We start from the raw sequence: 144,179 nt of genomic DNA on the forward strand, positions 1-144,179 counted from the left end.
AAAATCTAATTTGTCAGGAAATATGTAAAAGTCCAACCATCAGGTTCAATGCATCATTCTGAAGCAAAGGTCTTACATCTACATTTCTCTGGTCCTTGCTTCCACTTACCATGACTCCAAGCCCCCTCCTCCTCAAAGCATCCTGCATGCTGCCCTGCATCAATCTTTATGCCCCTTGATGATGTTTCGAATCTCCCTGTAGATTATATCTATTAATGTTTAGTGTGGCATTCCTGATTTCTACCACTTAGCACACAGATCGCTCTTTTCTTGCCTTTTCTCAACACATTTCTTCCACCCACTCTGCACTTGTTGTTTATTCCTCAGCTGAGCAATCAGAAGTCACTTGCTTTGCTTTGGCTCACACTTCTCTCCCCTGCCCCAATATGGAATCGCCTTCTTCACTTTTCTTAACATAGACTAAACTTGGTCATTGTTGGAAGCTAAGCAAACAAGCATTTTTATCTCTTCCATGAAGCACTGGTGTTCCGATGATCTTTATTTCCTCCACCTATGCTAAGTAGCTCTTCTTCCTTTCTGAATTGACTACTATGCTTTGTTTATTGAATATTCCTGATACTATAACTGATTTGTGAGGAACAGATGCAATGTAAACAATTCCTCTAACTCCCTATGTCTCTCCTTTTCTTCTTCCCTCTCTCCTTCCTTACCATTCTCATTCTCCATCTCATCCCTTTTCCCTTGTTTTTTCTTCTCTCATAATTTGTAAAGTAAAGTTGGGAAATCTAGAAAACAATCAATTGTTGCTTTATAAATAAACATGGCAATCAATAATATAAACCTTGGGACTTCTCTTCTACACAGTTCTCTTATGTACTATATATGATAGTTTGGAATTCATGTCTCATCCCAACACATCTTTTGTGAGAATACATAGTCGGAAAGCACATCTAACTCTAGGTTCCACTTTTAAACTTGATTTAGAAGTTTTCCTACAAGAACTGAAACATTCTAAGAAATATGAATAAATTAAGAGATTGGACTATGACTTATTTTGATGGGTTTAAGACTTTTACATTCATCTTACAAACCATTTGTGGTACAGGGTTACACGGTGAGTTAAAGGACCTCACTTTTTTTTCTTTTTTTTAAATGTATTTATTTATTAACGATTTCTGCCTTTTCCCTGCCACCGCCTCCCATTTCCCTCCCTCTCCCCGATCAAGTCCCCCTCCCTCATCAGCTCGAAGAGCAATCAGGGTTCCCTGATGTGTGGGAAGTCCAAGGACCACCCACCTCCATCCAGGTCTAGTAAGGTGAGCATCCAAACTGCCTAGGCTTCCCCAAAGCCAGTACATGCAGTAGGATCGAAAACCCATTGCCATTGTTCTTGAGTTCTCAGTAGTCCTCATTGTCTGCTATGTTCAGTGAGTCCGGTTTTATCCCATGCTTTTTCAGACCCAGGGGACCTCGCTTTTACTTCACAGGTGAATTGTTCAGGCTCAGGCAGAAATGGACGGCTTCAAATGAGGGGTTGCATCTGGCTAATGTTTTGTCCTTCTACCATGTATCTTCATTTAGTCAAAGGGGAGTTTGCCTTTTATACAGTTGCATCCAAATAAACTAAAACTCTACCCCCAGACTCAGACCCAGGAAATTAAATGTTAGAAATCTCTTTAGATTTTTTAAATGATCATATTTATCCTTCTAGGTCAGAATAATTTTCTAGGGCTAACAATGAAGGTTAGTGGTAGGTAGCTTGTCTAGCCTGTGTGAGGTCTCAGGTCCAATCCTCAGCAACACATACACACACACAGCACTTGGGGGGGGGGGATATATATAGAGAGACAGAGAGAAGCGGAATTAAACTCTAAAGCCACTGATAAGGAGAATTTTGGGGGTGGGTAGCAATGGAAAAATGATGTTTGTCTTAAAGAAAATTTAAAGACAGACAGAGACAACGTCCTTAGAACACAGAAATCAGGTTTGGCAAATGCTTAAAGAACACGTCTTATACTTGCCTGTGTCTCTCTACACACAGGAGTGAAATTATATGGAGAGATACTCCTGCCATAGCTTCAGGAACAACATGCTTCAAAACCACAGTGGAACTGTACAACACTCTGGAATAATGTCCTTCTCTCATTCCCAGTCTTAGACGATCCACTGAGAGGACTGGGCAGGACTTTGCCCTGTGAGACCTGAAACCAAGGCTTCTTTGCCTCAAGCCTGACCGCTAGGAATTCACAAACCACCTTCCTATGTTTTGGAATCCAGGATTCTAGGAGAAGGAAACACACCTTTATTGCTTTTGTTTTCCCCCCTGTTTCATTCAAATTGCAAGTCAAACTGCTCCTTTTGCTGTATTTTGTGTTTTAACACTTGGCTGCAGTTGCAACTCTGCTTCCCTACCTCTACCGTTTCCTTTTGTAAGAGCTATTTGTCTCTAGATGTCAGGACGCCAATTGTTTTGGATATTGAACCTCTCTAGATTCTCTTCGGTTGCCCATTTGTTCAGTAATGGATCATTATGAATTGTACTTTGATTTCCACCCGTTGACCCTTGTGATTGTTCTCGATGTCCACTGCCTTTTAACTTCTTCACTCGATCATAAAGGCTAAGGAGCTCTCAAAGGAGACAGGTTAACACAGAGGTTGAGGCTCAGAATTGAGATTCGCAGCCTTGCCTGGCCTCCATGATTGCCTTCTATAAGGTTCTCCAGTGGCTGGCTTTCCTCTATTCTCCCTAAACCCGGAGGCAGATGTTACACTGTCATAGCTCACAGTACTGTGGGGCTCCTAAACACCTGGTGTTTAAGCACCCTTAGCTCCTTTACTCGCCATCCACAGTTTGAAGTCCCCTGAGGGTTCCACAAGTACCCAACTCCAGAAATCCTTCCACCCCTCCCAACAACTCTGGTGTTTGCTGCCAAACTCCCTAAGAGATAGGCAGGTGTTCTGAGACCATGACTGAGCCTACTTCCTATCATAAGACCTCCCCCCACCTCCAATCCCGCCGCCCTCGCGCCTTTCCTAGGACTCTGAGTAAGCTTCTCTGAGGGCTGTCACTGAGCATCCTTCTTGCATCCATCCAAGGAGAACCCATCCGCCTCCCTAGCCCAGCACTAGAGTCACTCTGCAACTGGCAGTAGGTACCGCTTACAACCCCAGACGCTGGGCGGGGCCCGCTCCGGTCCGTGCAGAACTCTGTGCCCATCTCCTGAGAGACAGCCGCTGGCTGTCCCGCGTCCAGTGCAGTCGCGATCATAGTCTCCCTGGTCCCCAAGCCCTCAGGTCCTCAGCCTCTCACCCCAGGGGCACAGCGCTATCTGAGAGAGAGTACCGGAACCTTGCGTGTCCGCGCGCTTTCTTGTCGCTCGAAAGAGGCACCAGGCGCACGGACCCCACCTCCTGGCCGCCCCACCTGCTGTCCTCTCCGCCCACCGACCACTGGGTCCCCGGCTTACTCGGCTCACAACCCGAAGTGGAGATGAGCGAGAGGCTGGGGAGGGCGCGCAGCTCCTGAGATCGCGCCAGCTGGCACCATGCGCCTGCGGCCGCTGCCCCTCGTCGTAGTCCCCGGCTTGCTGCAGCTGGTGAGTGCCCTACCCCTGGACCTGCCGTGCTGTCCATGTGCGGGGATGCGTTTCGGCGGGAAATCCTCTTCTGTAAGGGACTTGGGAGCTGAGCTGCTGGAAGCTCAGGTCCTGACTGGAGTTTAGATTGTCTTACTGTTGATGGGGAAGAAAGGCACTTGGAGAGAGCACCTGGAGGCGAGTTGAAACGCTTAGTGAGGGTTGCGATGTACTGTTTCAGTAAAGTAGGAAGAAAATACTTAGATAAGAAGCGCGAGAAAGAAAGAAGCGCCCTGCTAGTCACTCAGAGTGGACCCGGGCTGACAGACACGACCCGGGGGGTTCAAAGACCTTCCTGCAGCCCAGGGACAATCTTGGCGGCTCTGTTTAGCACAGGTGCCCGCGAACATTTCATACAAAGCAGGGGTAAATAATAGATACAAACTGATTTTCGGGGCCACTTGGATTTACTCTGTTCGTTCTGGCCTTCGAGACGGAAATGGGTTTCTACCGGCTAGAGATGTAAAACGTAACTTTGATGCCCAACTCCGTGCAGTTGTTAGTAGCCGGATTGGCGGTGCCAGATCTCACAGCCTGAACCACTGCGGCTGCAGAGCAAGACGTGGAGTGTTAACAGATAGTTCAGGATGTGCTAGGAAGAGTCGGGCTGCCATGTCTGCCTTGACTCTCCAGGTTTCCTGAAAAATAGCTTGCTCTCCTTCACATATATTATGTTTTCCTAGTTAATTGTATTTCAGGTAGACTCGAAGTAAAACCTTTAACAAGCAACTTGACCACGAATGTAGAAATTGGTTTCTGACTTGTTCTGCCTTTGCCAGATTTCTCCTGGTCTCTTGGTACTTGTCTTTGGACAGTGTGATGACTAGCCTTTCCTTGATTCCGGAGTGTCTTTGGTTCCAGGACTGCTAACACCTTGGGTTGTTAAAAACAAGAGCAACACTTCCAAGTGCTTACAGAATAAAGACCACTTCTCTTTCATTGTCTTTTTAGAGAAAATACTAAGTAACTTATGAAAAAAAATTATAAACGGCAACATGTGGCACTTTGCAGTGTTGAGGGTAGAATGGACTCTAAAAAGGGACGAGGTTTCAGCAGAGACTTAATTCACCTGCACAGCATTTAATAAGAAAATTGTCCATGGCGTCATGAAGAAAGGCGGCTGGGCCGACGGTTTTTGAATGAGCCAACACTTTCAATAGAGTCCCATAAAATGAACTAAAATGAAGTTTTTAGGTGTCCACGATGCCTGCCTATGATTTTTAGTATCACTTGCTTTAAAAAAAAAAATCAATGTGAATGCCAGTAAAAATGATCCGACAAGAAAGCCCTTGTGCCATGCGCAGAAGGAAATGCCTGAGGAAACTGGCCGCTTTCGTGGAGTCTTAAGCACAGCCTCATGAATCTTAGCTGGTTGATTTTTACATGCAGTGACCATGGACTGAGTATGTGCTCCATAAGCACCAGGATGGTCCTCAAAGCCGAGGAAATGCTTTTAGGGATGCGGTGGAGAAAAGTTCTATCAGCCCTGATACAGGAAATGTTAGATTCCCCCTCCTCCCCCAGGAACAAGGAAATAAATATGGAAGGAATTACATATACTCCTCAAGAGCTGGACTCTAATATTACAGCATGAGTTGATTGATTAGTTTTTAAGGATGCATACGCCAAATTCTAATCAGTTTTGGATTGTACTGGGATTGTAATTTTTTTTCTTCTTCTTCTGGAGCACTTTATCATGGAAAGTGAGTTGGGGAGCTGCAGCCCAGTGATAAGCAGGCAGGCCTGAGCTGCCATCCTCCTGGACAATAAAGGCCTGTTTACATTCTACACATTCTTAGAGCTGTTCCCAGCCTGACACAAGCCAGGGTGATGTGAAAGGAAAGCAGAGCAGGTGAGCGGGAGTAGATGTAAATAAAAACACCCCAGCCCCACTGTATAACCCACCCAGCGGATTTCACAAAACATCGAATAATTTGCTGCTTGGATGGTTCATGGTTGTGTTATTTTCAGCTGATGTGGAACTTCTTTATTAAATCCTAAGAGGAAATAAATTAAAACGGTAACTCGATTTGAAAAGTGGTCCTTATTTTGTAGGAAGCATGAGTCAACACAAGCCATGCCCTATGTAGGATGCAAAGGTGTGCGCTACATGGCTATCAGACGCACAACTATATAGAAATAAATCATGCGAAATTTTATTAAAATATATGTAAAATTTGTTGCAGCAAGACTTGCAAATAGAATTAGACTTTAGTTTTCCATCTGCACTGTCAACCTAAAGAATAGTCTTTAAAAATTATTTAAGGGAATATTGAGTTTCTCCCGGCACACTAACAATTAATTAAATGAAAATTCTCTACTTAATCTGAAAATAGTTTTAGGAGGTCAGGTTTAAATAAGTCTTCAGTGACATTATTTCTTGTGTATCTAGAATTTATTTGTACTTATTTTATGAGAATCTTTAAGGAGAAAATAAACAAAGCTGTTATATGTTATCCACAGGCAGCCTATGAATAACGTGTGTATACTCCTTACACCTTTGCAGTTACCATGACCTATACTCGGTCTTTTTAACATGCTATCAACCTAATTAAAGGGATTACTAGGCACATACACAAATTGGACACTCATTTTACAGGTATTCTTTTCTTAATATTCTTGTTCAGCACACTGTTCCTTTTCTGTCGCTTCGTGAAGACAATTAGCATATGGAATTGATCGTATAACAAAGCCAGGGTTGTTTCATGACACGACTTCACCAGATGTCAAATTCTTACAGATCTGCTAGATAACTTGCGACTCATAATAAGGCTGATTTTAATTTTCAGTAAAATGCAGGCTGCTAAAAATACTGCATTTGAATTTCAATAAACAATTAAGTCTAATTTAAGGTAGAATCTAGCAGTGATTTTTAAATATGCATTGTTTGGAATTGTTTTTGTGTTAATTGCATTATGACTAAGCAACTCAGAGTTGCATAAATTCGGAATACTTGAAAGACAGTGGGTAATGGTGCATTCATCCTTGCAATGGAATATCACCTCACTCACATTTATTTAGTGTATTTTTGCTCACCTTTATGAATTTATAATTTTAACAGTTATTCAGTACAGTCTTCTTACTCACCCTCTCTTTTGTATGATCCAGAGGTGATAACTCATCACTGTCTTCCATTTATCAATCACAATTTCTCCCATACCGTCTTGATCAATAAACATCAAACCAGCATTTCCCAGTGTGGGATCAATAGTCATCTGTTGTCCAGATGACAGTGCAGAAGAAAAGAATCACATCAGGCCCAAGATTTAGAGTGATCTGGGCTTTTAGACCAAGTCTCCTATAAATATCATTAGTCTGGAAGCTTTAATAATGGACCCTTGTCCCCCAGTACCCTGTGGCCTGTTCTGAGATTATGCTACTGATCCAGGTTTAAGTACTTTTCACATGCAAAACTGATTCCTGCTGGGAATTTATGTTGTCAAACAGAAAAGAAGGTCTTCCTTAATCTTCATCTTCTGTGTAACCTCAATTTTCTACTTCTGTGTGTGTGTGTGTGTGTGTGTGTGTGTGTGTGTGTGTGATAAGTGGTCAAATTGCACTGCAACTTAAAACATGTAACCCTGGCAATCACATGAATTATGAAACCCGGCTTTGGTCGTGTACAATATGATGTGTTAACGTGCATTTTATAATGCACTGTCTAACTTTTATATATTAAGTAGCTAATTAATACACCATGAATGATCTTGTTATTTAATGGTAGCAATCAAAAATGAATATAAACATGTCATCGGCCTGTGATTTTATGGGAGCTACAGAATTGCCCCTGTTTCTATATTCTGTAAATTCCTGTACCTGAGGCATTGCTGGGTAAGATTTGAGAAAAGAATTATAGCTGTACACCCTCAAGCTGACAGCCAGGGCTGTGTCAGCATTTCTGTAAAGAATCTCATTCCTATCCGAGCCATAAGCATTTTTGCTAGTTAGAAGCTGGCATTTAATATCTTGATTTTTGAAGTAGGTTGTTTTAACGCTGCTTTAAAAATCGTTCTGAATGATTCTGAGCACTCATCCGTGAGAGGTTACCTCCGAGCTATTGTTATGATATATTATTCAACAAACTAATTTCTGTATTGATCCAGTGACTAAATTAAGAGGCAAATCTTATAGTTTTGATCTGTACATGGTTATAATTTAAGATGTGGTATTTAAAAACTATTTTAGCTAATGTACAAGATAATGTTTCCCAAGTAGCATATTTGTTATACAGTTACATGATTTTATAATACAGTTTTTGAATAGGTGTTTGCAATTGTGTCAAACCACGTATTCCAGTCAATGTTTTCTATGACATCTACTAACATTCTCTTTAAATATTTTATTACTGAGAACATGACCAATGATGCAGATGGCAATTTTATTTTTTATCTTAAAATCCTTTTGAAGTGATTTAGAATAAGTTACAGCATAGACTTTAATATTACAGAAAAAAATCTAACATATTATTGCTAGAGAACTTCCATTTTACGTTATTTTAATTTGTGAACATTTTAATATGGATCCACAAAGAACTGTCTGGTTTATTAAACTCTATGATGAGCATCAGTAGGAAATTCTGTTTCAGAGTAAACATACAGTCCGAAATGAATGGTTTCCTTATTTTACCCTAAATGCTAGGGGGAAAATGTTTTTCTTCATCACTTAATTCAAGAAGCTGCATTCATCTTTAAGATGGCCATACTTGTCATTTTTCCTTTTTCAGACCTATAGACGAGTGGTAAGGGAATGGGGCATTCTATGAAGTCAATCCACAATGATGGCCAAGCATCATATTTATACTTTTTCCCACATTCAGAACTTCCAACAATTCATCATATATTATTATGACAATTAAGACTAGGAAACATACGATACGTTAATCGTTTCATTCTTGTTCTACAAAGACGAATGAACACCATGTCGAAGATTTGAATTCTCCAAATCAATTAAAAGTTCAACAAATATTACTATCTATTGTGTCCCAGATAGTGTTCGATGAAACAGAACGGTTCCAGATATGAGTGTGTGTTGGCTTGGCCAGTTCATCGTACAGCCTCAGACACTCATCTGTAAAAATGGAATTATCATGAAAAAAAGAAATAAAAAGCTATTTCTAACATTTACTTCTAAGAACATGTTATGACAGTGGTTCACGTTTTTCTTTTCATGAATCTAATTTTTTGTTTTTACACAATTTATACAACTTCTTAGACACAAACATTGACTTAAACAAAAGCTTGACATGGGATTTCATAATATCACAAATGAGACAGGAGTATACTTGAGAACAGGTTGGGGGCTGATGACGCTTATCACTGCTTATGGAAAAGGAAAATTTAGTCTAAGATAAAGAAATTAGCAGTCATTAAGCATATAATTAGCTAGATCAAATGAATTTCAATTCAAACAGTATTTTCAGGTGTTAGGCCATCTTTAAAATTGTAAACTATTAGCATCCATTTTTCTTTCATTTAAATAAAAAGTAAATGGATGCTCAGTTAATGTGTGTGTGTGTGTGTGTGTGTGTGTGTGTGTTTGTGTGTGTGTGTGTGTGTGTGTTTAAGAATCCTCCTGCTCGTTTTGTTTCGGGTTAAAGCCGAAAGCGATTTGCATAGTTAACATGTACAATAAGTGAAGGGGTGGGGTGAAAAGAACCACTTAGCATTTTGTAGTGACAGTAACATGTATTAATAAATCTTTGCAATTTAGTAATCCAAGCCAGGAGTTGATCTGGAGCACTTTGAAGAGAATGGCTGTTCCAATGGAATTGGAAGCAGAATTCGAAGGCATGCTGTTCTGAGATGATGACACAGCAGTTTTAACCTCCCTTTCTACCCCAACGAACGGCGGCATCCACCCCCGTTTGCTGTTCACTTAAATTTAGATTTTACTGCCAATTCTTAGTGAACTTGTCTAAAGCCAAACACATTTCTTTTAAACCACCATTTTGATACGTGTAACTAACGTGTCGTAGTATAATGGATTACACAGTTTAAGGAGAAAAAACAAAACTCTTTCATGTACTTGACTTCATGAACGGCTTCACAGCAACCCTGAAAAATAAGCAGAGCAGTGGACGCTGCCTTCACTTTATGGGTAAAGAAACAACAGCCCAAATGTTCCACAGAAACAAATTGCAACAATGGACTTGCCCACCAACTTCATTCCACTCTTGGTTTGTGGCAGGATCCATTTGTAGCCAACTGTGGGATTCATGATGAGTGCCATCTTTTGTTTTGTTTTGTTTTGTTTTTCGAGACAGGGTTTCTCTGTAGCTTTGGAGCCTGTCCTGGAACTAGCTCTTGTAGACCAGGCTGGCCTCAAACTAACAAGAGATCTGCCTGCCTCTGCCTCTGCCTCTGGAGTGCTGGGATTAAAGGCATGCACTACCACCACCTGGCGTGAGTGCCGTCTTTATAAGACACTTGGAATTGAAACTCAGGGAAATGAAATTGAGGGACATTTCCCCGAAGGAACTGTTCTGCACAGAAACTGCATTAATGTGACCCTGGCTCTTATGTTTGGCAATAGATTAAGCAAGTCTTGCCATAATCTCAGACAAGTTAAGCAACACGAACAGAGTGTTAGAGCATGTTTCTGAACCAGGAGTTGTTTTTTGATTTTAGCTTTACCAAGTCTGTTTTCCAATGGTTTCCTGCTAATAGACAGCTTTCGTGTTCGGTTTACAGCTGAGTAATATGCTTCCTGTTGGGATTATCAGAGGATTTCAGAGTTCGGATCTCTTGTGTGTTACTTCAGGTGGGGACAGATTGATAGCAGAGAGGGAATCATAGGTTCAAAGGCTGCTTAAGTCTGGTATTCTAATGAACCAGGGGAATATGAGAAGAAGCTGCTGGGCATGAGAGCGGACAAGTGAATACCCACACTTGTGCGGAATGTTAAATTTTGTTTTGCGTTTAGCATACTGCTATCGCTTTCTTTCCCTTCCTCCCTATTTACGATATCGCATTTTACTACAGAAGTAAGACACTTTAGCAGATATTGTTGGTGCTCTGGGGATACACTTTGCAAAAGTGCAGTTTGAATCCCACGTGGCATTTCCTTCCTTTACAATTCTCTGGACCAGTGACTGGCAGATAAAATACTATGGAGACCCCAACTCCTTTGTAAAGCTTTGAGGTATAAAAGATAACCAGAGTGTCTTCTCAGCAGCCCGTCAAAGCTGTGTTCCGTGGGGCTTTGTCTGAGACCATGCTTCAGTGGCCTCTTCCCATTCTCACACTCCCAAGGAAGCGATCCCGGGATCATTCCCTTACACTCAAGTGCTTAACTCGGCAGCATCTGCATCTGGGGACTCCAACCTAAGGTTCTTGTTTCAGTTTTTCTTCAATATTCAGAAAACTTAAAGTATCTGCTAATCTTGCCCTTGCTTTGAGTAATTATTAATAGTGTAATGACATTTTCCAGATATTACGGATATGCACTTTCTTTAATCATGATATGATTTTGAACATCATAATTTCCAACATGCCAGTATAATGCAGTGATAAATGTGGATGTCTTCCGTATTGCATAGAGCCATTTCTGTTTTGAGAGTCATAGTGTTCACAGCCCTGATGTACCAAAATATATTTCAGCAACCTATGGTTAATACTTAGAATGTTTAAATCTAGAAAACATTTGTAACTAAACCTATAAAAAAATTCTTAAAAGTGAAGGTGCTGGCTTAATACTGAGAATTGGTAGCTTGAATTTGCTTAAATACGGTTTTCCCCCTGAATAATTTTAACAGTATGAAATACTACTCACAATACATACAAATGTCTATAATTGATATTTTTGTAAATATACCAGTCTATCATATCTCATTGCTTTAAAATGCTATTTTAAGATTTTTTTTATTACATTTATTTGTGTGTATGTGGGGTGGAGGGGTTGGTTACATGCCACAGTGCACATGTGATCAGAGCATGCCTTGCAGCAGGTAGTTCTTCCATCATGTCTGCCTTAATAATCAATCAGAGCTTGTCAAGCTTAGCAGCAAGTACCTTTACCTTCTGAGCACTTTACCAGCACTTAAATGTGTTGCGGTTTCTTAGGAATGAAAAGGATGTTTTTTATTTAAAAGACATTCCTTTTTCTCTATGCTCTGCATGGTCTTTTAAAATAACATATTTTCAGCTGACTTTTTATAGTCTTTAACCTTTGCAATTTCTTGTTAGTATTGCAGTGGTATAATTTTGATGTATTATTCTTGGATGTTTTACAATATAGAGCATTATGAATATTATTTTAGGCATATCTTAAATTATATTCACTGAAATTAAAAGAATATAATTAATTTTCTATATTTAAGCTTTTATCTGTTACATTTACGCTATTTTTAATAATTTATGTTTGTTTTTACAGGATTTTCTTTTTCAACAGGTCATATCATTTTCAAATAATCTTTTATTTGGTTGTTTCTATTGAACATTAAGTCTTATTAAAATTTGTTTGCTTGTGACAGTAGGTAACCCTTTAAAATATTGTTGAAGGTGAAAGTAGGCATTGTTCCCAAGGTTCCGAACTTAATGAATATTTTAGCAAATGCAAAATTTGTTTTTTGTTTATGAGAATCTATCAAGTTAACCATATATTTTCATAAATTTAGGTGCCTGTTGAAGATTTTATATGATCACATAATTTTTAAATGTGAATCAAACATTTGAAAAAAAAATTATAATAGGCTTCCAAACATTACTCCTTTTTGAGAAAGCTCGGATTTCCTATACTTGTATAAGCTGTATTAACAAATTATTATTTATCTGAAGAAAAAATATTATTTCTATTTTTGTATGTAAAAGGTAGCAAGAGTGAAGCAGGCTAGAGTCTGCTCCAGGGTGGTTCCAGGGTTATAGTTTGAGAGACAAGGTCTGTCTACCACTCCACTCACCAATTACTTGGGGAGAAGTTAAAATAGTGATTATTTCCCCTCAGAAGTCTGTAGCTTTAATTCAGTTTAGCTTTAAGCCCTTTGTGTGCAGAGAGGAGACCTTTAACTTTACATTTCTTCTGTGGCTACTTATTCAGGTTTATTTTCAACTGTAACTGAAACCTTTCTATTGATTTTCAAAGAATATTGTGTACTCTATAACTCTTGAGGTTTATTTAGCATAATTACACATATTGTTACTTGGACTTTCAAAGTTATATCCCGTCATTTTGAATTTGTATACTGTATTTTCACATTTATTTTACATGTTTTCAAACAGTGGTGATTAAGGACTGCCTTTATTTTTTCCCCAAGGATGTGCTCTAAATAGGAGGCTTTTATAGCAAATTCTATAAAACTGTCAAGGAGCCCAGGCTGAGTGAAATCCTGGGCAAGGGATTGGTATAGGAGGTCCTTCTATATTTGTGTTGATTTCATTGGTTGAATAAAGAATCTGCCTTGGCCTTTTGATAGGGCAGAAATTTAGGTAGGTGGGACAAGAGAACTGAATGCTGGGAGAAAGAAGGCAGGCAGAGAGCCGCCATGAAGCCAGCCGCCAGGTCAGACATGCTGAATCTTTCCCAGTAAGCCATGACCCCATGGTGACACACAAATTATTAGAAATGGGTTGAATCAAGATGTGAGAGTTAGCCAATAAGAGGCTAGAACTAATGGGCCAGGCAGTAATTTAATTAACACAGATCTCCGTGTGATTATTTTGGGGGTTAAGCTAGCCGGATGGCGGGACGCAGCCCAACAGACCTCCTTACTACAGGGATGTGTATTCAGAAGCACTTTCTGCTCACAGTGGCCCATGCAGTGCCTGGCACATCTCTGGTCCAGTTTCAGCCAGGGTTGTGTCCCCAGTTTTCTGCCTCTTGCTCTCTTTCACAATTGTTTGGTTATAGTTTGTTTTGCTCAACTGACATTTTCTATCATTCTGTTTAACTTTTTTATTTATTTGCTTGATTTTTTTTCTTTCCTTTTGAGGTAGTATCTTACTGTGTAGCCCAACCTGGCTTTGTCTTGAGACACCCCTACAGAGTGCTGGAATGGGCAAGCAGCATCATGTCTGTCTTACCTCATTCATCTTTCTGTCTTCCAAAGCCTCCAAATTTTCTGACTCTTTGGCATTGTGTCCTCTTTTTAGCACCCTTAGGTTTTTAGTCCTAGATCATCTCTTTAGCATTGGGAGAGATACTATGACAATGACAACTCTTATAAAAGAAAATATTTAATGGTCACTCACTGTGAATAAATCTTCTTTGATCAGTATAATAATACCCACAGGTATGACCCATTGCTCAATTGATCTTGGACTTTCCCAAGCTGAAAGTAAATACCAGCAATCCTAGAGAGGGAAGAAAAGTAAATATATTTATTCAACTTTCCGCATGGTAACTGTGCATTTTGTAGTCATTTTTAGACATTTCTCCTTATCTCCTGTCATATCCATTCAAACTTAGAGTCTTCTGAAATTTCTTTCCAAATTCCCTCGCAAACTGTTTGTTCTATGCCCTATGTCATTTTGTCACTGCGGCCACATCTTAGGTATACCTTACTCTGTTGACAGAGGCTACTCATTTGTTTCCTGGCTTCCCAGACCCAAATTAATTATACAGAAATTATATTAATTGCAATACTGTTTGGCCAATGACTCTAGCGTATGGTAATTGTGCATTTGTAGTCATTTTTAAACTTATTTCTCCTTATCTCCTGTCATATCCATTCAAACTCAGCTTAGCATCCTGCACCATGAAATTTCTCTCTGTACTTAGATCATTCACAGTAAATAAATTCAGAGAAAGCACAATAATATAATCCTTATTCTCTGTGTATATTCCATCTTTTCATGACTTATTTTTCTTTACTCCTTGAATTTATGATTGTCTTACTGTCTCTTTAATCACTTTATCTTAATTTTTTACAAAAAAACCATTTACTTCTTTTTATAACTGTCTATATTCTTATTCCTCTCTCCCTCAAACCTATGTACATTTATCCAACACTGTGACCCATTTAGGGGTCTTTTTTGGTTTCTTGTCTGAATCTGTCTTTATTGCATATCTGTAATAATTTTCTGACCAGGAGCACTTGTAAAATGCTAATCAGCATGGCCAGAACTAAGGCTGTTTTGCCTTTTGCCTCTGCCCAGTCCAACAATGGCAGAGGTCTGTTCTGCACCAGCTCTCTGGGACATACTCCAAGACCCATTTCCAGGCACACAGAAAGTCTATGTCTCCATTAAGCAATTCATAACATTCTACTCACAGACCCCATTTAAATGATCGGGGACCTGAAAGCGTCATAGCGTCAGAGCTGTTTGTGCAACTAACACCAACTAGGAAGCCGCCATTTTGAAACCTTGTGTTTTTTTCTGCTAATGCTGAATCATGAAGACCTTTCTTAAAAGAGCCATGGTTCTCTTGTTCGCTGCCAGCAAAAAAAAAAAAAAAAAAAAAAAAAAAAACCTATATGAAAAATTACAGCTACTAAGAAGTCATGCTTTGCTCCCATTTTTATGGGTCTTGAAGTGCTCTTTTTTATTTTTTCTTTTTACCTTTTAGCTTTTTTTGTTAGATCTTATGTGGATCTATGCCCCAGAGAAAAAAATTACTTTTAAACCACAGTATTACTTCAACATGAATATCCCGCTTTCATGAAATTATCTGCATTAATTTTCTTTTGACTTACTATGGCATTTCACAGATTAAGAATGAGATTATGATATTCCTATTTATCTATTTATTTATTTATTTAATACAGTCAGTCTAAATTTTTCTCGTGGCTAGTCTAGATCTATATTTCCTCCAGGACTCACTGCATAGGTAACTTTAGCTAGGCCTATATACTTAGTGTTGTATGAATACTTCAGAGTGGAGGAATGAAAATATTTGGTTTCAGACTGGATGAATTTTCTTAGCACATGGGTCAAGCTAATGAATCTCACATTTTCTCCTTATAAAAATTAATAGGTAGCTATTTCAAATAGTTGCAATGATTCTATATAAAAGCATAACAAACCTGACACAGTATGAACATAACAAATGTAAGTTTTCCTTTCCACATGTTCTAGCTAAATTCTTTTTCTGAAAGCAATAAAAAATTAATCCTAACCAATGCATACACAGAGGAAAATCAATGAAAAGGAATGGCTCACAGGAAATAAATGGGAATGAGGCATATTGAGAACAGAATACAAGGCAGAGAGATATCAGTTAGAAGTTAAATAAATGATAAATAAAGGACCATCAATTTATCCCTTCTTCTTTTCACTAAAGATTCACATATAGGTTGAGAGTGCACTTTTGGGTTAAGCTGTCTGTTCCGTCTGAGAGTGGTAGGGGTCGCTGATGAGCAGTTCAAAAAAATCCAAGAGAGTCAGCACTGTGTAGTCCAATTAGACAACTTGCAATTTTCACTCCAACTGAAAAGAACTGTTACAAATAACCGCAGAGGGGACAGATTCCAGTCTTCCATACACATCACCATGACCTCCTACTCAGAAGTAGACATGTACAACAGAGGTCACCAGAAATTTTAGTAGGTTTTCAGAGAAAAAGAAATACCAGCCGAGCAGTGGTGGCACTTGCCTTTAATCCCAGCACTTGGGAAGCAGAGGCAGGCAGATCTCTGTGAGTTTGAGGCCAGCCTGGTCTACAAGAGCTAGTTCCAGGACAGGCTCCAAAGCTACCGAGAAACCCTGTCTCAAAAACCCCGAAAAATAAAAAAATAAAAATAAATAAATACCAAATCCCCCCCCCCCCCCCCACACACACAAATGGAAAGGAAGGGAGAAAAGAGGAAAAAGTAGAAGAACTTACCCTGAAGGAAACCAATAAATCAAGGAACTAACCACACTCTATAAAATCTCAAGTGTTGTTCTTAGAGAGTCACAAAATATTTGTATTATGAATACAATATCATGGCCATGAAGAAATGTTAGAGAACAAAAAATAGTTTTTAGAAATATGTTTCTACTACATAAGAATTCACACAAAAGACTAATAAGAATGGGGATAAATGATATGCCAGCTGAAGTGTTAGAAAATTCCCATGACCTGAAGTAAAATATGAAAAAAGTAGAGGAGTTAATTGACACCGAGGCTAAAGCTAAAAAACCCAATGAAAATCTTCCACAAAGATGACAGTGGTGATGAAGGAAGGAAATAATCACAGTAAAAGCATTGAATAAACTGCCTTAGAAAATAAAAACAAAAATAAACAAACATACAAACAAAAAGCATGAGACTCCAACCTCTCCATCCAGCCATATCCTGCACACACTGTGCTAGAGTCTAGTCAAGTGAATCTTAGGTTTCATTTCTGTGCACCCTTCTCAAGGCCCTAAATCTGGCCCATGCTTCACCCCACATGGTCACTACCATATTCCAGCCAGGACATGCATGCCCCATTCTTCTTGAACAAACAGAAATCTATGTACCATATTCTAGCCTCTCTGCATGACCAGAACCTGTGTACGTTATGCTAGAGTCTAAATAATGTAAGTTCCCCTGATTCTTTCATGCAGCCTCCCACACCAAACCTAGATGTCTTTCAATGGAAGAATGGACAAAGAAATTAGGGTACAATGCACAGTGGAGTATTACTCAGCTGTTAAAAACAATGGCGTCATAAAATTTGCAGGCAAATGGATTGAATTCGAAAAAAAAATCATCCTGAGTGCACTAACCCAGACTCAGAAAGATAGATTAGTATATATTCCCTTGTAAGTGATTTTATCTGTAAAGTAAAGGATAACCATGCTGCACTCCACAGATTCAAAGAAGCTAAATAACAAGAAGGGTTTAGGAGCAAGGGATGCTTGGATCTCCCTGGGAAGGGAAAATAGATTTTGGGAGTGGACTGGGGGTAGGCGGCGATGAGAACATGAGGGATCAGGTGGGGATAGGGTGGTGGGGGAGAGTAATGAAAGAGATGACTGAAAGGAGGCATTTCAGAGTGAGTTAGAAACTTAGTGCAGTGGAAACTTCCAAGACTCTACAAGGGTGACCCATGCAATGACTGGTAATAGGATATAGCCTGAAATGATCACCTGTTATAGCCAGACAAGACTTCCAGTGGAGGGAATAGGACAATAATTCAGTCACACAACCATCAACTTACAATTTGTCCTGCCTATAGGATGTGCTGGGGTAAAGGTGGTACAGAAATTGGGGGAGTGGCCTATCATGGTAGTTTGCATCCAAAGAGAATGGCATTATTAGCAGCTGTGATGTTGCTGAAGGAAGTGTGTCACTGTGAAGCTGCCTTTGAGGTTTCTTTTGTTCAAGCTTCCTTCAGTTGTACACTGAGAGGGTCCATTCTGCTCTGTGTTGCCCTGTGGTCAAGATGTAGCCAGCACAAGATGATGCCGTGTTCCCCATCATGATGACAATCGACTGATAATATGAAATTTTAAGTCACCACCTCAATTAAATGTTTTCCTTTATAGGAGTTGTTGTGGTCATGGTATCTCTATCAACCAATAGAAACCCTATGATATGAAGTTCATATCAGGGTCTGGGGTATTGCTGTGATAGGCCTGACCATGCTTCTGTTTGGAGGAATTGGGACTTTGGTATTTTGGGTTAGGAAGGCAGTGGAATGCTTTAAGCACTGCTTAATGGGCCACACACTAGTAAAACCATTGAAGATAATGGTGCTGATAACGACTTGAACTGTCTGGGAATGGATCAAGAGGTTTCAGAGGAGAAGAGCTTTAGTGTGTTGCCTAGAAATCATTCTTGTGAAGAATGTGGCTGCTCTTGCCCTTGTTCGAAGGCTGAAGTGAAGAGTTTTAGATGAATTCTGTTGGCAGATGAAAGCTCAAAACAACCTAGTATAGACTGTTATGGTAACTCTAATGAAGACTTATCATGAAAAGGAACAAACTAAGCAGGGTAAATTACAAAATGTAAAATTTACAGAGAAAAAGAGCACCAGGAAGTGAAATGGAACTAAGTCCTGTGTTCAAGTCGATAAACAGGTTAAGACGTAGAATAAAGGAAGCTGTAACTTCAGGGCAAGGCCTACCCAATTATATTTCCAACTTGTGAAAGGGAATTAAAGGAAAACTTAGAGCTGGGTATCATGATGCTCACCTTTAACACCAGCACTGGGAAGACAGAGACTGGCAGATCTCTGAGTTTGAGACCTGCCCTGTCTATAGAGCAAGTTGCACAACAGCCAAGTTTAGGTGGTGAAGTACAAAAGGCTGGTGAAGATGTAATTGAATGAGGATGCCATATTCTAGTCCCAGCAAACAGCAAAACGTAGCAGCCTCAAGCACATGGTTCTGGCTTAAGAGTTAGGATAGAATAAACAGGTTATGGAATCTGCCTCCCGGTCTAGGGAATGCTACTGAGGCAAGCCATGTGTCAGAGATGTCCCTTAATGAAGGCCTAGAGAGGCCATTGCATGAAGCTGTGAAGTTGGTGCCTGGATTGCCTTGGAGACCCCAAGATGTTGAAGATGCCAGAATCATGGGATACCTGCCAAGGGAAACTTCTAGTAGACAGTGGAACCAGCCCAAGAAAAAGAAGTATATTGTAATCATCAAAAATGGAAGGAGGGGAAGCATTTGAGGAGCTGGAGCAAACTGGCGGCAAATGTGGAGGCCTCAGTGAAACCTGAGGCAGAGAGAGGGCAGAAAGCGACAGGAACAGGGAACCTGTTTAGGTGCTGAGGAGTTCCATCTGGATGGGTGAGTGTGTGCTATCCAGGGGCGGATTGTCCCGGAAGAGAGCACAAACCCCCCTCCCCCAGCTCCTGCTGCAGGGCTGCCTTTCTTACACACGACCCCCTTCCCCAAGCCTGCATTTTCTGCAAGGTCCTTTGCTCAGGAACAGTTTCCTGCTCCTACACTAAGGCTACCCACCCAGAGCGGTGAGTGCCTGCCTATCGGGCAGGCCTCAAGGACCCCCCGAAAGGGAGCGTGGGCACCTTCAGCACTGAGGAGATACACCCAGAGAGTCAGTCACAGCAAAGATTGGACCAAGACACCAGGCCTCTCCTGGCTCCATTTGAAGGAAGAGATGGGAAGGCGCCAATGCAAGAATTCCTCCAACAACCTAAAAAGCAACATGACATCACCAGAATCCAGGGAATCCCGAAATAAGAAGAATTGTACACCCTACTCCAGAAGAATTAGAAGAAATCGACTCAAAAGTGAATTTTATGAAAATAATAGAGGACCTTAAACAGGAGGTGAAAACTGGGAAGGAGTTGGAGATCTGAAGAGTGCTTCCATAGCAGACATGGAGATGCAGATTTTGGATTCTGCCCAGCTGGCTTTTGGTCTTGCTTTGGTCTAAGACTTCCCCACTGTGCCCCCTTCCATATGTTTTGGAATGGTAATGTTATCCTGTATCATTATATGACAGAAGCATGTGATCTGCTTTTCATTTTAATTTTATGAGGGATTAGAGTTAAGACATTGCATGAATCTCAGAAGAGATTTGCAAGCTTACACTTTTAAATAAGTTTTAGACAGTTTTATGAGAATATGGAGACTTTTGAAGTTGAACTGAATGTCTTTTGCATTATGATATGTCTACAAGACTTTGGGAGCCAGAGAGTGGAATGTGGTGGTTTGAAAGAAAATGATCCCCAAAAAGGAGTGCCACTGTTGGGAAGTGTGGCCTTATTGTTTTAGGTTTGGTCTTGTTGGAAGAAGTGTGTCAAGTCATGCCCAGTGAGACAGACCATTTCCTGTTGTCTGCACATCAATATATAGCCATGCCTTCTCCAGCACCATGCTCCCATTCAAAATGATAATGGACTAAACCTCTGAAACTCTAGGCTGACAACTCAGTTAATGTTTTTCTTTATAAGAGTTGACATGGTCATGGGTCTCTTTAGAGCAATAGAAACTCTAACTGAGACAAGGACCATCATGGGAGTGGCATCCCTAAGGTGCAATAGTAGCATAAACAGTAGCTCTCTATTTGGACACAAAATCTGCTCAACTGGAAGGAAATCATGGCTAGTAATATAATCCTAGTTAACTACTTAACTCCTTCAGCATAGTAAACGCATAGATCTTGAAGAAACCAACAATAGCCCCTTTACATAAAAAAAGACAATTCTTAACTACATTCTAAATATTTGTCCTTATATTGTCCTTATAATATTGTCCTTACAAATCAGAATAGGTCTCCCAGCTCCCCAAAACACTTTAGCTTTCAGCAGATGGAGACAATTATAGAAAACAACAAACAGAATGAACTGTCACAGCTCCACCTGATACAACTGTAACACAACTTCTGTACTTAAATTCAGGGATTGAGTGGAATAGGGGGTAAAAATATTTAAGAGTGAGAGAAACAGGAAATTTTCTGTGAGAGAGTTTGTCATCTAGGAGTGTCAAAGAAGCTATATCCATGAAACCTCATCAACATGGTTGCCTAAACAAAACCTGAACAAGTACAATAAGAGACATGTTAACATGATATGGGTAAATTGTCTGGGACCTTAACGCTAGACAATGAACTGGAGAAATGTCTTCCCTGGAGAAGAGCTCCCAAATGGGTTATACAATCCTAAGTAGTCAGCCGTAAAATCGTGTACATACAAGAAACATTGTATGTACTGAATAGATTTTATTTATGTATTTAGGCATATACTTTGGAATACACACACACAACACACATACACTGTGCAACAGCAGTTAAAGTAGAGCCCAGGGGTGATGTGGGATTCCCTTGTATGTTGTGAATACCGTTGGTTAATGAATAAATATGCTTTGGCTTACAGAAGGGTAGAATTAGGTAAGGCAGGGATTCCAAGCAGATAGAGGAGGAAAGAAGGTGGGGTCAGAGAGATGTCAAGTAGCCACAGGTGGAGACAGACACCTGGGAACCTTGTTGGTAAACCATGTGTCTTGTGGTAAAATGATAGGAATGGGTTATTTAAGCTGTAAGGGCTAGCTAGAAATACACTTAAGCTCTTGGTCAAACAGTATCTTAATTAATATGGTTTCTATGTGATTATTTTGGGTCTGGGCAACCAGGAACAAACAAGCAGCCTCTGCCTACACAGGAGCAGACATGCAAGAAATGGTTGGAGGGAGGAAAAGGGAGAGGGAGACCAATGGAATTGCATTTTAATTTTAGAAAATAAAAAGTAATTAAAAGACAAGCAAAACATAAGACCTCATTATAGCACTTAAAGGCTAAAATAGAAAAATTTCAGAACTTTCAAAGAAATACAATAGAGCAGCAGTGACACAGTACATCTAATTAATCATCCTGAATGTTAGACGTCCCAAGGTTTTGAGTAGAGAGAGAAATTGAACTTAAAATTACATATGACGGAACAAGGAAGAGGGCAAAGAGGAAGAGAAATTAAAGAAATCAAAAAATGATACTTGGGGGTTGCAAAGGTCTACAAGGAATAGTTCTACTTTCTCCATGGAGAAAATCTTCAAAAAAACATTTCAAAGCAAGAAAAGAAGGCAGGACACAGAGGTGATGGGGTACAGTTGCATTCAAGTCTTAGTATGACTAGACCTCTGCGCCAGGAAAACAAGGTTTCTCTCTTTCCCTTTGTGGAGCAGTGATTGTGTGGTCCCAAAGGGCCATGCACTGAAACTGCATCCTTTTATAAAATGCTACAGTCTGTGGCACTCCAAATAGATTTTTGCATAAATACTGAAATATTAACAATAGTTTAGATAGTATAGTATAAATACAGATGAAAATGTCAAATGTGTAAGTGAGAGGAATATAAGAGATGAATTTAGCAAAATATGACAGATTTCTTAGCTTACACATTAGGAAATTAATAGAAGATGACTAATCTTAATAAATAAAAAAAAAACAAGAGGTCTTAAAGGTTCCCAAATATTTGAAGAATTAAAATAATGTAACCACCAAAATTTCAGTATATAAATGAAATTATCACTATAAATGTTTACACTTTTTCTGTAACTTGACTTCATTAAAAATATTTAAAATTATCACAAGGAAAAGGCAGACACTGAAGTCTCCATTTTGATCTCAAAATACACTCCTTTTTAGGCTGTGTAGACGGAAGTTTCGGTTCCACCTGTTCCCACAGCCATTCAGTACCAAATAAACACACAGAGGCTTATATTAATTATAAGGCCTATTGCTCAGGCTTGTTACCAACTACCTCTTACAACTCAAATTTACCCACAATTCTTATCTATGATTAGCCATTTGGCTTAGTACGTTTTCTCAGTAAGGCATTTTCATCTTGCTTCCTCTGCATTTGGCTTATGACTGTGTCTCCTCCTTTCTTCTTCCCAGAATTCTCCTAGTCTGGTTGTCCAACTTATACTTCTTGCCTGGTACTGGCCAATCAGTGTTTTTTTAAACTAATGCAAGTGAAAAATCTTTACAGTGCAGATAAGCATTATCCCACAGCAATGTTGTGCTTTTAACAAGTGTTTGCTAGTCTATAAATGTCACACCAGAGTAGTCTTCGTAGTGAAGAAGATGTTTGTCAAACAGACTTTTCATGAGGCCATGAACGTTCCATGAAGTGATGTGGCCAACTTTGTCTGCTCTGGGGCCATCAGTTCAAACAACTGTTGCTGTTTGCTATGCGACAATTCTTAGTTTTTATTCATTCTGTGCCTTGAAGGTTGCTGTCCTACATAGTTGTAACCTTGACACAAACTCGTGTCCTCTGGGAACAGAGAACCTCAGCTGAGCAATGCCCCCATTATACTGAGTTCTAGGCATGTCCATGTGTTTTGTTGTTGTTGTTGTTATTCAAGGATTGATGTTGGAGAACCCAAACCACCATGGGTAATGACCCTTCTGGTCGGGTGATTCTGAATTTTATGAGAAAGCATACTGAGCAACTCTAGCTGAGCAAGCCAGCAAGCAGCCTACCGCCATGGCCTCTGTTTCAGTCCCCAACCCCAAGTTCCTGCTTTGAGTTTCCTCCCGACTTCCCACAGTGATGGACTGTAAAGTGGAAATGTAAGCTGAAAGAAACCCTTCCTCTCCCAGTTACTTTTAGTCAATTTTATCACAGCAACAGAAAATTATGAGGATAAATGCTAAACAGTACCTCTGGCTCTACTCCTTAGAGGCCAATAATCCCCATTCCACTGCCACAGCCACAAATGTCTTCAGGTGTTACCAAGTGTCTCCAAGGGAATAAAAGTGTCCTACCTGAGAACACTGAGTATGACTTTTGACTATGGAAGTATCTCAAACAAATGGCCTCTTTTTGTTTGCAAAAGCACTTTTGTTTCTGTCCTTCAAACGCAACGAATTTTCTTTTGGTATGTTAAATTCAACCAGCGTTTATGAGTGCCAATTCTTCCTGGCTCTGTGCCCAGTACACACATCTCTGACAAAAATTACTCCTTAAGAAAAATGAATGAAGAGTATTTATGCTGCTATTCTCTACCTGGATATTTACTTTATTCCCTGACCTCACCCCATGTGGAAATTGTCACACATTTTATTTTGCCTCATGCATGATCTTAGCAGTTGCTAGGGCTGGTTCAGAGAGTTTTAGTAAAGTCTTCTAATTTCCATATATTAAAATACAGCAGTGAGAAAAAATTACTTTGTTGAAGACAGTAAATAAAGGTGAAAGTAGCAATCATAAACACTGGTTGGTTCATGAAAATTTGAACAAATCAAACACTTAATAAGCACATTTAGTATAATTAAAAGATAGTAGAATAGTATACATCAAAGTTTCTAGAACAAACCCATGTTATATTGTAGATATCAAAACTGGAAAACTATAATTTGCAGCATAAATTCTCATTTATTACGTTTTAGGTTAAAAGTCATTTTATGATTGTTATGTGTGCCTTGAAGAAGCTAAATTGCACTTTCTTTAAAAGTTATAGATTCCATAGTTTGCCTAAAAGAAAATTGCAAATTATTTTTTATAAAAGTGATATGAATCTCTTTCTTCTACATTGGATTATATTTTTAATTATTTTTTCTTTAAAGAAAATCATTTTTAAAAAGAATATGTATCTATGAACATGTTTAATCATAACAGAGGTTCCTACTGTACAGCTCTTTATTGTGCACTTTTATATACGATTTATGTCATCTGCCTTGGCAATATTTTTATGGAAGTTTGTATAAAAAATTGTTTGCCATATTTTTCTCTATTGCTATCCCAGTGTACCTAGTCACTAAATTGGTAAATTTATTTTCATTTCTGTGTCTGTATTCCTCTCATTTTCTTCTGAATGTTCAGGAATTGGAGTTCAGAAATTCCTAAATTTTGGCTAAAGGGACAGCAACAACAACTGCAGAAGGAGTCATTCCCAAAACCTTTTTTCCTTTCTTGTTTGGACTGAGGATAAGGGGCCATAAAATAGCCACAACCTTTGGAAACACTTGGAAAATCTTATCTCTTTGATGACATCTGGTGTACTGAATTCATGGTACTTTGGGAAACACAGATGCTGGTTAGTGAAATAGGGGCCAACCCTATGGGAAGTTCCAGATTCAGGAAGGCAAATACACCCCTCGCCCCAGGTCATGGATAGCTTTTCCCTCATTTGCAGCCTACTACTACAAAGGTATATGAATCCATTGTATGACCTACTACCCCTGCCGCCCCAGGGGAAAATGAAAGTGTTAGTTTTTCTCCCTTTACTGAAAATAGATTCTAGTGCAGGAGAATCTATATTCCATAAATTATGTTTTAAACAAATGCTGATTGGCCAGTAGCCAGGCAGGAAGTATAGGTGGGGCAACTGGACAGGAAGTAGAGGCAGGTCAATGAGAACAGGAGAATTCTGGGAAGAGAGAAGCTGCCTCTGCAGTCCTGTCCGGACGCAGAAGAAGCAAGATGTGACTATGCTGCTGAAAAAGGTACTGAGCTATGTTGCTAACACAGATTAGAATAAGGGGCTTATGTAAGTTGTAAGAGTTAATAAGAACCCTGAGCTAATGAGCCAATCAGTTTATGATTAATGTAGACTCTCTGTGTGATTTCTTTGGGACTTAACAACTGTGGGAACTGGGCAGGACAGAAATCTCAGGCAACAAGATTCTTTTCTCATACAATATATCCTAATTACAGCTTCCCTCCCATTACTCATCCCCATCCCCACTACACACTCCCAGCTCTTCCCACCTGGTTCCACACCCCTTCTGTCTCTAATTAAAAAAGAACAGGGTTTTGAGATATAATAAAATAAAGCATAATAAAATAAAATTAAACCATCAAATAGAAGTTGGACAAGTCAAACCAAGAAAAGGAAAAGAGTCCAATATAAGGCAGAAGAACCAGAGACTCACTCAGTCACTGACCCTGAAGTCCCATGAAAATCCTAAACTAAAGGCTATAATATCTGCTTATAGGACCTGGTGCATACCTGTTCAGGCCCTGTACTTGCTGCTTTAGTATCATATGACCTTTGCTCAGTTGGTTCAGAATGTGTTGTTCTTCTGGTGTCTTCCATACTCTCTGGTTCTCACACCCTTTCGGCCTCCTCTTTTGCTGCATTCTAAGAACTCTAAGGGAAAAATTTGATGGAGTTCCCATGTTAGAGACCTCTCTCCTCTCTGTAATGTCTGGCTGTGGCTCCTTGAATTTGTTCCCATCTTCTGATGGAGGAGTCGTCTCTGGTGATGGCCAAATAAGGCACTGATCTATGAGTATAGCAGACTATAATTAGGTGTCATTTATCACTACTTTTATTGTATGACTTTTTTGTAGATATGAATAAATGTCTATTCCCCAGATAGGGCACTGATGGCAAACAGATGCATATTCCTACGTTAGTGAACCAATGAGTTTACTGGGGTTACTTACTGAAACATGGTTGACTAAAACATAGTTTAATTTATCATGCTTCCTGCCATGCTTGTTCCACAGAAGTTTCCTTTTATAACCGTTTACTTTAGTAAATGTTTTCCCTTATGTAGCTTATTCTCCAGGCCTTGGGACTTTTAACTGCCTAAATGTTTCCTGCTTTCTACACTTCCTAAGCTTCATGGCCTTCTTCTGTTTTGTTAGCTTTCTGAGACTTATGAGACAGGGAAAATGGTGCAATCCAGAAGTAGGTAGACAGCATAAGTTCTTCACTCTGGTCTCTTCTCTTTAATCCCTCACCACTACACCTATCTCCTGATGTTGTAAATGTGGATATTCATCTTTAGCTATTGTACTTAAGCAAATTATATGAATACAGGAATAGAGATGTCATTCTCTGTAACAGAGCAGCCATCCATCAGATATGTGAAGAGGTTAAGTGATGAATTACTGAAATAAGTTGTTCAATAACTCTTGTGATAGTCTATGATTTAGAGCATAAGAGTTCCTTCTGTTAGATTATAGAGAAGCCATTTGGGTGGTCTATTAATTCTGTCCCAGCAGTCAGCTGTACTTTTAGGTGTAACCAGAGCTTCTTTGTTTTGGTGCTCAAAACTTAAATAGAAAAATATGCCTTGTCTTTAAAAACATGGTACTGGAATATATTTTAACAAGTCTTCTATGCCTAGATTATATACTCTGCCTAATTCTTTCAAGATCATCTCCATCTTCTATCAAAAACAAGAAGCAGAAGCTAAAAAAAATGGTTGGTAATTTTTTGGAAGAAAATGTAAACAACCAGCATCTAGTTTATAATATGTTATGCCTTTTTCTTAACTTGTTTGTTTCTAGGATAATATGTCATGCAGTTGTCCTATTTAACTACTGATGTTTAAGTGACTAGTTACTATAGTAAATAAATACTTCTAAAGATCGGATCCAGTTCTTTGATAGAAAATGCCATAAATAATAATATGAAAATAAGGAGTTAAACAGTGAGTAATTTTAAATTTATGAACAAGATTTCTGGTGTAGTATGTAATTTTGATATCTTAATGCTAATCTGCATTAATTTTCTTATTTATTTCCATATATTTTATGACATAATAGTTCTAAATTTACCAGTATTGATGTACTAAGAATACTTTTTCCTTAGGATAGCTCAATTTACCATCTTTTCAAATTTTAAGAATTATGCATCATATTTTTATTTGAGGTTAACTGAGATATTTCATGAATGGTACTAAAAATCGTAAAAAAAATAGATAATTTCTACTAGTCATTATGCTGTCTATCTGTAAGGGCTGCAGCATTCTTATAATAATAATAGACCATTTACAATCTCTTTATTATGTGTGGAAGTAGATGCAGCATAATAAAAGGATGGAGCATCCTAAATGAGCATGTGTCTGACAGACAAGGGGACAGGTATGTTGTCTAGTGAAGGTTATTGTTTGCAGATAGTATTGACTTAAGTGAGGCAGGACTCATAGTGTAATCTGATAAGGTATTCTCTATTCATTCACAGCATCCCACTTTAAAGGTATGTCAGAGACGAAACTTGAAATTTCTTCCAGGAACAATTATACTTCTGGGTTGTAGAAAAAAAAACATTTTAAGCTATGATGATGAGCCATTTCCATGTATGATCGCACATTTATGTCAGTGGACTAAAATGAACATGAGAAAAGCACATGGACCAGCTATTTCTTCCATGATACTTCCTTTCGGTTTGTCTTTGGATTTCTATTGAGGTAAAGTGTAGCCTAAGCAATACTTAAGGAGCTGTTAAATGAGATGTCTTCAGTGAAAGACTCATTATGTTGGTGTCTGCAATGGGCAAAGGGTTTTTGTGCTTGACTTATGTTAATGATATATCTGAAGACTTTTAGTAACAACCTTATGACTCTGCATCTTTTAGTATCCTATGTGAACCATGGTAAGTGATGAAGCAGGATTGGTGTGAAATCTGGTTCTTATAAACATTCTGATTTCTTATGCTCTCCAGTTGAGCCTTGCTCACTCAGAGCTCCAGACTGACTTGCCATGTATTCCAGGGATAGCAAGAAGGTGTATCTGGAAAGAGGAAAGAACTGCGGCTTTTGTCACATTTGATCTTTTCTTCTTCCTCATTCAATTCTGAATCTGTTTAATGTTATCTCCAATAGAAATTCCTGATGAACTCATTCTCTCAGGACCCATATTTCTTGAATACTTCACAATGTATTGTATATCTAAAAATACTATTAATTTTATCAGCATTATTTTCTAACAGGGGAAGAAAGTCTCCAAGTATGTCTACCCTTTAGGATACCCTGAATTTTAGATAGTTCTATCTTTCTGTGTATTCTCTGATATGCAGTGGCACTTTATACTTTCTTTACATTAATCTTTGGACATCCTCTCTGCACTTACCAGTACTTTTATATGATTAGCTTTCAACTCCTATCTTTTCATTGTTTTTAAACTCTCAGAACTTGTAGCTTTCTTTTTAGGTGAATCTGTCAACCCTCTTTTTTAATCTTCAGATAGCGAATACATTTGGATGGATATAGTAAAAATACAGCTTTAAATAAATACTTCAAAACCTCGGAAAAGTAATCCTATGTCTTCAATAGACCTGAAAAAATCACTTTGGTAACTTTATTTTAGTGAACTTTGGGTGGAAGAAGATTTAGTTTGCAACCAAAGTCCAAGACAGGATCCTACCTTGTCAGAATCAAATGGCACAGGAAACCCCTTTTGACTCACAACAACCTCTCTCAAAATAGCACTCTTTTTTTTTTTTTATTTTACTTTATTTTTTGCTACAGACTGCATTGCTTCTTGCCTGAAGCCAGCAGGAGGCATAGCTGATGTTCTTTTAAATCTAAAATATTTCAAAACTCCAGAGAAATTTGGCAAATAGCATTGAAAATATTTGATGCAGGCCGGGTGGTGGTGGCGCACGCCTTTAATCCCAGCACTTGGGAGGCAGAGATAAGCGGATCTCTGTGAGTTCGAGACCAGCCTGGTCTGCAAGAGCTAGTTCCAGGACAGGCTCCAAAACCACAGAGAAACCCTGTCTCGAAAAACCAAATAAAATAAAAAAAAAAGAAAGAAAAAATTTGATGCATTATTGTAGCCTAAACTATGCTATAGCCTCTGACAGGTGACAACATGGACCACAATGAGTATCGAGTCAATCCAATTGCTAAGACTGACTGTCTGTCTTATGAGTTTAGAGAGACAAGGAAACAGTGAAGGAAAATGACTGACTATATATCCAGGGATGCTTTAGATAATTAGAAGTGAAAGAAATAGTTGAAAATGTACAGAACAGGGGCTGGGGGATGGTGGCGCACGCCTTTAATCCCAGCACTTGGGAGGCAGAGGCAGGCGGATCTCTGTGAGTTCGAGGCCAGCCTGGTCTACAGAGCTAGTTCCAGGACAGGCTCCAAAGCCACAGAGAAACCCTGTCTCAAAAAACCAAAAAAAAAAAAAAATGTACAAAACATAGGTGGGGATGGCTGGACTGGGTTGGGTAGGCTCAGATGGAGGTAAAACTTGTGGCAGAGGGAAAGAGTTTAGACAAAAGCCCTGGCCCTTCATGGATCTCTGACACATACTGAGAAGGAATATTGGTCAAAAGGCAGCTCACACATGAAGAACCAGTTCTGATAAAGTGGCTGCTCTTAGTCTGGATACTTGCTTGACCAAGCAAGTTCAAGTATTTGTCTTGAGCCAAGGAAGGAAATGATTGCTCTTTTCTAGAATTTGATCACACCTAATCTGACTGAAAACTTTGTCAACCATCAATGCCACTTGACCTATGAATGTGATATATGAATCCAAGAAAGTATTGTCAAGTATGAAGAATAAGTACGAAGTGACTTAAAAAATAGTAACAGGCCAGGTGGTGTTAGTGCATACCTTTAATCCCAGCACTCTTGAAGCAGAGGTAGGTGGGTCTCTATGAGTTCAAGGTCAGCCTGGTCTTCGAGAGCTAGTTGCAAGACAGGCTCCAAAGCTACAGAGAAACCCTGTCTCGGAAACAAACAAACAGAAAGAAATTAGTAACAGTGCAGGTTTGGGCCTGGAAGACAGATCCTAGTGTACTTCAGTTGTGGAGCCTAAGAACCTCAACTTTAAGCACCTTCTAGAAAGCTCACTGCAGGCTTTAGGGATGATGTTTTGAGAAGTAACCATCATAAACCTAGTTCTACTTTGTCTTAAAAAATAGTCGTGGGAGCCTAGGCAGTTTGGATGTTCACCTTACTAGACCTGGATGGAGGTGGGTGTTCCTTGGACTTCCCACAGGGCAGGGAACCCTGATTGCTCTTTGGGCTGACGAGGGAGGGGGACTTGATCGGGGGAGAGGGAGGGAAATGGAAGGTGGTGACGGGGAGGCGGCAGAAATCTTTAATAAATAAATAAATAGTCTTTTAAGTACACTATAGAAGGACCTAAGGATATCTTCTCTAAAAATAACTTTTATGTATGTGAGGACATGTGGTTCTTTATATTCTAGAAGTAACTTTTCAGGATATCAGTATTCATGAACTTGCTTCTCATACGGAGCTCTTTTGTTTTAAAAATCCGAGTGAGTGGTCCGACAACTTGAGCAGTGATGAGGATAGGAACAGGTTACGCTGGAATTATGTAGCAAGAAAGAAGAGACATTGATTTATGGATGATTTACTGTCACTCAGTTTGCATTGGGAGCCCTTCTACTTTGTGGCTGTTCATCTGAGATGGGGATTAGGAGCATTTCTGAAATGGAACCTGGAGATTGCTGCTTTCCAAGTCCTCTGGGACTGAGCAAATTGAATTAGTTTTAATGTTTTGACACAAAATAAAAGTATCGAATATTGGCACAAGCTTCTCCTTCTCTCTCTCTCTCTCTCTCTCTCTCTCTCTCTCTCTTTCTCTTTATCACCATCCAAAACTTTTTTGTTACTTGTAAAATTTCAGTTAAGAGTAGATGGACAGACACAGGTAGGGCCCATGGCTAACAGAAATTTACTAGTCTTGTAAGAAAACTTCTGCTTTTTTAAAATAATGATGACTGGGCAAGTGAGATGGCTCAGTGGGGAAGAGTTTTGTGTTCAACCCTGGGCACCTGAGTTTGATCCCTGGAATCCTTATAAATGTGGGAAGAGAACACTCACCCCACAAATTTGTCCTCTGCTTTGCACATGCTCACACCTGTACTGTGGCACTCAAACAGCCCATCCTAATAATAAATAAATAAATTTTAAAAATGACAAATTCAGCTGAAATGCCTTTTACTCCTTGGAGTTTTGTTCAAACCATCTGAAAGTTCAACAAAGAAAGGGAATTAAACAAAGAAAGGAAATTATAGATAAATTTTCCTTATGAACATAGATGCAAAAATATCACAGTAAAATTCTTACAATAACTATCATCCACCATGATCAAGGAAGCTTCATCCCAGAGATGAAGGATGGATCAACATACAAAAATAAATAAATGTTTAAACAAACTGAAAGATTAATGTATTAAGCCACCTTTTGGGGTGACTACTACCATGATCCTAGCCAGTGCAGGTGTCAGGGTAGGGGTGTGAAAATAAGAAATGTTAGGAAGGAGGAACAGAGATAAGAATGAGTCACAGAGGCACAGGATAGTATCAGGAGGACAACTCAATGGATCCTGAATGCTGAAATCTCAGTTCTGAGTACTGAGTTCAACTGTGTTTAATTTTCATACAGTTTTATACTCCAGTACAAAAGGAGAAGAAGGCAAAAGGCTGTTTTAACATTAGTTGTCTAACATTTGAGACATCAAGTCATTAATTCTTGAAAAAAACATTCTTTTGTTTAGGCAGTGAACCCACTCCAGGCCAAGTATCATGAAAGCAGCCATTCCCTAGGTCAAACCTCCTAATTCAAAAGTAGGGGAAGAAATATGCTTAAATTCTTTGACCTTTGGTCAAGTTGGAGTATATCTACCTCCATGGGCCATCTTAATATCCAAAAGTCCAAGTAACTACACCTAGGTCAGAGTGTGTAGCCCTAATTATTGTTAACAACTTTGAGCAAGCTCAGATTCTCTGACCTTTAGACAAGTCAGAATAGGCTTATATTTTTGGGCCTCCACAGATTAAAAAAAGGAAAAAATATGATTATCTTATTAGATATAGAAAAGGCCATTGACAAAATCCAACACCCTGTCATGATAAAAGTCTTAGAGAGATCAGGATGCAAAGAACATGTCTCAACACAATAAAGGAAATTTACAGCAACAACCAACAACCAATATTAATTTAAATGGAGAGAAATTCAAATTCATTCCACTAAAGTTAAGAACAAGACAAAATTATCCACTCTTTTCATATCTGTCAACATAATATTTGATGTCTTAGCTAGAGTAATAAGAGCAGGAGATCAATAAGAAATGAGATATAAATAGGAAAAGGAAAAATCAGTGTCTCTTAGTTTGAAGATGATATGGTAATACACATAAGTGCTCCTAAAATTTCTACCAGGGAACTCTTATAACTGATAAACACTTTCACCAAAGTGCCTGGATACATAAGTAACTCAAAAAGAAAAAAAAAAGATCAGGAGCCCTCCAATGTACAAATGAAAGACTGAAAATGAAATCAGGAGAAAAAAACTCCTTTCACCAAACTCTTAAATAAAATAAAATATCTTGGGGTATGTATAACCAAGCAAGTGAAAGTTTTGTATGATAAAAACATTCAGACACTTAAGAAATAAATTGAGAAAGATAACAGAAGATGGAAAGGCCTCCCATGCTCATGGTACATTAGGATTAATATAGTAAAAATGGCCATCCTACCAAAAACATTCTATAGCTTTAGGAAAATCTCCATCAAAATTCTAACACAAGTCTTTCCTGATCTTTAAAAGAGAATCTTCAACTTTATAGGAAACAATAACAACACAAACAAAACAACTTATAAGATCAAACAGAATTCTGAACAATAAAAGTACTGACGGAGGTATCACTACACCTGACTTCAACTTCTACTACAGAACTATAATAATAAAAAGAGCATGGTATTGGCATAGAAACAGAAATATTGATCAACAGAATCATATTGTATATCCAGACATAAATCCACACACCTATGGACTCCTGAATTTTTATATTAAATAAAAAGGGAGAAATACATTGTTGAAGAAAAAAACCATCTTCAAAAATTGGTGACAGTCAAACTATACAGCTGTAATACAATACAAATACATTAAACTTAAAAATAGGCGTAAAACTCAACTCTAAGTGTATCAAAGGCCTTAGCATAAAACCAAATATACTGGCCTTGAACTTGTGATCCTCCTGCTTCTGCCTCCTTCTGCAAATCCTACCAGCATGTGCTACCACAACCAGCTACCATTTTACGCTGTCAGAATGGCTAAAATAAAAAAAAAAACAATAATGCTTATGCTGGAAAGGATGTGGAGTAAGAAGAATTCTCATTCATTGCTGTGGGAATGCAAACATGTACATCCACTTTGGAAATTAGTATGACAGTTTCTCAGAAAATTGGGAGTCAATCTACCTCAGGATCCGGCAATACCACTCTTGGAAATATACTCAAATGAAGCTCAATCATACTATAAAAGCACCTGTTCAACTATGTTCATAGCAGCATTATTTGTAATAGCCAAAACCTGGAAAAACCTAGATGCCCCTCAACTGAAGTATGGATAAAGTGTGGCACATTTACACATCATTAGAGTGCTATTCAGCATTAAAGAACAATGACATCTTGAATTTTGCATGCAAATGGATGGCATTAGAAAACACTATCGTGAGTGAGGTAACCCCCCAAAATTAATAGGGTATGTACTCACTCATAACTCGATACTATAAACAAAGGCAATTGAGCCTATAGTTCATGATCCTAGAGAAGCTAAGTAATAAGGTGAGCCCAAAGAAAAACATATATAGACTCACCTGGAAATTGGAAACTGACAAGATCTCCTGACAAAATTAGGAGCATGGGGGTGGGTAGTAGAAAAAAGAGGAGAAGGGAAGGGGAGAGGATAAGGGGAGGGTAGGAGAACTTGGAATGGGATAGTAGAGATGGAGAAAGGACAGATACAAAAGCAAGGAAAGAGATATCTTGTTTGAGGGAGCCATTATGGGTTAGCAAGAAACCCAGCTCTAGAAAAACACCCAGGAATCCGCAAGGATGACCCCAGCTAAGACCCCAAGCAATAGAAGAGAGGGTGCTCAAACTGGCCTTGTCCTGTAGTCAGACTGATGATTATCTTAAATATCACTATAGAACCTTCATCCAACAACAGATGGAAACAGAGACCCACATCAGAGCACTGGACTGAGCACCCAAGGTCCAGTTTGAGAATAAAAAGAATGAAATATGAGCAAAGAGGTCAAAACCATGAAGGGTTCATCCACTGAAACAGTTTACCTGAGCAAATTGAAACTCTCCAACTCCAGCTGGACTGGGAAAGAAAATGCATAAGACAAAATGAATTCTCTTGCATGAAATATTTTCTTGCTTTGCCTGCTGAGACAACTTAGAAAGAACCACACCTCAATAACTGTAAACACTCTTAAAAACAGATCTTGTTTGCTAATTCTGTTTTTTAGTAAAGATGATCAGGGAAATGGCTGATTCTGGAACTTCGGCATAAAAATCTTCATATATAAGATTAAAACATCTTATAATGCTAAAATGTAAGAATATATTTGAATAAAACCAAATGTTTCCCCACCCAAACCCACAAAAACTCAAACCCTCTATGACAGGAGTGTGTTGAAAGGACACTAAACCAACCAAAAGAGCTATGAATGGTCAAGACAAGAATAATATAAGCAAGAAAATAAATTAGTATTGGATCATAACCAAAATTGTAGAGTACATACTCAGATGTTCTTGTCAATAGAAATTAGTCATTAATAAACTAAAGGCAAATCTCATACGCAGAAGAATGCCAAATAATTTATGTAGACACTACCAAAAGAAGAAAGAGTAGTCCTCAGTTCTTAAATGTACACTGTGTAAGGAGACTGGATTTTGGTAAAAGCACTGTATGGAAAGGGAAAATATTTTTCGTATTTTTTGTAGTGGAGAAAATCTAAGATATTAACCTGATAAACAATGTCAGATCCCTGATATTAGGATGACAATAGATCTTGATCCTTTGGAAAAATGACACTCTGTATCTGTTGTCTTTCACCCTCAAAGCACACAACCGCAATCAAGTTGTGAAGAAAACTCACATACAAATACTATTTGAAAGGCATTCTCCTACATAGCTGACTTGTATTCCTCATAATATGGATGCCAAAACAACAACAACAACAAAGTTTTAGGAAAATTACAATAAAAAGGAGTTAGAGATTCAACAGAAATTGTATTATCTTCCTGAGTGGGGGACTGTAATCAGAGACTGAGCTTTTTGTTTCCCAGCCTCCCAGGCTCAAATAATCACACAGAAACTTTATTAATTATAACACTATTTGGCCAATGGCTCAGTCATATTCTTTGCTTACTCCTAAATTAACCATTTTCTATTTATCTATGTATCACCATGAGGCTGTGGCTTACCAATAATATTTTTGGCATCTTTCTCCTTTGGTGATTACATGGCGTCTTTTTTACTTCGCCTACTTTCTCTGTGTATCTCTGTTCAGATTTCCCACCTGGCTTTACTCTGCTAAGCCCCTGGCCAAAATAGCTTTATTAATCAAAAATAAAAGCAACACATATACAAAAGGATATCCCACATCAGAGGACTGTATCAAAAGAGAGATATTAGGGGGGAAATGAACTTTTGCTAGTGATAATGGGTCAGAACTGGTTTATTAAGTGAGAAGAGAGCCCCATTTATATATGACCTGTCAGTAATAGGGAAAATCAGGTGTAGGCAAATGAGGATGTGTCTTATGTTATGATTTTCTTTTCATTTAAACTGTTTTAAAATGAAAAGTTTAGTGAGGCAGGGGTTATAAGTCTATAGTCCCAGCACTCAGGATACAGAGACAGGAGAATTATGATGAGTTCAAGGTCAGTATGCCCTTTTCAGTGACTTCTGGAAAGACCCATTCTAGCTGTATAGCAAGACTATCTCAAAACAAGTTAGTAATTTGATAATGTTGACATTAAATTAAACAAAAATTTTTAATAGAATTACTCTCTTAAATTGTTATTATTGTGAATATGATGCATATATGAATATGGTATGTGGGTGTGAGTATGGGTGTTTATGTGCCACGGTAAGCACATGGAGGCCAGAGGACAATTTCATGAGGGCACGTCTCTTCTCCCACCTTTATTTGGGTTCTCACTGTCAAACTGGTTAACAAAGTGTCTGTTTTAAAATGTTTGATGACAAAGGCCTTAGTAAATGCCTTACTTTTATTTTCCCAAGTCATTATTAGTCAACCTCTTAGCATAGTGTTCTTTTTTCTTGTTTTTTTTTGTGTTTTATTTGTTTAGCTATTTCTTATCACATTGCTCACCATATGAAGACTTTCACGCCATGAGATCAAACCATAAATCATTATTCAGGGTTCTAGTTTTATAATTGATTCTTCCTCCCATTGATCCTTCTCTTACTCATAGTTCACTGAGATCAAACCCACAGTATTTCAGGCATCGCAATTGCTCATCAGTCACTGTCACAAAATCTCTATGAGGTCCCTTACCAAGTTTGTATTGAATACTTAATAATGAGTGTTAAATTTAGGACTTAATATTCCATTTAAATTCAGCATTCCTCTTAACCTTTCCAGTCAGAACTGATAATCCATTGGAAAGAGAAGTAGAGTGTGATTAACTTTTAACCATCTGAACAGAATTATGAGAAGGTAAAAAATGTGCTACCTTGAAATTTTTATTTATTAATAGCTGTTATAATTTATCTTGAAAGCTGTCGCTAAATTATCTTCTGGTCAAGGAAAACAAGAAAATGTAACTGAATTTCTTTTTCCTCTTAAGGGGCTATACTAATTTCTCAGAGGCAAAATACTCTTTTGTTCCAGATTTGAAGAAATAGTTTATAGTTAAAGAAAGCAAATGTAGAGGAATTGTCTAAAATAGCTTTATAGCCATTATGAAGATAAAATATACATGGTTCTTGTGCTAGGTAGTTAACTGTCTACTTGATACAAGATGTAGTCATTTCAGAAGAGGGGACCTCAATTGAGAAAATGTCCCACCAGATTGGCCTGTCACCAAGTCTTTACAATTTCTTGACTGCTGATTGATGTGGGTGGGACCAAATCACAACTGGCAGTGCTTGTCACCCCCAGACTGGTGTTCTGGCTGCTATAATAAAGAAAGCTCTCATAAGCAAGAAGGTAGATATAAGAAAAGTTATATTGAGCTGAGGGTCTTTATACAAAGTTCACACTATGTTCCTAAAAAGGGTCCTAAAACTATAACATAAGTTTTTGCTGAAGGTCAGGTCCAGTCTCTAACAATAATCTATGACTCAAAGGTCTCGTAGTGGAGACTCTCCAGCCACAGGACAGATCACGGTGTCATCTTACCAGACGTGCAGAGCAGAACATTGCTCTTGAATTCTGCTTATATTGTATAGTGGGCATCATGGGGTTCTAGTTCTGTGTCTGGTTATCCTGAGTAAGTAATGTCCCTGGGTCCTGGTTACCAGGTACAGCCTTGGGTGTAGTGAGATTCCTGACTGAGCTAATTTTGCATATCTAAAAGGCATGTTACCATGCTTACTACAAAGACTGAACAAACCTTGAAAGCAAGTCAGTAAGCAGCACTTCTCCATGGCCTCCCCACTTGTGTTCCTGCCTCCGTGTTTCTTCCTTGAGTTTCTCTCCTGTCTCTTTTTAGGGAAGGACTGTGACCTGAATTTTATAAGCTAAAATAAATCTTTTTCTAGTCAAATTGCTGTCGTTCATGGTATGTTTATCACAGCAATAGAAACCTTAAGACAGTTCTCATAAAAGCCAATTATCAGTCTGAAGTCATAGAAATGAAAGGTGACTCAATATACTCATTAGAGTAATATTAATGTAACCCATATATACTGCATTATATGTACTCAAAATTTCAATTCACTTTGAAGATATATTGGATAATCAATAAAATGATGTAAATAGTTGTTAGACATTGCTAGGTTTCTCCATCACTGATTCAAAACGCCAAATCAAACCAATTTAATAAATCCAGATTTAATAAACAGATGCAAAGCAGAACACCTCTGGGTGACTGTTAGAAAGGTAGAAGACAGAATACATGGCAGATCTTTGGGTCCAGTCTTAAATAGTCAGTCGGTGTGGTCCCCAGTATCGCTAGGGGAGGAGTCACCAATGATGGGTTTTCTCACGAGTGGAGTATGGAATGAGGCAGCTCCATGAAGCTACTGCTTGGTATGCTGAAGGGAGGATCTGAGCAACCCTCTCACCTGTTGAAGGTTCCAAACTATAGGTTGTCATCTCTAAATACTATCTTTCTCATCTGGGTTTCTGTGGATCTTGAGGAGTGCACAGAATAGTCTTAATGTGGTCTGTACTGATTATTGATTCCTTATATGAATATTTACTTCGGAGTACTTTCAGTGTCCCAAGATAAACTGGTTCATCCAGCAAATAGATTTCTGTTCTTCTAATCATCTAACAGGAGAAACAACAAGCAGATAGATTATCAGGAGACTTGTGAGCAGTAAAGGATGTTGTTTAGGGAAAGTTCCTATGATACTGAGAGAGTATGTGTAATGTGGGACAATTTTAGAATTAGTAAGAGAAATCCTGTATGATGAGACCCCTGAGCTAAGACCAGAGCACAAGGAAGAACCTAAAGCAGAGATAACTGAAGAAAGAACATGCTCCGCAGAGAAGTAGAAAGAGGGATAACATTTATTTCCTATTATAGGTTAATAGACTGAATTGAAACTATAAGGCATAAAAAGTATTGTATTTCATTATAAGTTATTCTGTTTTATCTTATTGAGACAAAGGTTTCCCTATGTGGTCTTGACTGTCCTGGAATTCATTATGTAGACTATGGACTTGAACTATCAGAGATGCTCCAGTTTCTGCCTCCCAGTGCTGGTATTAGAGCCTTGCACCCTCACATCCAACTCAGTAAGGTATAGATATTAAAAGAACAATGGCGAAGACCATCTTGGTATTATAGCATTTGGGTACCCTGGGTTAGCGAGAAGTTTTTTGCTTTCTCCAGTGATAGTTGGGTCATCACAACCGTTTTTGGAAAAAGGTCTGAGAGAACAAGAGACTGTCACAATAAGACGTAGACTTACATTTTCTTTGCACTATTTTTCTATAATATGTGAATGTTTTAGAGAATAGCTTGCTTCCACCTTTTTTTATAACTTCAAATAGTATTGGGAATTCAGAGTAAGGATTTTCAAAATTTGATATCACACTTGTCAGATTCAAAGGAAACTCCAAATTTCCAGACTCCAAAAGGCAGTCCTGGATCCTATAAGGACATCTGGTGGGTAGCTAAAAGCCAGTATTCTTTAGGAACTTTTGAAGCTGAGAAGAAGTAATTTCTGTTATCATTTACATAAAGAACAAATGGCCAGCTGTGCGGTCTTTGAGAATATCAATGGGGATACTAGCCCCAGGCTCCCTCATTATCACAAACACCTGTGATACATTTCAGTCATGCTATCCTAGCCGCTCTTCTCACCTCGTTCTCTACCCTAACCTTCCTGTAGGCCACAGACTTCTTTCTCGCAGCTCCTCCTTCTCCTTATAGCCCTGCTATCTCAGTTATGACATCTTTCAGTCTCCTTCCTTCTTGCTCTCTCACTTTCCCCCCTTCCTTGCCTTTTCTCTATCTCTCTGTTCTTACTTCTTTCATTCCTATGTCCAGTCTGCTGACCATGTTCAACTATTCCTTTCTCTCTCTGCTTAAGACTCTTCCAGATGCCTTGAGCTATTTTTTTCTCTCTCTCTCATATCTACAATAAAAACCTTCCATTAACCATATCATGATGCAGTGATGTAGTCAATTTGTATACAATTGAGATACTATATTGGAGAACCCTAGTAAAGTAGTAGGTTATCATCAGGAAAATGTAAATACCATTAGTTTTAAATTCAATTATATATGTTATACACTATCTTTCAAATAAATTATTGAAATAAGTGAGCAAGGCTAGTGCTTGAAGTTAATGAAAAGAAGCATATATAAGACAGTGCTTGCTTTATCCAGCAAGAAACTGGAACCACAAACTGTAGATAATACTTCTTAGAACTAGAAAAGCCTTAAGCTACCACAATTTTTAAGTTGTGTCATATATCACTTACTAAGAAACATATTTCTCAACTTGTCATACTTATATGTATGTATACATATATGTGTATACAAATATATCGGTGTATATATATAGCATATATATTAAATATATAAGACATATATATTTGTTAGATTTGTTTAATGTGTATGGGTCTTAGATAGGGTTTCTATTGTTATGAAAAGGCACCATGACCATGACAATTCTTATAAAGGAAAAATTGCATTCAGGCATGGCTTACAGGTTCAGAGATTTATTCCATTACCATCATGACAAGAAGAATGATGGTACTCTGGCAGACACGGTGCTGGAGAAGGAACATCCAAGTGTAGAAGATCCAGGTGCTCTACATATAAATCAACATGCAATAGGGAGATAGGACCTGGTTTAGGCTTCTGAAACCTCAAAGCCCACCTCCACTGATACTCTAACAAAGCTATACATTCTAATCTTTTAAAATAGTGCTACTCTCCATGAGCTTATGATTTTTTCATTCAAATCACCACAGTATGAGTGTTTCTTTCTGTATACCACTTGCATGCCTATTTCTTGTAGAGACAAGGAAGGGTGTTAGAACCCCTGGGACTAGAATTACCAATGCTTGGAAATTATCATATGGAAATGAAAACCTAGTTGGGATACTCTGGAAAAGCAACACGTGCTCTTAAACTCTCAATCTTCTCCCCAGCTCCTCATTTTATCATTTTTGACTAACATCATTTATTAAAAATATTTAATAAGTAATAATTTAATTTAAGTTTAATTAACTTCATTAGATTTTTCTATATATACATATACATTTTTAAAATAAACTGCCCTTTCTTTTTAGTTATTTTATTTTTACCATATTCACAATTTTATATACAAAAGGCTCTTTCTTTTTGAGACAGGATTTCTATACATAGTTGTGGCTATAGTGGAACTTGTCATGTAGAAAAGGCTGGCCTCTCACTCACAGTTAGCCTGCCTCTGCCTACAGAGTTTTGGAATTAAAGATGTGCACCAACACACCTAGCCACATAAAGTGTTCCTATTAATAATCCAGTTTCTGTATTCTTCTTCTAAAAAATCTACCCAGGCCACGCTATGTGAGAAACTACAAATAGTCTATGGTGACAGAACTCACCACTATTATATTTTTCGTTGAGTAAGGATATATAATCAAATATAGACCGCTGCATTTCCATCTGTTGTTGTCTTGTAATCTCTGAATTCTGTACACATCTCCTTTTTTCTACAAATTTAATTTTGAAGCCACATTATCCTACAGATGTGGCATAATCTTGTCTCTATGGTTTTGGAGACAGGGACTGCATCTCATTTGCCTTTAACTTATTTACATGTGAGCACTGATATTATTCTTGGCAAACACTTAGTAAATATATATAAAATAAGTAAAAGAATTAATGCGTAAATGAGTGAATGAATATGTGAGAAGTGAGACCTTACTCTGCTGACACATGGCTACCTTCCCTTTCTGGGCTAGATCCATGATGTTTCTAACTATAGCTGCACTATTTCCAGATTTTTTTTTTTTAATTTCAGGATCAGTTTTAATATCCTAAAGTGTTTGAATTCATTTGATTATTCAATTTGGTATATTTGAGCTCAGTGTTCTTATTCTGGATTAAATTTTTGTATTCTAAGTTATTTTGAACTCCATGAGAGGCACTAAAAGCCAGAGAAAGCCACCGTATTCACAAAGTGATTCTTCTGGCGGACTGTCAAATGAGACTTCACAATCTCCCCAGTGCAAGGGAACAAGGCTTTGTTCTGTCAGCTCAAGGGTAAAATTCGGAGTCACAGCAGATATGCTGCTTGGGCGTTTATGAATAGATGCAGAAAGCTCCAACCAGAATGCCCTGGCCTGTGAAAGGACAGAATGAGCTCTTCACATAAGCAACAGCTTCCCTCAGACCATTAGTGTGATTGATATAATGGGACATATTCCTATTTGTCTTTAGTTTGTAGAGGAACATTTTCTCACTTCAATTCATCCATTATCGAGAACAAAACAGAATGTCACTATAATTTACTATTTTACTCTGACATTTTAAATGATATCCTTAATAGTTATTTTTGACTTTTATTAGAGGAAGGAGGAAGTATTGTAAGATCTCCAATTTTTTTTTCATTTTTTTATTTTTTATTAAAAAAAAATTCTGCCTCCTCCCAGCCCCCATTTCCCTCCCCCTCCTCCCACCTCTCTCCCCCTCCCCCCACTCCTCTCCCCCTCTCTCTCCAGTCCAAAGAGCAGTCAGGGTTCCCTGCGCTGTGGAAAGTCCAAGGTCCTCCCCCCTCCACCCAGGTCTAGAAAGGTGAACATCCAAACTGGCTAGGCTCCCACAAAGCCAGAACATGAAGTAGGATCAAAACTCCGTGCCATTGTCTTTGGCTTCTCATCAGCCCTCATTGTTCGCCATCTTCAGAGAGTCTGGTTTTATCCCATGCTTTTTCAGTCACAGTCCAGCTGGCCTTGGTGAGCTCCCAATAGATCAGCCCCACTGTCTCAGTGGGTGGGTGCGCCCCTCACGGTCCTGACTTCCTTGCTCATGTTCTCTCTCCTTCTGCTCCTCATTGGGACCTTGGGAGCTCAGTCCGGTGCTCCAGTGTGGGTCTCTGTCTCTATCTCCATCCATCGCCAGATGAAGGTTCTGTGGTGATATGCAAGATATTCATCAGTATGGCTATAGGATAGGGTCATTTCAGGTTCCCTAGATGTCCTTCAATGGAAGAATGGATGAAGAAAGTGTGGAATATATACACATTAGAGTACTACTCTGCAGTAAAAAAAAAAAAAAAAAACAATGACTTCTCGAATTTTGCATGCAAATGGATGGAAATAGAAAACACTATCCTGATTGAGGTAACCCAGACCCAAAAAGATGAAAATGGGATATACTCACTCATAATTGGTTTCTAGCCATAAATAAAGGTCACTGAGTCTATAATTTGTGATCCTAAAGAAGCTAAATAAGAAGGTGAACCCAAAGAAAAACATATAGTTATCCTCCTGGATATGGGAAGTAGACAAAATTGCCAGGCAAAAAAATTGGGATCTTGGGGGTGGGGTCGGATGGGGGCAAGGGGAGATGGGGAGAGAAAAGTGAGAAGGTGAGGATGGGGGGAACTTGGGGAAACGGGATGATTGGGATAAAGGAAGGTTGGATAGGGGAGCAGGGAAGCACATATCTTAGTTAAGGGAGCCACCTTAGGGTTGGCAAGAGACTAGAACCTAGAGTGGCTCCCAGGTGCCCAGGGCGATGTCCCCAGTTAGTTCCTTGGGCAGCTGAAGATAGGGAACCTGAAAAGATCTCCAATTCTTAAACCTGTGTTAAATTTTCATTTCTAAGAAATGTATGTTCTGAATACTTACTCCCCAAATATTTGTGATTCTTTCATATTTTTAAGTATATTGGCTATATATATATATATATATATATATATATATCAACATAATTTGTAAAATACAAAAGAGTATTAAGGTACTATTGCTAAAAGTAAGTCTGCTAATAATTAAGGACTTGTGAACAAAGTTTCAAGAACTTTCAGACTTTTGATAAGGGTAGTAATAAAGAATAATACATTAAAATTTTTATTCTATTTTATAATCACAGAGTAACCACTGAGTTTCTTGACTGCAGTGCCTAACATCTTTATATAAAAATGCCATTCTTAATGTAAACTTTGCTTTGTATACCTCTTATTCTCAGTTTGGCTATAATGTGCCATCCTTGTTTTCTATAATTAAACTCAATAGCTAACAGCTAGAAGTTTCTATACCTCCTTTTTAGATATGGTATTTTCTTTTGATAAGAATATATAAATATACTTTTCATGGTGTATTTCCCTATCTCTCACATATGTACATTTTCTTTTCTAGCCCATTTTTATCCTTCACACTAGTAAACTCATTTTGTTAGTACTAAGCCTTTCCATACCTTTTTGTTATGTGTGCTATCATTTTGTTCAAAGACAGAATGGGTCACCAGAAGTATTCAGTCCACAAAATGGTCCAGTTGAACGACAAATACCTCAATATGCCACTGACCTATCTTGCATATAAATCATGCTAGCTTTTTTTAATTTCATAAATTTATACTACTGCATTTGCATCATTTTCCCCATCCTACTCCTCTATCTAACTTCTCCTGTGCCTTGCTTAGCAGTCCCTCTCAAATTTGTCACCTCCATATTTTTTAATTTTTATTGCTATATATGAAAATTGATAAAAATGTAGATATAACCTACTGAATCCCTTTTGTGTTGCTTACATGTGCTAAAGCACAGATTAAGGAGGAACACTGCTTGCTAACTTGCTCCTCCTGAATTTCATGTTTGCTTTCTTATACACCCTAACTTACATGTCTATGGGTAAGCACCACTTACATGAACTGGACACTCACATGTCAATAATTCATTAGGACAATGCCCTGTATGGTTGTCCATGGGCTAATCTTATGGAGACATTTGCTTAGCTGAGGTTCCCTCAGATGATTAGCATGTGCCATGTTCACAAAAAGTCAGCTAGGACTTCTCTTGAGGATTTCAAATAATGTATTTTTTAAAAATCATACCCACTCCTCCCAGTTCCTCTCAGGCCTATCCCTGGCTCTCTATTTTATCCAACTTGATGATTGTGTTTTTTGGTGTTTTGTTTTGTTTTTAAACACATAGATTTCTATTTTTGTTGCCCAACTCTTCTTGTCTATGCAGCCTTCACTGGAGTGTGACCTCAGACTTTAGATTTCACTGCTGACTTACTTGAGTCACACCATCAAAGAAATTGACTATTCCTCTCCCAGGAGATAGAAATGCTAATAGCTCCAGGTAGAGGTTGAAGTTTGTGATCTAACGTGAACTTGCTCATGTGTTCTTATGTATAGCTTCCCTATTGTGTCTAGAAACATTGTCTCCTTGATGTCATTTACTATCTCTGGATCTTTCAGTGCCCTCTTCCTGAAACATCTGTGAGCCTTGTAGAGAAGCAGGTGACATGGATGTCCAATTTTAGGGCTCAGCATTTTATAGACTCTTGTCTACTTGCGGGTCTGTAAACTAATTTTCATCTACTCCAAGAAGTTTCTCTGAAGAGGTTTGAGAGTTGCACTATTCTGTAGATATTACAATGTCATTAGCAGTCATTTTAATAGTGTGTCATGCTTTGGGACAATGGTCTTGTACCCTGTAAACATTTGTCACTTGTATTGCTTTATTAAAATTCTGATTGGCCAATAGCCAGGCAGGAATTATATGTGGGGAAACCAGAACAGAATTCTGGGAAGTGGAATCAAGATGAGAATGCCTCCCTGATAAAAGGTACCAAGCCATGTGGCTAACACAGAGAAAAATAATAGGTTAATGTAGGATGTAAGAAGCCTGAACTAATAGGCAAACCAGTTTATAATTAGTATAAGCCTCTGTGTGTTTCTTTGGAACTGACCGGCTACCAGACCAGGTGGGATAGAAACCTCTCTTAACAGTGTCCATGAAACAACGTGATAATAGTAGGTTTTTCATTAGGGCCTATGAACTAACTATAAATTTCAGGTTCCATTATCAGTACAAAAAATGAGTTCCATTTTGTGGGTGGGACATTAAAGCCAATAAAAAAAGTGGTTAATTGGTTGTTTACTCCCACAAAATTCTTGCCACTATTTTTCCAGTAAGCATATCTTGCTATGTCAGTCTTTATTACAATTCATAGGGTGTCCAGCAAGGTTAGAGTGATGGTAGCAAGCCTGTGATAGCAAGAGTAATGCTTTCACCACTATGAATGCTAACCATCAGGGATGACATTTACAGATTGTTTACAAATTGACTTCTTCATGTTTATGACTCAAGTATATGGTGTCTTCAACAATAGAATCTGTCAAGTTCTGAAGGGTAACTGAGAGCATTGGCAATAGCCTGTAATGATTAAACATCTATGGGACACCACTGCATGACAACTTCAAGAGAGGTAACCCATTCTGATACTGAGGATTTTATATGCTAGCATATGGTGTCTGGTTGGGGACTTGTCCTCTTCTTATAAGGCAACTCCATTTAAAGTCTGTTTATGTATATGTATGGTATTTAGGAAGCTTCCGTAGTAGTTGGTTTCCACATGGGTTTTTCAAAAAAGTCTTAGGTGTTAGTTATTCCTCTCTCCTGCCCTACCACACCCTACTCACTTAATCTTTCATGTTCCCCTATTGGCTTTTCCTCATTCATATCTTTATATTCTATCTCCCCTCTCTCAAAGATCCCCTCCTCACCCATACTAGTTTCCTCACTTCTATGGGTATTCCAAGTGAAGCACACATAACTCCAGATCTAAAACTAGTATTCACATATCAGAAGTAAAGCCAATGCTTATCGATCTGGGATTGGTTTACTTCACTTAGGATGATTGCTTCTAATTTCATCAATTTACCTTTGAATTTTATTTTTCTTAATACCTGAATAGTATATCATATTTTGAATGAACTGTATTTTATTTTCTGTGTAACAGTATGAATATTAAGGTTGTTTCTATTTCATGGCTTTTCTGAGCAAAGTAGTAATGAACATATATGAGCATGCCTCTGCAGTAAGATATAGAATCCACTGGGTACCAATAGTGGTATAGCTGGATCCTGTAGTGGATGTAATTTCAGCTTTTTGAGGAATTTCCACATTGATTTCCATAGTGGTAGCATCAGTTAGTACTCTTACTAGTAGTGAATAAATGTTTCCCTTTCCCTACATCCTTGATAGCATCTGCTGCTTTTTTTTTTATCTTGGCCATTTTTACTGTGATAAAATGAAATCTCAAAGTAGTTTTAATTTACATTTCCCGGATGGCTTAGAGTGTTAAAGTTCCTTAAAATGACTCTTAGCCATTTGTATTTCATCTTTTGAGAACTCTCCATTTATTTCTATGGCTCTAGTCTATTTTTTTATTAATTGGTATAGAAAAGCCCAGGGTACTATTGTTGGCAGGCCCATGGGCAGGTGGTTCTGGATTGTATAATAATGCTGGGTAAGCAGGAAACAGAGCCAAAAGGAATGAGAAAATAGGCATCCTTCCTCGGGGTTCTTGTCTTGAGTTTCTTTCTGATTCTCTCCAGTGAGGGATCATATCGGTCAGGGTTCTCTACGAGAACAGAACCAAGGCAGTAAATATACATTTAAGAATTAATTAAGCCGGGCGATGGTGGCGCACGCCTTTAATCCCAGTACTCGGGAGGCAGAGGTAGGCGGATCTCTGTGAGTTCGAGACCAACCTGGTCTAGAGAGCGAGTTCCAGGACAGCCTCCAAAGCCACAGAGAAACCCTGTCTAGAAAAACCAAAAAAAAAAAAAAAAAAAGAATTAATTAAGTCAGCTTTAACACATTAACCAGAGTTAGAACATACAAGATGCCACACCTTCTTAGCCTTATTCCCAAGGGAAATTAGAGTGCACTATCTGCCTATTCTACAGCCCCACCATGCAGGACAATCAGATGCAATAGGGAGTCAAGTCAAAGCAGAAACTCAGTTTATTACTGCGAGCATCAGATTATATAGGTTAAATGACATCATGTGATGTGGGGGCACCTCTAGCCAATGAGAGACACCCAAGCCCTCCTCTGGATGGAGGGCCATCTACCTAGATTTTGCTTTCTCATCCTCGGTAGCTCTGAGACTATCTCTCAAACTCAAGCCAGACTTTTCTCTGTCCTACAGACCTTGAGGTATAAGTCCTGAGATAACTTTGGCCCAACATCTCCCCCTTTTGTTTTCTATCCCACCCCCTTCCCACGTCACCAAGCCAGAGTAGCCCAACAAGGAGAGAGTATAGGTCAGGACCAACCCTGTCTGGAGTTTTGGCCTGGACACCCTCAAATTGAGAGTTCATCCGTGGGTGAGATGCATGGAGCCTATCATAACATATTTAAAGGGCCATGAGTTGTACCTGTTGTATCTGTTTTTGGAATATTTGTTTCAGCCTGTGGAGAACACATGGGTCAAAAAGAAATATCAATAAAAAAATATCCATTGGCCCAGTTAGGGAGGGGATGAGTGTGGTAAGCCATGGGGATCAATTAAACCAGGTCTCATAGGGAGTCCTTGACTTAAATGAATCAATATTTTTTCTTAACTCATCTAGGGTTCTTTTAGCTATCCCAGAATGGTCCACATAGAAGCAAATTCTTCCCCAAGTGCCCTGCAAATTTCTCCCTGTTCCATAAACAGTAAGTCCAAGCCTTTCCTATTTTTTAGGTTACCCTTGCTAAGGAATCCACAGACTTTTGTAAATAAGGTAATGCAGTCTCTGTCTTTTCTAATTATGTCAAGCCCAGTCTGCTCATATCTCCAGGAAGAACAGTAGTAATCAGGAGGCAGTTTCTAATATTGGAGGCAGTCCAGTTGCTTCCTGGGCATACATAAAAGGGTGTCTGCAGGAAGGCATGTCTCCTAAGGACATGAGGACACCCACACTCATTAGGGTAAGATGCCTGGGTAGAGTGCACCCCCAGAACCACTGCATTTAGGTCTCCCTTCTACCCCCACAAAATTCAGATATGTCCCAAGATAACTGTCAGTCACTTGGAGAACACAAGATGGATTGTCTCTGTCTGGTGTTGGAAGTCCTAAAGATTCCTGGGAAGTCCTAAAGATTTCCTTGCCCACAATGAAAGTTTGTAAACACTGGTTTTACTATCAAAGAAATCAGCAGCAGAAGCAAAAGCGCTAGGAGGCCAGAGAGAAGGTGGAACAGGATAATCTTCCTTCTGAAATACCCTTTTGATTCTGGCTTGCTACCGGAACATGGCACTCTGGGACGTCTCACATCAAGCTAAGAAATCAGGAAGATTCTTAAGGTGCTGCTGAAGACAATTCTAACTTGCGTCAAGTTGACATTAAACCAATCATAATAATGACACACTTGGATTGTAAACTGTGTACCCCTGTCCCCAAGCTGTATCAGGTCATAGTGGTTATCTTCGCAACAGGAAGCAAACTAGAACATGCTGTGAACTTAATGGAATGAAACTAAGGAAGAAATGTTATGGGTAACTAAATGATAAGCAACAGAGAACAGTAGCCTCATGCCAGCAGGGAATGCTTGTGGCAGGGGCTTTCCTATACTTTCTGTTCAATAGTCTTGTTATGAGAACTTAACTTGTTAAGGAACAGCAATGTCTTCATCTATGGGCAATCTAGTAGACAGCTAGGCATGTCAGATAAATGTGGCCACCACATCTTCCTGTTGTCTAAAATGTGTTGACTAACCTTCAAATTAGATATAAATTGCCTGTAGTACTCCATAAGGCAAAAACCAGATATGAAGAGGGAGCATTTAATTTAAACTCTTGGCCAACTTATCCTCAACAGAGTTTTTCATTTGTGGAGACTATATATCAAAATGCATACATGAAGATATAAGTTACCTTTGATAGTAAATAAATACTCTTCTGCTGGAACTTTCTTTCTTGATAACCCAATGAGGGACAAGCACAGACAGAAGGATAATTGGGGGTCATGAAGATAACTCCTTGGGAAAGTTAGAGCATGTATATTAACATATCAAAATGAATGAAAATGGCGACTGGTGCTAGCTTTGCTGATATTGGTAGACATATTCCTTTCCTTTCCAGGAGGGGCCCAAGGTACCAGTTTAGTCCACTATATAACTGTATAAGAATGAATAACTCATGTGTTTCATTACAGTTCTTGATTCCTGTCATCATAACCATGAGCACTATCACCAGTAGAATCTGGGTAGTGATTTTGACTTTGGGTGGAATAGGACTAGGTTCCATGAGAGTAGACCACTGTATGCCACTCATTAGAGTTATGACTCATTAACCCTTTTATTATTATGGACCATATAAAATATAATAAATAATTATAATAATAAATATAATAACTAAAACCATACATTTGTGTGTGTGCACATGCATGTACATGTGAGTGCCAAGGTATATGTGTAGAGAGCAACTTGTGAGGTTGCCTTCTTTTCTGAAAAGGATTCCTGGGATCTAGCTCAGATCATCAGGCATGGCTTCAAGCTCTTATCCACTGACTCAACTCACCAGATTCTTTTTCAACTTTAAGTCATACAGTACATTTTATATTGACTGCTATCATATGTGTCATACACATAAATGCAAATTCCTCTTTTTTTCTTCTTGATGTGATTTCAAATTTTTATTAGAAAACATTATGTGATTAACTTTTTTGAATGACCTAAATTCATAAGGAAAAGCTGTAATCGACAGCTCAACAATGGGACGTAAATGGACAATACATGAAAGTGAAGACTTCAATATCTAGCACTCTTTAAAACCTGCTTACCTTTAGGAATGGTTCCTAACAAAAAACATTTGATTTCATCTATGTATGGGAGAGACGTTAAACAAGTGAACATCATTATGCCTAGCTTGTAGCAGTTTAAATAGGAATAATCAGTTTGTAGAGCAGCTTGTTGCTGTTCACTGAACAATATCCTTTCTAGTTTAAGATTAGAATCATTCTTCCTTCCATTTCCCTGGTTTACTGGGTGACAGGCTTGCCCAACTATAGCTTCATCCAAAAGAAGAAAGTCAAATGGAATTCTGTTAGTCTCTGGGACCACAGAAGCAGAGATTGGGGAGGATTAGGCTTGTGTTTTCATCACCTCTTCTGATTTGTCAGATATGCATGTGAAGCTGACAGCTAGACACTTTGGACTTATAGCTGCAAGGCTACAAGGCCTGAATTCAGGGGAACTATAACACTTGCTGTACTGGCCCAGGGGGTCTGGGTGTACAAGGAAGAGTACTCAGAATTAGCAGTCTTCAGTCAGTAATCCAGTATGCATGAATAGAGACGTGAAGATTTATGATAAATATTTTCTATTTTCAATTAGTGCCCTACCTCTGATGTGATTTTATCTTTTGCTTTTAAGGTCCATCTCTAGGATTCTAGATGCTATTGGCCTCTGACCTTCAAAATCACTTCATTGTCCTTGAAATTTTTGATCTAGAATTTGACTCACCGGTGTCATTTTGCTTGTATTTATCAAGCAAAGTTGATTTTTGATAAGTGCAACTATGAAGAGCCTCCACAATTACATCAACTCTTATAAAGGACAATATTTAATTGGGACTGGCTTACAGTTTCAGAAGTTCATTATTATAGTGGGACATGGTGACATGTGAGCAGACATGATGTGAGAGAAGTTGCTGAGTGGAAGTTTGTGGTAGACTGAAGCAGAAGCAACTGTGTCACACTGGGCCTCACTTGAGCATAGGTGACCTCAAGACCTGCCCCTCACAGTGACATACTTCCTTCACCAATACCACACATACCCCAACAAAGCCACACCTCCTAATAGTGCCACTTCCTATGGGGCCATTTTCTTTGAAACCACCACATTGCTCTCCCTGGCCCCCACATGCTTGTGGCTACAACATTCAGTCCAAGTTCAAAAGCCACCTAGTCTACAACAAGTCTTAAGTTTATTTAAAACTCTAAAGTTCAAAGTATCTTCTGAAATTCTTTCAAACTATCACAAACCACCATAGCTACAAATTGAGTTGTCACGGTATATGATAATAAGAAATTGTTATCTTTGTCTTTGCATATGTAGTACATAGAGAATGTTGTGGTCAGACTTTGGAAGCATGAATGGAGAAGTAATAGAAGACATTTTATCATGATAACAGTCTCTTCAGTCCACATACAACATACACAGTTATTTCTCTCCTTCAGTTATCCTCAGTTTTTATTTTGTATATAATCAATCATGTAAGATCAAGAATAAATTATAAGAGAATATAGATGGTATCTAGCCTTTTTCATTAGACATTCAGGATCCAGTAACACGCACCTAGTTTAGGAAGTATCCAGTTTACTAAGTATCCTGCTTTCATGTCACTTTTTGATACTTTTCCTTCTCTGGTGTGGATTTTTTTCTTAGATAAATTAAGACACTCCCATGAATGTTGCTTTGTATTAACGGTCTTCGTCTACAGAAAATCACTTCGATTACAAAGTCTTATCACCTATAAAAAAATGAGTTTATGTTGCTCTTTTTTTTCCCATGCCCAATCTTTTTTTTTTAATTTTTTTTATTGCGAAAAGAAGAAAAAAAACATAAACAAAAAACAAGTTTCCACCTCCTCCCAGCCTCCCATTTCCCTTCCCCTCCTCCCACCCTTCTCCCCCTCCTCCCACCCTTCTCCCCCTCCCCCCACTCCTCTCCCCCCCCCCTCCAGTCCACAGAGTGTGTTGCTCTTTTTGTACTGAGAATTTGGATTTAGAGAACATCAAGACTCTTTTAGTAACATCCAATGTGTGGAGGTTAGAATTCCCTCTTCCTAGCATCCTCTGAAATCAGACAGGGTGTCAGGGTCGTAGTCAAGGACTGTGTCCTAATTTCCTAATCTAGGGGTGGATGGATGACTATGTGGATGGGTGGCTCAAAAGAGCCTCTGTTATTTCTATTATTTAGCCAAGTGATGTCCTTGCTCTGTCAGCACACTCTTAGCCAGAGCTCCTGGATGTAATGTTGCTATAGACTGCAGATGCCACTTGTCCCAATCACTGCAAAGCTAAAAACCAAACACCATTCATGGAGAATCAGGCCAAGTTGTCAGACAACAGCATTATTCTTTCCTTCCTCCGACACATGAAGCAAGATATCTTCTGCACCAAAAACTAAACCATTTTTCCATAAAGCTTAGGGTAGCATCTTTTTTGTTTTGTTTGTTTTTGACCAGGCACATTTGTAAAGAAGGTCAAAGCAAGAGGACATTGCTCTCCCGGTAAGGATTTGCTTTAAGGTATATTTTCTCCACCTAGGTTCTATTTACATCTCTTTTTATATTACCTTTTTAGAAATACAAAGAGATTCAATATGCCCTTTTTCTCAAAGCTGAAGCATATCCTTTCTCCCTTAACTCCCATTGCAAAGTAACACCATGTTGTAGTCTATAAAGCAGGCAACTTTATAATGCAATGCGAATTACAATTTGGATGATAAAAGTTATTACACATGAGTGAGTTTGTATCTCCAAATCAATGAAACAAATTATGTTCCCTGTTTTGTAGCATATGGTATCCTCATAATTGCCTTCATATAATTATAACTCTATTTATTAAAAAGAATTATGTAAAAATATGGTTGATTTATTCTGGTGTGATTGCCTTAGTAACTTAATTATACTAAAAAGCATACTAAAATAAAATATAATTTAATTACCCAATTCATTTCGAGGTGAATAGAAGCCTCTCACCTCATTTTTATGCTGGGCAAAGCTATGCAAGCAAACAAGCAGAGTTCAAGACCAGTTAGACACCCGTATGGCATGTCAATTAGGAAGCAAAGGAACAAAGGCTATTCCAAAGCACTTCCTGCCATAATGTTAAAAAGTAATTTTACCTCAGGATGGTTTCAAAGTACAGATTTTTTTTTGAAGTGACTATGGCATTCCAGGACTCTCTTCCCACATTATATAACACCAGTTCCTAAAATCTCTCTCTTCACCCTTTCCTGCCTTGTTATTTTAGTCCTTCTCTCAACTGGCATGACTTCTGGAGATCTCGGTCCCTAATGTGAAGACTCAGGCAGAGACTAAACCTAGAGTGCAACAGCCTGCTAGCTATTTCAGGGGAACATACACGGCGCTATATAAATGTATGCTGCAAGATTATAGTGGACAGGTATGCGCGGATTAGGTAAGATGACTGTGGCCACTCCAGAAACAGCTCAAAAGTCAGGAGATACAAATTTTCCAGGGTTAAGACTTACATTTTCCTGCTTGCTTTCTGTCTGTTCTGTTTGCCTTTTTCCTTTTCTCATTTACAATACAATCATCTTTCTGTTTGCTGAGAAATACTTTGGGTTTCTGAATACATACATAAAACCTGATTCCAAAAATCGACCAAAAGCAGCTCTGTTCTACTCCTCAATGTTAACCTTTTTAACACCATTGGCCTGATGATATCTCCCTACTGTGAAGTAGACAGTTTCCTATTGCAGCTACTTGTAGAGAAAAATCATACCTCTTCAGTCTGGCTTCTAAGTTCTTCTGACAGCCCCTGCCTGTTCTATTCTCTGTTTCTCTAGGCAGGTCTCTCGTGCGGTGGTAACCCTTTATGGTAGTAACATGAAATGATTTGTCACGTTGTCCCTCAACCACTGCTTTTTCCTTTTCTTGTACTCTCCATGTCTTAGCTCCTACCAAATCCTATTTTCAGAATAGTTCAAGCCTGAGTTTCAGTATTGCTTCCCACATGAATCATTTGCTTATTGTTTCAGTGAGTGATTGTTTCTCTTGCGTTTGGTGTATAGATATGTATGTAATTATGGTGTCAGATGCTGTGATTATTTAAACATACCTAGAGTTTCATTTACACTGGGCCTGTGACCTTCTCTGCCCACCCCCACCCCAGTTCTTCTGCCTACAATCTTCTCATGTGAGACCTGGTGATTACTTTTGGTTGAATGAAGGCATACTGTTCTTTTTATTTCTATAAATGTGGTGTTACTGGTACTGTCATTGGGGATTATTGTTGCTGTATTATGCATGTCATGGACTTTAAAAAAAATTTTTCCTTTTGGCAATAAAACTTTCCTATGGAAATCACAGTGTGCAAATATTCACTATCCCAGCACTCCTGTAAAATTTATTACTTTAAAGGAATTTCCTCTCAAAAATAATAGATCCACTTTCCCAGGACTTTGTGAATCCTTGAGGCCAACAAATCTCTCAGGACCAGCTGACTTCTCTGTCTATTGAATCTCTATATCACAATCAGACAGGCTATAGGGTTGTCTGTCTGCAAAGAAGGAGATGGGAGATACGTCTCCAATTCATAGAATTCTGCATCCATTGACAGGGGCACACATGGCACAAATGATAACACAGCGCCAATGGGAAGAGCAAGGGGAGCGACTGACTGCAAACAATCCCCTTGGCTCAGACTGTTTGCTTCAGTGTAGTGCTGCCATGCATTGAACTTGGGTGCTTTGATTTGCTTTGTTATGGGAACAGAACTAAAAAGAGAATAGAACAGAAGTACATCTATAATGAGCGCTGAAGTGATCAAGGAGAACTGCATTTGACAAAAGACCCATTTATCAGTGTCATGAAAATTCTTTGAATAACCACAATGTGCTTTTGTTTTTTGTTTTTCTTTTTGCCATGAAGTCTTTTATCCTTATGGGCTGTTGTAATAGGTGTGTCCCCAGAGGCTAGATAAAGGTTTTTGCACACAATGAAAAGGGATGAAAACGTTTTCAAAATAAAAGTAGAAATATCAGTTATTCTTTGGAGGAAATCTATAAGTACGTGGATTATTGAAGGCATTTCTTCCCTCATCAATTTATCTAATTATCAGAGTAGGCTTGTAAGCTACATATCATTCCCATTTTATGTGATAAAATCAATCGGATTTGGAACTAAATCCTCCTTTCTTTCTACTATGCTGGATTATAATTACATGCAAACATGAAGATGCACCGTTTAACAAGGTACTTGAAGAGCACGATGAATTCTACTGTCAGCATCTTTCAATGATGTCACACGGCATCATGGTTCAGTGATGCCTTCTGACTTTTAGCTGCCTGAAATTATGTATTTTAAAAAAGCTACTGGTGAGAACACTACCACATTGGCCTTGGCTTAGATAATGAAGGGATGGTAGGAACATCTAGTTCTGACCAATCTAAATACATTGCTGTACTCTTTGCCTTAGAGAGAAGACTCCAGAAAAGTTGAGACTTGCTAGAGAAAGACAATTTGAAATTTGTACTATGTGGGTAGTAGACATTGTACAGTTGAAAAATCGGACATTGTGAAAGGACCCCAACTACAAACCTTTGTACAAGGCCTGGTCTCAACTTTCACAGTCGCAAAAGTCAGAGGAGACTGATGACATTGCAAATTATAAAACCAACCTCTCTAACTTTAGAAATCTTTTATCTTTGATTTTTCCAAAAGAGCACAGGTTCACAGCTATGATTTACATAACACACTTCCTCTGCGTCTCATGTGCTGACTTAGAGCATGGCTTTGCTCTCGCCCTTCCTCTTGTTTGAATCTTCTTTACCATACCCCACATTAGAACACGGATTACCACCTATAAATTGGTGAGTAGTAAATCTGGTTCAACAGTCTTGACTCTTTCGCGCTCCATTACTTCATTGTAAACACTGTCAAAATCTTCCGCAGTAGCTTCAAACTCAGTCTACTGAGCACTGAATTCTCTGATTTCTTTTCTGATCCTCCACTGAGCATCAATCTGTTCTCCTTGCTGCGTCTTTTTCTTAATAGTGCCACCAGTCATAGGAGTACCTAAGCATGAATCCTAGGGATCACCGTGAATTTTATTTACTACACCACACCAGCAATTATATCTCTTTTGTTCTGTGTCTTCCAAATGGCAAACTATTGGTTTCATCTCACTCTGGCTAGTAGTCATCAATGTTTTGTGACTGAAATTCACATCTCCAGGATCCTTCTTCTACTCTGGATTTTATATTTCTAGAAGTAGATAATCATTCATTAAAGATTCTGTTCAAACAAAGCTTCCTCTATATAGGTTTGCCTAGCTTAACTATTTTTTTCTGCTCTACCGCCATATTGAATAAGTAACAAAATATCATTTCCTACCCTCTGAATTGTGTTTTGGGCAACAGAAACTCAGTGCTGTTAGCTTTCTCTTCCCAAAGCTTAGAACATAGTAGGCAATGAAATAGTGATTGACTCGAATACTAACCTGACTTTTTCTCCTCAAATACTCCTGTAATTCTGCAACTACTCTTTCCAAGTACCCAGAATGGTTTATATTTTTCTACTTGACTTTCTTCTCACATTTAAAAATAGTGCATATAGTTTCTCTCGATTCCGGGACACTTCCAGACGCTGGTCAGTGCCTTCTTCAGATCACGTATGAACATCAAGACATGTTCTGGGCTACATGAATAGATTAACAGTTTTATAAATCTGTATCCCTAAGGCAGCTGGATCTTGTGAGAACATTTAAGCATCATATCTCCATGTGTCTAGGGGACAATTACACATTCAAATATTTTCAGATTAATGACAATTCCTATAGGAAAGCTTTTCAAAGATTAAGTGTACAAGATAACATTTCTATTAGTTTTTTAAATTTTTTAATTGAAAATAAAGTTGTTTCAAATAATTCAGATTATGGCTTCCCCTCCCCCAACTTCTCCCAGTTTCTTCTCACCTTCAAGAGTAGGCAGCAACACCAACCAAACTCATTTTGGCATGTTTTTGTAGTTTCTTTGTCTCATATTGCTTTGGCAAACATATTTCATCCTTTCTATTAGTTTCAACTTTCTCCTTTTGGCTTTCAAGATCTTTTTGAATCTTAGTGTTTAATAAAATATGAGCTAGCTCTGCTAATTTTGAGACACTTGAAGATTGTTTCCTTCTAATTTCATATAGCAATAAAGATTCCATAAGTTTATCCAATTCCTTTTTAAAAATAAGCCAGATATTCTCTCTCAATACCTGAAACTTCCTGTCTTTTCTTTTTAAGTTATTCCTAGCTAACAAAGTGAACTTAAATTTGTTTACCTTGATTTATTTAAAGACAGTAATCACTGAGCGACTCGCACTAAAAAATCTATACAAAGATTTCACTCAATGGTAAAATATCTTTACGTGAATTTGTCTTTCAAATATATCCACTATAGTCTAGCTAAATTTTAAAAAATGAGAAAATTCATAGGACATAACGTTTTTCAAAATGTTCACTTTCTCAAGATTTCTTCCTAACAAAGGAAGAACAGAAGAGGTTAAGGGAGGATTGAGGAGAAAATAAAAGAGGGTAATGGATAAAGAAAGGAAAAGAGAGAATAGAGAAGAAAAGAGGCAAAGGGAGAGAAGAAAAGAAATATGCAAGGCGTTTGAAAGAACTGAATATGTCTTTGAGGATAAAAGCAAAACAGTGAAGGAAGTCCCATGAAGACAAAGATATTAAATTGCCTAGAAATTTATTTTATATAACACTACATATTTATGCTTTGCTGCAGAATTTTCCTTTTAATCTAGTGGTTTTGGCTTTCAGTTAAATTGCCATAACATACATAATCATGAACAGTGAGCAAATCTATAAAAATTAAATAGAAAAATATGCAATAAACTGCAGAGTCATATTATTAAGAATTACAAAGAACCTCTTATTAAGAGTTTGAATATGAAGTCGGCTGCACAAACCGGAATCAGAGAGAACAAACGGACTCAGTGTGGCTTCCACAGGCAAGCTTGTAAATCACCAGAAGAGCAAAACTAGCAAGAACAGCAAAGCTGTGTCATATGGGGGTAACAAGGCTGAGCCAGCACTTGAAAGAGCCTGAGATCACCATCTTAAGAAGGATTCTCATTGCCTTGAATCTGACACTTTCAGAATGTCAAGGAATATCTACTGTAAGAACCCGGTTCACAGATTCATATCGGGCTTTTCTACTTTTTTCTCCATGAAAGAAGTTTCAGTATTAGATGTTTGACAACAGGTCACAAAACATTTCTTCAGTATGAATTCCTTTGAACCAAATGTGTGTACAGGATAGTAGAACACTTTCAGTTGTGTAAACTGATTACATTCCTAACTTCTCATCCCCGTTCAAGGTACTGTGTATCTGGTCAGCAAACTTCCAGAACCATGTGGCTCATAATTCACTCTTTTCAACTAGACAGACTCAGATGCAGACTGATCTGCATGGGAGCAAGCAGGCAGTTCTGTGATCTTTAAACTTTACCCTTTAATCACATTGCTCTTATTATTTCTGCTTCCTGTCAGTTCCTCTGCCCATTTACTCCTGTTCATTCAAAGATATTTACAAAGATATTTCCAGGTGTGGGCATTTATGGAACACAGTTTAAGCCTGCTGCAACCCTACACAACGAATTACAGGCAACTGAGAGATGCTAAGATGGGGAGAAATAGTCTTCCACAGGAAAGAACATACCCAGAGGTTATCCAGTACTAAGTGGTCAGCCCTGGAAAAATATAAGTAACATATGTACTGAGCAGGTTGTATTTATGTATTTAGAAATAAATATGTTTATACATATTCATGCATGCTTATAGCAGCAATTAATAAAAAGTAGATGCCATGAATTTGAAAATGAGCAAGGAGAGCTGTTGGGGAGGTTGCAGAAAGGAAAGAGAAAGAGGAATGAAGCAATTATATTATACAATTAAAAAATAAAAGAAATACTTAAAAAGTAAGTCAATTATTCAGAAAAATAATAAAACTTTGGGTCAAAACAAAGCATAGTTTTGAAAGTAAGAAGCTGTCAGGACTTTCTTAAAAGTTCATATGCATTATATTCATCATTTTAAATTTGCTAAGATTTTTAAATAGGCTTTTAGGAAGTGTCTATAATGTTTGATAACATAGATTATCAGATTAACAATACATTCTAATATATTTGAAGATGAGTTTTCATTATACCAAACAAGATGGAAAAGTTCTTGTGGAATAAACTGGGTTCTTTTACTTGTTGCAAGAAATCATATACAAGATTAGAATTTAATGCAAATTTTCACTTCCAATTTTCAAGTGATGTTTTAAACACACTTAACAGATTTATTTATAAGAAATATAAAGTCTTGAGAAATTCAATTCATAGTGCTGTGTCAGCTTCTAGGCCAAAGCTCTGCTACATCCTGGCCAAGCTCCTGTCACCTCCTGACAGGCCTGGTGACCTTATTTGCCAAATGTAAGAATATTGGCTTTGAGTCTGGGTCACCAGTCCTAAGCTTGAACAGTCCTATATTTTTGAGACCTGTCTGGTTTTTAGAAGATCTACCTACAAACTTACTGAAATTTGTAATTCTGACTGACTAGAAACTTACAACTCAACCTGGTATTTGGAAAACAATGAAACTCATTCAGATCCAGGCTTGATTAGTGTCTCTAGCCAGGAGCTCCATTCATCTTCGCTCTTACATTAGTTTGTCACATCATTGGGGACACTATATGTAACAGTAGATTATTTTCAAGTAAGCATGATGTTGTTTGTGTTATTTGTGTTTCCTAGATTCTCATTACATCGTTAGCCCATAGATTAGACCTAGTCAGAATAGGTATTAAATACATGTGAATGCCTCAAATTTTATAAAGCCTCTCTCCAAATCTAATTAGATTTCTTGAAATTACCTATTCCCAAATAAAAAAACACAATACTGGATGCATAGTCATTGATTTTTATTTTCTTTTCAACAAACTTCCACAGGCTCTTACTATGAGTATATTAAGTGCATGTTCTTAAAATGTGATATTACCAAGAAGAGGGCAGAAATAAGTAACTAAGTAAAAACAAATTGCTAAATAAATCAGTAGGTGAATAAAAGTAATAATAATAAATATTTGAGTGAGCTTCTAATGATGACAGTAAAGAGTAAAGGTGAGCAACCTGTGAGGAATCTGAGCCTAAGTGAGCAGGTCATAGAGAAGACCTGTCGATGTGCTGAGGGTAATGCTGATGAAGACAGAGAACCACGAGTCAGACTCAAATCGGATTAGACAAAGGAAGAAATGTGAGCTGGTCCTGTGAAGGATCACCAAATAGTTTTATATTGAGAAATGTGTGTTTTGAGGTGGGAAGAACTTGAGAAACAACCATTTGCAATAGGAAGAGGAGAGCAGCCTAAAACTACAATTTGGACCCATGAAACATCGTTGGGCCTTTCTCAGATGGAATTGCACAAGTCTCTGCTAAGATAGTACTCTACTGATAACATTCTATAAGGAGACTCAAAATAAATTATCTAGCCCTCTCAAAGACCAGCATTGGAAATGTTAAAGATAGAAATACTAGTGTGCAATATATATGTCTCAGTTTTCAGCATACTTTGAATAAAAAAAAAAACCGACTTTGTTCAACTGTCTTTGCCACTTAGTAAAATAGTGTATATCTCTTCTCTTAAAGAATAAATAAATTCAATTTAGTGAGAAAACAAATGTAAGGTATTAGAACTTTGTATACATATGACAAAAACAAGATTATAAGCGCAATTCAATGTTAATTTTATCTTTAAAGTAGGGAATATATTTTCCCTCGAAGAATAAGTAAAGCTTTTCTGTAATGAAATAATTGGGCAGATATAAGTAGAATTCCAAATACCGTGAGAGAAGATGAAGACATTTAGAAATGTATGGCTTCTTCAGGAAACAATCTTATCTGAGAGTTGATCCAGTATGTACAAAGAGAAATGCCCATAAAGGAATGATCTTTTTAATACTTAAACATTTATTAGAGTCATAACATAATAGAGTTAAGTAAGAATCAGTGTTAGGAAGAAATATAAGCCCCTAGCAAAATTTTGACTGTCAATACAATCCCAGCACTAAAAACTAAAAGCAACTAAAATGTCTTATAAAGCCACATCTGTGTTTTTAAAAAGTTATTTCATTTCTACTTTAATTTATAATTTTCCTTGCTTATTATACAAAGTTTGTTGTCTAGGTGATGGCTCCCTTTTATCATAAAAATATAATGCATTATTTTTATGACAATATTTTTATGTAGGGTTTTGTTTATACTTGGTGTTCATAGTCACTATATTTTAAAGGAAGGCAAAAAATACTGTTCTCTTGAATGCCTGTAGATGAAGTATCTAATTATTTTTTAAAATGGTTAATATTTATTAAATTTCTATATCAAATGCTACGGTAAGTCATTTAATTGTTATTTTTAATCAACTAGTCTTTTGATATGTGTATTACTTTCATCCTCAGAAGATAGAACAATCTTTATAAGTGTATTAGTCTCCTTGGGCTTCTGCATGAAAGTGTCACAGACTGGGTTGATTAAGTAACAGAAGTTTGTTTTGTATAGTCCATGTTATAGAATTCCAATATCAATGTGAAAACAGGACTAAGTCCTTGGCCTATACATGGTTCTTCCCTTTCTTGTCTTTGGAGTCTTTTCTCTAGGCACCTATGAAGTGAATGGGAGCTTTTTAGTATCATGTCTGAAGGTCCTAACACCCTTCTTCTTATAGTACCCTTTCCACGGATAGAGTCACAGCAGGGACTAAGGCTTCAACATGAATAACAAGGACATAAGGGTCGGAACTCAGAGAGCCTAATGTCAGACAAATGAACTTCCACTTGTGATGTTTTCACTGTTTTTCCTCTGTTTTCCAGAATCTCTGGCAATATAGGGAAAAAAGGAACAAATAACTGGGTAGAAATTTACTTAGGGTGAGTATAGAAAAATATCTCATTAACATAGAATTCATTAAAATTAAAACAACCTGCTTTATCAATTTCAAGAGGATAAATCAATAGAAAAAGCTATTTACAAAACACATCTAGCAAATGCTCTACCACTGAGCTGTACCTACCATCTTAACTTATTGGTTGCAGAAAATGTACCACTCTGGTGGAGGATGATGTTGGGGGCTATATATATGGAAACATTTGTACTTGGTGTTCAAATTTGAAAACAAAAGCAAAACAAACAAAACTAAAACTGCTCTTCAGAATAAAGTCTTATATTAAAAACACACTGGTGATTCAAGCAAGAGAATTGGATCCTTGATTGAAGAGGCCTACATGTTTTCCTTTTAAAACATTTTTATTACTGCTTTTAGCTTTTGAGATTGTAACAGAATTACACTATTTTACCCTTCCCTGCCCTCCCTTCAAACCTTCCCATGTACCCATTATCTCTTTCTTTCAAATTCATGGCATCTTGTTTTCATCAAGTGCTGCTACATGCCTATATCTTATACATATATATTCCTAAGTTTACCTTCTTGCTCTGTATAATGCTACTTGTTTTAAAGGGTGATGATTTGATATTAAATTATCAGTTGGTGTGCTCTTCTGTGCAGAGGACTAATCATACCACTTTCAGCATTCCTGTTACTAGTGTTCTCTGTGAAGGATTAAAGTCTCCTCACCTCATGACTCTTGTTGTTGCCATTGTGAACAACTGAAGTTCACATTTAGGCAGTCATGTTGGGGAGAGTTTGTAGATGTAGTTTATGACTTTATGAAGAGATACAGTCTCGCAGCAAAATCTCTGCTTCTCGGGCCCTTACGATCTTTCTTCCTGCCCTTCTGCAATGTGCCCTGAAACTTATGTGTAGGGTTCTTTTTTTTTTTTCACTTTGAACTTGGGATATATTGAAATTCATTCTGGTAGAAGTTAAAGAATCTTCAAAGTCTTGCTATTTTACAAATATTATTAAGTAAAGTTTTGCCTATATAATTTTATAAGTGCATGAAAATATTATACACTTGGGACTACTAGATGCCTCATACTGTAGAAAACTTACAAAAGGTAACATACGCCCCACTTGGTAACAAATGAGGCCTTTAAGTGGACTGTTCATGCTATTTGTCTGTTTGAATCATTGAAACAAATTGCAACCAACAAAGGCTAATGAGAATCTATGTATAGGGTTTTTTTTTTTTTTGGCAAATATACCTACATCACTTGGACCCACAACACTGCATTTTGATAGTTTGTGGTTTCACATCTTGGTCTCTATCATTTGCAAAGATAACTTTCTTTGATGAGGGATGAAGACTCTACTTATATGTGACTATAAGGATAAATATTTGGAATGTAGTTAGGGATTGTGTTGGGTTAGTAAAATGGTGGTGATAAGTTTTCTCCAAGATCCATGACTTCTCTAGCCCTGGGGAGTTAGCTAGGTTTCCAGCACCAGGTTAGGTGGGTCTTAAATTGGTTATCTTTATGCTATGCAAGTCAGTACTGCACCCTCAGAGATATCTTGCATGCTAGCCATTGTGTTTCATAGGTGTCATACCTGGGTGGGTCTGTTTGTTGCTTTCCTCCTTTGAAGCTTGCTAAGCATAAACTGAATATTTTTAATTTCAAGAAATATTAAGGACAGTATAATAATGATCCAACTTATTAACACGGTTTCTGCAATTTTGACTAGTAATCTCATGAGAATCATCATTATTGTATTTAACATTTGTGTTTGAAATATATATTATAAATTCTCATGAAGAGATAAAATCAATTCAGACAGTGGTGGCACTCACCTTTAATTCCAACACATGGGAGGCAAGGGTAGGTAGATCTTTGTGAATTTGAGGCCACTGTGGTCTACAAGAGCTACTTCCAGGACAGCTAAAGCTATTACTAAGAGGAACTCTGTGGAGAGAGAGAGAGAGAGAGAGAGAGAGAGAGAGAGAGAGAGAGGCAAGAAAGAGATAAGATCAGTATAAATACATGTACAATATCAAGATTTTTACAAGATTGTAACATGTGAGTAATATGGGATTCCTTTCTGTATGCTGTAAATATCATTGGTTAATAAAGAAACTGTTTTAGGCCTGAGGCCTGTGCAAGGCAGAACTTAAGTAGGTGGGGAAAACTAAAATGAATGCTGGGAGAAAGAAAAGGTGGAGTGAGAGAGAAGCCATGGAGACACCAGAGGAGAAAGACATGAGCCGCTAGCTGGAACCTTGCTGGTAGACCATGAGCCTTGTGGTAAAATATAAAATAATAGAAATGGGTTAATTTAATATGTAAGAGCTTGCTAGGAATGTGCTAGAGTCATTGGCCAAGCACTGTTTCAAATAAAATAGTTTCTGTGTGATTATATTGGGAGTCTGGGCAGCCAGAAAATGAACAAGCAACCTCCTACTACAAATTGAAGCTAGAGCTAATGGGCCAAGAGGTGATTTAAATAATATAGTTTCTGTGTGGTTATTTCAGGGCTGGGCAACCTGGATGATCAAGCAGCCACCTACAACATGTGAGTGTTGTCATAGATCCTGAAACAAGAATATAAATGGGGACAGGGTGCATGACAATCAGTACTAAAAGAAAGCTTAGCAAAATAGTGATGGTACTGCCACCTAGACATTTGAAAACTCTAGATAACAACAATATGTTTTTATGCAGGAATGTAACAAAGCTGAAACAGACTGCCAGAGAAAGCCAATTCATTGTTAGATTTTGAAATATAGTAAATCGGCTGTATACATATATGGATGGGCAAATACAAGATAAACTTGAGTAAAAATGAGTGTATCTGCATTGCCAAGCATTATGTAACACAATCCTATAACATTCTTTTGCCCTAATCTTGAATTGAAGCTATCTGTTTACTAATGTTTTTGCTCAGGAACTTTACTTAAAGTCATGATTTTCCCCTGATTCTAAGGAACTGATTATGGCAATGTTTGACTTCACATAAATATTGTTTCTGAATCAGAATTACATATCATGTAAGAAACTTTACTTTGTAGCTCCATCTCCTATATTGATCCTATCTAAAGAAGTTTTCATCTGTATAGGACTGGGGTGAATATGAGTAAATGCAGCTAGTAGAATGTTCTAGGATATATATATATATATATATATATATATATATATATATATATATATATATATGGGCTTTTTCTTACCTGTATGGATAAAATATATCGATTTCATTTTACTACAAAGTATGATGTAAGAAATTAAGTGGAGTATGGTAGAATAAGCTTGTAGTTTCAGCACAAGGGATCTAGAAACCAGAGGCTCAGAGGTCCAAGGTCATCTTAAATGCATAGTTAGTTTGAGGTAAGTGAGATCCTGCCTGAGCTAAGTGAGACCCTGTCTCAAAGAAACAAAATAAATAAATATCACTAGTGGTAGTTTGAATTAGAATGGACCCTTGTAGGTGTATATATATGAATGATTAGTATCAGGGAATGTCACTACATGAAAAGGATTAGGAGGTGTGGCCCTATTGGAGTACATGTGGTCTTATTGGAGGATGTGTGTCACTGGGGGTGGGCTTTGAAGTTTCAAAGCCAATGCAAGGCCCAGCAGCTCTTTCTTCCTTCTGCTTGTGAATTCAGCAGAAAACTTAGCTACTTCTCCAGCACCATGTATGACTGTCTGCCATGTAAGCTCCTTTCCATGCTGATAATGGATTAAACCTCTGAGAGTATAAATAAGCCCTCAATTTAATGCTTTCTTTTATAATAGTTGCCTTGGTCATAATACCACTTCTTCACAGTAGTAGAACACTGAGCAAGACATCACCAAATATTTGTGGTCATTGTCTCAATAATTGAAAATATGAATACTTTCATAGGTTTAAAATAATAAAGAAAGGTAGTAGAAAGATGGCTGGACAGAGGGTCAATTCTCAGAAACTATAAAGTAGCTCTCAACCATCTGCAACTACATTTGCAGAGAACCTGACATATTTTTCTATCATCCCATGGGACCAGCCATGTACATGATGCACAAACTTTTCATACAAGTAAAACACCTATATACATAAATTATAATAAGTAATAAAATAATGAGGAAAATATTCTAGTCATTAACTGGGTCTTTCAACTCTTGGAACACAGTAGACACAAGCGTACATTGTTTTAGCAAATACAAATTGTCTCTTATTCATTCCGTATCTTGGCTCATCTTTCTCACTGTGCCACGTGCTAGTAAGTCAAGAGTCACCTATAATCTGATGACCCAGAAGAAAGCTTTATGTTAGGGGTGAGTCCATCAGATTACAGTTACTCTCACTAGTAGAGCGCCTTGATTTACAGACTGATTTTCAACAATGTGCAATGTCGTTACAGTGTGTCTAGCTTTAGAGAGAACATATATCATTGTAGGAGGATGCGGGCCTGCTTTTCATCCTGGCCACCTGGCTAGCTTACACCGGAAATAACCACACAGAAATTGTATTATTTAAATCACTGCCTGACCCATTATTTCTAGCCTCTTATTGGTTAACGCTCACATCTTGATTTAACCCATTTCTATTAGTCTGTATATCACCATGAGGTTGTGGCTTATGGGGAAAGATTCAGTATGTCTGATTCTGGCAGCTCCATGGCCGTTCTCTGACTTTGTTTTCTTCCTCCCAGGATTCAGTTCTGTCTTCTCCACCTACCTAAGTTCTGCCCTATCAGACCAAGCAGTTTCTTTATTGATTAACCAATGAAAGCAACACATAAACAGAAGGACCTCCTACACCAATATCATCCTGCCTGTCATTTAAGTTCTCTCGTGCTATTTGTTTAAAGTTTTAGCTAGTTAATTAATAGCATTTCCACTGTTTAGAGCTGGCACACTAACTTGGAGAAAATACAGTGAGCAGGCAGAACTGCAAGTGGTGTGTATTTTTTTCGTATCACCATGACTACATTAGCGCTGAAGCAGTGCTAACTGTGCTGTGGTACTCAGTGTCCCAGCCCTGCTTGAACCTCTGTCTACTCAAAGATAGAGGCATCTAACAGTTCACCGTGGTCTGCTGAGCTCTGATTCTGAGTGGATATCAACGCAAACAGGGTTTCTGAGCACACACACAAAACCATCTCAACACTTCAGAAACAGAAACTGGAGGCTCAGTTACTTCAAGGTCTTCTTAAATTACATAGTGAGTTTGAGGTCAGTCTGAAAAAAATGAGACCCTGTTGCAAAGAAACAAGATAGCAAAAAATAAATAAATAGCTACCATTATATATTTTGGATACATTGCCTCAATACACATTTGAATGTTTGCATGGGTTTAAAATAATGAGGTATGGAGCACAAGGGTTGGATCAGTTGTTAAGCTGAACAGAAAAGGCTGGCGTAGTTAGAAGTGGCATGTGCTTATTCCTGCCTCACTGTTACACACTACAGACTCTGAAATAAGACTTATGGACAAACGCTAGGAATGCTAAGTAGATGCCTACCTTCTGGAAGCTAATAAAATATTATAATTCCCTAAAATCATTTCTGGTATAATCTATTAATAAAACATGAAATGTATTGTTTATGATTAGGGATGAAAAACATCCAGGGTTACAAAGAGCAACATACAAGACAATGATGTGCCAAGAAGGACAGCCAAGGCCTCAATTCAACTGTACCAATTTCAACACAAGAACATAGGGATTCACGTGATTTATTTGGAATCTGTTACTGTGATAGTTGGAATGAGAATGGCTCCCATAAGCTCCTATATTTTGAATGTTTACTTAAGAGTTAGTGGAACTATTTGGGACAGATTAGGAAGTGTGACCTTCCTGGAGGAGGTGTGTCACTGGGGTTGGAGTTTTGAGGTTTCCTAAGCCAATGCCAAACCCAGTCATTTTCCTTTTTGGCCTGCTGTTTGCAGACAAGGATATAAAGCACTGAACTATGTATGTATGTATGTATGTCTGCTTCCTGCCATGATGATCATGAACTCACCCTGTAAAACTGTAAGGAAACCCCTGCTTTAAATGCTTTCTGTTATGAGTTGCCTTGGTCAAGGTGTCTCTTCATAGCAATAGAACAGTGACTAAGATAGTTATTTTCCTGTATGTACAAAAAGAAAAAGAATGTTGTTTCTCCTAGTATGCTACTGTGAACATTAACCTGAGGACCAAGAAACTGATAGGAGGCCATGCTCAGCAGATGTCAAGTTCTACATATTATGTAGGAGCAGGTGGCCTGTGAGATGCCCAAGATTAGTAAGTGCAAGATCCAGCTTAGTTTAAAATACAGGATATTAACAAAACCCTAGCAGCTGGCTTAATATGAAAACTTCAGCTCTGAAAATTAGATTTCAGGGAAAAGTTTGAGCCAAATATGTTAGTTTTCTCCTCAGATGCCAAGTAGTCTGCTGTGTAGACTTAACTGTGGTCTTCCATCTCATTCATCAACATTATAATTGTCAAATGATTTCTTAATTTTATTGATGCACTGTGGAAGTTCATTCTGTATTCTTGCTATTTAGCTTCATTGAAGCTGCATGGATTGAGGCTTGCAACTAGAGATACAGTCTGTTTCTTGCTTGTTGGTGTTGCTCAGTTCTGCTTTCAAACGAAACCGCCAGTCACTCTGCCTATCCTTGTTTGGAAGAACAGTGTGTTTTATGTCTTGCCTCTGTTTACCTTAGAGGACAATATGGAGGAACATGTACATGACCTTTTCATTCACCTAGAAACAAAGATAAGTGGATGGGAAGCAACAAACCACATCCAAGAAAGTACCTGATGCCACTCAAGGCTATTGTGTATAGGCCGAGCTGAAGAGTCCTGGAGGTCCTAAAGATAAAGAACTTCAAGAGAAAGGCAAGAAGAAACCCCTAATTTTGAACAATGATAGTTGTTTTGTTTACTTTGTCTTGCTTCAACATAGCTAACCACAGTCCCTTAATACAAAGATTGCACCATTTGCGCCCATATTAAACAATGCAGAATGTGACCACACCGCAACACTTCTCCATCAGCTACTCTTGATCTTGTTCACTGAACTGATGGATCACTGTAGAATGATTTGCTGATGCCCCTGCAGTCTTCACTCCATACTCACATCCATCCAGGGATCCACAAGCAGGTTATGTGATATTGCTGCTGTGTGCAGCAATTCTGCCCATCAGTCTGATGACATGCTGCCATGGGTACCTGCCCATTTGTTTACTGGGTGAGTCTCCTTCCTGCCTCTGCATTGGCACATGCAGTCTGATCTCCATCTCCATATTGGACTCCTTCCTTCACCTTTCCCTTTCTAGAGCCACAATTCAGCACACAAAGTGATGCTGGCCCAGTATTGAATATCTAATTTAGTGTAACAATGTAGGCCCAGACCTCATGACCACTTTGGTCCTCGTTTTAGCCATTGGCTATCTAATTCCAGTTTTCAATAGCTTATAATTTGGATTTTTATTCTTAAAAAAAGAAAAAAAAATCATATTCTAACTAGGATCTTTTCCAAAGCAGACAAGTCGTACATAATAACAAATGGTATAACATATGGCTGGAAGCAGTTGTCTTTATGAAATAATTTTACCACTGTACTAGGAAACAGTATGTGATTATATCAAAAGTAAATGAGCAAAGAATGAATTTGTATGACAAATTTGGAAAAACTAGAATCTGCTGGCTACAAATTTAATAACATGAAAATAATTTTGTTCTCTCTTGCGGTAGTACAGCATCTTCTTCTGAACTCTCAAATTAATTCCTAAATTAATTAACTTGTCTGCAGTGTTCTACAGATGTTCATTAAAAGGTGTGAGGAAATGTGCTAATATGCCTTTTGAACTAACTTGAGAGTCAGCTTAACAACTATGTTGCACACATGTAATGTTTTCTCCAATGCTTTTTTTTCTATTTAAACAAACACAAAACTGATACCAATGACTACCAACAATGTATAACACATATGTATACTATATATGTAATGTGATTATTATATATTTACTAATATATGTATAATATACTATGCTGTTATATATTAATAAGGTTTATTTAATACGGTACTTAATGTCTCTGAGATACCTGACTTTATTTCCTGTCCTTCTGTCCCACAAATCTGCTGACATAAATAGGCAAATTATAGCTTGAAATCATGACAGTAAAGAAGCACCTCATTCAAATCAATACTGCACCCAAGAGGGAACAACCCTTCAGTGCCTCACCATTATTTTATTTTTTTTTATCAAGACAAGAGAGGAAAAGTGTTGTTTTCAGTCAATCAGAGTGAGTTTAGCTACCTCCTGTTTCTATAAGAGAGGAATTCGTGCTTTCTTCTGTACTATCTTCAAAGGCGCTAGAAGTAAGGAAATTTCACATTATGTAGCCAGGCGGTGGTGGCACACGCCTTTAATCCCAGCACTCGGGAGGCAGAGGCAGGCAGATCTCTGTGAGTTCGAGACCAGCCTGGTCTACAAGAGCTAGTTCCAGGACAGGCTCCAAAGCCACAGAGAAACACTGTCTCGAAAAAAAAAATTAAAAAAAAATTCACATTATGTGAAATTCATTTCTAGAAACTTTATTTCTAGAAATTCAAAGACCTCAGGATTTGAAGACTGCTGAGTGAGAGTATATCCAGAATCAGGTGGATCATGTGACATTATAAAATAGTCACAAAATTATTGTATCTCACATGGGAAATTTATTGATTCTTTGGCTTAGCAGGGCCTTCTGCCCCATCTACATCACATATTAAGAGAAGGCTAAGGAAAGAAAGTTAATTTAGTATGTTTTATTATGAATTATGAGACTAAATAAACTTTCTGTTTTATATTTAATATATAGGGCTATGAATTTAAACTCCTGTACTTTTATAAGAAAAGGTAAGTGAATCTCGCTCTATTTCTGTTCAGGTCAAAAGCCATACATAGCAGCAAAGGCATAAAGGCATAAAGGTCAGTCTGGTGTTGATATGGAATGTATGGTCAAGAAACAGAGATTGGCGAATGATTCTTCTCAGATAGTTTGCTCCTTTTTGTGCAGTCTGGGAGCCCAGTCTATGGAACAGTACCACAGAAATTTAGCATCATGCTACCTGTATCAATCAATGGAATTTTGAAAAATCCCTCATTGACACTTCCAGGAATTTATCTCCAGGGTGATTCTAAATCCTGTCAAGGTGACAATCAATATAAATCACAGTCTCAGTTATATCTCTTGATGTGGCAATATTCTGAAAGGAATGATTTAATGGGGGAAAGGTTTAATGGGGCTTAGGTGAACGGGTTGAAGCTTGGATAGAAAGGTATTCAGGAAGTCAGCAGTCAAGGAATACCCCAAAGTCACACCACACAAATAACCTCACAGAAGAAATTTATTGGGAGGAAAAAACCCAGGAGGGTGGCTGCCTCTGTTCAAGTGAGAAACAACAGAGAACTGAGCAGCAAGCAGGGTTTATATAGATATTCCTGTGGAGGGAGTGGGTGGACCTCTACAGGGTGAAACTTTCCAGGGTAGGGACTAGTAGGATTTCAATTCCAGAGCTTGGGCTTTTTATCTGGAGAAAAGGGTCTGGAACTGGGTGTTAGGGCAATTAGAGTGTTCTGTGGGTTAAACCTGGCAGTTGGAGGTCATCTGGGCAGGAAACCTGGCCACTCATATACCTAGAGGGGCTTGTAGTCATGGAGGGGAAAACTTGGCAGTAGGAGTGACATGTGGACTGGTATACAGATAGAAAAAGATAGGAAAGGGTGTAGGGCTTTAAAGACATTTAGGTTTGCTCTCAGTGGCCACTTCCTCTATCTCCTAAAGATTCTACAACTTTCCAAAATAGCACTGCTAGCTAGCTGTGGATTAAGTATCCAAACACCTGTCTCAAAACACAACAGTCTCATATTAACTGCTCATTAAAGTCAGAATCTCTCTCATCCTGATAGACTAAATAGCTCACCTTGGACTGATTTTTTTTTTTTTTTTTTTTTTTTTTACAGAACAAATACTCTTTGACTGTGTTCACAGAACTGGTGTGTGTGTTTGATAGAATAAGTATAATGATAGCTATGTGTTGTATGATTAATTTATAATGATAGTTATAACTAAATGAATGGAAGTACATGAATGAAGAGCCTTTTATTTTATTTATTTATTTTATTAGATGATGTCTCTCTATTGTAACTCTGGCTAACCTGGGTCTCACACAGATATGCCTGACCCTTTCTTCCTGCCAGCTGGATTTAAAGGTGTGTGCCACTATTCCTGGCCCTTAGAACCTAGTTTTAAATTAGAATAATTCTTCAGTTAGACTCAAATAAGCCCATGGCTAGATGAATAACAGCAGAGAACCCTTGTTACAAAGACTGTCACTGGCTTAGTCTGACTAAGCTTCTTGTTTCCTGATTTTTGAATTCTCTTCCTAGCATTGAAGATGAATGAGAAAAAAAATCCCACACTATCTCAGAATTGAGTATAATAACAAGTTATTTATTTAGGGCTAGACTCAGAGATGACAGTCCTCTGCATGAACGAGAAACAGGAACTGAATCCAGTAGTCAGAAAGAAGAACAAGTGCGTACTTTACCTCTGCATTTATAGTATAAGAGGCCATGCCCAAGTGGGATAGTGTCTTTTTAAAACTGATTTTATTGAGTTCTTGGTGTGGGAGAATTTTCTGTATTCTGTCAATCATGTTTTTAATAAACACTGATTAGCCAGGCAGGAAGTATAGGTGGGTCAACCAGATAGGAAGTAGAGGCAAGATGATGAGAACAGGAGAATGCTGGAAAGGAGGAAGCCCATTCCTCCCACTCCTTCCCAGACAACCAAGAAGCAGGTTGTGACCTTCCCCACTGAAAAAGGTACTGAGCCATGTGGTTAACATAGACTAGAATAATGGGCTAACATGTCATAAGAGCTAATATGAAGCCTGAGATAATGGGCCAATCAGTTTCTAATCTTATGGAGACCTCTGTGTGATTTTCTTTGGGGTTTGCCGGATGTGGGGTACTGGGCAGGACAGATACCCCAACAAGCCGGCCCTCATGTTACAAGCTATACATTTTTCTCTGTTCCTTTTCCTGTCTCTCTCCTCTTCAACCCTCTCCCATGGTACCAATGCTCCCAATTTACTCAGGAGAGGGGCTGGAGAGATGGCTCAGAGGTTAAGAGCATTGCCTGCTCTTCCAAAGGTCCTGAGTTCAATTCCCGGCAACCACATGGTGGCTCACAACCATCTGTGATGAGGTCTGGTGCCCTCTTCTAGCCTGCAGACATACACACAGGCAGAATATTGTATACATAACAAATAAATTAAAAAAATAGTTAAAAAAATTTACTCAGGAGAGCTTGCCTTTTTCTACTTCCCATGTATATTAGACCCATGTATGTCTCTCTTAGAGTCCTCATTATTGTCTAGTTTCTTTGGAACTGTGAATTGTAGGCTGGATTTCTTTGCTTTATGTTTAAAAACCACTTATGAGTTGGTACATATGATAATTGTCTTTCTGGGTCTGGGTTACCTCACTTAATATGATTGAGTTTTCTAGTTCCATGCATTTGCCTGAAAATTTCAAGATATCATTTTTTTTTCTGCCGTGTAGTACTCCATTGTGTAAATGTACCACGTTTTCCTTATCCATTCTTTGGTAGAGGGGCATTTATGTTGTTTCCAGTTTCAGGCTATGACAAACAATGCTGCCATGAGCATAGTTGAGCACATGTCCTTGTGGCACAATTGAGTATCCTTTGGATATATAGCCAGCCAAATTGGTATTGCTTGGTCTAGAGGAAGGTTGTTTCCTAATTTTCTGAGAAACTGCCATACTGATATTCAAAGGGCCTGTACCTGTTTCTGCTAATGTCCCTGGTCTGGATCTGCTCCTGTGGAGGTCCCTGGCTTTGAGTAGGTCCTGCAAAGGTCTCTGGCTCTGATCTACCCTCTAGGAGGTCCCAGACTTGGGTGCACCCATATGCACAGAGGACCTGGCTCAGGCTTATTCCCTCAATAGTCCCAGACTCACACTTGGACCCACAGAGGTTTCTGGTTCCTGTCTACTCCCTGGGAGGTCCCAGACTGACGCCCAGACCCACAGAGGTTCTGTCTCAGGCCTACTCCCTCACAAGTCCCAGACTCATGCCCAGACCTGCAGAGGTCTCTGGTACCTACCTATACCCTCATAGGTCCCAGACTCATGCCTGAACCCACAGAGGTCTTTGGCTCTGGTCCACTCCCTCAGAGGTTGCTCCCCTGTACCTGCTCCTGTGGAGCTCACTGTCTCGGGTCTGTTCTGGCCCAGGTCACTGGCTCAATCCTGTTTCTGTGGAGCTTGCTGTCCCAGGACTGCTCTGGCCCAGGTTGCTGGCTCAGTCTTGCCTCCTCAAATGTCCCTAGTCTGGATCTGCTCCTGGTCCCATGGAGTTCACCTTCCCAGGCCTGCTCCAACCCAGGTGGCTGGCTTAGTCCTGCTCCTGTGGAGTTTTACTGTCTCAGGCCTGCTCCAGCCTACATCACTGGCTAAGTCTCATGGGCTGGTATCTTAAAGGCTACTGGTTGAAGGAATTCCTACAGCACAGCATGTTTGATCACCTTCTGTTAAGTTTTTCTGTTGTACTTTAAATAGCTAACAGCACAACATAACACAAAATTTCCCATCACCTTGATCCAATAGGATGACCTTGGGTACAGTTTTACTTTTCTTGAATTCTGAAGAAGACCACTGTCTTTAAATTCACCTTGAACACAGTTCAGCTACTATAAGCATGCCTGAGCTCTGCATCTTACTAATTTAACTTTATTCTTCCATCACACAACTACCCATGATGCAGACTGAGAATTCAAGGGCACTATCCACACCTGGGTTCAAATCTTCTTTCCATGTATCAATGGAAAGCTATGAACTCAAGTTTGAATGCCAAATTAATAAGGAATGGGCTTTGTATTGATTCTATACATTGTCTGCTTGAAGAAATAACCTTTTGTATATGACAAGGAAGGTTATTTAGATTAGGTTAACTGAGGTAGAGTGATCCACCCTAAATGTGAGTGTCACTATTCCATAACCTGGCATCCCAAAATGCATTAGAAAAGACAAAGTTAACTGAACAGAAGAATTCACCACTCTGCCCCTTTGCAACAGATGCCATGTGATCAGTAAGCTCCTACTCCTGCTGCTGACTTTGGTGCCATAAAGGACATCTTTCTCAGATGCAAGCTGAAATAAATTCTTTATTAAGTTGGTCATGTTTTGCTGCAATAAGAAAAGCAACTAATACAAATACAGAAACTACCTGACAGCCAGCCATATGCCCTATTATTGTGACATATTTGTGGATGCTTTTTAGATTAAGCTAAACCTAAAACAGATATTATAAACTATGTCAGGCTGGCAAAGAAGAATGTGATCGTCAAACAAAATGTGAAGATTCTTCAGGCATAGGATCATGGTGCTCAGAAAGCACAAAGACCAAGACAGAAGACAGATAATGGAAGTGCTCATGAGGCAGGCATTGGAGCAATACAAGTCCATTATGGAACAGTAAAAAAATGTCAGGAGAAAATGCTTGGGTCCTTGTGGAAGTTCAGGACTGCTATTGTCAGACTGCTGAATATGTTTGAGTAGACGATCATAAAAAGAAGACATATTCCATAGCCTATAAGATGGACTTAGCCTAGAAAAGGAGGCAGAGACTAGTTGCAGAACTATTGTCATATCCAGCTCTGGATTCAAATTGGAAGGAGCCAGAGGAATGAAAGAACGGCACAAATGTAAGGAAGAAGTAAGGACGTTTCTGTTGAAGTGTACATCTGTTAGTAAGCCTTCTTCTTTTGGCTAAACTTTTTAAGAAACAATTTTGCCAAAGATAGGATTGCATAGTATAATATCAGGATAAAACAAAAGCATCTTATCTCATTTGGACAAAAGGGAAGTGGCCATAGGAAGACAGCACAAAGGGAAATGTTAACTAATGGGGCAGGAAGATGTCAAAAAATTGGCAAAACCAACAGTGATAAGTGATAGAGCCATGGTATAGGTTAAGCCTTAATGATTCTATTGAACTGGGGACTTAAATGTGACTTGAATTGCTTCTCTAGTTTAGAAGCCATAAGAAGAATGAATATATCTTTTATTAGTAGTATTGCAGTGAAGCCCAAAGCTAGAGAAAAGTATGGGTGAAGAAAATTCCAGTGGAAAACTGTAGATCTGATAACAGTAAATTATAATAGCTTGTGGTAAACAAAGAGGCTAATTAATTCTTAGCCCAAATGGTTGTAAGTTAATCCTCATTTGAACTAACCACTTTGCCTGCAAAGAAAAGCTGAAAATTTGAGTCCTTGTGTGTCGTTCATGGGAACATAGAGTAGTGCAGTTGCTGTTGAAAAGTTTGGCAGTCCCTTTTAAGCTAAACATAGCATTACCATATGACTCACAATTTCTCTCCTAGATATGAACTGAAAACTGTGCCCCAGACAGAAACCTGCACACCGAACTGTTTGCATCATTATTCACAATTATCAAAAGCATATTCAACCAAATGTCCATCATTGAACTAATTGATAAACAAATCCTGGTGTGTATATATAAACAAGTGTTTATATATAACCATCAGACGGAATGGAATTCTAGCATATCTACATGGAGCACTTAGGATCACAGTGCTAAGTAACAAATCAGGCAACAAAGATATGAACGAATATGATATGTATTAGTTACTTTTCTATTGTGATAAAACACTAGGACTAAGGCAAGTTTTTTTCTAATAAGTTTTAAGTTTATGTGAGTTCCAAGGAAATGAGCCCTCATGACAGGAAAAGATGGCAGCAAGGGTCAGGTGTGTGTCAATTACCAGCACCATGATGTGAATCTAAAAGAACACCTCCAGTCATTTACTTCCTCCATAAAGAACACACTTCCTAAATTTACCTAATCAGTACAGCCAACTAGGTACCCAGTGTTCAAATACCTGAGTCTATGGCATCTATTGTCATTCAAACTACTCCACTCCACTCCCTGACTCCCATAAACTCACATATCATAATGCAAAGGGCATTTAGTCCAACTTGAAAAATTCCTCACAGCCATTCACACTCCCAACACTGTTTGTAAGTTCAAAGTCTCTTCTGAGACCCAAGGTTATTGCTCAATTTGAACCCATGGAAAGAAAGAAAAAAGAGGGAAAAAAAGCAAATTGCATGCTTCCAACAGAGTACAGAGTTTATATATGTTTTAATAAAGGTTAAAATGGCTAGATTTTTCCATAATGGAAAAGAAAAATATCAGGTTTAGGCAAGTTGTAAGAGTGTTGGTGAGTGGTTTAAAGTATATGAAACATGAGTTATTATGATATGTATGTTGATAGTAAAACTGCCAAATTCAAAGTTTAAAACATTGGTGTTAAATGTTAAATCTCTACTTAAATTAATAGAGCTCTCATAAGTATTAATCCACTTTTGGTAACAGTTATAAGTATGGACTACTGAAACTTTAAGAAAACAGTTAAAATTTAAAGTCTATGTTGATTTGACAAATTGCTCCTGAGCAGTTCATGCATTTTATTTTTGAGTAATAAATAAGCTTTTTCAATTATGACTTGTCCTTGGAAGCTATGGAGAATTCTATGAGAGACATGAATTTTGCTAAGTTAATTTTAAAAAAAGAGTATTTTAGATACATCAGCAGGGCTATTGTTTGTTTTTGATCTGCTTTGGGCTTCTTCTAACAGAAAAAACAGTTAATAAACATCTGTAAACAGGCTTATGTAGACCCATGTGTTGCAGTAGAGGTGAAGCCCAAAGTTATCAGCGTGAGCATGTCATAAACAATTTAAAACGATCAAAGAAAATTTAAAATTCTAAGCTTGTGCCTATCATTTTAATTGTTTTTCTAATTAAAGCTTTAGCATCTAGTATATGTAAGTGTTACAAAGAGTATATGACTATCATATGAGAACTCCATTAATTTAAGTAGAGGCTTAATATCAATCTGGTACACTTAGAACCTAAAATTTTAATACCATATGTACATCTATAATTCTCATGTTTCACATGCCTTAGATCATTTACTAAGACCCTCACAACCTGTATAAATCTATAAATGTGTGGTTTGGATGCATTACTCATGAACGTTTAGTCCTCAGTAGTTTAAAATTACAGTTATGCAATAACTTAGTTTGTAAAGGTTGATCACATGGGGGAACTCAAGGCAAGAAAGTTTTGTTAATACCAAAACTTAAAGACAGGTCAAACAAACACAGCAGAATAGGAGTCTTAGGGAATCTCAAGATCTATTATTAACTTTTGGACAGCAAAATTTCCAGTCTTTTAGAATGTAGAAGATAGTTTCAGAACATTGCATTGCTGCATCACAGAATATACATTACCATTCCAAAGGGAAATATTGGAGGCATAGTAAAGAAATACTAAAACAAAATCAAAATCCCATAGGGCAAACATCAAACTTTTTCCAGTGTGTAAGGGTTTAGATGGCTACCCTCTAGCTTTGCTCCCTGCAACATACATCTCCCTCATGTTGGTTTCCGGTCCTGTGTGTAGCACTCCTTGGTAGTTCTGACATCTCCAATAACTCAAAGAGTCTCCACTTTCACTTTTCCATGCAATGACCTTTTGACTTCTCAAAGCCTTTGTGCAGGAACTCACATGCTACATACTGCCTGGTCTCAATGGTTGTCCAGAACCTCAGGAAGAATCTGCAACCCCTTCATTCTTGCATCCTTCATGCCTTTAAAGTCAACACCATATAGATGGCACTGTCATGTTTGGCTGCTATGGATAGCCCCTGTCCCCTGAGTTACATTAGCATCAATATTCAGGCACTTTCTAAGAACAACAAAAGAATGGTTTAGGCTCTTTCACAAGTTGGAAGCTTAGGTTAGTCCTGGCACCATTGTTTTTGACCCAGTGTAGAATATGATGACTCTCCTTAGCAGGGGTAATATCCTTATTTCTTTCAACACACATTGCAACTGCCACATTATGTTTCCTAATGCTCTTTTTCTCTTCAAACTCGACATTTAAGTTTTTCTTCTGCTCTACTTTCACATTGTAATTGTAGACATGTATAAGAGCCATTAATAATTGCCACTGCACATACTCAATATTATACTGTCTTAAAAAAATCTTTTGCCAAGGAAATAAATAAACCTTTGATTCATTTATTCAGCCTAGGAAAGTTCTTAGGACAACAGCAAAAGAAAGATAGATTATATGCCAAAACATCACACCCTTGGCTTCTAGCCCAGTTTTTCTTATTGTTGCCTTCTAAAATCTCTGAGCTGTAGTTCACATTGCTCCCAGCAGTACGGTACTTTTCTGTTGCTGTGATAAAACACCACAACCAAGGCAACATATATAAGGAACAGTTTATTTGGGCTGTAGTTCCAGGTGGATAAGTGTCTATTGTGGTGGAGAAGCATGCTAGCAATTTGCAGTCATGGAAGCTGGAAGAATAAGCTAAAACCTCACATCTTCAACCTCAAGTACAAATTGGAGAGAGAGAAAGAGAGAGAGAGAGAGAAAGAGAGAGAGAGAGAGAGAGAGAGAGAGAGAGAGCTGGAAGTAGTGTAAGACTTTCCTCCTCAAAGCCCATCCTCAATAACATACTCTTTCCATATGGCCACACCTCCTAAGCCTTTCCCAGACAGTACCAACTTCAAGGGACTTCAAACATAAGCACTCATTTAAACCACCATATCTGTAATCCCACTGGTATAGAATATTTTTATCAAGCAAATTAGTACATTATAAGGAGTTTAGAGAGTAGGGATATGTAGCTTAATGGCAGAATTTCAGTTTGGGATGATGGAACTCTTCAAAAACACCACAGTGATTATTATACAAGTTAGTGAAAAACTAATGTAATTTAATTCTTACACATAAAATGGCTATAATTTGGAAATAGTAAAAATGTCCATTTCTGGGTGTGTTCAGTTCTTTTTGCTGTAACAAAATACCTGAGAGAATTGACTTATACAAAGGAAAGACTAAGAAGTTTCACTCACGTTGGCTTGCTCCGGTGTTTCAGGAATTATAATAAGGCGAATATAATGTTGAAGAGTGTGCATGTACTAACAAAAACAGTCTTGTTAACTCTGTGGGAGATCAGTAGAACACACTTCCGAATGTGTGTGTGAGGGCTTCTCCAGAGACATCATGAGGGCTTACACCTGATCAACAGATTGAATCTTTATCGGCCCCTAGCAAAATAGTTTTATATGGAGGTGATATGGGTCTAAAGTAGGAGATTGTAGGAGGAGATCCTTGAAAGGCTGTGTCTTGTCCTGTTTTTTTCCTCAATGGTCATTCAGTTGGTGGACTCATACCCTGAAACTGACAGTCAAAGAAATATTTCTTCTCCCAACTTGTTTCTGCCAGCTTGTTCACAAAGATAAGAAACCCTTGACATAGCTATTTACCTTGTGGTGGTTAGTAAGCAATTAGAGAGAGAGATGAAGGGCTAGTATTCCCTTCAAGGACATGTTCCCACATGCTAGTTTTCCAAGGTGTCACCTCCTATAGGCCTATTACTTTCTACGAGCATCACAGGCTGGCAAACAAGCCTTCAAACTTGGCCTTCATAGAATATTTAAGAACTAAACTCTAATAGGTGAACTGGGTAAATACCTGTCGTATTTTCAGGAAGTAGGATATTACTCAGTGTTGCAAATACATGACCATTCATATCAAAAACAGATATGGAAGAACCTTAGATGCATATTACAAAAGGAAGAAAATCAATCTGGAAAGGTTGTTTACCATATGATTCCAGCTATAAGACATTCTGGAAAAAGTGAAACTATGGAAATGGGGGAAAAAAGATTAGTGGTTGTCAGAGGCCAAGTGAGGCTAAGGATGTACAGGCTAAGTATAAAAGATGTTTTATAGCAATGAAACTACTCAGTATAGTCTATAAGGGTTGATAAATATTCTTGTCCACTTTTTCAAGTCTATTGATCTTATTGTAACCTAGGGGGAACTCTGTATTATGATGTGTATAACTTAAAAAAAAAAGTGTACCATGCTTGGTGAATGCTGATTATAGGGGAAGATTGCCCATAGGAGTGAGAGGTATAGATCTCTGTACTTTGACCTGAGTTTGCTGCAAGCTTAAATGTGCTCAAAATATCATCCATTAAATATAGTTAAAATGACAAAGGATTTCATGTATGCTTCATCACAGGAGGAAAAATTCAAAAGAAGCTTCAATGGATGCTGTAGTATTAAAGATGGGAGGGAAAACATAATCTGAGTCTTTGGGATGCTGAGGAGAATTCCCTCACTTCCTCAGGCTAGCCGCTTTTTCCTCTGAAAAGACAGAAGGGCCACTATAAGTGAGACTGTGCCAGCATCTCCCCCAGATACTCTGGGACTGAAGCTGCTTCTTCTTGATTGGAATTACTATATTGCTGACACAGCTGAGAGAATGCACCTGTCAAACACTGGTCTGAATTTGAAGGCTCTCTTATTTTGTTTCAAAGTAGTTTGTAGTCTGTATGGACACAAGTTAAGTGTGTGATTTTGCATTGTATTTTGTCAACATGAAGAGAGTGAATTAAAGTACACTGTACAATACAGCTCTTCTGTTAATTCTTGATTCATTTACGCTTGGATAAATGTCCTCCAGCCTTTAACCCAAAGAGAAGTTGGTATCCAACTACTTAATTGAAGGTTTTCTAGTTAACAGTCATTAACTTTTTGGCAATGTGCATCCTTAATTTAGAACAACATTCAGAAGATAATAATCACTGTACTTGACGTTTGGACATATTTCTAGACTCCTATGTGGAGTATTCATAACTAAAGGACAGTTACTATTTTTCAAGATTTTTCAGTATGTATTTATAAGGAAAATAAATTGTTAAAACACTTAAACAATTTCAGTCATACAACTAATTTTTCCATGAGAACAGAATGAAACATTAATTTTCAATAGAAAGGAATAATGACATTATTTTGGATTTAATGAATGCAGGTATTTGCAATATTCAAGTATTGGTGAAAAATAATAAAGGCACATTATGTGCTCAGAAACTTTCTAAAATGTCTTAATTCATGCTTGACTACCTCGGTCTGGTGACAAATTGTGCAGTGGTTAGTGTGTGTCACGGCTGGGAAAGTAGTAGTCCAACTTCTTGTTGTTTTGTTGCTATTATTTTCTAGGTTATCACTGCTTCATGTTCTATGCTAGAAAGAAGCGAAATTCTTTTTATCTAAGTACGTTCATTATATACCCTGCATGTCGGGATAAATGCAGTCATATAAAAGACAGTTTCAGAGCCACTCTTGAAGCTCTTTAGAGAGAACAGCTCTGGCATCTGGGGACAGATGTGACTGCCATTGCAAATTACACCTGATAAAAAAAGGAATTGGAGGTAGTATCTGTACAATCAGCTTGGCTACCTGCAGAGTCTTTTGACAAGGTCAGATTTTTGAAAGGGCAGAGACCAATCTTATTAAATTAGCTGATGACATGAAGCTCAGTGAGAGAAAGGATGTGTTGCCTGACAAGACTCACAGTGATCTCAGCAGACTATTATGATGGATCAATCCAGAAGGAAAGAAATTGAAAGAGACCATTTCAAGGTCTGGCACTGGAATACACAATGAATACCACCAGACAATAAAGCATATATAGTTAGACGTATGCAAAAATTTTAGTTGAAAATAATATTGTGAATCATAGATCCAGCAAAAGCATTTCAACACATGCGTAAGCTTTCCAGAATGCTTATGCAACTTCAGGCTTTATTAATAGATCGTGGTATTTAGCAAAAGAAAAGTGATAGCATAAAGCATCGTACGCAGATGTCAGGCAAATGTTTTTTGAGGTTAATGATGTTTAAGATCATAGATTATAGTATGAGGGTTCATACTGTACCAGATCAAAGCAATGGCTAATCCATTTAAATGCCAGGCCCTTTCCTTGGAGGATGGCATGAGTCTCTAGTCAGTGTAAACTGGAATGACCTTCTCTGGTTAGTATGATTGGTCTCTGTTTTCATCTGCTTAGTGTGATTTCTGACTGGTGACAATAACACGGAATGCCGTTTTCTAACTGTGGGTACACTAAGTGGAAATTTGATTTTACAATTGCATAAGTCTCATCTTTAAGGAACTAAGATGTCCTCTCTTTCAATGATGCAAGTACCTGTTGTAAATAAATTATTGTCTAGAATACAACTATGGTGTCTCTACAGTAGAAGTTTGTTTCATGAATTTCTGAGAAGTACAAATGTGAACACATGGAAGGGTAAAAATATTTAATAGTTCTTACCCTTAAAAAACCAAATAGTGATTCCAGTGACCTCTCTCCCAGTAAATAAAATTTACCTGCTTTAGATGTAGACCCCAGAGTATAGTACTCAAGTAGCATTGATACTTTACTTTCATGTTGAGAAATAAGGCACCATTGCTGTATTACAATAGTCCAATTCTAGATAGTTCTCATATTTGAAATCTGAGTTTCAAACAGTTTATATTTTATCTAGATCATGATCAAATCTTCATGACCCATTTCCAATCTAGAGTCTCTTTAAAGCACATCTGTTTGGAAAGAATAAAGTATCTTTCTTTTCATATGTGGTTGTACAAATCCAACTTAGTTGAGCCTTCATTAGGCGATTGATATACTTTGAACACTGACACGAAAAGCTCATGTTGAGCTTGTATTAGTGTTAAAGCCCTGATTGTTTATCCTGCCTCTATTTTGCTAGTGGGTGTTGGCCAGTTCCTGTTCCAAGTGCCTTCCATTGGTTAGATACTACATTGAATTTTCCTGAGTAGTTCACCACTCAGGACTTGCTCAGGGATCTCCGTCCTTCTATAGAATGTCTGAGATGTCTCCCGTTATCTTACTTATTTTTATTTATTTTTTTTAAAAACAATACAAATGCTTTATTTAATAGTCGCAGGTCATCATGGGCCAAGTGGTGGATACTCAGGACCCAGCAGGAAGGTCAGTCAGCGCAACCTCCGAGCCTCTCTTTGTGACTCCAATAGGGTGAGCACATCTCCCTCTCGAACGGGACCTTTAACGTTTCAGATGATGGAGAGGCTGGTGTCATCCATAAATTCCACACGCACCTGCGTGCACTGTCCCTGCAAACCGGTCATGCCCAGCATTTTGGTTACCCTACCGAGCTTGATGGGCTGCATGCGACTCGTGTCCATGATGGCGGCGATCAGGCGGAGCTCCTACTTATTTTTAAACAAAGATTTATTTGTATGTGTCCTCAGAAGCCAAAAAAGATCTCCAGATTCCCTGGACCTAAAATTAACCTGTTAAGGTGCTTAGAACCAAACTTGAGTATACTGGAAGAGCAGCAAGCAGTTTGAAATGCTGCAACATCTCTCTGGTACCTTATGTAATACTTAATTCTTAAACCATCTGTGAAAATGGCTTCTTTTTTGTTATTTTAATTTCCACTCTGGTGCTTTTATGAAATTCAAAGCAGATCATTGGATGATGTCAGGAAAGTCAAATTACTATAGAAGTTTCTAAACACAAAACTATTTATCTTGGTGGCAGTTCGGAAACAAAAGGTTATCTGATGACTGAGGATTTAAGGAACACTTAATTTTAAAACAAAGCCAAAGTCACTTTCAGGGCTTAGACTGCCTTTCAATCATTGCCTTCTGTGGCTTCTTCCATACTTGCTTGTACTCTATACATCAATAGCTTGACGATATTTTAATTGGAGCCAATGACTTGTATTCAGAGCATAAGAGAAAATGCTAGAACCTAATCAGATTGTCTGTGTCCCCATCATTTTCTCTAACTCTTGAGACAAGATGCAAAAAAAAAAAAATGTATTCAGCATGGACTCAAATCTGCAATGCAGTTTCTTAGATGATATAACATGTTCACATCCAGGAAAATAATGGAGGAAAATTGTGAATCCTCGGGGTATAAGTTTTGGATGAAGGCTAACCATTTGCATGTTGTTAAATATATATTATATACCTTACTAAAGATTAAATAGAGGTAGACGCATGCGTGATACGATCTCAATGAGTGAACTCTTCTCAAGAGATTGTTTGCCACACTTTAAAAATTAATAGCAACATCATACTGAGCATCCTTTAGAAAAGGCTCAGTCACAGTTTTTCATTATATCAGCCCAGCTTGTATTCATCACTTCATGCAGCAAACACTAAAACTAGAAAAGAAACCTTGAAATCACTTTGAACAGAGAGAGGTGTCCACAAGAGCTGTTTTACCTTAGTCTTGGTGTGAACAGAACCTGTGTTGGGGTTGTTAGCATTTCAACACTCCGATACCTACTGGATTTCTTGATAATGACCCCCAGAATGCATCTCTCAGTTGCATTCAAGTGGCTGGAAATATTTAATGGTGGCATCTATGTCTTTAAAGGGTCCCCAAGGTTTATTGCCTTCGTCCTGTACAACTTAATTTGTCCTTTCTGTCATCGGCCAGTGGTGCTTTCTCTTGAAATCCATACTGAGTCTATGATTTTCCAACTGCAGGTGGGAAACATTCATTAGTTTAGCTCTCAGAGGTGGTTTATAGCTCTAATATTTTATTTTACTAATGATCTCTGAAGCATTAAATAGTAAGCCTATTGTGTCTGTGGGAAATGTTGAATTTTTATTTTCTTGCTTCAAGAGTCAAAGCGTTAGGTGTACTCAATTACCTAAATTATTAACAATCTCATCCCAAGGCCCTGAAGATATAGAAGAAAAATGGACTTTACACTCCTAGTTTTAAATACTTATTATTTAAAACATGGAAAAACAAGGCCCATCTCTTTAGCAGGTACAAATGAGAACTGAAGCACCATTTTTCTTAAATACTTTCCAAATGGATTTTTCAATAAGAATCCCTTATTTCGGTGTCATTCATTCACCTTCATCCTTTATCCATTTGCTTTACCTCTGTACATGCTCAGGACAAAGGATGTGTGTCTGTTCTCTCTTCTCTTGTATTAAACTAAACTCTCTTTCCTTTGCTTTGGCCATTGTTAAAGATCTTTCACTTTTTGTTATTGTTCGTAGTATATGCTAGTATATGCTAATTTGCTTCTTATATGTAGATAAGGGCATTTTATATTCTATTTTATGCAGTGAATAATCTGTCAAGGAAGTCAGCTGCCCTTCTTGGCTGCATTGGTAGCAACAAATAGTAGCTTGCATTTTTTAATGTTAATCTTAGTTGGTTTGTGAAGATGGCTAAATAGGGAGAGCACAAAGAAAATTCAGGACATATTGAATCCTCAGTAGTTGTCCTTGGTGGAATTTGAACGATGAGTCTGTGGGCCAATGTTGTAATTTTATTTAAGCAAAGAACTACTTGTGAAATATATGTAAAAATAAGAAAAAATGTTTCTAGAGAATAGTAAAATGACCCATGTTGCAGAGATTTCTCCCATTATTCCTTTATATTTTGCGTTAAACCAGAGTAATAGTCCTGCACTCTTGCTTGTCTTCCTGCAATCGGTGGCTAGCAGGGCCAACCCCTTGCAGAAGCCAGCTGTGTGCCTTTTTGTGCCACTCATGACAAAATTAAAGACTGTGCAATGGACTTCTCAACCCAGAGTCTGACCTCTACAAACCTGCTGCCTCATCTGTGCGAATGGTACTCTCCAGATCCAAGACCCAAGTCAACAGAGCACACATTAAGCGTTCCTCAAATTTCCTTTCATACATCCCCACAACCTCTCTATGGTGCCTTGTTCATAGAAAGTGCTCACAACTGTAGATAATGTCCCAGGGATACTGCTTCTTTCTCTTCCTGTCTCCTTTCCTAGCCATCTTTCTCATTATAACTTACCATTTAAATGTCTTTTCTGTTTTATTCTTATTTGCTTTTTTTCTTCTTCATGCTTCTATATTTGAATGCTGAGGTTATCTTGAATTCTTACTACCAATGGGCATCCCCTCAGCTCTTTAATGCCACTCCACACTAATTATATCATTGATCTTTGCTATAAAGAAAGGAATCATCTACCCATGCCACTTTCTTTTTTTTGTTGTTGTTGTTTTCCTCAAACTATCTGTTTATTTTGATTTTATGTGCATTGATGTTTTACCTGCATGTATGTCTGTGTGAGGGAGTCCGATCTCATGGAACTGGACTTACAGACAGTTGTGAGTTGCCACGTGGGTGCTGGGAATTGAACCCAGGTTCTGTGGAAGAACAGTCAGTGCTATTATCTTTTGAGCCATCTCTCCAGTGCCCCTGCCACTTTCTCTCCCTACCTGATATTGGGAGGATCACTTGGTATCATTTCTATTTAACTGTTTTTGCTCTCCCATCCCCAAAGGAGTTATCATGAATGGGTTTGCAATTGAGTCAATTTCATGTATTTACAGTTCTTTCCTGCCTTTATTTTTTGTTTGTTTGTTTTTTATGGCTCTGTACATCTCTTTCAGTCCTCACTACAGTAATTCTTATTTGAGACCCGGGGGATAAGAGCAGATGTGAATTTGTCCTGCAGCTAGGAGATATCAGCACCACTGTGTTTAGACCACTAAAATGAACCAACAGATAATTACAGTTTCAAATTAGTATTTTAATGAGCCGGTCTTAGCAAATGTAAAGTGAAATCTCCAAGGCATTTATGAAATGAACAGGAGGGAGGACATTAAGTAAGAAGTCCAACAGACGGATGGCCGGCAGGTGTTGGTATGATAGTCGAATGCTCCAATTTTATAATCTTCACAAAGGGGGGAGAAACCCATATTTAAGTGTGAACAGAATTGCCTAAATAGTCTCAGTCACAAATACTACTAAACACTTAATGTTTACTAAAACTAAACATCAGTGTACAATGTTTAAACCTCGTAAGTTCACTATTTTTCTCATTTAGAAATTAATAGTGTGGTATTATACTTATATAGACGGGTATCCAAAGAGCAAAGTAAAAATTTTAGAAACTGAGTATTAGTGAGAAGATTGTTGCATAATTAAGGCTTATTTCTAAGATGTTTATAGCAGTAAATATACATTTTGCTTAGTACTGTGTGGTGGCACAGCCTGTACAGCTAAATGAGGAGGCATAGATAATGTTAAAAAATGATTTGAATGCAACATTTAAAATGGGCTGTTATATATTGTGAGGAAACCATTTTCTGAAATTCTGACAGGAATTTGTGAAGCTAGTTAGGTTCTCCTCTACCACTGGGGAACCTATCACTGGCCGCAGGGACACATAACTACCTGTGTTGCTAATTAGCGTACCAAAGCACATGCTGGTCTCCAGGCTCCCTCAGTGTCATTGCTATAACTTTTCAGAGTCCCTGCAAGCATCCTAGCTCTTCACAGGTTTTCCCACCTCCCCACACAACACACATCCTAGACGTCCCTCAGTGCAGGAGCTTTCCTTTGCCTCAGCCCACTCCCAGCTTCTCACCGTCCTCACAACCCTTTTATTACAGCCATGCTTTTTCTTGGTCTTTTGCCCACACTCTCTCTTGTCTTCTCTCATTCATCTCCTCTCTCTACTTGCTCCTGCTTCTCTCCTGGCCACATCTGGTCTGTAGGTCATGTTCAGCCTTCTGCTTGCTCTCTCTGTTCTGTACTCTTTCCAGATGCATCTGGATGTTTCTTCCCTCATATCTACAATAAAAACCTTCCCCCAACCATAACATTGAGTGGTCATGTCATCAATTTATACAAATATATGTCTGCAAGGTTTAATAAAGGGAAGTTTTCTCATATGTGAAAGTGGAGTTCATTGATGATCTCTGAGTGCTGCATAAACCTTCTTGGATGAGGAATACATGCTATACTAATTTGTGAGTATGACAATAAGTATTTAGAATACAGTTATTATTAACCTCTACTGGCTTAGGAAAGTGGCAGTAAGAAGTAGGCTTTCATAATGTCCAAGTCCTTACCGTCCATGGGTAATTGGCTAGGTTTACAGAACCAGATAGGCACTCCCTCCTATTGTGTGGTCCTTAAGTCCAAGCAAACAGACGTTGGTCAGCTCTAGAATAGAATTGCCACTATTGCCTGTTTGATGATGTCTTGCCATGCTGATCACTGTTGAGGTTGATAGGCTTTATGTCTCAGTAAGGCAATTGATTGTTTTTCTTCTTTGGCAGCTTATACAGCGTTTTCAGATACTGTGAGAGCCAGACCTCAAGAAGTATGCCTCTAGGTCAATTGCAGATTGATTCTTTTATATCCTGTAATGTCTTCAGAAATAGTTTTACCTTCAGGTTTTAGGAGGCAATCAAAGGCAGCAGTGATTGCTTATATTGTTTGAGGAGTTTTCTTGTACTCCCATGATCAACAACTAGAAAGGGCTTTCTCAAGTCAGGTACTAGGATTTTTGTTAGAGAATCCATGGCTCTTGGAACGCTATGAACCCAAGTGGGGTAACAGCTCTGTGTCTAATTTTATACCTACATCCTTTTCCCATAGTCTTTTTACTGTCCTGGTTGCTGTGATTGGTTCAAGTTACGTATTCACAATCAAATATTTTGAATGAAGATCTTCATTTAAGGGCAAAGAAATTTACAGTGTTTGTTTTTCTTAGTTTTGGGTACCTCATTCAGTATAATAATTTTAGTTTCATCCATTTACCTAAATAATTAATGATTTCCTTTTTCTGTGATTGTCTCTGCTACAAAAAGAGAAGCTTTTGTAATGAGGGGTGAGAACTACACTGATTTGGGAGTGTAGGGATAAATATTTAGAATGCAGTTAAAATATTCCAGTGTGTCTGTGTACCACATTTTCATTATCCATTCAACAGTTGAAGGACATTTAGGATGCTGAATGTTTTTAAGTTATTTCCTGCCCATTTTTCTTTTTCTTTTGAGAACTCTCTGTTCAGATCCATACCTCATTTTTTAACAGGGTCATTAGTTTTCTTGATTCTTTGTGTATTCTGGATATTAATATTCTTACCAGATACAGAGCTGAAAAAGATTCTCTCTGACTCTGTGGGCTTCCTCTTCCCTTGATTAATTGCTTTCTTAGCTGTGTGGAAGCACTTTAGTTTTATGAGGTTCCTGCTGTCAATTGTTGTTCGTACTTCCTGAACAAATGGAGTCCTATTCAGAAAGTCTTTTCCTGTATCTTTCGCTTCCCTCTTCATTTTCATCTAGGAGTGGCAGATTCCACATTAGGGTATTTGATTCTTTGGCAATGCAGTTCTGCACTTGTTTATAGATCTAATTTCATTCTTCTTCATGTGGGCATTCAGTTTTCCCAGCATGATTTCTTGAAGATGCTGACTTTCCTTCCATGTATGTGTTTGCAGCACCTTTGTTACATATCACAGGGTTGTAGTTATATGCAGTCATGTTCAAGTCTTCTATTTTGTTCCATTAGGTCTACATATCTGCTTCTGTGTCAGTACCAGGCTTTTTTAAGTACTATAACTCTATAACGCAGATTGAAATATGGAATGGTAATCTCTCCAGCATTGTACCTTTGGTTCGTGGTGGCATTGACTATCCTAGACCCTTTGTGGTTCTATATGAATTTTAGGATTTTCATTTCTGGGAAGAATGTCATGGAGACTTTCATTAGGGTGGCATTAAATCTGTAAATGGCTTTTGATGAAATGGTCATTTTCACAAAATTAATTCTATCAATCCATTGACATGGAAGTGCTTTCTATCTTCTAGTCTCTTTTTAGGTTATTTTATAAGCTATTCAGATTATAGGTGTCTTAATCAGTGTTCTATTGCTGGGAAGAGACACCATGACTATGGTAAATCTTATAAAGGAAAACCATTAATTGGGGCTGGCTTACAGTTTCAGAGGTTTAGTTAATTATTGCCATGGTGAGAAGTATAGTGGCACACAGGCAGACATGGTGCTGGAAAGTAGCTGAGAGTTCCACAGCCAGATCTGCAGACACCATAAATGGAGAGAGCATTTAGGCCTGGTTTAGGCTTTTGAAACCTCAAAGCCCATCCCTAGTGGTGCAGTTACTCCAACAAGGCCAGTCCTACCCTGAAAAGGTCTTACATATTCCAAAAAGATCACACCTACTCCAACAGGACCACCCTTTCTAGATTCAAACACACAAGCCTCTGGGGACCATTAGATGACACCTTTGTTAGCATGATTGGTGTATCAAAAGACTGCTGGTTTTGTAAACTGCCACTTTGCTGTAAATAGTGTTCGTAATATTGATTCTAGGAGATTTCTGTGGAATATTGGGACTATCTTATGTATAATATCATGTCACCTACATACATAGATAATTGGGCTTCTTTGTTTTCTGTTGTTAGTCCTTAAATTTTCTTCTCTTGTTTTGTTGCTCTAGTGAGTGCTTGATTGAAGAGAAGTATGGATAATGGGGATCTATATCTCATTCATAATTTTACTGGAATTGCTTTGAGTGTTTCTCCACTTAGGTTTATGGAGCTGTGGGTTTGTCATATAGAGTCTTTACTATGGTGAGGTATATTCTCCCCAGCCCTACTCTTTCTAGAACTTTTATTGTGAACACATTTTAAATTTTATCAGAATGTTTTTCTGCATCAATACATTATCATATGACTTTTATCTTTAAGCCAACTTAAATGATTCATGTACATCTCTTGACTTACATATGTTGAACCATATCTTCAGAATATAGACAGCTTGATTGTGATTTTGAAAGGTTACTTCTGTGTTTTTCTTTTTTTCTTAAAAATAATTAGACATATTTTGTACAAATCTTGTTGAAAATCTGATCGACTTCTGCTGGGAGTCCACCTTGAGCTAGGCTTGCATTAGTTCAAAGGCTTTTTACTCCTGTTTCTGTCTCCTTTGTTTTTTTCTGTTTCAGAAATGGTGCGGTCAGGCTTAGATCCGGAGTGCTAACCAGGAAAGGCTAGTGTGGGAGCTTATGTGAATGTACCAGGGGGTTAGCGTATGGGGATGGCACATTCGTGCTTGGGTCTGAAGGCCTTCACCAAGTTTAAATATGATTTTTAAAGGCACCAGTCATGCATGTGATATATTTGCAAAAATTCCTGTAAAACATTCATACACATAAAATAAAATACTGCTTAACTAGCCCAATTCCTCTACTTTGTCTTCAAATCCTAGTATTCTAGCTTCTCCCTGATTCATTCTACTTGTAAGGCTCTCTCTCTCTCTCTCTCTCTCTGTGTGTGTGTGTGTGTGTGTGTGTGTGTGTGTGTGTGTGTGTGTGTGTGGTTTGCAGGTGCATGTGCGCACATGCATACTTAGGTGTCATAGTGCTTGTGTGAAGGTCCAAGAACAAATTTCAAGTGGTCAACATATGTAACACCAATCTGTTGGGGGAGGCTGCTTGTTCATTTCCCAGCCTCCCAGCCTCCCAAAATAATCACACAGAAACTATATTATCTACAATACTGTTTGGCCAATGGTTTAAGCATATTTCTGGCTAACTCTTACATCTTAAATTAACCCATTTATATATTTTATATTTTACCACAAGGCTTGTGGCCTACCGGCAAGGTTCCAGCTGATAGCTCATGTCTTTCTCTTTCATGGCATCTCCTTGACTCTGCCTACTCTATCTATCTATCTGTCTATCTCCATATCTATCTATCTATCTATCTATCTATCTATGTACCTCCATATCTATCTATAATCTATCTATCTATTTATCTATCTCCATATCTATCATCTATCTATCTATCTATCTCCATATCTATCTATCTATCATCTATCTATCTATCTATCTATCTATCTATCTATCTATTCCAGCCTGACAATATTCTGTTAAGCCATTGGCCAAAAGCAGCTTCTTTATTCATTAACCAATAAAGGCAACACGTATACAGAAGGACTTTCTACACCAAATGTGGGCCATTTAGTTATTTTCTTCCATTATGTGGGTATCTGGGATAGAACTCAGGTTATCAGGCTTAGAGGTAAGCATAGTTACTCATTAAGACTTCTTAGCATAGCTGGGCAATGGTGGTGCATGATTTTAATACCAGCACTTGGGAGGTAGAAGTAGGCAGATTTCTGTGAGTTCAAGGTCAGCTAGGGCTACACAGATAAACCCTGTCTTGAAAAAACAAAAACAAAAAAGAAAAGACTTCTGAGCAGTCCATAGATCTATACTTTCTTTGACAACTGCAAAAGGAGTTTGCTTGTGTTGTTTTTCTTTCTATTTAAGTGGTTTAAATTTGTATATATTTCTTGAATAACTTAAGACAGTGTCTTGTACTTTCTTTTATTTTTAAATTATGTGTTTATTCACATGCAAGTATCTTTATATACTTTCAATAATTTTCATTTCCACTTCATCACAATAAACATTGGTTGACAATCCTATTCTGGTATTGTGTTAGCCAGCATTGGTCAAAAAACGTAAAGTGCATAATTGTTTATTCTCTAGTCATAAAGTTCATCTTTCCAAGTCCACCAGGATCTAGAAGAGTAAACAAGTCTCTGATAGACATCAATTTAAAATTTGTTAACATTGGGCTACATACATTATAGTTATCTTATTTAGAAGACATTGATTCAATTTATAATGGCTTACTTAGGTTTTTTTCAAAATATACCTACAGATTGAATTAAAGAAGGAAACCATCTGTGAACTTTCTGTCTTATAATTATTTAGAACATTCACTTTAATTTTCCCCATGTATGCTATATATCATTATATTGAAATAATAACTCAGGAACAATTATATAGATATTTTAACAAATCATTTTAAAAGGCATTATTAAAATACATCATCATTTAAAAGTACTAGAAAATAAGAGTTTAAGTAATTATATCAAAGAATATCTGCACAATTATCTTCTTATTTTAGAGATTTTTGCCTGCTTGCATGCTGTCACAGTATAAATTGTCAATCACATTATACACAGATCTGCTACAGGTGATGGCGTAAAAACTTTTATAAGGATAACACTTCAGAAATGTTAGTAAGCCAGGCCATAGTGGTGTACCCTTTTAATCCAGCACTCAGGAGGCAGAGGCACGTGGCTCTCTGTTAGTTCGAAGCCAGCCTGGTCTACAGAGTGAGTTCCAGGACCAACTCGACAGCTACAGCAAAACCCTATCTTGAAAAATCAAAAAAAAAAAGTGCAATTAATTATTTCATGACCTAGAATGAGGTTTTTAGATTTTTCTGAATAATGTAAATTATGTTCCAATAAAGCTCTGCAAATTTACATCTCCAGCAAAGTAGAAACCTACTTACATCTGCTACATTTTTCATTGGTTTGTAATTTCCTTTTTATTTAGTTTCAAGGAATTTTGGAATTCTCTCTTTTTCCTTCTTTGATCCAGTAATTATTCAGTGATGATATGTTTGATCTGTTTGTGTGTTGATTAGAAGTGTCTTTGTTGCCAATTTTAAGTTTTATTTGCATAGAATTATTTCAGACTTTCCAATTTTTAAAATATGTATTCTGCATCTCATGATGTGGTCTAGTATAGAGAATCTGCCATGTACTGTTGGGTAGAATATATTTTCTTTGGTGTTTGTACAGAATCTTCTGTAGATACCTGTTAAGTCCATTTGATGTATGATATCACTTAATAAAAACAGTTGGCATTTATTTTTATACAGATCACATGTTTATCTGAGAAAGCAGGAGGGTATTGGAATAACCTCTTAATTGCTTGTGACAATCTATGTATTTAAGTAGGACATATTTTATGAAATTGGGTGTTTAAGAGTTTGCTGAGAATTTATTTAGAATAGTAATGTGTTCCTGATTGGTTGTTCCCTTGATTAGAGTAAAGTGCCCTTTACCTATTCTGATTCGTTTTAGTTGAAAGTCTATCTTCATGCCTTATGTTAGCATCATGATAACAGTAACTGTTTACTTCTCAGTCCCATTAGATTTGAGCACTTTTGTCTGTCCTTTTGTTATAAGGCAGTGATATCTCTAAAGCTGTATGATTCTTTCCATTTATTTATTTATTTGTTTGTTTGTTTTTTTGTTTGTTTTTCAAGATAGAGTCTTACTATATAGCTCTGGCTCTCCTGGAACTCACTAGGTAGAGCATATTGACCTTGAACTCAGATGTGCACCTGTCTCTGCCTCCTCAGTGCTGGGATTAAAGGCACGCATCAATAAACCTAGTTTAAAGCTGTGCTTCTTATAAATATCAGATACATAGTTTTTGTTTTGTGTTTGGTTCCGCTATCTTGTGATTTTTGATTAGAGACCTGAGACTGTTAATATTTAAAGTTACTATTGAAGGGTTGTGTTGTTTGCAGGCACTGTCTTGTTGATTTTTAGTGTTCTTGTTTGTGTTCTCGGTGGTATTTTGTGTGCAGTAATTATAGCTTTGCGTTTCTATTCAGGGACTCTTCGCTATAAGAATTCCTCTGTCCAGTCTAAAATAATGTATTCTGTCTTTTACAAAGTTTTGTTTCTTTATATATCAATGTTTTTGTTTTCTTTATATCATGGAAAGTTTTTGTTTCTCCTATAACTATAGTGGACTGTTTTCTCTGGGTATATTAGTCTAGATTGGCCCTCCTGGTCTTTTAGAATATGTCCTGTCACTCACAGAAATCTCAGAAAAACAGAAAACTGGAAATGTGTGTGCACGCACACACATGCACAAAGCCTATATGGTTAATGAAACAAAAAATAGCCCCCAACAAAGCATTATGGGACAAAGAACCTCCCCAAATGCCATTGAGTTCATTTTGTGTTGGGCATCTACAGCCATGCGTGGGTCCTGCCCTTTTAAGAGTGGTTGACATAGTCAGTGAGACTCTCTTAGAGAAAACTAAGCTTTTCCTTTGCAAACAATTATGTTTGAAGTAGTTTCTGGGTTAGGGGTAGCGGCTTGGGTCCACTTCCACTCTCGGCACTGAGACCCCCCCCCCCCCCCCCCGTCCCCAATCAGGTCCAGACCCATGCAAGTCCTGCCCATGTTGCCACAGTCTCTGTGAAGTCACATCTGCATCCATCCTGCCCTATTTAGAAGGCCTTGTTTCCTTGGTGTCCTCCATCCCCCTGATTATCTCACATTCTTTTCATCTTTTCTTCTGCACGGTTCCCTAAGACCTGAGAGAGGGGAATTGATGGAGACGTCCAGTTTATGTTTAGTGTTCCAGTGTTTCAGAACTCTGCACATTGTTCAGCCTTGGATCTCTCGATTTATTCCCATCTACTGCTGCAGGAAGCTTTTGTGATGATTGTTAAGCAAGACACTGATCTCTGAGTATAGCAGAATGTTATGAGGACTCATTTTATTGCTATGTTCCTTTTGAAGAATAGTAGTATTTGGTTTTCTCCTAAATCCCTGACCCATCTAGTTTCAGATTCTAGGCCACCTAAGCAGTGTTGAGAATGGGTTCCGTCTCATGGACTGGCTTTAATCCAATTAGATACTCCCAAAGCATGAGCACTTGCTCATCCTGCATGCAGGTGTCCATTAATGGGTTTGTAGCTGGTTTTGGCCTTAACTTTCTCCTTTGGTAGCATTCAGAGAGTACCTTTCAGTACCATGAACTAGTTCATGTAGGGGTAAAGACTTTAGGTGGGCATCATTGTGATTTAAGAGTTCAATGAGTTGTGTAGATTTCGTCTCAGGCTTTATTCTAATAGCTCTATCTTTATATGCTGCTTGGTATTTTACCCTTGCAGATTTTAATATTCTTTCTTTGTTCTGTACATTTGCCTTTTTGATCTTATTATCATGGGGAACTTCTTTTCTTGTCAGGTCTATTTTTACCTTGATATCTCCTTCTTTAGGCTAAGGAATTTTCCTGTGGTTTTGGTAAACATATTTTTTATGCCTTTGACCTGTATTTATTCTCCTTCTTCTATCCTTATTATTCTTAGTTTTTTTATCTCAGATTTCCTGCATATTTTGTCTCTTGATGTTTTTTGATGTAATGAGACCAATTTTTTTCTATCTTGCCTTCAGTGCCTAAGGGTCTTTATTCTATCTCTTGTATTCTACTGATGAACATTGCCTGTTGGAGTTCCTAAATTTTTCATTTCCCTTTTATATCAGTTTAGGGTTTTTTTTGAGTAATTCAATTTCTATTTCATGTCTTGAACAGTTTTCTTCATTTCATTCCACTGTTATTTGTTATTTCATAGATTTTTATTATGGATTTATTCATATCTTCCTTATAGTGCATGAACACATTCACAATAGCTATTTTGAAGTCCTTATCTACTGTTTCATATATATTGCCTTCTTAGGGTCTACTATAGTGGAGTTACTAGGCTATAGTGGAGACATAGTGTCCTGATTTTAATTGGATTGTGCCAGATGTCTAGGCATCTAGGATTTGGATGATTGTAATTTTAGGTGTTGAAATACGGTTTTGTCTTTGTTGAGTGGGTTTCTGGTTTTTTAGGTTTCTGTTTCTCTCTCTGGATCAGAGGTTCTGGCTGTGGGTTGCCTGGTTGGGAATGATTCTGAGTCCCTGTCAGTTGTGGCCACTGAGGTCTCAAGACAGAACTTGTTTCAAGGTGTTTGGAGTGGCCATGCAAGAATGAGTATGGGCTAGGAGAGAGAGAGATTCTGAGAGGGTCCAGAGAAGAAGAGAAAGCTGGGTCTGCCATGAAGATCTGTGGCGTCCATAGGGAGTGGAGGAAGAGAGAGAAGACAGGCTGTTCCAAGTGGTCTGCTCTAAAGACAGGGATGAGACTGGGAGATTGGAATTAAAGGACCAGAAAGAGAGTTAAGACCACCTAACTGATTCCCTGGACACTGTGCCCAGCAGGTTTCCAATAGAGGGTGCTTAGGGTATTGGAGGCTGAAACTGAAGGATATAACAAGGAAAGAAGACTATAGGAGAGGATGTGCTTAGTCTTCTGGGTGTGGGTGCAAAGGGGAAGGGGAGGTTGCAGCAGGCAACCTGCTACCATACTGGGGATAAGACTGGGGATTAGAACTGAAGGATAGAAGGAGAGTGAAAATCATTGACCTGATAATCTGATTAATGTGGCCAATATGTTTCCAGGGAAAGGGTGTCTTATGTGTTAGCTGGTGAGACCAGGATAAAGTTTAATTGATAAGTTATACAGAGTAAGGTCTGATAAAAACTTAATTATAGGATAGAACAATTACACCCTTTTGCTGCCACAGAAGCTCTATGAAGGTGGCCCCTTCTGAAAGAGTCTGTATAAACACTGACAATTTCAGATTTTGTTTTACCACATGCACTCAAGATTATAAAAATGAAACTGAAGATAAGAGGACACTATATTATAAACAGAATATTATTCCTTCAAAGTTTTTTGGCGACAGTAAAAGTGCTGGATAGACCTCATACACTCTGCTGACTCCAAGAAAAGAAGTGCCTTGCTTTTCCCATTTTCAGTGGTACCAGGCTTTCTTTAGCTACGACAGGCCTTCTCTGACTCTATGCTGCTAACTATAATGATGTCTGCTCATGGCTTTCTATTTGAATTCTTTCCTTTCCTTACAAAGAAACCGGTCACATTGGATTGGGGCTCACCCTTATGATTTCCTCTTTATATACTGGTTTCTGATATTATGATGTGTTAAAGAAACTTGGAGACAAAATTAACATTTTAAGAGTTTATATGACTGAACAGTTCACTAATTATAAAACATCAATCTAGAAGGGAGTTACTGCTGCTCTGGCAAACATTATCAGACAAAATTTCCCTGTGGCATTCCAAGCACTAGACTATACTCAGGTGGCGATGCTCAGAAAGACCCTGTGCATAGAACTGGATTTAAAAAAAAATACTCCACCCCTCAGCAAGGATTATAAGATTTTCAAAATAGCAAACTCAGACCCATGGGTTTGCGTGGGCACTATAAATGAAAAGGCCCTAAGATGACCTCTCCTGATAGCTCTCTCTGGATCAATCTACATTTGGACAGCATTGACTGTAGGGAAAGTTCTGATGACTTCTGAATTCCTCTGTGTAACTAAACTTCATAACTAGCTGCTCACATCCCAAGACTACATAAATTAGTGAATTATTAGCTGATTACAACAGTAAATAATCATTTCCCTGATGCAATAATTCCTGTCCTAGCTAGTTTTATGTCAACTTAATATAAGTTGCTGAAATGGCATTCAAATGAAAGTATAGAATCCAGTGTCTCAAACTCTTAATTTTAATTGCTCCAACAATATTATCTGTATACTTTTCTGGTTGCAATACTTGTATCTCATAAAAATTCAACACATGTTTATTAAACACTTCCAACAAGTAACACACTCAGATTAATGCCCCATGACCAGATACATACCTACCTTTTTTCTATTGCCTCTGCCCTTGCCCTCACAAACCATTTTAATCCAACTACTAAAATTTTCTAAGTTTTGTCTTGCCATCAGTCCCCCTTCCCAAACATTTCCCTTCTGTCTATTATACCCCTGTCACATCAACAATGAGACCCAAATAATCTTCCATGTGTGAGCTTACATGTCACTTCCACATTTGTGAGAGTCACTCGTGGACAAACAATCTTTGTACACAGGTATTTGTATAGAATTTTTTATGAGCAAGATATTTCTGTCAATGATTAAGAGCATACAGATAAAATAAGAGTTGCCATATTTAATCTTAGCAGTAAAACTACTGCCAAACATTGCAATTGAACTTTTTGGCTCTTTCTGATGAGACTTCTGTCTTCAGATCTGTATTTCCTGTTAGTTGCTGCATCAATTTAGAAAACTGTAAAAACAATTAAAAATTTTCTAAAGATAAAACAAACATGTGACTCTCAGCAGAAATGATGATCACTGTTTAACTTTTTTCTACTAAGCAATCATCTGCTTTTAAAGACAAAATAAATTTTGAAACAATGCCATGAAATATTATTATGTGCAATTAGTATATCGACAAATATTTGATTCTGTTATTCTTTTTTTTTGTTATTCTTCATTTCATTTTTTCTCCCTTAATCTGCTGTTATAGCTTTGTAATGAAGCACTGGAAATATTACTCTCAGGAAAGCTGTAGCATTTGTCATCAATAAAGCATTACATGTGTCCAGTAGGCTCATGACTGTATGGATGATATTCTAGAAAATTCTCTCTTCAGAGAGAATGTTTTTCAATATATATTTACAAGCTGACCAGCTGAGTGTGTGTGTGTGTGTGTGTGTGTGTGTGTGTGTGTGTGTGTGTGTGTGTGTGGTTTCTGCTAAGCAAGTTGTCATTTGGTTTTAACTGCAAGGAATGGGACAGGATTATTAAAGTAATCCAATATGTCAGTTATATACAAGCAACAAAAATGAGGCTACAGAACACGTTTCATTATCGGTTCCATTTTTCAGCTATAAAATGATCTCCAAGTCACCTTTAGGTTTTACAACAGTGACCAGTGTAGATCTCTTGCCTTAAACAAGGACACCCAGTAAAATAATTAGTTGCTAGCTATATAAATTCAATCATTATAGTGCTGTAATCAAACTCATCAAGCAAACCACTTGTTCTTCCCTACCTTGTACTTAGCAATGATTATCACAATGAAAGAAAATGACTAAGTGCTTCTTGGGTGTCCAAGAAGCCCGATACAGCTTCCTCCAAAAGTTATATGCTCCGATCTTTGTTAATTTATCCGTTGTAGCATGTGCTATATTCCTTAATTTTTAAAAAGTAAAAACAAACATTTTGTTACATACAAGGAAACATATAGTTCATTGATATTTTTCCTGTAGGGTCAGGATTTTCTTCTTTTATACATAAAGGAATACAAATTATTGGTGTGCTGTATATAATTATGAGCCATACGGATTCCTTTTTAATGGCAGGTAATCTATGCAGTATATTGTGTGCTGCATTGTTACAGCAGTATTTTGAAGTAAGGTAATATAAACTGTAAATATAATTGTTCGATGCAAATACAGACACCTGAAACCTTGAGGCCATTGCAGTCATTGATGGGTAAGGCCACATACTTCATGAGCTTCTCAACCTGAGTTTGATCCCATCACATGAAGGTGGAAAAAGACCACCAAGTCCATAAAATTGCCCAGACCTCACTGTGAGCATCATAGTAGTCTTACCTTCCCATTAATAGTAAATTAAGTAAAATTTCAAAAAGAAAGCATTTTTTATAATACCTCTTTGATATACTAGCTGAAGGGACAATTCTTTTATTCTGTTTTCTCTTAGATATTGACACTAATGTGTCCAATGACAGTTAAGAGTATTAGTTAGATTTGTTGCCTATTAGCAGATTTCTTAGACCCTTGTAAATACACTGGCAAATTTGAAATATACTTCTTTATTTAGAACAATTTCCATTCATTAACAAATAACACTGAACTATCAAACCTATCTAGAACTTTAAAAGATGATAATGATAATCATGGCCAAAGTCTGTCTGTTTCTGAACCTGGGAAAGTATATTCCAAACTCTTCATCATTCTTTGCATGTGTAAAGAGGAAAGACAAGACCTGATAAGGTCATTTCTTCTAAAACTGCATTTGAAAGCCAGGAATTCAGAACACAATGAGCAACAGGCCATGTGTATGTCACAATAATAGCTTCTCATTAGCTTTTCACAAGAAAATTTATCCATAATCTCATCATATTCTCATTAGTAGCTAGAAACCTATCAATACAGAATTTCTATTTAGTCACAGAGGAATATAATTTCTTTATCTAGTCACTAATTCATTCACTTTCAACTATCCACTGGAACATCTTTAATTTCTTTCTCTCTCTGAATAAAGTTGATATTAACTGTCCAGCTCTGCTCAGTCCTTTCTACCATCCTGTCCATGTTTCTTTGATTGGGATGGCTATGTCTTTAATGTTTCTATCACTAGTCTTGTAAAAAAAATTATACTTGTAAAGCCTACAATGGTCATCTCCTCCTCAGCACTGAGTTGCAACTCACAAGTCCACTATAGCACGTTTCACAGTTGTGAAAGGCCAGAAAATTGGTGTGACTTCTGCTAGAACAGACAAACTGTTTGTCCTTTTTAGTAATAAACTTCCAGGGCTGAGAGCACAATCTTAGGCACCCAGAATAATATATTTGGAAAGTGTGTTGAATAGGTGATTACAAAGTGGCGGATGCTTATTTTTGAAGGGGATTCAAGTTCTCCTTTCTCCTCTGCACTGTGCCCTCCCCCTGCTTAGCCAAGTACCTACAGATAGATTTGACTTATCCAAGCTCACTGTCCATCTCACAAGCCCCTTCAAATCTTTAAAGAGCTATTTGATTTTCTGAGTCGTTGTCATTTTTTTCTGCTAAGCAAAAGCCACAACAGCAGAACAGTTTTGTAAAAGGTGTTAGGAAAATGACATGATTTCCTGTTTCTGTCCAGCTCTTCTGACCGTTGATCTTACTCCATCTGACTGAGCTCGTTTTCCTCGGGCTCTTCTATTCATTCTTCATTCAGCACACTTATTTTGATTATTGTGTATATACAGTTGCAAATGGTTATGCTCACATATGCCTTCTTACAATAGACAGGCTCTATTGGCACACTTCACCATTCATATTCGTCCAGGGATTTTAAAGCTAGCGTATGAGTGCCATAAGCATTCTTGTGATCTTAGATATGGACAAAAATAAATGAATCAATAAATTAACTCTGTCAAAACAATATGCTTGGCATCTATTTGTGTATTTTTCTAGACTTCCTATTTTGTTAAACAGGAAATGTTAATTCTAGTGTTTTCCTGCTAAGTCAGAACACAGATGTTTAAAACCGTCGGGCTTAAAAGGCTCAAATGGTTTGTTTTAGAGATCCAAGCCTCACGATAATTCCGAATGAAAACATTTTTCTTCAGGATTTTCTCTACCTAAGCAGAATATCAGCATTAACAGCAGTTAAGTCGTCTTGCTAGCAGAGACTCTTCAGCTAAAGGGATGAAAGTGGTACTAGCATTCAAGCGCTTCCAGCAAAGGCGTCAGTTTAACTTGACCATAAAAAAAGCAGGCACACCAAAGTTGGGGAGCATTCTAAACTTTATACATCTAATATTCCTCCAAACAATCAATGTAATGGCTAACCACAAATATCGGAGTAACTGTCCTATGTGAGACAAGCTGAGTAGGGATCACAATGATTCATTTAGATCCTGGAATACACAGTGAATGGTGAGGGAACCATGAGGAAATTCCAGGCCTGGAGCTGATGAGTATCAGTGTTGGACCTCACTGCTTATGAGAGGTGCATCTTACTGCTAGAAGTTAACAGTGGAGGAAATTGAGCACAGTGGAGGAAAGTGAGCAGAGCACATTGAAACACTTCATGTCTTTCAACTTCTGTGTTCACTAAAATAATTCCAAAGTAAAATGACTATTAAAAATATATAGCAGATAGAGTTGAAAAAATTTTAAAGGATGTTTTCAGAAAAATGTTCCTTTTTGTTTATAAATTATTTCTATAATTTGTGACAGTTCTCACATCTGCTACTATAAAATTCATTGCAATTTTCCTGCCTCTAAGAAAAATGCATTTAATTATCAGTGAAATTCAACTTCAGCTTGTTAAGATGAACGACTTGAGCCTGTCAGCTACTCTCTCCACCACCACGACAAAAGGAACTGAAATGAAATAGTCTTATTACCCTACCTGCTTTTCTCTGACTGCTTCAATTAATTGATGACAATTTTGAGCACTTATTAATCTTTTTGGATTCTTTTGTAAGGAGCAGAAAAGGGTAATATGATATCATTGTATATAACTAATGTGTGTGATTATTGAGATTGATTCATCCAAATCAAACATAAATTATGTAAGCTTTGATGAATGTGTTGTAAACAGAGAATGCTCAAACAGATAAAGATCAACACTTGCTCCTTCTTCTCCTTTATAAAATTCAGTCCTGTGCTTAGAGGTAAGTGTTTTTGCATGATTGTTGTAATAGACAAAAAACAGGGATGATACCAATACTGGTATGAGAGCCCCAGCAAGTAGAGAAAGTGGGCAAAGGGACACAGACATGTATTTTAGGTAACAATGAACAACTTTGCTTTGATGGGAAATTTTACCAAATTAAGAGAAATGTACTGTGTTCACCTAGAATATTTTATCATAGAAACAGTTCAGGATTGGAGGTAACTACCCTGATGCAGGTCCTCCTGCTGAACTCATTTGTTTAGAATCAAAGATAAGATACGAAACGAATTGTTCTTCAGGTTCTAATTGTGTCTTGGATCCTTTTTTTTCATTTGATAGTGGCTGACTGCTTAAAATACTGAAAGTGTAAAGTTTAATATGAAGCTGCTTCACAGCTTCAATTCAGGGCACCGTTTTTCATTGTCTAGAAGTTAGTTGAGGTGTATAGACTTTGGGTAAGCAGTTAATTTTACTGTGTGATGCTTTATTTGTACATTTTTATACCAAATTTTATAAAAAAAATGTTTTTAGGAAATCCATAACCACATTTTGTCAGCAAAGGGAGTTTCTATGTGTCTCGAATCTAGGTGTGACTTCACTGCTAGCGAGACTACAAATATGAGAAAATGATTGATCTCCTTGGTTGAGAAGGTGGATTTCTACTGAGCTGTTAATTTATCACATTGCAGCGAACACCGTGTTCAATTACTCATTAGTCAGTTCTTTGGAGGCTCACAAATTTGTATAATTCTTTAGAGACCGTGTTCAGTAGAAGTCCTGAGATTCTGCCTTTGGACATGGGAGAAACATTGGTTATTAAAAGGGCTTTTGCTAAGGATTGCTCTCTAACCATTCTTCTCTTTGTCTCAAAATAAAAATGAGACACAAATGAGAAAATGTGGAGTTCAGCTCATAGAACAATGGAAGAGGGAATAAGATGCATGGTCGGTAAATAGTTCTTTTCCCCACCATATCATGTGGCTTCTCTGTGTAAAAGGTTGTGTGCTTATAACTCGAGCGTTGTTGTGGTTTGTTTGTCTAGTCTGTCTTCCCTCATAAGATTTTTCTGAGGGTAAGCATGAACTTTAGAAACTTAGATTTATGTAACCGTCTAGCTGATCTGCTAGAATCACCAACAAAAGTGAACTTTCTCAGTGATGAAACCATGTAGTCATGGCCAATAACAAAAGGAAGACGCACACGTTATACCAGAGAAAAAAGAAGTCTGGAAAGTTTCATCAGCATTTCAAGATGATGAGAAATGTATTTCTAGTTTTAATTACACTAGAAAATCATTACTGAACTCCTTGTTGAGATTTGTGCATAGCTTCAGAAATCAGCATTGTGCAAACAACTCAGTGAAATTGTACAGTTTTTATCAACTTGGTTAATGATATTGCCAGAGCAGATTAGAGATGACAGTCTGTGGAAACAGATAAATGGATGAGAGATAAGAAGATATTTTATACACAAATGGTACTTCTATATATAATGTAAGCACTTCCTATATAAGAAACTTGCAGTCAGGATACAGGAAGGAAATGTTATAGTTGTGCTACTGGCTAAATATTATTTTATATAACCCAGACATCACATCAAGGACTCCTTCGGTATGTTTCTAAAGGAAGAAGAGTGTGTGAGAAAGATTATTTTAGGAACAGAATTTTATTTTAAATCTCACATGGACTATCTTTTCTCAAGAGTTAGTGAATCTTTATATAAATAATTTCATCTAATTTATTTGTTTGGTAGACTTAAATTTGTTTCTGTTTCCTCACTTATATTTCTTAAGGGATCACATATGTTTGGATGAAATTCTGTTATATCTTTTATAATTTCTTTGAAAATATATCTTACATAATATCAGGAAATGGCCATTTGCTTTTATTAGTAAGTTTGGTGGTTTGAATACAAATGCCTCCCATAGGCTCATATATTTGAATACCTAGTCATTAAGGAGTTCTACTATTAGAAGGTATGTCTTTGTTGAGGAAGTATGTCACCAGGGATTTCACAATGCCAGACCAGGTGGCGCTGTTTCTCTCTTTCTCTCTCTCTCCTGCCTATCAATCCAGATGTAAAATTCTATGTTCCTTCTTCAGTACCACATCCATATGTGTACTGCCTTACTTCTCTCCACAATAGTAATGAACTAAACCTCTGAATTGTAAACCAACCCCAATGAAAGGTTTTCCTTTATAAGAGTTGCAGTGGTCTTGGTGTCTCTTCAGAGCAATAGAACACCAAGACAACGAGTAACCTCAGACTTACCACATCAGTGGTCATAGCAGAAAGGGGAGGGTCTCATAAGAGGCTGAGGTTAACTGCATGTCCTAATTCATTAGAATTAAGTAAGATTGGAAGACACTTGCCACTGAAGTAGGCTCAATATTTAGGGGTTCTCAAAAAAAAACAAAAAAAACAAAACTGGTAGGGAGGATAAACAAAGCATTGATTGAAGAGACATATTCTAAGCAGAAAAAGTTCAGAAAAACATGTAACATGCAATAAACACTTAAAGAAAGAAAAGAGAAACGATTTATGGTAGCAAAGACTGCAAAAAGGTATAAATTGGTAGAAGGTTATAAAATTCAGAGGCTGCTGAGTTTGATCAGTGAGTACAGATGCTTGCCACAAAGCCTGATTTAATCCTTCAGTTCAGTCCCCTAATAACTACATGGTAGAAAGAGAGAACCAACTCCTGGGAGCTGCCCTCTGACCTCCAAATACAAACACACACACACACACACACACACACACACACACACACATGCACACAAAGACACACACAATAAATGTAATTAAACTTTAAATGGCTTAATATGATTAATATAGTTCAAATGAAATTTTTTTTCATTGGGTTGACAATATTTCCCCACGAGGTGAAACCATCTAACAAGAACTTCTAAACCAGGCATGAGAGACCATCTTCTGAAATGTTAGGATCATCGAAAAAAAAATCCCAAAACATTATAGACTATTGCTAGAGCCCTTGGTTGCTCCTCCAAAGGCAGAAGGTATGTCCTGAGGCTGAAAACACCATGCCCTTCAGACAGCTGGAACTAAGCCAAATGCCTCCTCCCTGAGGACCAACTCTCATAGTACCAGAAGGTGCCATGCCAACTTCCAAAAGAGGGAGGCAACCAACAGTCTTGCCCATGGAACATAACAAATGTCAGCACAGCATGATAACTCAGGCTGCAGTAGGGACACACATATCTTGGTAATAACCAACAGCTCGTGAATTGGCCACAAGACCCACTAAACAGGAGGGAAACCTAGCCAACTACCCAGGGCTAGTGAAGTCATCTTCCTGGAGAAAAACCTACAACCTCCACTTTAGCAAAGCAGCATAATCCCTAACTACATTCTAAACATGTGTCCTTACAACCACAAAGAAGTGTAGTCCTTACCTCTCATCAAGAAATATTCTCTTTGCACCAGAAAGAGACCACTACAGAAAACCACAGCCAATCAAGTACAGAATTGTGCAGTCCAGGCCCAGTAGATACCACTGAAAAACAACTCCTACTTCTAAGGCTCAGAAATAGTTGTAGGAACAGAAATAATGTAGAAGTCAGTGGATCAGTGAGTTTGCTATGATTTTGTGTCTCTTAGTAATGTCAGAATCTATACCCATAAAATCTCTCCAGCAAGACTGCCTAAACTGAACTGAGCATGAGATGAACACAGACCACAAGAGTAGACATAGTAAAGGGGGTGGAGAGAAGCCCAGAAGGCCTCATTCCCACTAAAGGAAGTATAAGAAAGGAAGGAACGAAGAGAGTGAGAGAAACACCATATAGTCAGCCATGCAACATACAAACGAGTAATAATATGCATAATAAGCAAGCTCAGTATCTGTATGTGTGTGTGTGTGTGCAAGCATGTGCACATGTGTGTACATGTAACAAAATTAATGAAAAAATGGGCCAGGAATTTGAAAGAGCAAGGAGGGGTATATGAGATGGTTTGGAAGTAAGAAAGGGAAGGGAGAAATGTGTGTGCAGGGTCACGGAGGAAGGCATTAGAATCCCTGGATCTGGAGTTAATGACATCTGTTGGACACCTGACATGGTTTCTGACAAATGGGTTTAGATCCTCTGCAATAAGTACCTTTAACCACTGACCTATCTCTCCATCCCTATTATTTTAAAAAGAAGAATGTAAGTACAAAATGCACCTTACAAGGGCAATCAGAAGGAATATGACCTATGGGAGAGAGGAAGGCAAACAGGTGTGGGGTAAGACATTTTGAAGTTGCGCCAAGTCAAGTCTAGATCAGAAGCAAAGTAAGAGTTTATGTCTAGGGGATGAACAGCAAACAGCAGCTGTATCTGACATATTTCCCAAGCAAGGCCAAGTTCACAAAGTTGGTACACAGCTGAAAGTAGGTAGCAACAGGAGAGAACCTGCAGGAGGGAAGCTGGGCTTCTTATCTGCTCGTGTGAACTTGATCTCCCTGGGGCTCAAGATGTAATATTTAACACAAATTTTTCAGTCCTTCAGAAACTAAGTAAGCTCTGTGTCTATTACCTTTGATTTGTATATATTATAACCAGGAATGTTCAAAATTAGAAAGCTATAGTTATAATATCATTCATATATATACTAAATATGTCATCTATTATACCACAGGGATAGAAGCAGTGACACCATGTACAGTGGCACATGCCTGTATTTATAACACTTGAAGGGGCAAAGGCAGGAAGTCTCATGATTCTGAGGCCAACATGGATAAAACTGGAAATACCCTCTATCAAAATAAATCAGAACCAAGAGCTAAAGAACTGAACTACAGCTGAGTTTTTTTCCAGCACATCATTCTTTTTTATTATTGACTTTTATTGAGCTCTACATTTTTCTCTGTTCCCCTCCCTGCCTTTCCCTTCAGTTGAGTGTTAATTTGCTTGCTCACCATGTATAAGACAGTGGGCCCTGGCTTCCCTAACAAGCCATGCTAAACGACCCATCCTGAACACACCAACTAAAGAGACAAATACTAGTGGGGAAACAAAGCAGAAGAGCAACATGTATTCAGGGTGGCCACTTTTGGAAGAATGAAAAATAAACAGATCTCCCCTTACCCCCATCCCCAAGATAAGGACTCTCTGAGCATGACGAACAATGAGGGTTGATGAGAAGCCAAGGACAATGGCACGGGGTTTTGAACCTACGTAATGTGCTGGCTTTGTGGGAGCCTAGCCAGTTTGGATGTTCACCTTCCTAGATATGGACAGAGGGGGGAGGACCTAGGACTTACCACAGGGCAGGGAACCCTGACTGCTCTTTGGACTGGAGAGGGAGGGGGAGAGGGATGGGAGGAGGGGGAGAAGGGTGGGAGGAGGGGGAGGGAAATGGGAGGCTGGGAGGAGGTGGAAACTTGTTTTTTTTTCTTCCTTTTCTCAATAAAATATATATAAATAAACAGATCTACAGATCCCTCCAAGTCTCTTTGGTATACTCTGACAATAGGGTTTAAGTTTAAAGGAAAAAGCAAGAAGGGTGTGTACAGCTAAGCAGTCCTGGTCAAGATGTGACCCTGCGCGTCACTCTTTTTTTCTGAAGCAAGGTAATGTGCTGTCAGAACTGTGTGAAATCTCTTCCTGGAAGACAAGCTCATCCTATGTCTGGCACCAGGCGTCAGTCTTTTCCCTCCCCTAATGTATGATTACTAGGGAAATTCCGATTCATCTGGGACTTTAAAAAAGTTTCTTAGCCAAATGGAGTGGCCCAAGTATCTTTCTCTGCAATAGCTCCACCTCTGGCGTGATGGGTCTAGAAGTTATTGATTCAGCACGTGCCTGCACAAACACCTATGATGCTGATGGATGTGAGTTCTCATAAAAGTAAAAATATGTGTTATACCAAATTACCCTTAATCTAACTATAGTACTTTCAGTGATAAGGAAGAAATTTTGAAGGAAAAAGGGAAAGGTAAAACTCCACAGTTTTGAAACTTTGGATCCCTACCCCACAGTGATTCTGGTACTATAGATGTTAAGACATGTCTGACTAGGTTCTTCTAAAATTTAAACTTCCAAAGTTTTGTGACCATTAAGAAACATCACAGCTTCAAACTAAATCTGTGATATTTTTAGTCTGTGCTGTCCCTATTCTCTTCTGAAATTTTATTGAAAATAATCTGAAGTGAATTTTGCCAGCTGCGTTGGAAGGTTGCATGGGGTGGAGAAGCAGTGTATGCTTCCAGCCTCCCTTTGTTCCTTCTCTTCATCATGCTGACAGTTTTCTCTGGAATCATTACAATAGTGGTGTTGTATCACTAAGATAAGAGGCTACCCATATATCCACCAGGAGCCTCTGTTCCCCACTCTATAACATCATACACGTCATAACCTTGTCCCTCAAAATCCACACTGACCTACCTAAATGATGTTGGGAATTCATGAGGATCTCTACTACTTAAACAATACAAAGAGAAATCAAATCTAAATAAAAATGTTGTCTCAGTGGCTATGGTTTGAACCAAAATACTTTGGAAGCTATGAAACAGATATAGAGGTCTTTCTTAGGAATCCTTCATTGGAGTATGGTTTTATTATAATACAATATATTAAGCTATATAGTCTCTTAATCATTATATACCCTTTCATATCATTTTTTGTTAATGTAGGCAACTAAATATATAATTGTGTTTTTCATCTAAAATTTCCATGGAAAACTGAATACCAATCATTATTTTTGTTACATATTTTGAGATGGAATTTTAATGAAGTCTATGAAATTATATGTATTGTCTTTGAATAATGCATTGCCATAATCTTTCAAAATATATTTAAAAGATTTATTAATATTATACACTTACATGGTCTTATAGCTCCTTGATAGAAATTTTGGGTATTTATATACTCATTTGACTAAAAGAACTAATATTCACAAATTTAACAGTTTATCACATGAGGGCCAAAAATCCGCTCCTTGAGCCAATCTGCAGATTAAATGCTGAGGATAGGGAGACCATAGCAACATCGAAGCTGCAGGACTTTGTTTTAACCTCAACATTTTAAAACTTTTCTCACCAGTTTCCAGTGTCTGAATTAAATGCTCTTTGTCCTTCTATTGATGAACATACCTGCATGTGAACTGATCCCTGGAATCCAAATTATCTCATTTCTCTTTTCCTTATCAATCTATGCTTATAGTCAAAGCCTATCCCAAAGTACATTTATCTTTCTTCTTTCCCCACAGCTGTTTTGTGACAGTGAAGAAGTAATACACACTACGGAGGGTGTGGACTGGGAAGACAGAGATGTTCCAGGAGCATTGGTTGGAAATGTGGTACACACACGGGTTACCAGTCCTCTGCGCCTGTTTGTTAAGCAACCTCCGGGTCCAAAGCCTGCATATACAGACAGCATGGAAAACTTTTGGGATTGGCTGGCCAACATCACGGAGATTCAGGAACCACTGGCAAGAACTAAAAGACGGCCAATAGTGAAAACAGGAAAATTTAAGAAAATGTTTGGCTGGGGTGACTTCCATTCTAACATTAAGACCGTTAAACTTAACCTGCTCATCACAGGGAAAATTGTCGATCATGGAAATGGAACGTTCAGTGTTTATTTCCGACACAATTCAACAGGCCTGGGCAATGTTTCAGTGAGCTTGGTACCTCCTTCTAAAATAGTGGAATTTGAGGTATCCCCCCAGTCTACCTTGGAGACCAAGGAATCCAAAGCTTTCAACTGCCGTATTGAGTATGAAAAAACAGATCGGGCAAAGAAGACCGCTCTGTGCAATTTCGACCCTTCCAAGATCTGCTACCAGGAGCAGACACAGAGCCACGTGTCCTGGTTATGTTCCAAACCCTTTAAGGTTATCTGCATTTACATTGCTTTTTACAGCGTTGATTATAAACTTGTGCAAAAGGTTTGTCCTGACTACAATTACCACAGTGAGACACCATACTTATCTTCTGGATGACTCTTTTCTCAGTAGTAGAAATGAAATATTCGTGTCAATTTACCTAAAACACCCAAGAAACCGCCCCAGCTCTCCATGGAAAAATATCCTTTTTATTTCTGACAGTGGACCACCATTCCTTGTCCAGTTTTCAAATTAAAAGAATATATTCAAATATGGAGTGCATTTGTTTCGGTGATAAGTACCTTTATCAAAAAAGTCAAACTGATTGTGAAACCGTCATTTTCATGGGAGATGGTAACTGTCTGGAAACGCTGCTTCTCTGTAAGAAGCATCCGTGGTAGCCATGTGTGAAGCAAGGAACCGAATTGTGCATGTGATAAGCATCGCTCTTCACATGAGCCTGCTGTTGAAATGTTTTGGAAGGTTTCCTTAGAAAGAGTAGGTTCAGCGGAGTAACCGAAAAGGTGGTATTTAAGAGAAGAATTGTGCTTCTGGTGTCAAACCCTTCTCTAAATCTCCCGTCTCTTCATAGTGGTGCCAGTTTTAATGGCTATGGCTTCACAAGAGAATGAAACCCATTACCATGTGGGCAGTTGAGTAGAATGTGGTCAAAGCACTTTGCCCTTATATTTCTGTTTGAGTTGTAGTGTACCATACCATTTGGGTAGTAGAAAAGCAAATGTGGGTCTAAATCTGCTCAACAAGAATGAAGATGACAATGTTTTCAAACACTTTCATGCCGGGAGGTTGTTTTTTAAAGTTCTACACACATCAAAGTTTAGGACTTCATTCCCTTCATTTGGTAATCCAATTTTATATACATTTATGGAACAATTCTGAAATCGAAAGGAAGTGTTTTTGGGCAGAGCATTCCAGTCATTGGCTCATTATTTGTAGCCCCTCAGATTAGGTTTTCTTTTGTGAGTTTAAGTAATCAGTAAAATGAGAATAAGAAATCTGTGTGGAAATATGAGTTATATTTGGATATTTCTAAATGTTAAGTGCTGATACCTACAATGTTCACATACCCGAGCTTTAGAAATTACTTTACTCTCAGTGTCCTCTTCTTCTAGAAGAGTTGGGTGCCATCTTTATGATGTAACTTGACATTATGTGAGAAGAGGCAAAAGGATGAAGGCTTTCAGGGCTCCAGATGTGTGATTACTCTCCCTGTAGTGGATGTTAACTTCTTTCTCACTTCTAATCTGTACAAAATCAATTGAATGAAATACTCAAAGAGGGTTCACGGAAGGTAAGTCCTAACCAACAAATATGCTCTTGTCACACTGGTCAGAAAGGCAGCAGCTCTGTTCTCTATTTCACATTTCTTTCTGTTCTTTTCCTGGTGATATCTGCAGTGTCTTATTTTTGCTTTTTGTACAAGTTGTGCTTGGTTTAGTATGTGGTTGTCCATGCTTGAAGTTTCTCCTTTGAGTTCATTGGGGTGCTTTGGTAAATTTGTGGTTGGTGAGTAATATTTTGAGACATCTTTTTTGTGCTCATCCAGAAACATGAGTAAAATACTATTTATTGTAAAATATGTGGGTAATATATACTTAGGATTTTCTGTGTACAAATGAAGTATGTGTGCATTTTTATGTAAATAAAATTATTTGCTAGTTCTGCACAGGACTCTAGGTGTTTGCTTGTTTTTTAAAGAAGTTTCCTTGGTTTTTTTTTTCCCTCACAGTTTTATTATTCTGGTATGTGTGTGTGTAATATCATTTAACTATTGAGATTTTCTTGTGTACATGTTAAGTAGGACAGGCTGGCTAAGAAGATTATAGAATAAATGGTAACTAGTGTAAAGTAGATAGAAGATAGTCTGACATCAAGTGAAAAATCCTGTAGGTGCAGCTGCTGTTCTTATTGTGTTATTCAAAACATAAAATTAAATTTTGAGATATCTGATGTTCAAATGCTAAGGGGTATAAACATTTTTATGCAAAGAAATAAATTGTAAGTCAATTTATGCAGTTCTTCAATTCAAGCAGGATTTGTGATTTTTTTTTCAAGTTTTCCACAGGCATATTTTTAAAGTAGTGTAGAACATATGCCACATCTATTTCTAAGTCATAACTTCACTTCAAACTACATAATCATCAACGATGGCACTTGCCATATTATAAGTCAGACCCTATTTAATATACATATGCACACATTCCTATCAAAACCATTGTTGTTTTATAGTACTCAGTTAAGGAAAAATCACATTAATATAAGCAATTTTCTGGAGCAATAATAAACTGTTCAAAAAATTAAGAAATAAAAGGAATAAAAACTTTTTAAAAGTTTTGTGTTACCCTAGAGTTCTGCAAGCTAATAACCATAATATTAACGTAAGATGAGTACTTCAAAAGGGAGCACTGTTGCTGCTATGTCTGTCTGTTGATAGTTACACGGCATTTCCAAGAGAGCGAATGACGTGGTACGATAATTAAAATGCTTTCCTACTGATTCCTAATAAGACAGTTAAGTCAACCAATAATTACAACAAATTTATAGAAGACATAGCCCAAACCACTAATACAAGCATAAGATGGCATTCAGAATATCCTTCCTCTAAAATGTTTAGGATGATCATTTCCTTATGAATTTAATGCTTTTAAAAACTGAAATTATTTTTAAAAAGTCAAAATGAAACTATTTTATCCAGCAATACACTTGGATGAGAATTAGTACCAGCAGAATGTTTCATTTAAAGTCTTAGATGCTTACAGTACCTGAAACTGTATTTTGTAGAAATTGTTAAATTGTGTAGAATAGCTATGTTGCCTAACACTCCAGCTTTACTTCACAAAAAATATTACATTGATTGTCTAACCTCCAAAATAGAGAACAGATTAATGTATTTACTTGCAGTAAAATGAAAATTAGCCCAAAATTAGTTAATCAAACCATCAGTGAGTAAAATGACCAATTATAAAAGATAAATCATAGGAAAATTATCTCTTATTAGGGATTTTTTTCTTTAAAACTTATAGGAGATATTCGTGAATCATTTTCTATTTTTCCTCATCTCCATGTTGAGATCTGGAACTCTGGGAACACATCCCATCCCGTTTCATTTCAATCTTCCCTTGCCTTCATTGAGTTCAGCTTCCCCCTAGAGCATATGTAATCTGTCATCTCAGAGAATGAGCTAAGTCTGAGAGTCTTCTGTAACAGCTGGCTGGCTTTCTGGTCTGTAGTACTGTAGCAGTCAGGTTTCTCCAGAGAAACAAAGTCAGTAAGATATGGATAGTGTATGAGATTTATTATAGGAATTGGCTCACACTGTAGTGGAAGCGAGGAAGTCCAAAAAACTGGAGAATTAGAAGAGCAGGTGGTATAATTCAGCCCACAGTCACAGCCTACAGACAAAGGAACTAGAAAATGTAATGGCCAAAGACAGAAGAAAATGAATGTCCCAGCTAAAAGGGGAATCAGGAAGCAAGTTTCCTTCCTCTGTGGGTAGAATCTTGTGTTCTGTCCAGACAAACGGATTGGATGCTAGTGGGAGTGTATCTTTAGTCTACTCACTTTCGTGTTAATGTCTTCCAGGAAGAGCCTTACAGAACATCTATAAACATTTTATCAGTCATTTTACCTATATGTCAAGATAAAGATACAATTAAACATCATAAATTGATACTTAATTAGCATTTGTGGTTTAATTTTTTTCAATCTCCAATGCAGCGTAGTGACTGTTTGGGGCCTATTCTTCCCAAATGAGGCTACCATATGTCATTTCCTGTGTGCACTCAGGATCCGACTTACCACAATGCTCAATGACTATTAGCATCGAAAGACATCGAAACTGAAAAGCTAGACACTAAACAAACACCTACAGATTTGGGGGTTAATACAACGTGGATTTATGCATTGAATCTGTCATTTAATAACTATCGGACCACTATTCAACTTGTCTCATCTTCAAGGTAGAGTTATAATTTCTGCCTCATAACATTAACAAAGAAGCAAATAACTATAGATTATGAACAGCAGTAGATAACAATAATTTTAAAATATGATGCTTTTTTTATTGAGAAAAGGAGAAAAAAAAACAAGTTTCCACCTCCTCCCAGCCTCCCATTTCCCTCCCCCTCCTCCCACCCTACGCCCCCTCCTCCCACCCTACACCCCCTCCTCCCACCCTTCTCCCCCTCCCCCCACTCCTTTCCCCCTCCCTCTCCAGTCCAAAGAGCAGTCAGGGTTTTCTGCCCTGTGGTAAGACCTAGGACCTCCCACCTCTGTCCATATCTAGGAAGGTGAACATCCAAACTGGCTAGGCTCCAACAAAGCCATCACATTACGTAGGATCAAACCCCTGTGCCATTGTCCTTTGCGTCTCATCAGCCCTCATTGTTCGCCATGTTCAGAGAGTCCAGTTTTATCCCATGCTTTTTCAGTCACAGTCCAGCTGGTCTTGGTGAGCTCTCAATAGATCAGCTCCACTGTCTCAGTGGGTGGGTGCATCCCAAGAATTCATCCAACAACCTGAAAGGCAACATGACACCACCAGAACCCAGGGATCCCGAAATAAGAAGAATTGTACACCCTACTCCTGAAGAAATAGAAGAAATCGACTCAAACATATAATATGATGCATTTTTATTTACTTGTTGCCACTACTTATAGACAGGGTAGATATAGAAAGGCAAGTATAAATAAACTTCATTGTTTTTATTCTGTCCCTTGCACCAAAATTACTTAATAACATACTTAATTGCTGCATTCAAAACTGTGTATGTAAAAAAATAGTTGTGTTGATATCTTAAGTGTCTTTGGAATGACATCTACTTATAATATTTTCTTTCTTTCTATATTAGGGAGAAATCAAAAACTTTGGCATAGCATTTTGCAAGAAGAAATTCATTTTCAAAAGAGGAGGTAGAAGACTTTGTAGTTTAAAGCCCCATTTTCTTTTTACAAGAAATGAAGATTGTATTAATAATTTTACTTAGATTTTTAATGTAATATTTTATAAATGAATGATTGATAAATGGCAACCTACAGCTAAATTAAATTTAGGTAGAGTGATGACCTTACATTTTCTTTTTTATATTACCTCAACAAAATCACCGTACCATGTCATTGTATGCTAGCAGTTACCTTATTCAGTGAGCCCTTCTGAGGTAGGAGGGTCATCTGTCAATGTGTTACTCTCATTGGTTAATAAAGAAACTGCCTTGGCTTTTTGATAGGGCAGGATTTAGATAGGTGGAGTAGACAGAACAGAATGCTGGGAGAAAGAAAGCATAGTGAGTGAGACGCCATGGAGCCAGCCACCAGGTCAGACATGCTTAATCTTTCCCGGTAAGCCACCACCTCATGGTGCTACACAGATTATTAGAAATGGGTCAATCAAGATGTGAGAATTAGCTGATAAGAGGCTACAGATAATGGGCCAAGCAGTGTTTAAAAGAATACAATTTGTGTGTTGTTATTTCGGGTATAAAGCTAGCCGGTGGCCAGGAGCCAGGAAGCGGCCCGCAGCTCCTTCTACACCCTTCTTTGTCTATTGTGTTCTGCAAATGAGAACCTCATCCACACTCAATCAGTCTCAGTTTTATCTTATAGTGTTTGATTAAAATTGACAGTTCTCTTTGGATCCTGACACATAGGGTATGTCACCCCTATTGCTTTCTTTCTTTAAGGTAAAAAGGCAAATGGAGTTTCCTGCTAAAAGGTAAGCAAACATCTAAGCATTCATGGGCAAGGTAAGCCTTAAAAGTACAAGGGTCACTCATTCTGAGTCTTGAAGACCAGCAGCAGTCTTGGCATTTGGATTTATTCAGACAACTCCTTGTGTCATTACAGTGATACAACTATTCACTTCAAATTGTTTTTTTGTAGAACATACGCTAGTTGAATCCTAGCAGAAAGCTTTTTATTTCTTTTGCAAAGAATGCATCCCTCACTTCTTTTACTTTTGGTCTGATCATGTTATATGTTTTGGTCACTTGGATCTGAACAATTTTGACAGTCCTCTAATCAAAAAAAAAAAGGCTTTCTGTCATAGACTTTTCCAGGGAAGACAGGACTCATATGTCTCTTCACCACAAAAATGAGCCCAAATAGACCAAAGTAATAATTACACCAATGTGCAATCTGGTGAATCCGTGAGTTTTTATTGGGGTTACTAACAGGAGTGTGGGTGCGGGGTTACTTCTGAGGAACAGTTGCAGCTGTTTTGCTAGAAAGCCCACCCCATGTGGGTGGTGACCACTGGATCTTTCTGCAGCTTGCAGGCAGCCTTCACACTCCAAGTACGTCTTTCTGAAGGGAAGCCTCACTAAATTCCCCTTCCTCTCTGGAGCAACATTTTCCATTTGTAGCAAATTCTGAGATTTATAGAAAAATGGCACACAACAACACATAACTATGAAATTTGAGTTTGGCTCTGTCTTTGATATCTGCCCTTCTTTGGGAGAATATCCAATATACAATATGAGAAGGCACTTGGAATCTGGGCTGTAACAAACCCTGATAGCCTACTTATTTTAGGAGCAAAGCACAGTGTCTATAACCTTAAGCTACTGACTAGTGACTACTACAAGAAAATAGTAGAGAACAGATGGAAAGTAGGGTAAGGGCAAATGCCAAGCCCGAAGATGTCTCTAACAGGTTTATAATACATGCAAAGAATAAAGAGATTTCCTATACTAAAGAATAAATTTAAGTTACAAAAATATGGTAAGAAAAATACAATCAGAGAGGAAAAAAATCTCTCAATAAGCAATAACATAGAGATCATGTATCACTAGCAGACTATAAATAAGCTTCTTTACTGTTTTGATGGCAACAAGAATCACGTTTGTAAACAGACTGTGGGTGATAACTCACATGCCCTCAGATAATTTGATATTATATTTAGTAATTAAATGAGGCAACCATCAGTTTGGATAGATGCACCTCCAGTTTCCCAAATTATATTATTTTTAAAATACACTTTGTACTATAGTTCCCAGAGATTTTGAATAGAGAAAGGCAGAAGGTTGTTTTGTCAAGGACTGTCCTGACTGTTGAATTCTGCAAGTGATTTATTCTCCTACGTCATGTGAAAATAAATGCACCTTCTACCTGACTGAGACTCTTTTCATTTGTCAACTATTGATCCCCTCCTACAGCCTCTCTTCTTAGCTTCATGATTCTTCTAGTGGTTAAACCAATGAAGTCAAGTCCCATTTATTCTTCCTACTTTATCTTGTGGTATCACAATCCATAATAGCGGAGTAGCCAGCCACTCACTCATCTTTAGTTAGTAACAAAGAGGCAGACACTAGCTAAAGGGAAAAATTTTCTACGTATTTCCTTTATAACCCAGTAATATAAATTACACTTTGAAAAAAAATGTATTGGATGAATTTAAATATATATATCCTTTATAAATTTAGTATGCAGCAACACCAGCAATGTCCTTTGTTTTCTACGATAAGCAAACAGAGAAAGATTCCAATTACCATCAATGTAATATATGGTAAATAGTAAGTAAGCAAGTTACAATAAGGAAAATGAGGAAATGAGCCTGATAGAAAGTAAAAAAAAAAAAAAAAAAACAACTATCACACCTAAAGACCATGCTCCTTCCTAGAATTCATTATTTTTATTATTTATGTTATTTATTGAGATTAAAATAGGATTACATCTTTTTCTCAGTCCCCTTTATCCCTTCAAACCCTCCTATATATTCATATATTCCTAACTCTCTTTAATTTATAAAGTCTTTTCATTGTTAAATGTATATATGACATATATGTATATATGTGTGCACGTATATGTATATATTACAACATATAACCTGCTCAGTCTGTGTAAGGTTACTTTTATGTATCTTTTCAGAGTTGGTTGGTGTACTCTCCTTTGGGTAAGACTGTTCCCCTAACTGTCCACATTCCTTAGCTGCCTATAGTTCTTTGTGTAGTGTTGAAACTTCATGGGCTTTTCCCCCATTGAACATGTCTATTTTTATTATTCTGTTCAACTCATGTTTAAGAAATCATGTTGGCAAGATTTCACAGGTAAAGTTTCTGATATTACTAGGAGACAGTCTTATAGCAAAATCCTTAATCCCCTGGTTCATACAATCTTTCTTCTCCTCTTCCACAATGTTCCCTGAGCCTTAAATGGTGGCGTGTTTTGTATATTTTTTTATGGGGACTAGGCCATAAACTATGCAGTTTGAGTGGGTATGGTTTTCAGCAATGGTCTCTCTCTGTGTTGCAGTGAGAAATTTCCTTAAAGAAAGGTGAGGATTATTCTTGTGTGGGAGTGTGAAGACAAATATTTAGAATGCAGTTAAGAATTATGTTATTTTGATAAAGTCATAGCTGTAGGTTCTCTCCAAGATCCATGACTTCATTAGCCCTGAATAGCAGGTTAGGTTTCCAGCATTAGGGATGATTTTTCTTTGTTGATTGGGTCTTAAGTACATTTAGAAAGCACTTAGCTACCACCATGCTTTATATCCCTGTACTCCTGACCTTTAGGGTTTTCATGACATGCTAATCATCATTGTGGTTCCTATACATCACAGTTGTGTAGAACTGGTAACTCTGGTACCGTGAAGACTACTTCTTAGGAGAAACATCTCCCCTTCAAGTTTTTCAAATCTATTGAAGAACATTTTGTTCCATAAAGTTGTGAACTTATCATTTACAGATTAGTAACTACTTCTGTCTCTTTTTTTCAGATATCCAAACACCATATTGTGAGTCTAAACTAAAGCATATACATCTGTCTAAATAACTGGATTCCTTTCAGTTTATAAACAATTCTGTCATTTCAGGGATAGCATCATTTACATTTTTAGACTGGAAATACACTCTTTTTTCATTTTTCTCTTTCATTGAAAATAGGTTCTCTTCTTATACAATATGTCCATCCCTCCATTCCTCCCATTTCCTACACAACTCCCCTCCCCTCTGGATCCACTCCCATTTTGTCCTCAATAGAAAAGGACAAGGTTCAAAAAGATAAAAACAAAACATGACAAAATAAAAATACAATAAGATAAAGCAATAACCATCACATTGAGGGTGGACAAGGGAACCAACAGAAGGAAAAGAACCATAGGAGCAAACATGAGAATCAGAAACCCACTCATTCACATACTGAGGAGTTCCATGAAAATACTAAGCTGAAAGCTACACTATATACTCAGAGGAACTGATGCAGATTCATTTAAGTTCCTTGCTTGCTGCTTTAGTCTCTGTGAGTTCATAATCACCTTGCATAGTTGATTCACAGGGTCTTGTTCTTCTAGTATCCTTTACACCTTCTGGCTTATACACTCTTTCTGCCTTCTCTTGCTTGGGATTCCCTGAGCTGTAAGCAGAGGCATTCATGAAGACATCCTATTTAAAATTATGTGTTCCAAAGTAGCTCTCCTCTCTCTCTCTCTCTCTCTCTCTCTCTCTCTCTCTCTCTCTCTCTTCTCTCTCCTTAATGTCTGGCTGTGGATTTTTTAATTTGTTTCCATCAGCTACAGAAGGAAGTCTCTCTGATAATGGCTGAATAAGGCACCAATCTATGAACATAGCAGCATATCATTAGGAGTCATTTTACTGTTATTTTTCTTTCGGTTCCATAGTTTTTGCTATGTCTCTGGTCTATCTGGTCTTGGGTTCTTGGTCACTGAATTAGTGTCAAGTATGAGTTTCATCTCATGGAGTGGGCCTTATGTCAAAATCAGACAGCATTGGCTACCTCCACAAGTTCTGTGTGAACACTGACCTAGCATATTTTGCAGACAAGACATTGTAGGTCAAAGTTGTTTTGTTTTTGCTGAGTTAGTATTTATATTCCTCTTATGGTAGCCTGCAGAGTACCTTCTTACATCAAAGATGCTAGAATGTTAGTGTGGAGGCTCTATGTTGGCACAAGCTTGAATTATCTTCATGTTTAATGAGTTGTGTGGGTGTTCTCCTCAGCAATGGGGTCCTGATGTCAGTTTGCAGAAAGAAATGAATTGTTTTAGCAACATCCTGGATTGTTTGGGGATTTCCATGGGGCTCCCTTAGCCAACACATCAACAGAATGCAAGTCAGTCCCAGTATAGCAGCCATATTTGGTGGCAAGAGATAGCCAGTTGGTATTCAGTATCCCCTCATTATTTGGAGACCTCATTAGGACTGGCTTCATATATTTTAGGAAGTTTCCACTGTACTAGTTTCTGTATCATCTCTCAAAAACCCCTCAATTCCAGCAGTCACTCCTTGTATTTCTTCCTTCAACCCCCCTCTCTCCCCTTCTGCCCCACACCTGATCCTCCCTTTCTCATCCTTACCTGACCCCAGTCCTCCCATAAAATCTATTCTGTTTCTTCTTCCCAGGGAGATCTAGTAGGTATCCTACCTTGTCCCTTTCTCTATACCTATCTTCTGTGGGTCTAGAGATTATAGCTTGATTATCATTTACTTAATGGCTATCATCCACATATAACTGGATGCATTCCATATATTACCTTTGTGGGTCTGGGTTACTTCATTAAGGATGAAATTTTCAAGTTCCATGCACTTGCCTGCAAATTTCATCATATCATTTTTTAAGCAGCTGAGTAACACTCCATTGTGCAAATGTAGAAGATTCATTTTCTTTATCCATGCTTCTGATTAAGGACCTCTATGTTGTTTTCAGTTTCTGGCTACTAAAACTAGAGTAGCAATGAGCATCATTGAACAAGTGTCTACAGGTAAACATCAGTATTATCAGCATGGTAGAATGAAGTGTCCTTTGGTATATGCCCAAGTGATTAGCTAGATCTTGAGGTAGATCAGTTCCCAACTTTCTGAGGAACTGCCATATTGATTTCCAAAGTGGCTATATATGTTTGCACTCCAATCATCAATGGATGAGTGTTGCCCTTATTTTATATTCTCAAAAGCATGAATTGTCTCTTGTGTTATTTATCTTAGCCATTCTGACAAGTATAAGATGGAATCTCATAGTAGTTTTGATTTTCACTTCCCTAATGTCTAAGAATGTTGAATATTTCTTTAAGTATTTCTTAGCCATTTGAGTTTCCTCTATAGTTTCCTCTTAAACTCTTTGTTTAGATCTGTACCCCATTTTTAATTTAATTATTTGGATTTTTGATATCTACTTTCTTGAGTTCTTTTTAAATTTTGTATATTAGTCTTCTATCAGATGTGGAGTTGGTAAAAATGTTTTCCCATTCTGTGTGCTGTTACTTTGTCCAAATGATAGTATCCTTTGCCTTACAGAACTTTTCATTTCCATGAGCTTCCATTTATCAACTATTGATCTTAGTCCCTGTGCTAGCTGGGTTCTGTTTAGGAAGTCTTCTCATATGCCAATGAGTACAAGGCTTTCCCCACTTTCTGTTCTTTGAGGTTCAGTGAATATGGTTTTATTTTCAGGTCTTTGATCCAATTGGACTTGAGTTTTGTATAGAGTGATAAATATGGATCTATTTGCATCTTTTACAGGTAGACATCCAGTATAATCAGGACAATTTGCTGAAGATATTTTCTTTTTTACAGTGTGTTTTATGTCTTCTTTATCAAAAAAACAGGTGTCATAGATGTGTAGATTTATGCCTAGGTCCTCAATGTGATTCCATTAATCAACATGTCTTTTTATGTTAATACAATACTGTTTTTTTTTAATATGAGGTCTGTAGAACAACTTGAAACGAGGAATGGAGAGACCTCCAGCAGTTCTTTTATTTTTCAGGATTGTTTTAGCTCTTAGGGTTTTTGTTTGTTTTGTTTTGTTTTTTTCTTGTGAATTGTCTTTTCAAAGTCTGTAAAGAGTTGTGTTTAAATTTTAATGGAAATTGCATTGAATCTATAGGTTGCTTTTGGTAGGGTGGTCATTTTTATTATGCTATTCCTATGGGTCAATAAGCATGGAAGATATTTCTATCTTCTGATATCTTTTTCAATTTCTTTCTTCAAAGACTTGGAGTTTTTATTAGAACAAGTGTTTCAATTGCTTGGGTAGAGTTACCCAATTTTATATTATTTGAGACTATTGTGAAAAGTGTTATTTCTGGTTAATTTCTCTGTTTGTTTTTCATTTGTATAAATGAATTTACTACTACAGAATGTTGTGATAAATTTTTGTATACAGTTACTTTGCTGAAAGTATCTGCTGTAAGATTTTTCTGGTAAAACCTTTATGGTCACTTATGAATAGTCTCATATCATCTACAAATAATGGTACTTTGACTTCTTTCTTTCATATTTGTATCTCTTTAATCTCCTTTAGTTGTTCTATTGCTTCAGCTAAGTCACAAAATACTACATTAAGTAGATAAGGGGAGAGTGAATAACTTCATCTTGTTCCTGATTTCAGTGGAATTTCTTTGCATTTGTCTCCATTTAATTTGATGTTGGCTATAGGTTTGCTGTAAACTGTTTTTTTTTTTACTTTTATGTACATCCCTCATAACATTAATCTCTCAATAACATTTATTATAAAGGGATGTTGGATTTTGTTAAATGCCTTTTCTTCATCTAATGAGATGATTATGTGGTTTATTTCTTTCTGTTTTTGGTGGGTTACATTGGTTGATTTCCATATGTTAAACCATCCCTGTATCTCATGGTTGAACCTACTTTATCATAGTAGTTGATCTTTTTGAGGTATTCTTCCATTCAGCTACAAGCATTTTAATTGAGGATTTTTGCTTCTATGTTCATAAGGGAAATCGGTCTGTAATTTTTGGGGGTGTTTTTTGTTTGTTTTCATGAGTTTTGAGTATCGGGATAACTGTGGCTTCATAAAATGAATTAGGCAATGTTCATTCTGTTTCTACTTTATGGAATAATTTAAGAAGCATTGCCATTAACTCTTTTTAAAGTCTGGTAGAACACTGTGCTAAAACCATCTTGTCCTGGCCTTTTTTTTTATATTAGGAGACATTTAATAACTGCTTCTATTTCACTAGTAATTATATGTCTACTTCTCTTGCTTTTCTGATCTTGATTTAACTTTTATAAGTGGTATCTATTGAAAAAATATCCTTTTTTTTTTTTTTTTAGATTTTCCAATTTGGTGGAGTACAGGTTTTTAAAATATGTCCTTATGGTACTTTAGAGTTCCTTAGTATCAGTTTTTATGACCCTCCTTTTGTTACTAACTTGTTAATTTATGTTGCCTGAGATTTCTGTTCTGCCTGGTCACGCAGTCAGTCAGACCCAAAGAAACACACAGAAGCTTGAATTAATTATAAACTGGTTGGTCTATTAGCTCAGGCTTCTTATTAACTAATTCTTAGATCCCATATTAACCCATAATTCTTGTCTATGTTAGCCATGTGGCTGGGTACCTTTGTAAGTAAGACATTTTAATCTTGCTTCCTCTTGGTCTGGGTGACAACTGCAGACTGAGTCTTTCCTCTTCCAAAAATTTTCCTGTTCTTATCACCCCACCTATACTTCATGCATGGCTACTGGCCAATCAGTGTTTTATTAAAGCAATACAACTGACAAATATTTACAGGGTACAAGACCATTGTTCCACATCAAATTTAGATATTCTTTCTTTGTATTTTATTTAGTTTTAATAAGTATTTGTCCATCTTGTTGATTTTCTCAAAAAAAAACACAACTCTTTGCTTTATTTTTTGTATTTTTTCTTTGTTTTTATTTTATTGGTCTCAGTCCCAAGTTTGATTATTTCTTGCCATCTACTTTTCTAGGGTGTGCTTATTTCTTCTTGTTCTGGAGTGCTATGAACTTGTCTCAGTACCACTTTCATTATATCCCATAAGTTTTGGTATGTGGTATATTAATTTTCATTGCATTCTACAAAGTCTTTAACTTTTTTCTTTATTTTTTTGTCTTGACTCATTTTTTTATTCAATAGAAAGTCACTCAGGTTCTAAAAGTTTGTAAACTTTCTGTTCTCTTTGTTGTTTATGATATCCAACTTTAATCCATGGTAGTCTGATGGAATGTAGGGAGTTATTTCAATTTTCTTATATCTGTTAAGATTTGCTTTATTATAGGGTATGAGGTCAATTTTGGAAAGAGTTCAATGAGGTGTTGAGAAGAAGGTATATATTCTTTTTTGTTTGGGTGAAGTGTTCTGAAAGTATCTGTTGTATACATTTGGTTTACACCATCTGTTAGTGTTAGTAATTTAGTTTAGTTTTTGTCTGGATGTCCTGTCTATTCATGACACTCAGTGTTGATGGTTAATATGTGATTTAATTCATTAGTGTTTCTTTTTAAATCATGGGTGCCATTTGTTTATGGCCTAGATGTGAAAAAAAAATGATGTGTCATTTTGATGGAGTTTTCCTTTGATCAGTATGTAGTGTCCTCCCTATCTCTTGATTAGAATGGTTTAAGGTATATTTTGTTAGATATCAAGATGGCTAACTCACCTTGCTTCTTGGGTCCATTTTCCTGGAATATCTTCCTCTAACCATTTACCCTGAGATAATGTCTACCTTTGATGTTGAGATGTGTGTTTTGGATATAGTAGAAGTATGGATCCTGTTTTCATCTCCATTCTGTGTCTCTGTGTATTTTTATTGGGAAATCAAGGCCACTGATATTGAGTTGAGAGGTATCAATGTCCAATGACTGTTGACTCATGTTCTTTTAATAGTGGTGGTGGTGGAGGTAGTGGTGTGTGTTTATATGTGTGTGTTGTGTGTGTGGTATGTATGTGTATGTGTGTGCCTGTGTGTGTGAGAGAAAGAGTGTGTGTGTATTTCCCTTCTTTTGATTTTACTGGTCTGATATTATTTAATCCCTTAGTTTTCATAGATGTAGTTAACCTTCTTAGGATTGGAGTCTACTTTCTAGCACCTCTGTAGCGCTGGATTTGTAGATAGATATTGTTTAAATTTGACTTCATCATTTAATATATTTTTTTTCCATCTATGGTGATGAAAAGTGTTGCTGGATATAGTAGTCTGTACTGGTATATATGCTCTCTTAAAGGCTGCAGCACATCTGTGCAGGATCTTCTGACTTTTACATTCTCCAATGAGAAATCGGGAGTAATTATGACAGGTCTGTCTTCATATTTTACTTGCCTTTTTTTTTTCCCTTGCATGCGTTAATATTCTTTCTTTGTTCTATATGTTTAGTGTTTTGTTCAGTATAGGCTAAGAGGACTTTCTTTTTTGGTCCAGACTATTTGATATTCTTTATGCTTTTTGTACCTTTATAGACATCTCCATCTTCAGGTTAGGAAAGTTTTCTCCAATGATTTTGTTGAAAATATATTCTGAGTCTTTAAGCTGTGATTCTTCTTCTCTCTCTATTCTTATTATTCTTAGGTTTGATCTTTTTTATAGTGTTCCAGATTTTCTGGATGTTTTGTTTCAGGGATTTTTAGCAGGTGTGCCTGTTGGGGTTGGGATCTGGGAGAAAGCTATGAATCAGAAGAGGGAAACTATATGTCTGTAGGATCTGTAGGAGACATGGACAGGGGTGGGGGACATGGAAGGCTGTCTTAAGCGTTCTGCTGCTGAAGTGGGAATGAGACTCATACTACAAGATTTTAAGGAAAAGCTTCCTGTGTCTGCTGAGGAAATGACTCAGTTTATAACATGCTTGTTGCTCAAATGTTAAGACTGGAATTTAGATTCGTAGAATCTACATAAAAGCTGGAAAAACGTAATATATAGGTCCTCTTATAATCACAGCATTCAGGAAGCAAAGACAGATCCCAGAGGCAACCTGACTAGTTAGAATAGCAGCAAAAAAACACTTTAGGTTCAGCCATAGACCCTGTCTTAGTAAATATTGAGGAAAGTTAACAGAGGAAGACACCTGACATCAAACTTTGGTCCATATATACATGTACACACATGTACACACATGTGCAGGCATGTGCGTGCACACATGCGTGCACACACACATATATGAGTACAAATACATGCCTATAGGCCACACATACAAAAACCTAAGTAGAAAATTTTTCTCAATTTCTTTTATTGCCTACATTTATATCAGTTTGTTCTTGGTTTATTTCTTCAGTAACATATCATAAAGGTATTAGTAGATATATCTATATATTTTTATTATTAATGCTCCATCTTATCCAAGAAAGTACTTAATCCAATACATATTTTAGCCTATGTAGTACTCACTAAGAATGGGTACAACAGCCAATGATGTCTTAAGTGAACATAGAAGAGACAAACAAGCTGGGCGGTGGTGGCGCATGCCTTTAATCCCAGCACGTGGGAGGCAGAAGCAGGTGGATCTCTGTGAGTTCGAGACCAGCCTGGTCTACAAGAGCTAGTTCCAGGACAGGCCCCAAAGCTACAGAGAAACCCTGTCTCGAAAAACCAAAAAAAAAAAAAAAGAGAGAGAGAGAGAGAGACAAACAATAGCCATCTCCTTCTAGTCAGTTAACAAAACTTAGGCCAAGATTTTAAGGAAATGGAGGTGATTGATCATGTGCTAAAAAGGTATTCAAAATATGACAAAGCAGAAACCATGAATCAGTAAGTTAATAACTTTAATAAATAATTTGAAAATATCAGAACTGATTAGACAAAAATAAAAAAAAATGAGTACAAAATAATCAGAAATGAAGTGCTGGAAATTATTTGATAAAACTCATTAAATAGTTTATAGGCTTTAAATATAAATGCCTCTCTAAATCAATCAGAAAATTTTTCTCTACAATTAAACATGACAGATAATATCCTACTAGGTGCACCTAATAACAAACTTCATTTACTAAAGCATATTCATGTAAAACAAATGTAAGCTCTGTTGCTGTGATGAAAATATCATGTTGCTATGCCAACAAGGAGCAGGTCCTCTCTTCTGTTCTATCCTTACTGTGTGTCTTTAACCCATTCTCACTTCATGGTGATAGATTCTGCAGCAGTACAGTGCTACACATGGCAGAAGGAAGAGCAAAGACCCAGGAATAAAGCAACTACAAAAGATGCTAGCCTATTTATTTCTCTCTAAGGAGCTTCTTCAGTTTTCCCCTAGCAACTTTCACTTACTTCTTATCATCAAGGACCTTGACATATGACCAATCCTAGCTATAAGGTAGGCTGAGAACTATCATCATTGTCATGAATTTAAGATGATAGAAATTAATTCAATTCAAAGGGTTTTTGGTAGAAAAGGGGAATTAATATTGGAAAAATAATTTACAGTGTCTACCATACAAGAGAGTCTTCTGATCACTGCCAAACTCCTTTATGAGGTCACAGTTGCCCTGTTTTCCCAACCACAGAAGGATTCAACAAAGAAAGAGAATTACAGACCAGTTTTTTCATGAACATTGATGCAGAAATACTCAATAAAATACTGGCCAACCAAATTTAAGAACATATAAAAATTACCATCCACTATGATCAAGTGGACTTCAACTCAGAGATGCAGAGATGGTTCAACATATAAAAATCTGCAAATGTAATCCACCATATAAACAAACTGAAAGAAAGGAAGACCACATGATCATTTCATTAGACACTGAAAAACCTTCAACAAAATCCAACACCCCTTCATGATAAAAAAGTCTGGAGAGATCAGGGTAACAAGGGACATGCCTAAACCTAATAAAAGTAATATACAACAAGTCAATTGCCATCATCAAATTAAGTGGAGAGAAACTCAAAAACATTCCACTACAATCAGGACCAAGGCAAGACTGTCTGCTCTCTACCTATCTATTCAACATAGTACTTGAAATTCTAGCTAGAGCAGTAAGAAAACTAAAGGAAATCAAGGGGATACAAATAAGAAAAGAAGAAGTCATAGTATTATTATTCATAGGTGATATGACAGTATACATAAGCAACCCAAAAAAATTCTACAAAGGAACTCCTACAGCTGATAAGCAGCTTTAGTCAAATGACAGGATATAAGATCAACTGAAAAAATCAGCAGCCCTCTGATATACAAATGATAATTAGACTGAGAAATAAACCAGGGACTCAACACCCTTTACAACAGCCTCAAGTAATGTAAAATATCTTGGCATAACTCTAACCATGCAAGTGAACGACCTGTATGACAAAGACTTCAAGTCTTTGAGAAAGAAATTGGAGAAGACATCAGATGATGGAAAGATCTCCCATGCTCATGGATTCATAGAATTAACATAGTAAAAATGGCCATTTTACCAAAAGCAATATACTGCTTCAACATTATCCCCAGTAAAGTTCAAACACAATTTTTTGCAGACCCGAAATAACATTAGAACAACAGAAAAACAAAGAACAAAGGATAGCTAAAACAATCCTGTACAATAAAACACCTTCTGGAGGTATCACCATACCTGATTTCAAACTCTACTTCAGAGCTATAGCAATCAAAACCACATGGTACTGGAATAAAAGCAGACAGGTTGATCAATGGAATAGAAATGAAGACCCAGACATAAATCCATATACCTGTGGACTGCTGGTTTTTGACAAAGAAGCCAAAATTATACAATGGAAAAGAGAAAGTGTCTTCAACAAATGGTGCTGGTCTAATTGGTTGTTGGAATGGAGAAAAATGCAAATAGATCCCTACCTATAACCAACACAACACTCATGTCCAAGTTGCTCAAACACTTCAAATAAATCTGGCTACCCTGAACCTGACAGAAGGGAAAGTGAGAAATAGCCTTGAATACACTGGCTCAGGAGTCAACTTACTGAATAGAACACCAGTAGCCCAGACACTAAGATTGAAAATTAATAAATGGGACATCATGATAAGGAAAAGGTTCTGTAAGGCAAAGGGCATTGTTAATAGGACAAAACAGCAACCTACACAATGGGAAAAGTTCTTCCCCAACCCCACATTCCACAGAAAGCCAATTTCCAAATTATACAAAACTCAAGAATTATACAGAACTCAAGAAACTAGACATCAACAAAGTAATCCGTTTAAAAATGGGGTACAGATTTGAAGAGACAATTCTCAATAGAGGGGTCTCAAATGACTCAGAAACACTTAAAGAAATTTTCAATATCATTAGCCACCATGAACCGAAATTCCAAACTACTTTGAAATTCCTTCTGTCAGAATGGGTAATATCAAAAACACAAATGACAGCTTCTGCTGGAGAGGATGTGGAACAAGGGGAACACTCCTCCATTGCTGGTGGGAGTGCAAATTTGTACAGCCACTTTGCAAATCAGTGTGGTAATTTCTCAGAAAACTGGGACTCAATAGCACAAGACACAGCTATACCACTCTTGGGCATATACCCAAGGCTGTGCAAACATAACACAAGTACACTTGTTCCACTATGTTTATAGTAGGTTTAATCATAATAGCCAGAACCTGGAAATAATCTAGATGTGCCTGACTCAAGGAATGAATTTTAAAATGTGGTAAATTTACACAGTGAAATATTGCTCATTGTTTAAAACAATAACATCAGGATTTTTGAAGACAAATGGATGGAACCAAAAAAAATGATCCTATGTGAGGTATCCCAAACTGAAAAAATCAAGCACTATATGTATTCACTTATAAGTAGATATTAGCTGTAAAATCAAGGATAAATAACTATGCTACAATCCACAGACCCAAAGAATGTAGTTAACAGGGAGTTTTTATGGGGGTGGCGGAAGACACCCAGATCTTCCTGGGAAGGGGAAATAGAAGAGATTTTGTGAGCGAACTGTGGGTGAGTGGGGATGGAAATATGGGTAATCAGTTTGTGGAGGATGGGGAAAGTACTGAAAGAGACTCCCGGAAAGGGAGGGAGCCTTTCAGGGGTAGGTAAAAACCAGGCACAAGGGAGTCCCCTTGGAATCCACAAAGATGACCTCATCTAAGACTCCTAGCAGTAGCAAATATGTAGCCTGCACTGACTATTTCCTGTGACCAGCCAAGACTTTAAGTGCAGAGGAAAGAAAACCAACTCAGCTACATAATCTTCTACCTATAGTCTGTCCTGCCTATGGGATATATGGGGGTAAGGGTGGCTAGAGATTGAAGGAGTGACTGTTCTCTTTTAAAACCCATGCCGTGAGAGCAAGCTTTCTCCACCCCGGTGACACTGCGTGGAATATCAAGACCCACAGACTAGATGACCCAGAGACCTAGGATAAAAACAAACATGACTGGAGGGGGAAATGTCAATATAATGATGCCTAATGATACTCTGCTATACTCATAGATTGGTGTCTATCCCAATTGTCATCAGAGAGGCTTCACCCAGCAACTCATGAAAACAGATGCAAACCCATAACCGAACATAAGGCAGAGATCAGAGAATCCTGCAGAAGAGGAGGAGAAAGGATTATAAGAGCCAGAGAAGTCAAGGACAACACAAGAAAATTCATAAAATCAACTAACTTAGCCTCACAGGGACTCACAGAGAGTGAACTGACAACCAGGGAGTCTGCATGGTGCTAATGTAGGCACTTTGCATATATGTTATAGTTGTGTTGCTTGGTCTACTTGTGGGACTCCTAATAGTGCAAACAGGGGCTGTCTCCAACTATTGTTTATCTTAGTAAGTGTTTCTATTGCTTCAATGAAACATCATGACCAAAAAGCAAGTTGCGAGGAAATGGCTTATTTGGCTTATGCTTCCAAATATTAACCAATCATTGGAGTACATCAGAGCAGGAATTTAAGCAGGTCTGGTATCTGGAGGCAGACCTGATACAGAGGCTTTGGAAAGGTGCTGCTTACTGGCTTGCTTGATATGGTTTGCTCAGCCTGGTTTTTTTTTTATAAGACCCAGGACAGCCAGAAAGGATTAGCATCACCCACCATAGGCTGCACCCTTCCCCATCAATCACTCAATAAGAAAATGCTCTAAGCTGGCCCACAGTTCGATATTATGAAGGAATTCTCTCAGTTGAGGTTGCCTTCTCTCTGATAACCACAGTTTGTGTCAAATTAACATAAACCTAGCCAGCACACGCTGTAAAGAGGCTTATTGTGCTTTGTTGTTCAGTACAGTACTTGGGGACCCATATCTAGTGATTATGTTCTTGCTAACTGAGTTAAAGTGTGCAAAAGGAAAGAGGAAAAAAGCCAGAAAGCAAGCCTGTGTGTGTTCCATTCCCCTCCTTTTTTTTCGCAGAGCATCAACTCTAAGGGGTAGAACCTAGAAGCAGGACCTGATGACTTTATTCATAATCACCTTGCTGAGAACAAGGCTTCCTCTAAATACCTTAGTCAGATTTGGTTTCCACTTTCAGACAATACCTCACCACAGGGAGCAAATTTCATCCTAGAAATCCACAAAAAAAAAAAAAAAAAAAAACCATCCAAATCATATCCAATCAACAACCAGAGAGCAGAAAATTTCCTCACCGTCTGCTTTTTTTTTTCTCCAAGAACAGCTTGATAATTATTTCAAAAGCTTTACAGAGTTGCTTATTCTTTGACCCAAATGGAAGTATAGGTCAGAGAAAAAAAAGCAAAGATTAAGTAACGATGATGTTCATTGGGACATCTGTCACCATGCAGATCCTGGAGACACAGCTGTGCAGCAGAATTTTGGACAATTGTACAAGGTGATAAAAAAAGAAAGCCTTGTTTGGAAAAGTCTTTCAAGGTCACATGAGAAGTTTCTATCATAGGCTGTTTTTAAGTTATTCTAAACACTTAGGTTCTCAGAATTTTATTGCATGAAATCTTGTTGCAAGAGTTTGAATCAGAAAATATTTCTAAGGCAGAGGAAAGTATAGTAATTATCTTCCCCCAAACTCTCAATAGCATTTAACAAAGTTATTTTCTGATAGACTTACTGAAACAATTTCCAAATTAGGAACCAAGGAAAATACAGTTACTTTAGGGTGAAATATTCTTACTTGTAAGTATATAAGACAGAAAAAAAAAATCAACCACAGCCTTTCTTTCAGACAATAGTCAGGAAGGAGATTGCCCCCACCCCACCTTCTTTTTCCTAACAGAATACAATAAATCCTACCTGCTGAAAATAAAAGAGTGGTTATCTTCCTGTCCACAGTGCTGAGGAGTGGAAAATGGGATAAGATGAAGTTAATTACTCACAAATAATATAAAATAGCCAATAGAAACATATGAGAAACAAGTAGAGAAAATACTTCAAAATACATTCGTATGTGACCTCATTGTAAATATTTAACTCTCTCATTCCCAAACACAAGCAAATGTTTAGGCTCTTGTTCAGATCCTGAGTATTAACATAAAGAGTTTCAAGATTAGAGTCAGCACTTCAGTCTAAGAACCAGCCAATAAAACCACAAACTAGCATATAGCTTTGATTTGTATCCTTACAAGATGTTTGGGAACATACCGTAGTACAGAAACAATTTTATCTAAAGCCAATATGTTCCTTAATCCATATTGTCTTGAAATACAACTTTAGTTGTAAAACATATGACCAGTGGCGCTAAAGACATGGCTCAGTTATTGAGACTATTTGCTGCTCCTTCAAAGGACCAGAATTCTATTCCCAGCACCCATGTCAGCACTCACATCCATTTGTAATTCTGGCTCCCGGGGATCTGATGCCCACTGCAAGCCTCTGTGTGTCTGTGCACTCACACGCACACACACACACACACACACACACATTAAATTAATTAATTAATTAAAATATAATATAATTGGCCAGTGAACATATGTTACGCAAGACTAAACAATGTGGTTACACTATTTATTGGTTCGATCATATTATTTTCTGTAATGGTCTCCTCCAACAGAATAGCTACAACACAACTGCAGAGGATGTGGAAGAGGGAGCAGAAGGCTTCTAAGAGTCATGGGAATGAGAAGCTTAATGTGAGATTACGTCTCCTAAATCAGAGCTTCTTCAGCTTTGTGACTCTGTGTATGGGTATGCAAAATAAAAACAAAAATTAAGCATTTGCTGAGGATAAGTCAAAACAAATTTTATTTTAAAACAATTCTATTGCATGTACATCATCTTACAGTTTTTTAACAGAAAAGCACATTTTCACATTTATTTTTACAAATACAATTTAATCTGGGTTGCAAATCTGATATCACTGGATGATATTTATCAACTGCTCAATATTTTCATTTCATAATTATTAATACTGAGAATACTGCATCATTTATGTAGCTTGCTGAAAATATGTTCTATACTTTTGAGACTATATTGTTCTCTGTGGTATTTTATTATTATCCTCCCATACTGATAATCCACTATGGCCCTCGCCAGACTCCCTCCTTTACCCTCCTCTTTTACGACACTCCCTATTTAATCCTCCCATTTTAATTTGTCCTTTATCTCTCCATGACATGACATTGTATTTCCCCTCCTTAGGGAATTCTCTTCTCCTTCTTGGTCTTTTACTAGATAGCTAATGTCTGTGGTTATTCAGATTGTTGTGCACATAACAAAAGCTTAAAACCTAACATCCACATAAAAGAAAAAAACCTACAATATTTGTCTTTGGGGCCTTGGGTTAATTTACTAAGATTTTTTTTCTATCTCCTTCCATTTGCCTGAAAATTTCATAATTTCGTTTTCTTAACAGCTGAGTGATATTTTATTATATAAATGTACCACGTTTTGATTAGTTATTCATCAGTTTATGGACATCTAGACTGCTTGTAATTTCTGGCTATTGTGAAGAACATGGATGAGCAACTATCTCTGTGTCAGTACGTATACTTATATGCCCGAGTGATCCAGCTAATCTTGAAGGTAGAACAATTTTCAGGCTTCTAACTACCACACCGACTTCCATAGTGGCTTGGCCAGTTTGCATTCCACCACCACCCTCTCCCCTGACACACAAGGAATTAGTGTTCCCTTTCCCCACATCCTCACTAGCATGCTTTGTCACTTGTTTCCTATGCTCAAAGTAATTTGATTTTGAATTTCCCTGATGGCTAAAGATGTTGAATTGAACATTTAAAAATGTTTCTCAGGCATTTGTGTTTCATCTTTTAAGAAATCTTTCATTATTTCTGTAACCAACTTTTTAATTGGGTTATTAGTTTCCCTGATGACGTACTGTTATACCCAGTTCGACCCACTTCTTTTTGCAGTAGGTAGGAGTTAACACAGAGACCCTGTAGGGTGGTGATTGAGACTGGCCCCAGGAGGCTCATATATCACCAGGGAGTGATACTACTTGCAAGGATTAGGTCTTCTTTTAGGAAGTGTGTCACTGACTAAGATAGAAGTTGTTTCCGTGGAGCAAGTGACAGACCTGACCATGTACCTTGTTGGCAGAATGTAGAAGTTAGGACTTAAACTTAAGAAAGAAATTCAATATTTAAGCAAGGTTTAATAGGCCAGTAGGAGTGTGTAAGTCATAGATATAATAATCTAGATCAAGAGATTTCAGAGGAGAAGAATATTAATAAATGTCCTAGAGACCATTGTTGTGATATTTTGGCAAAGAATGGGCTTGTTTCTGCCCTTGTCCAAAAGCAATCTTCCTGAAGCTAAATTAAAGAGTTTTGGATTAAGGGTGTTATCAAAGGAGATTTCAAGATACTGTAGTATTGACTCACTTGTGTGGTTATTAATGATCATTCTTATGCAGATCTATAATAAAAATGAGCAAACTAAGCAAGGAAAATTACAAAATGTACAGTGTGAGGAGAAAAAGAACACCAAGAAGTGTAATAGCACTAAGTCCACTGAACCACCTCTCCAGCCCCTACTTTTTGTTTAGTTTACATAGGCAAGAGTTAAGAGATTGCTCAGAAGACACTTTGAACTTTTAAATCCTGTAGAAACTGTGATAGACTATGGGGACTTCTGAAGTTGGACTAAATGCAATTTTAATTTGAATGTGGTGATTTGAATGAGAATGTCCCCGATAGCTTCATAGATTGAATACTTGGTCAACAGGGAACTACTATTAAACTATTAGAAAGGATTAGGAGGTATGAACTCGTTGGAGGAATTCAGTCCCTGTTGATAGGCTTTAAGGTTTCATTTAAGCCCAAAAAATCTCTCTCTTCCTGCTGCTTGTGGATCCAGATGTAGAATTCTCAGTAACATCTTCAACACCAAATCTGGCTGTGTGCCCACATTCTCACCACCATGATGACAATAGATTAAACCTCTGGAATTGTAACCAAGCCCCAATGCAGTGGTTTCCTTTATAAGAGGTACCATGGTCATGGTGTCTCTTCATCACAATAGAACACTGACTGACTAAGACAGACCCGTATCTGAACAATGCACAGAGAGTGAGAAACTTTGGAGCACTCAGACCTAAATGCAATGTCTTTATCAAACTTCTCCCATCAATGGTCAGGAATCTATGAGGATAACAAGGCAGAAAGATGGTAAGAGCCAGAGGTAGTGGATGGCTCCAAGGGAACAGCATCTTCTAGATAAATGAATCAGTATTTTCAGTATTGGTGAGTATGAATTGAAAAGCAAGTACACATATAAACTCTCAGAGACTGTAGCAACACACACAAAACCTCACAGTTTCAAGCCAGGCTGAGTGCCAACATTGAGAGGGATAGGGAATTAAGAAGTCACAACACCACTCCAAAAGCTATTTGCTACATTAATACCAGCTAAAAAAAGAGAAATTCACTTTTATCTACTAGAGTGTCAGTGAGTATATCTACCATGCTACAAGGTAAACCCTTTTCCCAGACATATTTTGTGACAAACACAAAACAAACTAAATGATATTTTTGTGAACTTTTTGTTTAATTTTGGCTTTTTTGTCATATTAGTCTTTTACTTGCTTATTTTGTTTTTCATTTTTGTGGGGGTTTGTTTTTTGTTTTCTATTTCATTTTAAAAGAGAGATTATAAAATTGGGTGGGTAGGTGAGTGGGGAGGATCTGGGAAGTATTGGGAGAGGGGAAACATGATCAAAATAAATCTAATGAAAAAAATAATTAAAATATTTGAAACAAATCAACCAAGGAAGTGCAAGACAATGAGACCTTTTTAAACACTGAAAAGACAAATTGAAGAGTACACCAACCAATGGAAACCTTCATATATTCATTGATTTGTAGTACTAATAATTGTAAAATTGGCCATTCTATCAAAAACTATACAATCAGTGAAATACCAAGGATGGTCAAAACAATTGTAAACAATAAAATTCCTGCCGATATCACCAATAAAATAATAACATTATACTGTTATAAATACAGACACATTGATACATAGAATCAAATTTTTGGAGTTGGATATAAGTGCATGCTTCTAAAGCCATGTGATTTTTTTCTTTACAAAAAGACAAAAATACACAATGGAGAGAAGACAGTTCTTCAATTAATATTAGAAGAATGAAGGCAGCAGTACCTAATCTCTCATCCTAACCAAAATTCAATTTCCAATTCATCAAGGACATCACCAAAAGTATAGATACTCAGAATGTGACAGAGATAGTCAAAACAATTGTAAACAATAAAATTCCTGCTGATATCACCAATAAAAAAATAACATTATACTGTTATAAATACAGACACATTGATACATAGAATCAAATTTTTGGAGTTGGATATAAGTGCATGCTATAATTGAGCCACAAGGAAGGACTTTCTGAACAAAATCCTAATAACATCAGTGTTAAGATTAACAAATTTCGAATGAGACCTTACTAAACTAAAAAGCTTCTGTACAAAAAGGGACAATATCATTTGAGTGAGGAGGCCGTCTACAAAATGGGGAAAATTCTGTCCTGGTTATACATATGACAAATATTTGGTATCTATAATATACAAAGAACTTTTAAAAACTAAATATCAATAAAGCAACTCAGTAAAATTCAGGGTTTGAGGTTCAACAAAGAGTTCTCAAAAGAAGATATACAAGTAGTTAAGAGACATTTTCTTAAATGTTCAAAATTCATGGCCATAATGAGAATGAAAATTAAAACTACTTTGAGGTTTTTTGTCTTGCCCCAGATTGGCTATCAAAAATATAAAAAAACCAAAATGACCACAAGTAAAGGTATGGATACTGGAGAAGCAGGAAACTTATTCATTGGTGGTGGAAGTACAAACTGGTATAATTACTATGGAAATCACTGTGGAGGTCCCCTCCTGCAAAAAAATCTATAATCTGTTCAACCCTATGATTCAGGAATCGCACTCCTGAGCATGTTTCCGAAGGACTCTGCATCCTACTACAGAGACATTTGCTACCTCATATCCATTGTTTCCCAGTCACAATATCCAGGAAACAGAAACAACATAACTGTCCATCAACTGATAAACAGATAAAGAAATGATGTCTTTAAATGCAATATAATATTATTCAGCTGCAAAAAATGAATGAAAACAAGAAATTTATAATTAAATGAATAGAGCTAGAAATAATTCCAAATGATTTAGCCAGGAATAGAAAGACAAACGGTGCATTTTCTCTCTTAAAAGTAGATGCTAGGTTTGAATTTTTAGACATGCATGTTTAATCTGAATACACACAGAATAGAGGAAATTGGGAAGGGGCCATAGGGAGTGGCTGAACTTTAAAGAAATGGTGATAAAATGGAGGTATTATGAAAGGGAATAATGGGATAAGAATGGTTAAATAAGAAAGGACATGGGAGAGCCAAGTAGAGGATAGAGCATGGAGAAGGGATAGCTAATATCGAAGGACCTTAAAGATGCTATATGAAAATCTACTAGTACATAACAGTTCCCAAACACATAAATATAAAAGCAGTTGAAATGGAATTATTTTATTATAAGGATGGCTAAAATGCTTCCCCAAGATAATAGGCTATCAAAAAAAGTACCAAGTACCTGTTATATGTTACGTTTTTTTGAATTGTTAGGGATCTGTAGATCCTCCCCTAGTCAATGAAAGCCATTAAAATCCAGAACTTGATGATAAGACACCATTGCTGAAGACAACACACATATGAGTCAAAAAACACAAAGAATCAAGCTGATACTCGGAAGATTTTTCTCTACTGCCTTGCTTTTATAATGCTAGAAAAGATATAAAGGTTGCAAAGGGAGAAAAATCATCCACAATATTAATCAGTTATGAAACTAGCAAGCTACAGTAGTGACAAGATATGCCAAGAGGCATAATAGTGGAATAAGTGATATAGGTGTAAGAAACCACTTTCGGACTGGATTTAAAGCCTACTCCACAATATAAAACTCGTAACTGGCATCATTAGCTTGACCCAAAAAGCTGTGGCTAGCTAGACCGAACGTAGCCTTAGAGGAAAATCTAATCCTATTATTCTACTAAATTGGACACAGTAATAAACTGTCCTCTAAAGTTCTTATCTTTAAACCCGCACATTACTAAATTTCTCAACCTTTATAAGAGAAAGCTCTTTTTTTTTTTGTAGTAGATGGTGATTAATGAAGAGACCCACAACTGGACAAGGTGTGCAGAATACGAGATCGTGGAGTGTCCAGCTTTAAATAGAAGAACTTTATATCACAACCCCTTCACTGAGGCTAAAGGATCATTGCAGATGAGAGAGCAGAAAGATTATAAGAGCCAGAGATAGTAGCTATTTGAGGTGAAACAGTGTTTGCTGTAACACATACACTTAAACTCACAGAAGCTGTAACTGCATGCAGAAGACCTGCAAGGGAGCCAGACAGCCAGAATTCCGCGATGTACAAGGCTTTACTCTGAAATAATGACCTCTGACAGCCAGTTGCTTCTAGAGGAGAGAAGTTAATTTTCTTCATGGGTACAGCCCCTAAGAAGTTGTACACTTGGGCTGGAGAGAAGTCTCAGTGGTTAATAGATCTGCAGTGTAGTGAAACTGAGTTTAAAGTTTTTCTCTCTGAGGGGTGTGGATTAAATTCACACATGTGCTATTCACACCATATTCTTTATTATTCTGTCTATTTTTCTCTTTTCCAATTTTCTTCTAAGTTCTAATTCTTTCTAGTTCTCTTTTGTTTCAATTCTCTCCTGCTTCTTTGTTTACTTAGGTTAAACACATTTTTTTTTTTTTACAGGAGGCTCGAAGCCATCTCAATGGTCATAGAATATTCCTTGGTTAAATGATATGGACAGAATCATTTACCACAGCAACGCAAGGTTTAAGGTTCCTGGTGTAAGACTGCACCCAGAGGCCGTGGGCACAGTGTCCATTGAGACAAGCTATGAGACATAGGTCTTTATCAGTTGGACTTGGCAAGCAAAAAAAATGGAATGATTTTTTAGGTCAGTTTGTGTTAATAACCTTGGTTAGACATCTACAACTCTGACCTTATGCATTTCTATAAAGTTTTCAACTTATGATTCATTTATAGAAACATTCAGTCTAGTTTGAACTTGTTCTGAGCTAGAATTGAGCTAATTGTGCGTAGTTTGAGTGAAAGGAGCAAAGCAGTCTTACAGTCCTCACGGGACAATATATCTAGTTATGAAACACATCCTAGTATATTTTACATATATCAAAATTAAACAGCTAAATGAGAATTCATCTTTCTTACCATCCATGAATAGATGTGTCCATAAGATTAAGATGCAGTCATGAGATTACATACATATCATATGAAGTTATACACTACAGTGAATGTATTGGGGAGACACCATGGCTGCTTTAGCAAATGTGAATACATTAGCAATGTTTTCCAGAGTCGGTGGTCTTGTAGGTCCTGCCTGAATGGGATTCTCCTCCGTCAGAGATTCATTGCTTTGATTGGGTGATGTCTGAACACTTGTTATAACATGATGCAACTCCTATGGATTGTTGGGGATCCAGGATGAGTGGAAAACATGGAAAGAGGAGAAAAAATAATTGAGGGCAAGCATCCATATTTTTTTGGCTTTCTGCTTAATAGAGATGTGAACAAGCAGTTTCCCAATATAAATGGATTCCTTGAACTATAAGCCAAAATGAACCTTTCCATTCTTAAGTTATGGGGAAGGGATGACTCTAGGACACTATATCTGCTTGTATTCATCAGGATGCTTTATTTCAGCAAAGAGGGAAATGTTTGGGGGCTATTCAGAGTAGATCAGGAAATAGATTAGGCAACAGAATCTGACCATATAGTATGTATTTTTCAGGTATCAACTATGGAAGAGTAAGGGGTCTCAGTGGTTTGCACCAAGATTCCAAAAAGCTCCTGAAGCCAGGCAGTATATGACAGGGTTGGATTCTCTGAAAGGACATTATATCAATCTGGAAATATACACTCCAAGTTGCAATACTTCTTGATGATTTTAAGACTATGTGATATCCAGTGATAAAAGCTGCAATCGCAAGAGAGACAGCCACATGTGCTATACACAGCAGAGCTAGAGGATCTGGGAAGCCCCAGACCACTGGAGCCAAAGTGATTCCAGAGAAAGCCTCAAATAAAAGATAAGTTTCGTGGTTTCACTTTTTGTCTTCTTTGGTATTTATCTTGCTTTGCTCCAATATTTTCCTAGCTATTATCTTGGTGCTCTTTTGTAGAACAGTAATGGCGTGTCTGTACATTATACATTGTAAATATGTACTTTGTTTTATTTTGGAAGGACGCACTCTCAGAAGAGACTTTGGACTTTTGAACAATGAGGGAACTACTGATGATACGGAAACTTCTGAAGTTGTAATGAATGCCTGTTGCCATATGAGATAGTCATTTTCCCAGGGGCAGAAGATCGTGATTTGGATGTGATGCATTTGTATGTGACGATTTGTATGTGATTTGTATGTATGTGCCCCCATAAGTTCGTGTTATTGAAAACATGATCTTCTGCTGGTGGAACTCTCTTGGAAAGTTATGAAACCTTGAAAACTGGAGTATCAGTAGAGAAAGTGGTGTCACAGGGTAGGGTGCCTGGCTTAAGGTTTTATAGCCCAATCACATTTTCTCACTTCTCTCTGTTTCCTAATTTGGGCACAGTGTGACCAGCTGCCTCAAAACCTGCTTCCCTTCCTTTCCCAACATATTGAATTCTATTCCCTTTTAAATCATGAATCAAAATAACCCTTAGGTTTCTTTCTTGAGAAATTTTGTTGTTAATGATAAAAAAAAATCCAAAAGACAATATAAGCAGGCTAAACTGATGATGCATCTGGAGTATTTAGAACTAAGACGTTGACATAAAGCCACTGTGACAACTGTATAATGAACAGAATGAAAATGAGTAGAAATACAGAAAGAAAAAGAATATGCAGAACTTGGTAGGTGAAATTTAGGACCTTGCTAATATTCTAAGAACAATGGCAAATCATGGGAAACCTTAAGCAAGTAGGGAGGGCAGAACATAATCATTTCTATTTTGTAATGATTACTCGGGTTTCTGTGAAAAGAATGAGTTGTTAAAGGGGTAATCACATAAAAATCAAGTCAATTAGAAAGCTATTGCAAAATACAAGTAGGAAATAATTGCTAACAATAAATATAGAGAGAAGCAAATGGACCTGAGAGATGTTTGAAAGGTACAATCAATAAGCCTTCATGATGAATTAGATACAGGCATTAAGGAAGGGAGGTACACACAGAAAATTATCTGATTTCCAATATGAGCAACCAGGGAAGTGATACTATCATTCTCTCAGTCAAGCTATTTGCTACTCTAGAAGGCTCTGTTAGTTCCCTTTTTCGTTGTGACAAAATTCCTGCTTAAAGAAACTTAAAGAAGGAAGGGTTTATTTTGGCTTATGTTTAAGAAGGGATACATTTCTCGGTGTCAGGAAAAGTATGTCGTCATATTGTATAGAAAAGCAGGTAGCAGGAAGTAAGCGTGAAGTAAGGACAGACCATAAAACCTCAAGATCCATCTACAATGTCCCACATCCTCCGGTGATACTCCATCTCTAAAAGTTCTGGTGGATCACAATTTGTTCCTGAAGACAATGGTCACTTGAAAAAAACAAAAAAACAAATATTCCAATCTAAAGAAATCAACCACACCAATAGCATCAGAGAAAATGGAAAGACAGCACGAGAAGCTGAGATGGTGGACTATCCTATGTAAAGTGGTCAAGGAAGGCCATTTGGAAATTCAGTAAATATGTATTCAATCAAGATGAACAGTCTACAGCAAGTATGATATTGGCTTCCTCCTCAATAACTAACTCTCCCTGATTACAAAATCTCTATCATT

General features: G+C 37.6%; 1 protein-coding gene and 1 pseudogene across 1 annotated transcript; one reads left to right on the forward strand and one right to left on the reverse strand.

The window, feature by feature from the left end:
- The first annotated feature begins 3,112 nt into the window (after nt 1-3,112).
- Nucleotides 3,113-113,906, forward strand: Nxph2 (neurexophilin 2). The gene is made up of 2 exons (XM_041674879.1): nt 3,113-3,557; nt 111,618-113,906. The coding sequence occupies exons 1-2, from the start codon at nt 3,507-3,509 to the stop codon at nt 112,350-112,352; spliced, it is 786 nt and encodes a 261-aa protein (XP_041530813.1). The 5' UTR covers nt 3,113-3,506; the 3' UTR covers nt 112,353-113,906.
- Nucleotides 84,590-84,875, reverse strand: LOC121462904 (annotated as a pseudogene).
- Nucleotides 113,907-144,179: the final 30,273 nt, after the last annotated feature.

This window comes from Microtus oregoni, unplaced genomic scaffold (assembly GCF_018167655.1).
Source record: "Microtus oregoni isolate MIOR12 unplaced genomic scaffold, Mior012 000025F_ref0000491, whole genome shotgun sequence".
Lineage (NCBI taxonomy): Eukaryota > Metazoa > Chordata > Mammalia > Rodentia > Cricetidae > Microtus > Microtus oregoni.

Bases quoted from the DNA above. Each gene is read 5' to 3' on its own strand.
- Nxph2 (XM_041674879.1), top strand. From the start codon at position 3,507: ATGCGCCTGCGGCCGCTGCCCCTCGTCGTAGTCCCCGGCTTGCTGCAG. The intron at 3,558-111,617 runs GTGAGTGCCCTA...CTTTCCCCACAG, and splicing joins TCCCCGGCTTGCTGCAGCTG to CTGTTTTGTGACAGTGAAGA.